General features: G+C 42.7%; 2 protein-coding genes across 2 annotated transcripts in view; one reads left to right on the forward strand and one right to left on the reverse strand.

Moving 5' to 3' along the window:
- The window catches only part of LOC145353168 (interleukin-10 receptor subunit beta-like), a 64,430-nt gene extending 55,638 nt beyond the window's left edge, over positions 1-8,792 (forward strand). Inside the window, exons 8-10 of the mRNA XM_080203628.1 lie at positions 738-885; positions 1,755-1,912; positions 3,203-8,792. Of these exons, the coding sequence (XP_080059754.1) occupies positions 738-885; positions 1,755-1,912; positions 3,203-3,508 (612 nt within the window). The 3' untranslated portion in view covers positions 3,509-8,792. The remainder of the gene's footprint in view (positions 1-737; positions 886-1,754; positions 1,913-3,202) is intronic.
- Positions 8,793-22,006: 13,214 nt separating this feature from the next.
- Positions 22,007-109,910, reverse strand: LOC145353169 (transmembrane protein 50B). The gene is made up of 7 exons (XM_080203629.1): positions 109,816-109,910; positions 82,648-82,831; positions 48,021-48,133; positions 44,876-44,943; positions 37,555-37,647; positions 32,520-32,577; positions 22,007-22,178 (listed from the first exon to the last, which is right to left on the reverse strand). Exons 2-7 carry the CDS (start codon positions 82,744-82,746, stop codon positions 22,133-22,135), a joined length of 477 nt encoding a protein of 158 aa, XP_080059755.1. The 5' UTR covers positions 82,747-82,831; positions 109,816-109,910; the 3' UTR covers positions 22,007-22,132.
- Positions 109,911-110,571: the final 661 nt, after the last annotated feature.

Here is a 110,571-nt window from a genome sequence, read left to right on the forward strand (position 1 = left end):
AGAGTTTGGCATTACTGCTCCCCACTGACTTGGGCATGCTTAAGTGCCAAGCCTTCCAGTATCTCTAAGTCTTTGCCAGCTTCACTTATAGCAACTTTGACGATGTTCACAGACAACATCTGTTAGTACTTCGTTTTCAATATTTGAGCCTTAGCCATATTGAATTCTATTGCCACTGGTCTGCCATTACGCATTAGGAACTGCAAAGGATTGTAAACGAAGCCCAGTCCATCAGGCAAACCAGCCTCCCATCCATTGACTTCGTCTGTACTTCCCGCTACCTCAGCAAAGCAGGCAGCATAATCAAGGACCCCACACACAACCGGACATGCTCTCTTCTGCTTTCTTCCATCAGGGAAAAAGATAATAAAAGTCTGAGATCATGTACCAACAAATTCCAGAACAATTCTTCTCTGTTGCCATCAGACATTTGAATAGGCCTACCTTATATTAAGCTAATCTTTCTCTGCACCCTAGCTATGACTACAAAACCACATTCTGCACCCACTCCTTTTCCTCCGACCCATGTACTCTGTGAATGGTATGTTTTGTCTGTATAGGGCGCAAGAAACAATACTTTTCACTGTATCCCAATACATGTGATCATGAATCAAATGGAAAGAATGGAATGATTCCCTTGAAGCAATGTTACTGATTTTGATTTTGTGCACCAAAGTTGTGTTGACTCTCAGTTAAATAAATGCTAATCAATTGGGCATGTACCTATTTTCTTTCAGATGCAAAATAAATCTGTCACTGCATCAACTGTTTTGCTTAATCTCCAACCGTGGACTGATTACTGCTTGAAAGTTCAAGCCTATACTGCGGAGAGCTCCAAGCAAGGACTTTTCAGTCCAGTGATTTGTGAACACGTCACTGCTGATTGTAAGATTTTCACATTCGCTCTGTTATATTTTAATAATTTTATTATATAAATGCAAGTTGTTTTTGTCATTGATGTTCTCGACAGAATTCCTGCTGTGGTGTAAATATTTTTCTGTTGACCACAAAACCTCAAACTCTATAAGATGATGTGCCGATAAACCAAGACACAATGTTATTTATATCTCTACCATGCTTTGTTGGTGCTATTGTTACCTCTTAAGGCTCCTGTAATAATAGAAACTTGAAGCAGGAGTAGGTCATTCGGCCCTCCAAGCCTGCTCCATCATTCATTATTATCATGGTTGAACATCAAATTAAATATTCTGATTCTTCCCCCCTCTTCCACCACCCCCCTCCAAATGTCCTTGATCCCTTTAGCCCCAAGAGCTATATCTAATTTCAACAAAAACAGCTTACGTTTACAAAGAAGCTGTAACATAGTGAAATGCCCCAAGGTGCTCCAGTGTTATCAGATAAATTTTGGCAATCAGCCACATAAAGAATGTTTGGCCAGACAGCCAAAAGCTTTATCAAAGTAAAGAGAAATAAGAGAGCCTTGAAGAGGCAATCACCGAACTGTAGGGTCTAAGCAGCTGAAAACGTGACCACCACTGGTGAAGCTGAACAATGTGAATTAGCAATGTCTCCAGTTAAAAAGGAGCACGTAATAACTGGGTCGATGACTGGGCAGGCGGGATCAGCTCTTCAGGGCGTCCTCAGTTCATTTATCTGTCTCTGAGTTAGAACTCAAATTACAGGGAGTTGCAAGATCTTCATGGTAGCAGCCCTGCTCCAGGTAGCATATGCAGTGCTGATCTCATATGTTGCTTATCCACATAACACCGGATTTTTTTTTCTTTTATCTGCAGTTAAGACAAGAGCCATAGCAGCAGCCCAGGTCCTGTTCATAACATTGATTGCTGTGTTGATGGTAACATTGGGCTGTTTCTTCTTTGTGATCTATGCACGCAAAGCCATTAAGTACCTCATGTATCCTTCCTACAGTCTCCCAGTTCACATACAAGAGGTATAGCTACCCTTTATCTCAATACTTTATACTTCAGTCTTAAGGTTGAGTGATTATTGTTTGACTGCAGTGTTACAGAAAAGTACTGGAACAGGAGCAGCACAGTCTTAGCCACATCAAACATTTCCAGCAAGAATTCAGAAAATGGAATGTCATCTCGACCTAACTTTGCCAATCTGCCATTTGCCTGTTAACAAAGGTGGGAAAGGGCATTGTGGCACAGGGAAATGAAAGAAGAGGAGAAAAATAAATAAGAAATGGGAGGTTTCTCTTCCTCCTCTGAAAACAATCTGGAAATTCTCCTCTTGTGTAGGTGGATAGGAATCCTGTTTGACAGTGACTTTGCTTATGGCACAATTTGCTGAAACTAAGGCCCACAATTAAAAATATACTGGTAATTTTAAACATCCAAAGGCAATAACGGTTAACAGTAAATATGTTGTTTATGAATAAACCAGAACATGTTTAAATGCCTGTGCATTCACCTGATCTTTCAGCTCCTTTACCTGTTGTTAATGTTATTTTGAACCAGTGATCCAGGCTCTGAAGCACCTTGGCATGTTTATTATGTTACTGGCATTCTAAATATTCAGCTTTCTATTGTTCGACTTGTCTGTAACATGCTTCCTGGGAGCAGGTTCTGGGTGGAATAAATTGCAATCCTTATCAGCAATTATCTCTGAGTGATGCAGTTCTGCAGAAACTTCTTTGGCTTAGGAGAATATTATCTGCCCAGACCTTTCGTTGAGGAATGATGGGCAGTGAGGACGGTTGGGGAGGGGAGTGGTCGCTCGTGAATCGGGGCGGCAGGTGGCACAGTGGTTAGCACTGCTGCCTCACAGCAGGGACCTGGGTTTGATTCCTGCCTTCAGTGACTGTGCGGAGTCTGCACGTTCTCCCCATGTCTGTGTGGGTTTCCTCCGGGTGCTCCAGTTTCCTCCTACATTCCGAAAGATGTGCCGGTTACGTACGTTGGCCACGCTAAATTCCCCCTCAGTGTGCCTGAACAGGTGCTGGAGTGTGGGGGCTAGGGGATTTTCACAGTAACTTCATTGCAGTGTTAATGTAAGCCTGCTTGTGACACTAATAAATAAACTTATAAAATAGCAAGTTATGGGTGTATGGATTGTCAGCTGAGTCAGTGCAGATAAAATCTTTAGGGAGGGGAGTTCATTTTTGTGGGATTAAAAACTTCACAAAACCAAAAGAACTTGAATTGAGCATTTTCAGTTAGAATTGTCAATGGATCAGTTTAGACAAATATTAATAGTTGTATTTTGCATTTTTCAGTACTTGACTGAGCCTTTCCAGCAGCCGCTTTTTGAAACCCTGAATAAGGAAGACCTACGCGAAGAACACTGGGACAAGCTCTCCATTGTCTCACACACAGAGATTCCTCCAGTGCCTCGAAATTCAACTCAAACTGATGGCTCCAAGTCAGACAAAGCCACAATCAAGTCTGATGGGAAGATCCTTAATGAAGAGGATGATGTGCAAAGCAGTCAATCAAGTGTAGATTCTGGACATTATTCCAGTAGTACGGAAAATTCTTCCCGTCAAACTTCACAAAGTATAGAAGATGCATCTAGGACATAGGAACTAAAAGATGTTGTTGATTTGGTGGACCAACATTAATGTTCCTTCTGTCTCCTGAACTTGATTCTGTGATAAGTACTGATGCGTTCCCTTCCAGTAAAGAGAAAGAAACTGAGTATCTCTGTAATCTACATTACATTTTCATTGTCTGACAACAGTTAGGAACGAACCAGAAAATGTAAATACCTTCAGGCTACTAGCGTTTTGAATGATCGAACTACTACAGAAAACTCAAAATAATTGGATACTTGAAGTAATTGGGCCTAACGTATTGTAGCAGAGAAGAATACTGAGAAGAAGGAGCCTCCTTCTAGACAGGATGCTGGTAAATAGCATAATAGTTATGGTGAGAATACCTTCCCTGTCAGTGTAAAACGTGGCAGAATCCGTGTGTGTTCTGGGAAGGGCGGTACTGTACTTTAAGGCAATCAGGCCCACAAAGGGACCCTCGCCATTGTTTGGACTTTGAGTTGGACATAAATTTTAAAAATCTGTTCTTATCAGTTTAATATCTGATACGTCCCCTGTCTGGGGTCAAATATTAGGAGGCCCTTCCTGTGGAAGTGGCAGGAAGTCCCCCACGTCAACTGCATTTGGTAAATTCTCCCCTCCCCCCCGGTCGAAATGCAGGGGGATCCCCTCCTCACATGTACCTGTTTTCGTGGTAGTATAATTGTGTCCTCATCCTCTAGGTGCCCAAGCAGTTGTAAGCACGAGCGATGGTGCTACTGACCTGCCTGCCTACTCATTGGGCCTTTAATAGGGCAGCCGCCACTTAATTGGCTGCCGCTGGCAAAACGTGGTCCTGGGTCCCCTGCTTGCCAAAGCAGAGTTTCCTCTCCTTTTTAGCCCTGCTGGTGGGATTTCTGCAGCTCCCACAAAATTCACGCCCACATTTCCATATTTATCCAAGACAGTAACAAAGCAAAAGAAAATCTCTCAAGGTGAATTCCCACTAAATTGCTTATTTTCCATATGATAGAATGGGGTTGTCACAACTGAGATTTTCAAAATAATGTCAAATCCATGGTGTGTCTATCTTAGTGAACCGGCTTAGCCAAATACAATTTTCTTAATAATTTTGGTTACCTTTCCACAATCCCCTCTATAATCCTCCCATATCCTGGGTGGAGACCTCCTAGCCCTCTCCCAAAGTACATATACTGATTTCAGCTAGCAGTAAACAAGTGCAGCACGGTGGCACTGCTGCTTCAAAGCACCAAGGACCCAGGTTCAATTCCTGGGTTGGGTCACTGTCCTGAGGAGTCCACACATTCTTTCCATTGGCCATGTTAAATTCCCCCTCAGTGTACCCAAATAGGCGCCGAGGTGTGGCGACTGGGGCATTTTCACAGTAGCTTCTTTGCAGCATTAATGTAAGCCTACTTGTGACACTAATAAATATAAACGTCAAGAGAAAGTCTGAATGATGTGGGGTTAGAACCTGGTCTCCACTCAGTGCCTACCCATAACAACAAGATGTTATGTAACTCGGATGTCACAGACTATTGAGGGGACTGTAGCATAGTGTTTATGTTTCAGAGGCCGGATTAATGATCTGAAGACAGGAGTTCAAATCCCATCCTGGCAGTTGGGGAATTTGAATTCAGTTGATAAATAGGTCTGAAGTTAAGACTAGTATTAGTAATGGTGTGTCAGTATAACTGTTGACTGTTGCAAAAACCCTGTCTAGTTCACTCCCATCTTTTAGGGAGGTAAGTCTGCTTCATTCAGCCTAAACCTCTAGAATGTGGTTAGTTCCTAATTGTCCTCTGATATGGGCCAGCAAACCCCCACCTGCCCCTGCACTCAACCTGTTCTGGACAATAAACACTGGCCTTGCTGATAATACTCATCCTGAGATTAAATTCTAAAACACAACTTTATAAAATTGACACAAGTTCTTATTGAACTAAAAGCAAAATACTGCAGATGCTGGAAGTCAGAAACAGAAACAGCAAATGTTGGAAAATCTTAGCCGGCCTGGCTGTGTCTGTGGAGAGAGAACAGAGCCAACGTTTCGCGTCTCAGCCCTGAAATACCAACTTGAAACATTGACCGTTTCTCTCTCCAGAGACGCTGCCAGAGCTGCTGACATTTTCCAGCATTTTCTGTTTTTATGATGAGATAAATTCCTCGTTGACTCCATGACATTGTAAAAGAATAAATATTTGGAATATTGCATTTAAGTCAGTGAAAAGACACGGTCAATAATTAAGTAAAATGTATTTGGAGAGAGATCTTACTGCTGTTACATTTTATATCGTCTGTGATGTGGCATTTACAAAGCACCACCAGTTGACTGGCTTCATGTTCTGCAGCCTTTCCTTTCCTCTGCTGTTTTTGCATTTCAGATTAGTGTTAATTTGACTCAGACTTTACCTGGGTTAGTAAGGACAATTTAATAACAAGCACTTTCATTCTCTGCTTCACTTCAGCTGACTGAAATGTGCAATTGCAAGTATTATTGGTGATTGGCACTGAAAATGTATTATCAAGCCATGTTCTAGATGTACTCCGGGAAAGGGGATTCAACAATATGCGTAGTTTTTGCATTTATTAAAATTCCAAAAAGTAATAATGTACTGTTGCATTGATTTTGAACAAAAACAATTTTGAATGGGTGTGGAAGTGTCACTGTGAGCGTTAGAGCACCTTCTTTAAATCAGAAAGCACAAATCAATTCAGAGGAAAACGTTCCTATAACAGTTCTGTTGTAAAACACAGGGCAGGATTTTCCAGCACCTCCCATTGCTGGGATTGTCCAATCCCCCTGAAAGTCAAGGAGCCATTGGCTGGGCCACGGAATCTTCTGCAGCGAGCCCCACCACGACGGGACTGGAAAATCTCAGCCCCAGTTAAACTGGAAGGGAATTGCAGAAATGTTTTCAATATTAGGTCATCTATTTGGTGTAGTGATCACAAACAGCCTTTACCTTGGATCTCTGACTCTGGTATCATTTTCAGGTTGTTTACCATTCCTGAGGGAGCTTTTGCCATTCACATATTAGGACCTGAAGATTGTACGTGATGTGGAAACTTACGAAAGCTTTATTGTAATAAGTCAATTAAGTTATTTCCTGCCTATTTTGTTAATAGCGTTAGATGGGGTAGGGTAGGAAGAGGCTTATGTGGAACATAAACACCATCATAGTAACTTTGACAAGCTTTGACAAAGGGTCGTCTGGACTCAAAACGTCAGCTCTTTTCTCTCCTTGCAGATGTTGCCAGACCTGTTGAGATTTTACAGCATTTTCTCTTTTGATTACCATCCAAGTAATGTTTGGCCAAATGACCTGATTTTGTGCTGGAAACTACAATTTGTATCTCCTCACAGCTGTAAATTATAAATCAATCTTGTCCAGTTCTATGGGCCAGATTGTCTCAGTTTCCCAACTGAAGAGGGAAGCATATCAGCAAATGGTGGCAGCAAGGGAGTGTCATCAGGGAAAAATAGGAAAGATAAAAAAAAATTCATGTTAATATGGAAAAACCGGTACACTTTGTAACTGTCTCTACAAACTGAACACAACTTCCTTCAAACTTTTATGCTTCTATGTTTTGATAAGGGATGAAGTATCTATTCATGAAGGCAGACATTATTGGTGATTAATTACACAGCATTAATGCAGTTAGTCCTCTGATTATTATAGAACTGTTATAGCACACAAAGCCATCCAGCCTGTCATGTTGATGCGGGTTTTCTGAAAGAGCAATTCACCTAGTGCCATGCTCCTGCATTTTCCCCACAACCCTGTAATTCCGTCTTTTCAGATAGTGACCCAATTCCCTTTTGAAAGTTTCAGTTGAACCTGCTTCCACCAGGCTCCCAGGCAGTGCGTTCCAGATCCCAGCCAATCGTGTGAACATTGCTGCTTTTGAAAATTACCTTAAAGCTGTGCCCACTGGTTCTCAATTCTTCCTCCAATGGGAACAGGTACTCCTTACCTACTCTATCCAAACTGCTCAAGGTTTTGAAGACCTCTATCAAATCTTCTCTCAATCATCTCATCTCCACGGAGAACAATCCCAACTTCTCTAATATTTCTAATTAACATAAGTTCTTCATCCCAAATACTATTCTTCTGAACTATCATCAATTCTTGTAAAAACTCATCTAGATCACTAATGTCCTCCAGGGAAGGAAATCTGCTGTCCTAACCTGATCTGGCCTCACTGTTTCTCTAGACCCACAGCAATGTGATTTTTTAACTGTCCTCTTAAAATTGTCAAGCAAGCCATTCAGTTCAAGGGAGATGAAGGATACTGGCCTTGCCGATGGCACCCGCCTTCCATGAAAGAATAAAGGAAAATCTTTTACGTACCCTCCCTAATGCCTTCATATCTTTCCTAAAACATGGTGCCTAGAATACTGCAGCTGAGGCCAAAGTAGTGTTTCATATACAGATCATAGCAAATGGAACATCATCATTGATGGCAATGATTTTATAATACCCCTGCCTGAAACAGTAATTACATTTTGCACTTGCATTATTCTGCTCAAGTTTTGAGATATTTGTGCCTTATCAGAAGGCAAGAGTTTCAATTTGTGTTTTTGCTTTGAAGTAAAAATCATTCAGCTGATAATTGTTTCCTGGCTATGATACGTATTACAACTTTCACATTTGACGGGAATCGTGAGTTTAGACGTAATAGACTTGATTGTTATCAATAGAAAATTGAAGTATTTAGTCAAGGCATAAAGCTGGGGCTTTTTGTGGAAGTGTACTCTGCTAAGGCTAAGACGCTTCCAACAGAAAGCAGACTCCAATATGGCTTTATACTTTTATGGGCGAATCAACAATGAAAAGATTGCACAAGTTTGTGTAACTTATAACAAAAAGAATTCATATAATGTTGTAAATAGGAGAATGAAGATAAGCACTTAATGATCATCTGAACTGCATAAATTGCAGTTGATACAAATAACTTGTGACAACTGTCATTTCAAGTTATGTTATAAATTTACTTCATGTGTTTATAAGTCCATAAAATGTACAAATGAAACCAAGTGATAATGCACGTTAAACTGTTCAGCAATTTACAGAGGATCAGGTCACGTTTCATCACTCTGGGAAGAATGTTCAGTATCTATTGGCAATGCTCCTCCCATATTTCAATTAACATCTGCGATATTCAGATTTACTTTTTAAGTATCAGTTAGCAGTACAAACATTGTTGATGCATTGTTTCCATTTTGATGTGTGAATTTTGAAAAAAATGTAATCTCTATCCTTCATTTTTTTATGAATATTACATGAGCTTTGCATTGAAAATTAAAATGTTTAACTCGCTGCTGTGTTTAATTTATTGATTAGATCTTGTGTTAAGTGCGTTAGGAGGCAGACAGCAACAGTCCTGTTTGCCAATGGCTGGGTAGGCAGGCAGATGTACTGTCACCACAAAAAGGTCATTGGTTCTGAAGTTCCTAGCTGCCCAATTTGCCAATGTAAGTATAGATAAGCAGGACACCGTCCACCCTTGATGGTGGAGAGGTGGGTGCTGGGTTGGACTTTGAGGCAGTGGGGCTGGTGGGGGACCCCTGGGGGGCTAGTGGAGTTGAAGGCTGGGGAGCCCCATAAGAGAATTAGTAGATGTCCCCTGTAGATCAGGGGGGTGGTAGCAGGAGAATACCCCGGGTGGGTGGGTGGGTGAGTTCACTGAGGGGTCGGGGAGTGGGTTGGCAGCAGTGGAGTCCCTTTTCAGGGTTGGAGGCGAGGAGCCCCATGAAAGGATTAATGGGGGAGGGTTGTGGGGGCATCCCATTTGGGGGGGGGGTAGCCAGGGGGAGTCCAGTGTGAGGGTAGTCCAGGGAAGCCTGCGTGGGACTACATTTGTTACCCAAAAGGTAAAACTGGCTTTATTTTTTCTAACTTTATCTGGGTGACTTGCTGGAAGGCAGTCAGAACTATCCAAAGTTTATCACACTTTCAGGTATTTTTTTAAAGATGGTTTCAGATGGCACAGTAACACAGTGATTAGCACTGTTGCTTCACAGCGCCTGGGACCTGGGTTCAATTCCTGACTTGGGTCACTGTCTGTACGGAGTCTGCACATTCTCCCTGTCTCTGCATGGGTTTACTCTGGGTGCTTCAGTTTTCTCCTATAATCTGAAAGATGTGCTGGTTAGGTACATTGACCCAAACAGGCATCGGACTGTGGTGACAAGGGGAATTTCATAGTAACTTCATTGCAAGGTAAATGTGATCCTTACTTGTAACTAATAAACTTTATTTTCCCCAATGCAGGACAGTAGCCCGTGAGAAGTTTGCAAATGCTATGCAAACCTTACCTTACACTAATGTCAGACTCCTATTTATTGACTACAGCTCAGCCTTCAACACTATTATTCCCATGAAACTCATCTCCAAACTTCATGGCCTGGGCCTCGGCTCCTCCATCTGCAACTGGATCCTGAACTTTCTAACCCACAGACCGCAATCAGTAAGAATAGGCAACAACACATCCTCCACAATCATCCTTAATACCAATGCCCCACAAAGCTGTATTCTCAGCCCCTAACTATACTCATTGTACACCTATGACTGTGCGGCCAAATTCCTCTCCAATTTGATTTTCAAGTTTGCTAACGACACCACCGTAGTGGGTCAGATCTCAAACAATGACGAGATGGATTCCGGGAATGAGATAGAGAACCTGGTGAACTGGTGCGGCAACAATAATCTCTCTCTCAACGTCAACAAAACAAAGGAGATCGCCATCAACTTCAAGGAAGCATAAAGGAGAACATGCCCCTGTCTACATCAACAGGGATGAAGTAGAAAAGGTTGAAAGCTTCAAGTTTTTAGGTGTCCAGATCACCAACAACCTGTCCTGGTCCCTCTATGCCACTGTAGTTAAGAAAGCCCACCAATGCCTTTACTTTCTCAGAAGACTAAGGAAATTTGGCATGTCAGCTATAACTCTCCAACTTTTACAAATGCACCATAGAAACCATTCTTTCTGGTTGTATCACAGCTTGGTATGGCACCTGCTCTGCCCAAGACCACAAGGAACTACAAGAGATTGTGAATGTAGCCCAATCTATCATGCAAACCAGCCTCCCATCCATTGACTGTCTACACTTCCCGCTGCTTCAGCAAAGCAGCCAGCATAATTAAGGATCCCATGCACTCTGGATATTCTCTCTCCCATTGTCTGCCCAAGACCACAAGAAACTACAATCCATCACACAAACCAGCCTCCCATCCATTGACTCTGTCTACATTTCCTGCTGTCTCGGCAAAACAGCCAGCATAATTAAGGACCCCATGCATCCTGGACATTCTCTTTTCTACCTTCTTCCATCAGGAAAAAGATACAAAAATCTAAGGTCATGTACCAACCGACTCAAGAATAGCTTCTTCCCTCATGCCATCAGAATTTTGAATGGACTTATCTTGCACTAAGTTGATCTTCCGCTATGACAGTAACACTATATTCTGCACTCTCCCTTTCCCTTCTCTATGAACAGTATGCTTTATATAGCGTCACAAGAAACAATACATTTCACTGTATGCTAATACATGTGACAATAATAAATCAAATCAAAAGCTTCTAGGATAGGTTTCCCAGTGCATCTTTAGGGTACCACCATCCCTCCAGCCACTCTGCCCCCCCTCCCCCCCCCCCTGCCCCCTGCCAAACTACATCTTGGAACTTGAAAATAATGACAAAAGTTCCAAAAACTGATACTATCCCAACTGAGATCTACAAGGCTGGAAGTCCATGCCTGGTGAAAAGGCTCACTCAACTCTTTCTGCCTATGTGGCAACAAGAAACCATCTTGCAAGAATACAAAGATTATCCAACTATACAGGCAGAAAGGCGCTCAACAATCTTCCAACAATCATAAAGGAAACTCCCTCCCCTCCATTGCTGCCAATGTTTTCATCAGAATCTGTCTGAATCACTCAATGCAGCATCTCGACCAGGATCTGCTTCTAGAAGGCAGTATGCTTTCAGAAACGTTTGAAGAACTAACAAAATGGTGTTTGATATTGGAATAAGCATTGTTTTGGTAGAAAGTGCACTTGGGGGATTGACGTTGAAAAACAGGGCTATGGAAGATACAAGTAGCATCAAATCTGCAAATAGAGGGGAAAAGCTAATAGAATGTTATTCAGTTCACAAATGTTCTTTAGGAAAGGAAATCCACCATCCTTACTTGGTCTGGCCAATATGTGACTCCAGAGTCACAGCAATGTGGTTGACTCTCCATTGCCTCTAAGGGCAGCTAAAGATGGGCAATAAATGCTGGCCAGCTATCGACACTCATGTCCCACGAATGAATAAAAAATCCCAGGAAGTGGCTTCAGGCAAATTGTTAGGGCTACAGTCTAATAAATCTCTGGATCTGAATAAACTTCACCTTAAATTCAGGTAACTTTAGCAGATATGATAATGACTTTTAAAGGGCATCTTGACAAATACATGAATAGGATGTGAATAGAGGGATATGGTCCCCGAAAGGGTAAGGGGTTTTAGTTAAGTCCGGTAGCAGGTCAGTGCGGGCTTGGAGGGCCGAAGGGCCTGTTCCTGTGCTGTAATTTTCTTTGTTCTTTGTTCTTAAGCTCTTGAAAGAAGTGACTGAGATAATTGATGCATTGGTTCTAATTTTCCAAAATTCTCTAGATTCTGGCAAGGTTCCAATAGATTGTAACATAGCAAGTGTAACTCCTTTATTCAAAAAGGGAGGGAGACAGAAAGCAGAAAACTGCAGGTCAGTTTGTCATAGGGAAAAAGTTAGAAGCCATTATTAAAAATGTTGTAGGGCATTTGGAAATTTCAAGGCAATTAGGCAGAATCAACATGGTTTTGTGAAAGGGAAATGGATTGAATATAAAAGTAGGGAGGTCTTGCTGCAGCTGTATAGGGCATTGGTGAGGCCGCAGCTGGAGTACTGTGTGCAGTTTCGGTCGCCGCACTTATGCAAGGATATGTTGGCCTTGGAGGGAGTGCAGAGGAGGTTTACTAGGCTGATGCCGGAGTTGAGGGGGTTGAGCTATGAGGAGAGGCTGAATAAACTAGGCTTGTACTCGTTAGAGTTTAGAAGAATGAGGGGAGATCTCATTGAGACATATAAGATGATGAATGGGATGGATAGGATAGAGGTGGAGAGACTCTTCCCGCTCAGAAAGGACAGTAGGACTAGGGGGCACAGCCTCAAGATAAAGGGGGCGCGGTTTAGAACGGAGTTAAGGAAGAACTTCTTCACTCAAAGGGTGGTGAACTCTGGAATTCTCTGCCTGTTGAAGTGGTGGAGGCTGCCTCGTTAAATATTTTTAAGACGCGGGTTGATGGGTTTTTGATAAGCGAGGGGATTAAGGGTTATGAGGAGAGGGCGGGAATGTGGAACTGAGCCACGACAGATCAGCCATGATCTTATTGAATAGCGGGGCAGGCTCGAAGGGCTAGATGGCCTACTCCTGCTCCTATTTCTTATGTTCTTATTAAATCATGTTAAGCCAATTTACTGGAGTTCTGAGAATGGATCCTATGTGCTGTGGATAGTGGGGAACAAGTGGATCTACTGTTCTTAGATTTCCAGAAGGCATTTGATAAGGAGCCACCTCAAAAGTTATTAAAAGTTTGCAGTGTAGGGGTAACATATTGCCATGGATTGAAAATTGGCTAACTAACAAGAAACAGAGAATTGGTATTAATAGATAATTTTCTGGCAGGATATTACAAATGGTGTGCCACAGGGATCAGTGCTGGAGCCTCAATGTTTTATTATTTATGTAAATGGCTTGAATGAAGGGACTGAAGATGTGGTTGCAAAATCTGCTGATGACTCAAAGATAAATAAGAAAATAAACCGTGAAGAGGATTTAACGATATATGTAGATATATTACAAAAGGACATAGATTGGCTACGTGAGTGGGCAAAGATTGGTAAATTGAATATAATGTGGGCAAATGTGAAGTAGTCCATTTTGACAGAAAAAGTAACAGAGAAGCTTATCTAAATGGTGAGAAATTGCAGTGCACTGAAGTGCAGCGAGACCTGGGTGTCCCAGTGCATGAATTACAAAAGGCTAGTATACAGGTACAGCAAGTAATTAGGAAAGCAAATTGAATGTTATCATTTATAGTGAGGGGGATTGATTAGAAAAGTAGTTAAGTTATATATTTATAAGGGCATTGGTGAGACCACATCTGGAGTATTGGACACAGTACTGGTCTCCTGATCTAAGGAAAGATGTCTATCCATTAGAAGCACTTCAGAGGTTTATGTGGCTAATACCAGGAATGAGTGGATTATCATATGAAGAAAGGTTGGAAAGGTTAGGTTTTTATCCACTAGAATTTAGAAGAGGTGACCTGATTAAAACCTTTCCTGAGGGATATTGACAGGGTGGATATGAAGTAGATGTTTCCTCTTGTCAGGGAATCTAGAACCAGGGGATCACTGTTTAAAAATAAGGGGTTGCTCACTTGAGACAGATGAGAAAAACATTTTCTTGCAGAGGGTCATGTGTTTCTGGAATTCTCTTCCTCAAAGGACAATGGAAGCAGAATATTTAAATATTTTAAAGCAGATTAATAAGGGGGGGGGGGCGTGAAAGGTTATTGGGGATAGGCAGGAATGTAGGGTTGAGATTACAATTATATCAGCCCTGATCTTATTGAATGGCGGAGCAGGCTTGAGAACTGCTCCTTATTTGCTTGTTCACATGCAAGGCTCCAGGAAAAGTGCCAAGAACATGACCTATACACAATGCTTGTTATGAACATACATACAAATTAAGAGCAGGAGTAGGCCATTTAGTCCCTTGAATCTGTTTGATAAGAGCATGGCTGATCTGATTGCGCTCTTAACTCTACTTTTCTGTTTACCTCTTTGTTCCCCTTGTTAGTTAAGAATCTATCAAACTCAGCCTTAAAAATATTCAATGGCCCTGCCTCCACTGCTCTCTGGGGAAGACTAACTGAAAGAAAAAGAAATTTGCTTCATCTCTGACTTAAATAGGAAAACACAGTAAGATGTTTCACAACAGCAGGTTAAAATCCAACAGGTTTATTTGGTAAAAGCCACCAGCTTTCGGAGTGCTGCTCCTTTATCTTTTTTTACTTGCTATAAAAATTCCGAAAAAGTACAAACTGAATGTTAATTAACTCACAACAAACACTTCCAAAACATGAGTAAATTCACTTAAAGACACAACCAATCCTGTCACCTACAAGAAAGATTTGCAATAAACCTGATCTGTAATCTACATAACCAGGCCTGGGTCTCATTATCCTGTACACCCCAACACACTGCCAAAACTTCTTCACATCTTCAATCAATAAACCTATAACAAGATAACATTACATCATGCAACCCCACTCTATCACCACTGATCCCAAAACAACACACCCAAAACTTCAATACAAACACTGGGGCACAGCTACAGCATGACATTATGCAAGCCACCCACAACATCGCCAAACCCCAATCCACCAACATCCACTTTCCAGAGTTAAATTGCCATATCATTGCCAAACCATCCCAAATGCCACTTCAAAAATCTATCTGTTGTAGACCTCATTCAATCGAATGATCGGGTCCACCAGTGCTGTAGTTATGTTGTTAACATTATTATAGGTGTCATTCGCATCAACAAATATCGACGGTGGCAGGTTTCGCAACTTCCCCTCTTGCGCATGATTCGAAAAGCTCAGTAATAACCGTAATTAGAATTTTCTTGGCCAATCCCCCAAGGCCTCACATATGAAATACCCATGTTCCACAAATCACCAATAATGGGCATAGGGGCATGTCCCATCTAAGTTGTTCACTATTTCCAACACCGTGCTTCACATACAGTCCAGTTGATTTGCCGTATCTGTTGTAGTGCATACATTAATGCCGGCACAGAATACCAACTTACCATTTCGCAGATTTCCACACGCGCCGGGTAATGCATGTATGCCATAGCAATATTGCCAAACAGCCAGGGTAAATCCCCCCCACCCTCATCCATCTGAAGCTCCACAACACACCCATGCACACCACAACTTCTCTGCTGCAACATCACAGCCAACATACCCTCACACAGACACCGAACTATCACTCAAAACCCACACACAGTGCTCCTGCAACAGGTAAGTGGGCGTTCTGTTTACAAACAGGGCATATAAAGACACAAACTCAATTTACAAAATAATGGTTGGAATGCGAGTCTTTACAGGTCATCAAATCTTAAAGGTACAAACAATGTGAGTGAAGAGAGCGTTAAGCACAGATTAAAGAGACATGCATTGTCTCCAGACAGGACAGTTAGTGAGATTTTGCAAGCCAAGACAAGTCATTGGTTGGGGGCGGGGGAGGAGGTGGGGGGGGGAGGTTGGGGGGGTTGGTTACAGACAGTGTGACATGAACCCAAGATCCCAGTTGAGGCCGTCCTCGTGTACAGAACTTGATTGTCAGTTTCTGCTCAGCGACTCTGCCTTGTGTGTCGTGAAAGCTGCCTTGGAGAACGCTTATCCATTTACATTTACTGTGTTTACGCCAGTCCAATGCTGGCATCTCCACATCTTAGCTAGGAAACTCCTTTATTTTTAAACAGTATCCCTTAGTTCAAATTTATCCCATAAGGGAAACATCTACACTGCCCAACAACAGGCTGTCAATTTAATCTTGGTGATGGAAAAGGTTTTAGAATCTCTAATTCAGGACAAAATTAATAGTCAGTTAGGCAAAAGTGGGATAATTAAGAAAAGCAATATGGATTTGTTAATAGACATAGGCATAGAACAGTACAGCACAGTACAGGCCCTTCAGCCCTCAATGTTGTGCCGCACTATGTCCAAACCCAAGATCAAGTCATCCCCTCCCTATCATTCTGGTGTGCTCCATGTGCCTATCTAATAACCGCTTCAAAGTTCCTAAAGTGTCCAACTCCACTATCGTAGCAGGCAGTGCATTCCACACCCCAACCACTCTGAGTGCAGAATCTACCTCGGACAACCCTTCTGTATCTCCCACCATGAACCTTATAGTTATGCCCCCCCGTAACAGTTACATCCACTCGAGGAAATAGTCTCTGAACGTCCACTCTATCTATCCTCCTATTCCACAGGGCTACTTGCAGAATTTGTAGTTCCTTCCACAAGCTCATATCCCTGCCAAATTCTTAAGTGTTGTCAGTTCTTTCTGAAATCTAAGTCTATAGGGGACCTTACAAATTGGCTTTCCATCTCCAAAGAGGTGATTATTTTGGCAACATGTCCTGCTTTGACCTTTTCCCTATTACACTTCCATATTGCCACAGCAAACACAATAAGTATCAGTCACAGCCTAAATTAACCAATGATGCTAAGGTGCCATGAGGATATGAACAAATCGTTCTGAAGACTTCTTTTTGGGGGTAATTATATTATTGAGAAGTTTAAAACTATCTGATAAATGGAAATAAAATGTAACATTCACAGGAAAAGAAATGAACAATACAATCAGTTTTACCTCTTATGCAGCATATTTAATTCTCTATTATTGATTACTTGTGTAACAACAGCACAAACTCTATCTGCAATGTCTCATTCATAACTCCCACAGTTGTTAGTTGGAATAAATACACATCCGTGAGGACAAATCAGCACCATATCATTCTGTGTTGCTTTTACTTAAGAGTAAGAACTTCCTTTCATGACTTCCACACTTTAAAACTTCATCAAACCCTTTGACTCTCAGAATGATCTTATTCAACTAATTACAGAAATGTTTACAGGAATAATTCTATGCTTAACAAAATAATAAGTTCCAGCACTTGAGATATTTAACAAAAGTGTGAATGAAGCTACTGTAAATGAGGCCTATCTCGACCAATGCGTGAGGAAACCAGGGATGGAATTTAATGATTGCAATGATGGGTCTATCCAATGTCCAGAGAACTGGTGACAATCTCAGATATGGCCATTTCCAGCTGCTGCAGGATTCAATCAGTATTAAATCCCAATCAGGCAGACTGCTACCTGTCATCCGGGTCCCCGTCTCGAGCACTGCCAGTCAGAGTCCAGCAACTGTCCGATTTCGGCAGAGGTATTGGGAATGGTGGTCATTGCTTCTACTGTGGTGGGCCCTTGGGAACATCATCACTGAAGTCCCAAAACATTGGAAAGTGGAGAGAAATTACCAGGAAGGCCCAGGCTGTGGTGGTGGGACCATTATAGAACATAGACATGGAACAATAATAGAATTTTCTAACAATAATAGAATAGACACAGAATTTGTTAAGGGCAAATTGTATTTCACAAACTTGCTTGAGTTTTTAATGAAACCATAGAAACCCTATAGTGCAAAAGGAGGCCATTCAGTCAATCAAGTCTGCATTGACAATAATGCTACCCAGGCTCACTTCCCCTAACTCCACATATTCTCCCACTACCCCCCTCTAACCTACGCATCCCAGGACACTAAGGGATAATTTAACATTGCCAATCAACCTAACCCACACATCTTTGGATGGTGGGAAGAAACTGGAGCACCCAGAGGAAACGCACACAGATACGAGGAGAACACGCAAACTCCACACAGTCATCCAAGCACAGGAATCGAACCTGAAGGTGAAGTTTAGAGATTTGTAGAAAAAGTACGCAAGAAAAGTTCAGGGATGAGAAACCTCAGCTACACTGATCGATTGGAGAAGCTGGGACTGTTCACCTTGAAGAGAAAGTTGAAGTAAGTGGATAGATAGGGTAAAACCGTTCCCATTGATGGAACCAAAAGGCACTGCTTTAAGATGATTGCCAGAAGAAGCAATGGAGGCATGAGAGAAAACTTTTTTTAAGCTGCAACTGAAAAGTGTGATGAAGTAAGGTTCAATCATGCCTTTCAAAAGAGAATTGCCTAATTGTTGGAGGAGAAAAAAACTTCCGGGGTTGCAGGAAGGAGGGGAGTGGCACAAAGTGAATTGCTCTTTCAGCAAACCAGCATGGACAAAACAGGCTGAATCATAGAATCCCTACAGTGCAGAAAGAGGCCTTTGGCCCGAGTCTGCATCGCACCCAGGCCCTACCCCCATAACCCCTTGCATTTACCCTCGCTAGTCTCCCTGACACTAAGGGGCAATTTAGCAGGGCCCAGCCGCCTAACCTGCACATCTATGGACTGCGGGAGGAAACCGGAGCACCCAGAGGAAATCCATGCAGACTCCACACAGACAATGTCGCAAGCCAGGAATGGAACCCAGGTCCCTATCATTGTGAGGCAGCAGTACTAACCACTGCGTCACAATGGCATCCCAATGGTGTAACCATTCTATGATTCTCAATGGTAAGACTTGCTGAAGTGGAGTGCACAAGGCCATGCAAGCTTATGTGGTGAACAATTTTGAATTATTTAGGATTTCAGCTGTCAGAGAGCAAAATAAAAACAGGGTTTGGAGCTGTTAGTGAAATGCAAGTAAACAGTATTAGTAAATGGATAAGATATAGGATTTGAAGTTTAGTTCAGAAACAAATCAGACACAGATGCAAGCTATCTAGTCTAGGATGGCTGAGCAGCCAATAAAGGTGATGAGAGATACAAAGAGGATACAGATTTTGATTCATAGAATTGTTATGGAGCACACAGACAGCATTCAGCCTATTATGTCTGCACTGGCTCTCCAAATGAGCATTATGACTTAGCACCACAACTTTCTCTATACTCTTGCACATTGTTTCTATCCACATCATCATCTAATGTCGTCTTGAATACCTCAACTGAACTAGACTTAGCCACATTTCCATCAAATCTCTTCTTTGCCTGAGAACAGTCCCAACTTCTCCATTCTATTCTTGTAACTGTAGTTTCTCATCCCTGGAACTATTCTTGTAAATCTCTTCTGCCCTCTCCCCAGTAGTTCACATCATTCCTGGTCGGCACAGTGGGTTTTCTCCAGGTGCTCCTGTTTCCTCCCACAATCCAAAGATAGGTTGATTAGCCACACCAATTGTCCCTTACTGTTGCGGGAGGGAGCATTCACCCTCCACATCCCCGATCAGAACCAGCATTCTCCCCCAATTCCCTCCCTCTTAGAGCTGGCATTTGTCCCCCAGCTCTCCAGCATCAGTGCCAGCACACATCCATCCCCCCCAACGGAAGACCCCTTCTCCCCAAACCTCTCAGCCATCACTGGAAGTACACACCCTCCCTCCCCCAAACAGCCATCGCTGGCATCCCTTGCTCCCATCTCCACATCTAAATGAATCGCCGTTCCCCCATGAGGTTCCTACTGGAGTCTGCCTTTGGCACTGCCCCCTGGCTCAGTGCCAACCTGTGCCAGTAGCAGTGCCAGGCCACTGCCTTGCCATGTCATGTCCCCCTCCCTTGGGGACTATATTCACTTTTACACCCATGAATCTGTTGTAAACCGCACAGGCATCCTAATTTTCAGGAGTGTCAATGACTTAAGAGCTTTGCAGTGAATATTTTCAATAAATACACACAAATTTGATAAAAATTCAATCGCATGCAATCCCATGGTAAATCAGGGATCCAAAGACTCGAACTTGAAACAAGTTTTCAAACTTTAGAATTCAAGTACGGCAAACTTCAAGAAATAAATATTAGAAATAAACTGAGCACAATTAATTGGGCTGAGCAGTTGATGGGTTAACTTGCAAAGTGTACCAAGCATTCAAAGATGTTCTTGGTACAACACAAGACCAGTCCATGGCTCTAAAAGGCAAAATTCCAATAATAGCTTCAGTCACAACTTGATGCTGTCCCTTGCTGCATTTGTTGACTAAAAGATGAACACAAGTGCAAGATAAGGTGGACATTCAGAATAGCTATAAAAAGATACACAGGCAGTAATGAGGTGGAAAAGAGTATCTAAAAAAGTCAGGGAAAAAGAGGGATGAAGTATTCATTCTCTGAAAGGCAGAGCATATCACGTAGCGTTCCCCATGAATCTGTATTGGAGTCTTTGTTTTTCCCCATGTTAAACAATGACTTATAGAAAGCACTAGCAAGCTGGACATCCAAGGTTGTAGATGTTGAGTAGATGGGAGCGGGATGTTATAAATGGACAGCTGAGGCACTGGTGAGAAACACTGGCAGATGAGCAATGAAGAAAAGTGTGAGTTCATTTCTGAGAATCCAAATCACACGAAACGATTACACATTGGCCTTTATCTCAAGTGAAAAATGATTGTACAACTGTATAGAGTCTCCAGCTGCAGCACTGCTCCAAAAAGTATATAGTCTTGGAGAGAGTGTATTGTGGATTTTCCTGAGAGACATCATCTTAAAAATTAAGTTATGAGGACAAGGTTTAAGTTTAGAAGGTTTAAGAATGATTTGAGTGAAATGCTTAAATTAAAAAGAAATTGACAATATAGAACAGCTATTCTCTCTTGCAGGGAAATTTAGAGCAAGCAGCTACAACAGCCAAGTTATCCAGATGTAAAACTAGGAAACACCATTTCACACAAAGTAATGGAAATCCAGGATTCCTTTCTCAAAGGCCATGAATATTGAATCAACCAAAAGCTCCGAGAGTGATTTTGTTTTATTTTTATTAGGCGAGATATGGGCAGGTAATGAAGTTGAGTTACAGATCAGCCATGATGGAACTGAATGATAGAATAAGCTTGGCTGCTGAGCAGCTAACTCCTGTTTTCATGTTGGTTCCCTTTTATAGTTCCATGTTTCTCTTGGTGATTCAGCACTCATTCATTCATTTAGTACAGGCACAGTTAGTGCTCTTTGCAAAGCAAGACAGGCTGAGGTCTTGTGACATGTGTAAAATTAACCTTTAGAAGAAAAGCTGTCATACGAAGAGAGCTGTTGATAAAATGACAAAGAAAATCAATTGCTTTAAGACAGCTACATGACTCATTCTCTTCAGCCTTTCAACAGAAGTAGTTTATTTTGTTGAGCAAGAACACAAGAAAATATGCCATTACGACACTTATCTCAAATAGTGTTCAAAGGAAAAAAATTATTTATGGCAGTCCCTCAGACATCTAAAAACAGTTGGAGCAAACATTCTGATTCAATGGCAACGAATCATAGAATCCTACAATGCAGGAGGAGGCCATTCAGCCCATCAAGATTGCACAACCACAATCCCACCCAGGCCCTATCCCTGTAATCCCATGCATTTACCCTAACTAGTGCCCCTGTCATTAAGGGACAACTTAGCATTGCCAATCCACCTAACCCGCACATCTCTGGATTGTGGGATAAGTGCGCTTAAAAATTAAACAACACAATGAAACCCTACAAATATTTAGCACAAAGGTTTACAAGTTTAAAACGCTTTAGGCGGGAGCATAGAATGATTTAAAAAAATACAAAGCAGCAGTAATTGTAGCAACAATAATAGTAGCAACATACATTTGATATATTATCCATATTTTTCCAATGAATTTAACAGAGTAGCGGTCATAAGACAGTGATCAGCCCAAACAGTGCATCATCTTCTGTTTATATGACTCAATATAACTATTATTCACAAAGCAGTATCAGAATACAAAATATTAAATGTTCATAAAATAAAAAGATGAGTTTTTGGAAACTATCTTTAATACATTTTATTTAAAACCAACTTGAATTAATATTTGGCCAACAATACAAAGCAGTGTGTATTTGCAGTTATCGTTCGTGTGCAGAATGTCCTGAGTCAGTGCTGAGGTGGGCAGAATTTATGCCCAAAGATCCTCTGTTCTTCCAAACTTATAGATCAGGCTGCTGCAAAATAAGACAAGGCAAGACATTTAATAAATTCTTACATTTTTAATGTCAGTGCAAATGGCTTGATCACACTTGTGAAATAAATATTAACAGCATTATGCAGCAAACAATTAAAAAGGACAGGCTGACGTATTTATTCATTAGTCACATTAGCTTACATTAACACTGCAGTGAAGTTACTGTGAAAATCCCCTAGTCACCACACTCCGGTGCCTGTTCGGGTGCTGAAGGGGATTCTTAACCAGCTAATAAGATTTATAGGCAGAGGGAGTCAGAGGATAGGAGATCAGTAAGGAGTTAAATGATTCTTAAGACAAGGTAAAATGAACAGTTTATACATATGTGAATGCAGTAAGAGAACCAAAACAGGTAGTTTTTATTGCAAAACATTTTGATATTTTAAATGTATTTTAAACATTTTGTTCACAAACAAAGTTACTGAAGGCATGCTGGCAAATGTCAATAGTTTAAACAAGATGTCTGGCAACATGTTAGTCAGTAGCAGTCCTATTGGGAGGATTCCTATGAGGGAACACATTTTGCAGCATTAATGAACAAATGCATTCACTGTCCAGACACAAGGATAGATATGCCTCTGGATACAGGAACACACGTCTATTCAATTGGCAGTGGGTCAGTGGAATGTCCATTTTGACCTTATGGCAACGTCTGCCATTCAGGCAACAGGGAAACAGAGTCAAGAAGGGAGGCAATGTCCGGACTTTTTGGAAGAATAAGATATCACCAAACTATCATATGGTTGGCTGAGATACTTGACAAATTTTGGAATTATGCCTTGTACACTCAAAGTTAGATTCATTAATATAGACATTAGTATAGACAGAAAAGCAGCGATCCAAACATTGGCCCCTAGGGAACCCAACTATATATCTCCTTCAGTCTAAAAAAACATTCACCACTACTGTTTCCCATCATTCAGTAAACTTTGTGTCCACATTTTTTTTATTCCATGGGCTTTGACTTTGTTGACAAGCCTGTGATAAGCATTTTGCCAAACACTTTATGAAAGTCAATGTACAGCAATGATCTACACTACCCCCATAATCCTCTCTGTAACCTTATATGAAAAGTTAATAAAATTAAAAACAATTTGCCTTTAACAAATCTATGCTAGTCTTCCTTAATTAATCCCCATTTATTCAAGTGACTGCTAATTTTGTCATATCATTTTGTCATTATAAAAAGCTTTCTTACATTGAGGTCAAACTGACTGGACTATCATTGCTGGCCTTTTCCTTGCACCCTTTTCTGAACAAGGGTGTAACATTTGCAATTCTCTAGTCCTGTGTCATCACTCCTACATCAAAAGGAGGATTGGAAGATTATGGCTACTGACTAAGTACTTCTACTCTTAGTTCCCTCAAAATCTTGGACGCATCTCATCCAGTCCTTGTAACAAATCCATGTAACATAAGCTGCTGATCCAGTAGCTCTTTTTTTAAATCAATTTTGGCCTATCTGGCGTCTCAAGACCCCGTCTTTCACTATGACATAGGTAGCACTATTTTTACCAAATGAGACAAAGTACTAATTTAATATTGGATAAAAGCTTTTGACAAAGGGTCATTTGGACTCAAAACATCAACTCTTTTCTCTCCTTACAAATATTGCCAGACCTGCTGAGAGTTTCCAGCATTTTCTCTTTTGGTTACTTATTCAATATCTCAGCCATGTCTCTGCCTCTGTGCAAATCCCTTTTTGGCCCCTAAAAGGCCCCCACTACTCATTTTATCACCCTTTTACTATTCATATGCCTATGGAAGTCTAAATTATATAAATAATTATATAATTAATTAATAATTAAAAAGCCTCAGAATCTTGAACCTTTCCATTGTTAATCTTATTCTCAAAATACTAAAAACTAGTGACATATTGCAATGAAATTGCTAGTTGTCCGAATGATTTTCATGTTATGCACTAGAAAGCATCTGATCTGGTGTACTGAATCGGATTGTCAAAAATAAACAAGGTAGAATTGTAATGAGAGAAAGGTGTCCAAAGTACATAATACCTACTGTCTCACATCTATTTGGTGTGAGGAAAAAGTCTTTTTTTCTTAAATGTGGGGAGACTATATACCATCAAGTAAAGCTGAAATAGGATCCAATATCAGCTACTTTTGGAAACCCCAATACAATCATACAGTGGGAATAGCCTCAAACTTCCCTCAATTCAGTGCCATAACCTCACTGTAAGTGTAGTAGAAATTATATTTGTGTTAAAAAATATTTCCAATGGTTTCACTCTAAGGAAAATACCTGCCCATCAAAATCTGAATTTTGAAATGCAGATATCCAACCATAGGGTCAGTAAAGGTGAAATTAATTGAATATTGATATCACAGAAAGCTTGAGCTTTCTATGAAAATCCATGCAAGTCCATGAAAATCTACATACAACTAAGCAGCAGTCATCATTTCCAGTTAGTCAGGAATAATGGTGGTGCGGGGTCATGGAGGGCTACTTTAACATCTTCACACTACACTACCTGAAAATTTGTAATGCAGCTTGTGTATCGTAGTTATTTTCACTTGTGTTCTGGAAACTTTCTCTCATTTTTACTGCGGCAAGGTACAAAGCACTGACCACGTTAAGGAAACTGTAAATGCAAGGATGTCTCTGCAGCATTATCCTCTACTGGCACTAAGATTTTTGCAAAGTTGTGACTTCTCCTTATTGTACTGCTACTGTATTTATTAAGAAATGCAGCGTGTCTTTTTCTTCCAGTTCTAGTTTTCTCTTGCCTGCCATTGAAGGCTTCAAAGCATTTTTCAGTTCAGTTCTACTCTGTTTTGGGTGTTGTTGGGGAGGAAGACTCAACTTGGGTAAGCCAATGGAGTACAGTTCTCAGGGGTAGAGCCTGTCCCTGATGCTCAGGTGGGAAGGGGGAAAAAAAAGAACAGGATTAGTGATTGGGGATTCCATAGTTAAGGGGATAGTTAGGAGAGTTTGTGGGAAAGAGCGAGACTCGCGGTTGGTATGTTGCCTCCCAGGTGCCAGGATCCATGATATCTCTGAGCAAGTGTTTGAGATCCTTAAGGGGGAGGGGAACCAGCCCCAAGCTGTGGTTCATGTAGGCACCCATGACATTAGGTAGGAAAAGGGACAGGGATATAAAACAGGAATTCAGAGAGTAAAGGTGGAAGCTTAGGGCTAAAACAAACAGAGTGGTTATCTCTGGTTTGTTACCTGTGCTGCGGGATAGTTTAAGAAGGGTGCCAGGCAAAAGGCGGGGAATTATAGGCCGGTTAGTTTAACGTCTGTGGTAGGTAAAATGTTAGAATCCGTCATTAAGGAGGAGATTGCGAGGCATCTTGAAGGGAATTGCTTGATAGAGCAGACGCAGCACGGTTTCATTAAAGGGAAGTCGTGTCTGACAAATTTACTGGAGTTCTATGAGGATGTGTCTAGGGCGGTGGATAGAGGAGAGCCGGTGGATGTGGTCTTTCTTGATTTTCAGAAGGCGTTTGACAAAGTACCTCACAAGAGGTTATTGCAGAAGGTCGAGGGACATGGAGTTGGGGGTAGGGTGTTAGCGTGGATAGAGGATTGGTTGTCAAATAGGAGGCAGAGAGTGGGGGTCAACGGGTGCTATTCGGATTGGCGGATGGTGACTAGTGGAGTGCCCCAGGGGTCGGTGCTGGGGCCTCAGCTTTTTACCATTTATATAGATGATCTGGAGGAGGGAACTGAGTGTAGGGTGTCGAAATTTGCTGATGACACCAAGATTGGGGGAATGGCAAATTGTGCGGAGGGTGTGGAGAGTCTGCAGAAGGATCTAGATAGGCTGGGCGAATGGGCCAGGAAATGGCAAATGGAATTTAATGTTGGCAAGTGTGAGATGGTCCACTTTGGTAGGAAGAATGGTAGGAAGGACTATTACTTACGGGGTGAAAAACTGCAGCAGGCGATGGTGCAGAGGGACCTCGGGGTCCTTGTGCATGAGTCGCAAAAACCCAGCTTGCAGGTGCAGCAGGTGGTCAGGAAGGCGAATGGGATGCTGGCCTTCATAGCGAGGGGGATTGAATATAAAAGTAGGGAGGTCTTGCTGCAGCTGTATAGGGCATTGGTGAGGCCGCAGCTGGAGTACTGTGTGCAGTTTTGGGCGCCGCACTTGTGCAAAGATATTTTGGCCTTGGAGGGAGTGCAGAGGTGGTTTACTAGGCTGATACCGGAGTTGAGGGGGTTGAGCTATGAGGAGAGGCTGAATAAACTGGGCTTGTACTCGTTAGAGTTTAGAAGAATGAGGGGAGATCTCATTGAGACGTATAAGATGATGAATGGGATGGATAGGATAGAGGTGGAGAGACTCTTCCCGCTCAAAAAAGACAGTAGGACTAGGGGGCACAGCCTCAAGATAAAAGGGGGGCGGTTTAGAACGGAGTTGAGGAGGAACTTCTTCACTCAAAGGGTGGTGAATCTCTGGAATTCTCTGCCCGTTGAAGTGGTGGAGGCTGCCTCGCTAAATATTTTTAAGACGCGGGTTGATGGGTTTTTGATAAGAGAGGGGATTAAGGGTTATGGGGAGAGGGCGGGTAAGTGGAACTGAACAGCGACAGATCAGCCATGATCTTACTGAATGGCGGGGCAGGCTCGAAGGGCTAGATGGCCTACTCCTGCTCCTATTTCTTATGTTCTTATGTTCTTATAGCATGGAGAAGAATAGAGAGAGAGAACATTTGAACTCGTGGCTAAAGGGATGGTGCAGGAGGGAAGGGTTCAGATACTTGGACAATTGGGGCTCATTCTGGGGTAGGTGGGACCTCTACAAGATGGATGGTCTGCACCTGAACTAGAGGGGAACTAATATCTTGGGGGGAAAATTTGCCAATGCTATTCGGGGGGGTTTAAACTGATTCTGAGAGGGGATGGGACCTGAACTGTAGCTCCAATGTACAGGAGGATGAGAATAGGGAGGTCATGGATAAGGTTTCTAGGTCACAGCAGCGTATTGGCAGGCGGGAGGGTGGTTTGAAGTGCGTATACTTTAATGCAAGGAGCATACGCAAAAGGTGGACGAATTTGCTGCCTGGATTGGTGCCTGGGACTTCGATGTTGTGGCCATTACAGAGATATGGATAGAGCAGGGACAGGAATGGCTGTTGCAGGTTCTGGGGTTCAGATGTTTCAGTCAGAGCAGAGAAGGTGGTAGAAGAGGGGGAGGCGTGGCATTGTTAGTCAAGGACAGCATTATGGTGGAAGAAAGGACGTTTGATGTGGACCTGTCTATTGAGGTAGTATGGGCTGAGATTAGAAACAGGAAAGGAGAGATCACACTGTTGGGAGTTTTTTTTAAATAGGCCTCCAAAAAGTTCCAGAGATGTAGAGGAAAGGATTGCAAAGATGATCCTGGATAGGTGCGAAAGTAACAGGGCAGTTGTTATGGGGGACTTTAACTTTACAAATATCGATTGGAAAAGCTATAGTTCAAGCACATTAGAAGAGTCAGTTTTTGTCCAATGTGTGCAGGAAGGTTTCATGACACAGTATGTAGATAGGCCAACAAGAGGTGAGGCTACATTGGATTTGGTACTGGGTAATGAACCAGACCAGGTGTTAGACTTGAAGGTAGGGGAGCACTTTGGTGATAGTGACCACAATTTGGTTACGTTTACCTTAGTGATGGAAAGGGATAGGCATATACCAAAGGGCAGAAGTTATAGCTGGGGGAAGGTAATTATGAGGCTATCAGGCAAGATTTAGGATACATAGGGTGGAGTAGGAAATTGCAGGGGCTGGGAACATCTGAAATGTGGAGCTTATTCAAGGAGCAGCTACTGCGAGTCCTTGATAAACATGTACCTGTTAGGCAGGGAGGAAGTGTTCGAGCGAGGGAACCGTGGTGTACTAAGGAAGTTGAATCTCTGGTGAAGAGGAAGAAGGAGGCTTATGTAAAGATGAGACGTGAAGGCTCAGTTAGGGCACTGGAGAGTTATAAATTAGCCAGGAAGGAGCTAAAGAGTAAAGAAGAGCTAGAAGAGGACATGAGAAAACTTTGGCAGTTAGGATCGAGGAAAATCCTAAAGCTTTCTATAGGTATGTCAAGAATAAAAGATTGGTTAGGGCAAGTCAGAGACAGCAGTGGGAAGTTGTGCGTGGAGCCTGAAGAGATAGGAGAGGCACTGAATGAGTATTTTTGGACAGTGTTCACACAGGAAAAAGTCAGTGTAGTCGAGGAGAATACTGCGATACCAGGTAGTAGACTAGACGGGATTGAGGTACATAAGGAGGTGGCGTTGGCAATTCTTTAGTGTGAAAATAGATAAGTCCCCTGGGCCGGATGGGATTTACCCATGGATTCTCTGGGAGGCTAGGGAGGAGATTGCAGAGCCTTTAGCTTTGATCTTCATGTCGTCATTGGCTACAGGTATAGTGCCGGAAGACTGGAGGATAGCAAATGTTGTCCCCTTGTTCAAGAAGGGGAGTAGAGACCATCCTGGGAATTATAGACTGGTGAGCCTTACTTCTGTTGTGGGCAAAGTTTTGGAAAGAATTATAAGGGATAGGATTTATAATCATCTAGAGAGAAATAAATTGATTAGGGATAGTCAACACGGTTTTGTGAAGAGTAGGTCGTGCCTCACAAACCTTAGAGTTTTTTGAAAAGGTGACCAAAGAGGTGGATAAGGGGAAGGCAGTTGACTGGTGTATATGGATTTTAGCAAAGCCTTTGATAAGGTTCCCCATGGTAGGCTATTGCAGAAAATGCAGATGCACAGAATTGAGGGTGATTTAGCAGTGTGGATCAGGAATTGGCTAGCTGATAGAAGACAGAGGATGGTAGTTGATGGGAAATATTCAACCTGGAGTGCAGTTACAAGTGGTGTACCTCAAGGATCTGTTTTGGGGCCACTGCTGTTTGTCGTTTATAAAAATGACCTAGATGAGGGTGTGGAAGGATGGATTAGTAAATTTGCTGATGACACTAAAGTTAGAGGCGTTGTAGACAGTGAGGATGGATGTTACAGTTTGCAGAGGGACATAGATAAGCTGCAGAGTTGGGCTGAGAGGTGGCAGATGGAGTTTAATGTGGAAAAGTGAGGGGTGATTCACTTTGGTAAGAATAACAGGAGTACAGAATATAGGGCTAATGGAAGGACTCTTAGTAGTGTTGACGAGCAGAGAGATCTCGGGGTACACGTGCATAGCTCCCTGAAAGTTGGCACCCAGGTTGATAAGGTTGTTAAGGCGGCGTACGGTGTGTTAGCTTTTATTGGTAGAGGGATTGCATTTCAGAGCCGTGAGGTAATGTTGCAACTGTACAAAACTCTGGTGTGGCCGCACTTGGAGTATTGTGTACAGGTCTGGTCGCTGCATTATAAGATGTGGAGCCATTGGAAAGGGTGCAGAGGAGGTTTACCAGGATGTTGCCTGGTATGGTGGGAAGGTCTTATGAGGAAAGGCTGAGGGACTTGGTTATTTTCATCGGAGAGAAGGAGGTTACGAGGTGACCTGATTGAGGCATACAAGATGATCAAAGGATTGGATAGCGTGGACAGTGAGAGCCTTTTTCCTCAGATGGTGATGGCTAACATAAGGGGACATAGCTTTAAATTAAGGGGTGGTAATTATAGGACGGATGTCAGAGGTAGGGTCTTTACTCAGAGGGTAGTACAGTCGTGGAATGCCCTGCCTGCAGCAGTTGTGGACTCGCCAACTTTAAGGGCGTTCAAATGGTCTGTGGATAGGCATATGGATAACATTGGAATAGTTTAGGTTAGAGGGTCATTAGATTGATTCCACTGGTCAGTGCAACACTGAGGGCCGAAGGGCCTGTACTGCGCTGTAATGTTCTATGATATGAGAGTAACAGTTGCCATACAGTGATTAATTGAAGTGGCTACTGTACACAGGAGAGTGGACAGGGTAAGAAGGTAACCAAGGAAATCCTCACACTGTCAAATCCAATGTGGTCCACATACACCTCCTCTCTATAGCATGATCAGTTCATCAGCTTAGTTTCAGTTCCTCTGATTAATCTCAGCTTGCAGAGAATAGTGGTATTGTGAGGATATTGTAAGCAACAATGCTGTTCTCTGGGACTTGCGCTTTAATAATAATAGTGTGGATTAGCTGGATTGCTGCAGCATGTAAGAATAGTGGCCAATGGTTTTCATCATCATAACTCAGGGTGTGAAAGATAAATTTTCCCTATTATGTCATTGGGAAAGCTACAAAGGACGTGGCTTCTATGTGCTATTAAATAGTAGGACTTAGTTACTGGAATGACAGTTTATAGGTTTAGAATGATACAGCACAGAAGGAGGCCATTTGACCCATTGTGCTCGTGCCAGCACTTTGGTAGAGCCAAACAATAAGTCCCACTCTACTACTCTTCTTCCTCTAGCCCTATAAATGTTTTGCTTCAACTATTTAGCCAATATCCTTTTTAAGGTTATGATTTAATCTGCTTCCAGCATCATTTCAAGCATTATATACCCTAGATCACAACAACTTTTCTGCATTTAAAACAACTTTCTCCATGTTGCCTCCGGTTCTTTGATCAATCACCTAATACTGGAGTCCCCTGGCTGCTGGTCTTTCTGCCTTCACATACGCAGATTTGCATAGAACACTTTAAAATACACTATTATTATTAAAGCGCAAGTCCCCAGAGAACAGCATTGTTGCTTACAATATCCTCACAGTACCACTATTCTCTGCAAGCTGAGATTAATCAGAGGAACTGAAACTAAGCTGACGAACTGATCACGCTTGGTTGAAAACAGCACACAATTGTAGCACGAATCTCCAGTCAGTGCTAATAATGCAAAAGCTATATTTTTTTGCAAATCTAGTTTCAACTAAAAACCACAACACACAAAACACCCTTTCATAGTTTACTGCTTAATTTCCAAAATTCTCATTTTGAAAACACCATTTTTGAAGACTAAAAACTTAGGTAAACATTTTGATTTATAGAATTCAATTTATAATATTTGCATAGGAGCACCACAGAACTCCGTTAGTTGGTTTTTGGTCAAGTGGGAAGAGGGGATATGAAAGATAAAACTCCATGACAACCGTTCCCAGATTCATAAGGTTCGAGAGAGTGGTCCGATTGTTGAGAGCAGCATTGAACAGTTGGGATGGAAAGGGTAGTATGGATTTGGGAAAAGAAGACATGTTCAAGTATCTTACAGAGCAAAGGAAAGGTAATGATGAGCCAACAGTCAATAGAAAATAGATGGATTGACTGTGGGATAGATAATGGTGGTGATTTTGAAAGACAAACGAAGAAACAGAGTCACTTACAAAGTCAACAAGCATTGTGATCTGGACATGTAGTTTAGTGGCGATCAGAACTTCGGTAGAGTGGGTTTCAAAACAGCACAATGTGACTGAGTTAAGCTTTGAGAGGTTAGGGAGTAAAGATGAAATAGAAACATCAAAATGACAAGGAATTAGGGGTCGGAAGATTTGAAGCATAGTCCATTGTCAAACAGGGTACCAAAGTTAAGCATCGAGCTTGAGCTAATACTCAAAGGGCGACAAGAGGAGTTTCTGGTGGAGGGTCAAATGTGAAGGCTTTAGATTTTGCTAATGTTGAACTGCGAGCTCTAGCTTGTGCAGACACAAGCATGGAATTAAAATAGTTTTTGAAAATAGAAACCTGGGATTTATGAAAGGGTCATTCTGTCCAAGCAGTATATGTTGGTTTACCCTGCACACAACTGTTCCAATTCCATGTGCTATCCTCATCCCATATCCCTTTATTCCTCCAATAGTGTTTTTGAAGGAAATATAAAGATGTAGAATAGACAGCACAAGGTTAGAAGCTTGAGACAGAATAGAGCTAATATTACTGTCACAAAAGCACAAGACTCTGCAGATGGATTGGCTACTTTATGAAAGACAAGGGTGAAGTTAAAAAACAGCAGTGCCACCGACGAAAGGTCACATGTGGTCAAACATGGTCGAAGCTGTAGAAACTGTATGATGGTCATAGTCTCAAAATCATCTTGTGACTTTGACCAGAATGATCTGAGATGAAAACCCCCCAGAATAATGAGATTTGATCAGAAATCAGTGCTCCTGAATTAAGTGGTGACAGCACTTTTCAGAACTTCAACAAAGTAGTGGTTAAAGTTGCAGCTGCAAGGTGACACTCTGTCTGGTTTGCAGGCAGGCAATTTAAACAGCAAGGGGTTGGTTTAGAAAGCTGCAGCTGGGTCTCAAAACAAAAGGTAAATCTGGCAACATGTACAGCCCAGCAACAGGATATTTAGGGAAGAGCTAGTGTTTTATATATGGGAAAGCCTCTCTCTGAGAAGCCATGCAGTAAGTGCCTATTTTCTAAACTAAATGACCAACTTACCTAAAAAATATTAATGCATTCTGAAAGAACACAGCCAGGCCTGGATACACATTGACCTCTGCAAGAAAAAGGACAGAAATGTTAATTAACCAAAGAATCAGTTTAAATGGACCAGTTAGATAACATGGATTTTGTCACCTATTTCAATCTGCTCATTTGATTGGCCAAGTTCTAGAAATAGTTTGATGCTATAGATCATAAATACAGGAAAACAAAAATTAAGCACGAATGCAAGCATTGTGAAAATAAACAGATAATGCTGGAAATTCTCAGCAGGTCTGGCAGCATCTGTGGAAACAGAAACAATTGTTTCAGGTTGATTGACCTATCACCACAACTGCTGAATTTTAACTTTTCTTGACTGGCTAAAAGCATTTATAAGGCCTGTCGATTTACACATAGTAAAAAATCTGACAACACCAGGTTTAAGTCCAACCGATTTATTTGATAGTAAACTCACTAGCTTTCGAGGTTTCCCTCTTCGTCAGGTGAATGGAGAGTTCTGGCCTCAGACAGAGCATATAAAGCACAGACAGTTTACAGATTACTAATTAGAATGTGAATCTTTACACCTAACCTGCTGTTCAAGTCCTAAAGTGGCCGACAGTGAGAGTGGAAGGAACACTGATCACAGGTTAAAGAGATCTGTATTGTCTCCAGACAGTACAGTAAGTGAGGTTTTGCGAACCCAGGCAAGTCACAGGAGTTACAGATAGTGTGACATGAACCCAAGATCCCAGTTGAGACCACCCTCATGTGTGCGGAACTTGGCTATCAGTCTCTGCTCAGCGACTCTGCACTGTGTGTCGTGAAGGCCACCTTGGAGAATGCTTACCCGAAGATCAGAGGCTGAATGCCCATGACCACTGAAGTGTTCGCCAACAGGAAGGGAACCGTCTTGCCTGGTGATTGTCGAGCAATGTTCATTCATCCGTTATCGTAGCGTCTGCACGGCCTCCCCAATGTACCATGCTTCGGGACATCCTTTCCTGCAGCGTATCAGGTAGACAACGTTGGCCGAGTTGCAAGAGTATTTACCATGTACCGGTGGATGGTATTCTCACATGTGATCATGGTATCCACGTCCATGATCCGGCATGTCTTACAAGAGGTTGCTGTGGCAGGGTTGTGTGGTGTTGTGGTCACTGTTCTCCTGAAGACTGGGTAGTTTGTTGCGAACAATGGTCTGTTTGAGGTTGCGTGGTTGTCTGAAGGTAAGAAGTGGGGGTGTGGGATGGCCCTGGTGAGATGTTCGTCTTCAATAATATGTTGAAGACTCTGGAGAAGATGTCGTAGCTTCTCTGCTCCGGGGAAGTACTGGACGACGAAGGGTACTCTGTCCACCGTGTCCCATGTTTGTCTTCTGAGGAGATCGGTGCGGTTTTTTGCTGTGGCGCATCGGAACTGTCGATCTATGAGTCGAGCGCCATATCCTGTTCTTACGAGGGCATCTTTCAGCGTCTGGAGGTGTCTGTCACGATCCTCCTCATCTGAGGAAATCCTGTGTATACGGAGGGCTTGTCCATAGGGGATGGCTTCTTTAACATGTTTAGGGTGGAAGCTGGAGAAGTGGAGCATTGAGAGGTTGTCTGTGGGCTTGCGGTACAGTGAGGTGCTGAGGTGAATGACCTTGAAGGAGATGCGTGTGTCCAAGAATGCAACTGATTCTGGGGAATAGTCCATGGTGAGTCTGATGGTGGGGTGGAATCTGTTGATATCATCATATAGTTGTTTCAGTGATTGTTCACCATGAGGCCAAAGGAAGAAAATGTCATCGATGTATCTGGTGTATAGCATCGGTTGAAGATTCTGCGCAAAGAAGTCTTGTTCAACCTGTGCATGAAGATTTTGGCATATTGAGGTGCAAATTTGGTCCCCATGGCTGTTCCGTGCGTCTGGATGAAAAACTGGTTGTGAAGGTGACGACATTGTGGTCCAGGATAAAGCGGATGAGTTGTAAAAATGCATCTAGAAACTGGCAGTTGTCGGCATTGAGTACTGAGGCAGTTGCAGCAATGCCATCGTTGTGGGAGATGTTGGTGTAGAGCGCCGAGACATCCATTGTGACGAGGAGTGTCCCTGGTTCAACTGCTCCATGTGTGCTGAGTTTCCGTAGGAAGTCCGTAGTGTCGCGACAAAAGCTGGGGGTTCTTTGTACAATGGGTTTCAGGATGCCCTCGGCGTAGCCGGAGAGGTTCTCACACAGAGTCCCATTGCCCGATACGATGGGACGGCCAGGTGTGTTTGCCTTGTGTATCTTTGGGAGGCAGTAGAGATCTCCAATGCGGGGAGTACGTGGAATGAGAGCACGGAGGGTGCTCTGAAGGTCCGGATCAAAGGTCTTGATCAGATTGTTGAGTTGACGAGTGTGTTCTTTGGTCGGATCTGTGGGTAACTGTCTGTAGTGTTCCTCATTGTTTAGTTGTCGGTACACTTCTTTACAGTAATCCGTTCTATTCAGTATGACAATGGCCCCCCCTTTGCTGGTTTGATGACAATGTTGCGGTTGGTCTTGAGAGCGTGGATAGCGTTGCGTTGTGCTTGGGTGATGTTCGGGGCTGTCTTGTGAGTGCGGCTGATGAATCTGGTGTTAACGCACCTCCTGATGGTTTGGGCATACCAGTCCAGTCGAGGGCAGCAGCCTTCCGGAGGAGTCCAATTGGACTCCTTCCTCTTAGGTTGCTGCACTGTGGATCTCTGTCGGCTGTTCCGATTCATCGACTGATTTACACATGTCCACTAGTCATATAGCAGTAATAATTTATTTCTTATATCTATTAATAGATTTTTCTATAGTAAAATTTTATTCCAAGTGGTACATTTTACTTCATATCTCAGTCTATCAGTAAATGGAAGAAAATTGATTTAAAAAGTTTACTTTTTTGATGAGAGTAGGAACCCAGAATAAAATTCTGAATCTTTGAATCAATGAAGTACATTACTTTGCATTCTAAATGCAACAAATGCAGTTGTAACCTTCCGTCGTCTGAATTTTTATTAATACCAAGTCTTTCCTGTGTTTTTTTTTTAAAAAAGAGTGAGGCCATTTCATCGTACTGTTCACTCATGAAAAATTTGATCCAGACTCTTCAAATCGATTGACACAAGTTTTCATTCTTCATCAGCTAAGGGTCCTTTCAGATGATTATATAATTATCAAACCCTGTCCTCTTGAATGCTTACTAGTTATTAAACTTTTTAACGTTGAATTAATACTTAATTCCTAAAGATAATTGAGCATAAAATTGTAGCACTTATAGATTGCGTAAATTATAACAAATCTGTTCCAATTTTCTTTACTCCCAAAATCCACAGTTGACCATATGTTGTCTGATTTCAAGGCGAAATTAAGATACAAGATATAACTCTAGGGGCTAAAGGGATCAACGGATAAGGGGGAGGGGGTACTCCTGCCTGCAGTTTCTATCTGGAGCATAAATGGTATCCTTCACCAGATGTAGCTTGACTACATCAAGATATACCCTCTACTCGAGAATAATCCTGGACAGCAATCTAGATTTTTACCATTTGCCTTCTTAAACCCTCTCCTTTATTAGCAAGTATGAGTGTCTCATGGATTAATTAGTTAACAGGTCAGGTCACTTGTCCACCAACCTCTTTTCTGTCTCCCTCAGCTACAAGCCAAACTTCCCACCACTTGGGCCTCCCTACCATAGTGCTGAACTGCTTGATAAATCCTTCTCAAGCTTGCTTTGCCAAATAGCCACACAGTATTCCCTTGAAACTGCTGACTGCCAATTTAGTTTTCTGGTCCTCTGACATAAGCAGTTCCAGGTATTGAAAAACCATTCTTCTCCCTTTCCACTCAAAATCTTTTCACACGATGTCACCTTCCAAATGCACATCGTGTCTCCCCCAAAATTCATTGTTTTAAGCCATTCAAAAATGGTTCCTATGGTACTTAAAATATGTTAAACCTACACAAAATCAAGAGGGACATTCTGTGGCTGTGACCACAGTGCATTATCCCTCTTCAACCTCTCTGTAGCGTATGACATAGTTGATTAAATCATCCATTTCCATTGCTTTACTGATGTTGACCTCAGCGGGACCACCTTGGATCCAATCTTAATTTAGCTGATCATACCTAAATCATCTTTATCAATGGCTTTTCTTTTCACCACTGGACCATCACCTCAGGAATTGTCCAAAAATCCCCCCTTGGCTCTCTCCTCTTTCTCATCCAAATACTGCTTCTTTATAACAAACCCATTGCAGAATCTTTGGTCATCTTTCCATAAATTCTCAGTTTTTTCTTTAAATAAAAGATGGTGCGCCAACACAAAGGGAGGTCAGAATATTTAAAAGAAAGCTGTCTTACAAAGCAAATCACACTTGATGTGGTAGCTATTCCAGGGTAATGGGAAAATTATCTATATAATCGAGCATAGGACCATCAGCTAAGAGATTTACCCATTATGTTGGAAAATTGTTTGATCTGCTTCCGTGAATCAGGGGTCAAGAGGAGCAATAGAATGGATTTTGAAAAGAGGACATAGCACAGGCAGCTGAGCAACATAAGGTTACAAAAGACAAGAAATTATTCAGGAAGTTTCTTTACGCAAAGCCACAGAATGATCTGTCACAAGAATCCTTGAGGCAGGGAGCAAGGGAAGAGCAGATAAATAATTGAACCAGAGGAAGGTACAAGACAGTGCAGGACACTAAATTTTGATTTGCATGAACAAAGAGTAGGCACATAATTGATAGGCCAAGTGGGCTGATTTTGTATGATAACATGGCTTTTGTTGAGATTGGAAAAAGAGGAAATAAAGGAAGCTAATTATTCTACCAGTGTGAAGAATGGGATTCATACAAAGCACTGCAGTGATATTATTATACTTTTCAATGCCCTTCAACCTTCTGATAACCTTCATTTAACACAAATCCTCAAACCAAAATAACTGAGTACACGGTACCACCAGCTAATTTTAGACAGACATTTGCTTGGGTGTGATAATACTGGCAAATATTTAGAAACTCAACGATCAAGGATGTCAATTATACTACTTACTAGGCACAACATACGCCCCAAATAAGATCCACATGGAAGCTATGAGAGATCCAAACATTAGCATGAAGCCGATAAAAAGCCAGATTCGTGCACCTGTGAAAGAAAGGAAGAAATGTGAGTGTGTATATTGACTCACATACTTGCGGTTCTGTAAATATGGGGAAACAGAAACTTTTCTAAACTTGTACTTTCTCAATTAGGAACTCATACAAAACAAGTATCAGGACAGCTTTGTCTCATGTTGAGGATGGGGAGAGCACAACAGAACCAGTCACATTAAAGACCACCTTTTTCCTTGATAACGAGAGGGGTATGCACACTCAGACACGTGCACAAAGACAAGATGTGCATTTATAAGGTACTTCTCGCATTATCCAACGTCTCATAGCACTTGTGAACACAGTACTCAATGAAGAATTTTAGATTATACAATTTTATTATATAATCTAAACTCCTACAGATAGCACTAAGATAGTGACCAGATAATCTGTGATGTTGACTGAGGAGTAAATTATTGGCCAGGACACCTGAGATTCCTTCCAGCTCATCTTTGAAATGGTACCATGGGTTCTTTAAAGGCTAATTGAGGACGACAGAAGGGGTCTCAGTTTGATGCCTTATCTAAAAAATGGCACCTCCTACAGTGCAGCACTCCCTCAGTACAGTACTGAAGGGTCAGTATGGATTTTTTTGTGCTTAAACCCTAGAGTGGAACTTGAATCTGGAATCTCCTGGTTTGTCCTCCAGAATCAGCTGCAACCTTGACTCAGCAGTTACTGTTATAACAATACCATCTACTCGACAATGTTGAAAGTGCCCAGGAACGTTCTGTTCACAAAAAGCAGGATAAACCCACTCACCACATCAGTAGTCAACTCTCAGTCAGCAGTACAGTGATGGAAGATGTCACTGATAGTGCTTTTAATGGTACATACACAGTAATAACTTATTCACCAATACTCAATTTGGATTCTATAAAAGCTACTCAGATCCTGACTTCATTACAGCCTTGGTTCAAATATGGACAAATGAGCTGTACTCGAGAGGTGAGGTGAGAATGACTGCCTTTGACAAAGCAAAACGCGACCAAGCGTGATAGCAAAATTAAGAGCAAGTGGGAATTGGGAAAAATTCTCCACAAGTTGGAGTTGTAACTTGCATATAAGAAAATTAGTGAGGTGGTCATTTCACTCCCAGGTCAGTGCTGCAGGGTAGTGTCCTAGACCCAACCATATTCAACTGCTTTATCAATGACTTTTCCTCAGTCATATGTGGGGATGTTCACCAATGATTGAATAATGTTCAATGCCATTTATGACTTCTCAAATGCTGCCTCTATCCAATACGCAGAAAGACCTGGACAACAGTCAGGTTTGGGCTGATAAGTGGCAAACAACATTTGCACCACACCAAATACCAAGGAAGGATTTTTGCCAACAAGAGGGAAAGCTAACCATCTCTTCCTGACATTCAATGGCATTACCATCACAAAGCCACACATCCAATATTGTGCAGTTACCACTGACGAGAAATATAACTGCAAGACTTGGCCAAAGGCTGCAAATTCTGCAATGAACAACTCACTTCCTGTCTCCCAAAGTCTGTCAATCATCTAAAGTCAGTGGTGTAATAAAATGTCCTCCACTTCCCTGATGTGTGTGGATCTAACAACACTTAAGAAACGAGACACAATCCAGAATAAATTATCGCCCTTCATTGGCATACCGTATTAAACATTCACTCCCAGTTCCTCTGCATCGATGCACAGTACCCAGTTTGAGCTCACCAACATTCCTTTCACAGCACCTTTCAAACCTGCAACCTTCACCACCTAGAAGAACTAGGGCAGCAGCCACAGCAACCTACAAATTCCCCTCCAAGCAACACAGCATCCTGACTTGGAATAGTATCGCCATTCCTTCACTGTCACTGGGTCAATAACCTAGGACTCCCTTCCTGTGTGTACCCACACCAGATAGACTGCAGCGGCTCACCACCAGCTTCCCCAATAGCAATTAGGGGTGAGGAACTGGCTTTACCAGTGACACTTGCATCCCATGAAAGAGTAAAAGCTGGTGCGCGACCAAATGAGCCATTTCTGAACATAGAGTACAAGAGCCACCTGACAGAGAACGAGCTGCCCAAGGGAAAGGGAGGTACAAAGAGATTCCAAGAGAATGACAGACAGTTGATAACTTCCTGACCTAGCACATATGAGTAAAAAAATTGTTGCTGGGCTCTACAAGTCAGCAGTGAACTCAACCTACACTAGGAAAAGTAGTGATTTGTGCCACAGTAGGGTTTTTACCATCAGTAGAGTGAGGGGGAGCAAACCACAAACATTAATTTGTTGCAGAAAATGAAATATCAGCCAGGGATGGGAGAGTTAATTTTGAAAACATTGTGATGGAAATTGTATTTAAACGATGAGAAGAGGTTAAGGTGTCAGTAAATAAACACATTCCTGTAATTCATCAGGCAATGTTAGCAGACCTTTGGGAGGGATAATAAAAGTCAAAGTGCTCATCAGTAGAGGAACCAAACTGCAAGAGGGTAGTTAGAGCTGGAAGACAGCTCTTTGGAAAGGAATCATTTGAATGTTGGTTTCGGTCTGCTCAATTGAGTCCTCCAGAATCAAGTCATTAATGTAGGGGCTGTTGTTTGCATGGGACTATTCAGTAATGAATATCCCCTATGTCAGAGAAAATGGAGAAGAAAAGGAGAATATCTAGGTTTAGGGATAAGTGACAGGATGAGGCAATACCATTGCTACCCAGGGACACGCTGAAATGAGTGATATGCCTTGATAGGAGCAAAGGGAAGTTGTGGCCAATTCTGTAAGCTACAGTAGAAGAGGACGAGCAGATGGCAGTATCCAGCAGGCTGAAGGTTTGGGAGAAGTAGAGAAAGACATGTTGCGAAAGTGATGGTGAGGGGGAGGGAGTGGTAAAAGGAAAGACTGGATGGATTCAAAAAGAAAAAGATGATGCAAATAGGGAACACAATAGAGGAGGAGAAGGGTGCACGGGCTTGGGTTTGGAGCAACAGAAACTATTTTATACAGGTGAACAAAGCAGTGGGCAAATGAGGCAAAGTTGAAATCACTTATTTAAAGCCAGGACTCCTATTCTTCAACAAACATCACTCAAACTTGTACTTAACTCATCTATAGAACTGCTTACTATGCAAGTAAACAAAATATTCACATTTAAACAGACCTTCAGACAATTTTGTTTTGATCTTTTTCTGTCACAAATCTTCAGAGTAGCCAAATTTTGTAACTAGGTTAACAAATTTAGCACACCTTCCATGTGGAGATGATACATTTGCTGTTAGGAAAGCTATTTTGTCAGCAATGAATTAGTTGACTTTCGTTGCAGCTGAACATAAAATCATTCCTGTAAACCACATCCTTTTCTCCCTGGTTAACCACATGCTTCACGGTGCTCTCTTGTCTCAAATAACACTAGCTTTTTAATTTAAGCATTTTTAAAACAGGGCTAATAAAAAGCACAAGGACGAAATGATTGCCTCGCCACTCCACAGATTAGGTAACTGCCACACGCATCTGGCAGAGCACAACATACTGAACACTTAACATCTGCACTGCATGCAAATTCACAATTAAAATCTCAAATAGAAGTTATTTTCACCCAGTTAAACAGAAAATGACGACAATAACTAAATGGTATAATCTATATATTTGCAGTTTTGTGCTTTTGTACTATACCGGACTTCCAACATTGTAGTTTTCCCCCATTCCTTTTGTGCATAGTTAAATGAAGCAATTGGCTAGATATTGCCTTTATCTGGGCCAGTCATTCATTAAAATTCCAACTCGAGTCATATTCTGCTATAAAACTTTCAAAGCTTAATCCATAAAATACTTGATTTTCAAATCCATAGTAATCATTTCAATTAAATGTATTATGCTACCATATTAATTCTGCTCATTTTCAATATTCCTTGTTTAGTTGGAATTTCTTTTGAACGAAGGTCAGTTCAAAGTCAGAAACAAGGTAACAACACAGTCAGGTAACAAATGCAGTTATACATTAAGTATCAAGGGTTGTTGGAAGTCTCATATGGTACAAAAGCACAGTACTGCAAATACTGTATTTATACAAGTGGTTGGCGGACTTGTACATTGTTGCTTGACAGCTGACTGCAATGCACATTAAGTGTGGCACCCTGGATGGCACATTTGCATAACGATTCGTTCCAAGCGCTTTGAATAATTTAACATCTTTCGTTAAAAAATGCCTCTGTATCAAAATAATTGTTCCAATCATTAACTTTACTATATTTAAAACAATGCCTTTAAAGTTGTTATAGCTTGATTTCCCCTCTCAAAATATTATTCATCATATCACTTAGAAGAAAAGACGTTGTGTCCCCATCACTCTGAAGGGCAAGTTGGCACACAGCACAGGTAATGTTCTGCATGTTGCACCGGGTATTGTTATAGGAGTTATGCTTGATGTTGCTAACATCACTTCCTGGTGCCGCTGATATTGCGCTGCTTGTTAGTTAGGTTGGTGATGTTGAATTGTTGGTGATCTTCTCCACTTATCCAACTTAGACATTTGCTGAATATGGATGCTGTTCCTCCTTATTTGCTTATCAGTTTTGGTCCCAATGATGTATGGCTTGGAGTCTCAACTTCTTCAACAATTTCTGCTGGTTTCCAAGTTTTCATGAATGGATCCTGTTCATGTACAGTTCTGTCCTTTCAATAACTCAGGTACAGATTTGGCAAGCTTGAAGCGTTTCTGCATGTGCATCAGTGGGTTATTATCTTACTTCCTCCAAGTGACCAGGAATGAGTATCTTGCCTGGCACAGTTATATTTTCTTATATTCAACAGTTCTAGAGGTGATTTCAGTTCAGCTTAGAAATGATGTCATTTGAGGCAAGGTTATTGTTTCCTGGAATTTACTGAGGGTTCTCTTGACCACCTGGACATGTCTTTCTATAAATTGGTGCCCTTTGGGTAACATGGTGATGTTGAACTTGTACTGTTCTGCAAATTCCTTATATTCCCTGGAAGTGAATTGGACTCCATTGTTGTACGTGGGAATCCCTTGTTCAACAACCAGAATTTGTACTGCTGAGATGATTGCTGCAGCTGTCAAATCTTTTGCCTTTTGGAAAATAGAGAACTTTGAGTACCAGTCTGCAACTATGAGATACCATTCTTGATTTTGTATGAATGAATCAGCTGCCACAGTACCCCATGGCCTGACTAGTACTTCAATATCTATGCTGTTATTTCTGTACTTCTGCATACGTTGCATGTCAACACCATTCATTCAATGTGTTTGTGGATGCCTTCCCAGTAACTACTCATCTGCCCGAGTTTGCACTTCCCCTTTCCTGCAAGGCCTCTGTGCATAACTTAACGTCAAGCAAAATTCCAAATGCCCTGAAGACTTCCACAATGCAACGTCAGTGAGGTGGACTTAAATTGCACTTTGTGGTCAATTACCACAAAAAGGTAGCCAGAACATCACATCAGTGAAAACTGTGGATGGTGCAAATCTGAAATAAAACAGAAAATGCTAAAAATACTCAGCAGGGCTGGCAGTGCCTGTACAGATGAAAGACCATTGACCTGAAACATTAGGCAGGATTCTCTGAACATTCAGACCAGCAGGATTTACTGGTGCCAAATTCTCCAACCTCACTGGCTGCGGTGCCAGGGCATGAATGGCTGGAGTGCTCCAACTGGCCTGTATTGTTAGATCCAGAAGGAAAAAAAATTTTAAAAATGCAGATTACCCATTCCTGATTGCTAGTCAATGAATCCTGCCGATAAACATATCAGCTGATTTTGGGCGAGAGTAGGTAGGATCAAATAGCCTCTCCACAATCTAGGCTCACAGGTGAAGGCTTACCTGGGGCAAAGTATTTGAGGGCTTTTGGTACAGTAAAGACAGCAATTATCTTAGGAACATGAGTCGGCCATTCAGCCTCTCAAGCCTATTCTGCTGATGGTCAATACATATCTTTAATCCATCTACTCACGTTGGTTCCATACTCTTTAATTCCCTTGTGTTCAAAGGAAGGAAGAAGCCAGGCGTGGGGAGAGCAAATTTCAACATTCAGAAACACTTCCATTTTATTTTTGAAACTTTGGTCAATCCCCAAAATTCCAGTAGCGTATAGTTTGCACGTTGGTTTCCAGTTCGTGTTAGCTTCATTCTGGAAGTCAGTTCTTTAAGAACGATGATCCAAAGTAGCAGCACAGTAATAGGTTGCTGGACTGAAAGCATTTGGCAGCAGTGCACAGATTCAATCTGCACTACCCACTGAGCCACAAACACTGGTTTCACTGTTGCAGAGAGGCATAAAATAAATGCAAGGGTTCACAGGAAGGACAAGGGTGAGGGAACGGAAGAAACTAGTTCATTCTTCTGCACTTCCTTACATTTTACTCTAGCACAAGAGTGGCAGCGGCCTAGATGCCTCAAAGCAAGAAGGAGGTGCCTAAGCTCCGAGGGCCAGAAGTGAACCTGTTCACTGACAAAAACAACTTGCTTTCAACATTACTAGCAACTTGGTACAGGAATGACAAACTATTCGAGAATGTCACATGCATTCATGAGCCTGGCACAAAATCTACAACACATCACTCTACATGGTCTAGTGCAATGGATGTTTTTCAAAATTTTCTCCTTGTGGCCTGCACACTGCTGAATGCTCAATTCAATGGTATTGACTTTGAATAACCGAGAATGCCAAAACTAGAAGCAGAAGTGACTGTTTCATTTTGACAGATCATACTGGTGCGCATCTATTCTAGTTTCTCAATCCAAATAACACAGCATCTGGGAAAAACTATACTCAAATCCAATGTCTTTTTTAAGCATATTTTCTCTTAAGGTTTCCCTATTTGTTTCCCCAGCACCAAAGCAACAACATCAATTCCAGTTCATTAGCAGCATACGCCCAAATCATTACTGACGGGTTAGCAGGAAGTTGTTAGATGGAATCCTGAGTAAATATTTACCTCAGTAGTTAATATCCCAAGTTGACAGAACAGCCAACACTGATGGGGTAACAGTACACAGTAGTGCAAATGCACACAATGTTTTTACTTCTATGCTAGTTCAGGCACTTTTCAAACCTGTAATTTTACCACTCAAAAAACAAGAAATGCCACCAGTTGGAAGTTCTCCTACTTGTAACACACCATCCTTAATCCTACTGTGTCACTTTCTCTTCAGTTTTGTTTTCAGTGTTGTTAGGTAACTGTGTTCTTCAATGATTCTTGAAATATAGGAATCACAAATAAGGGAATAGCTGAAGGTATTCTTACCTGTTCTTCCCAGGCAGCCATCACTGTATCCATCCCCTCGGACCTGTCCATTCGACACAGCATTTATCCTAGATTTTAGAATTAGGAAGTTACACTATAAAGTTCACAAGACAAGTGCAGTATGGTAACGAGCTGCTGGATGTACATTACAGGCGTTTTAGTGACCTAGATTACCCATGATTCATGTGGTAATTAGTTCATGAAAAAATTCTTGTTCAAAAATATTTACCAGAGGACACGCCATAATGACAAGTAGAGGTTCGGTTCATCAGCATATTCATTTACAGATGTCTACTGTTACATATTGTAGTAGGGAATGGGTTAATGAACTTTGTAATAATTGGAATGAGTAAAAAAAGTATTTAAGACTTGTTTTTGACTTGTTTTCATATATCCCAGACAGATGTAAGACTTATTTTCGTGTGTCCGGACAATAAGACTGCAGCTGTCCTTGCTGTTGTACACAAGTTTATGATGATCTGTTCAGAAATGTAGCTGACCCAGCTCATACCTATATTCGTGTATTTAATATTATGGACTTCTGCCTAACATAAATATATATTCATTATGTACTGCTTATGTGTCATGTACCAACATATTGTATGCTATATAACCTATGAAATTATTATACCAGCCCCATTAACTTTAACTTGTTTTGCCAGCCTGTTTGTTAGCTAATAACACCTCCGATGTGGAACAATTGTGGCCTTGAAATAACCATGAAGAAATGCCAAGGCAGCCATGTTCTCATGATGGAGGCTAAGCCACGGCCTGCGAACTTGCTGAGAACGAGAAGATGCGTTCGTGACAGGGGGTGTATAAATACGTGCTCTCAAGTTGTGTTTGAAGAGAAGCCTGGGGAACTGCCGTTAGGTACCAGGTGTATCTCCCAAAAGCTTTTGGATAAAGTTGCTAAACTTTGACTCACAACTGGTCTCAGAGGTATCTTTTACCTACAACAATATCAAACATTCCAACTGTCTTTTTAAAAAATTCTACATTACTGGTGCCACTAGCCAACCCATGAAACTACTCTAAATTTCTTTGGATGAATGGTGATCAGGGGATTTTCACAGTAACTTCATTGCAGTGTTAATATAAGCCTACTTGTGACACTAATAAATAAACTTAAACTGATCAAGTAGAACAGGTTATATTCTCTGGAATTTAGACAAATGGGAGATGGTCTCATCGAAACGTATACATTCCTAACAGACAATGAATAGATGTTTCCCCTGGCTGCAGAGGGGTCAATATTTCAGACAGATGAGCAGCACTTTCTTCATTCAAAAGGTTGTGAATCTTAGGAATTCTAGAGACTGCAGCATGTAGCAGTTGGGGATGTTCAATATAGATTTTGGGTGTTGGGGTATTTGGGACGAGGGAGTTTTGGGAAAAAATAAAATCAGGTTCAGTGTAAGATGCGCCTTTGATATTGTCATAACTGAACTGGTAATTTCAGTATCAGGAAAACAGTAGGGGTTAGCAGACCAAAACCAGAACAAAGACTGCACCCTGTGCAAATACTTTCCCTATAATTGAACAAAAAGGTGATGGCTGTAGGTTCATGACTGGACTAGTAAAATTTCATGATTTTATATTTTGGAAAAGGGAATAAAAATAGGGCCCAAAAGACAGAAGATGTAAAAGACTTTATGAAACACTCAAGAGTATTGGCCATGGGTTCAGGCCATGGGGTACAGGCCATGGGGTACAGGCCTTTGGTAAAAATGGCCATATACAGGATAATATAACTAGCAATTACACCTTGTAAACCACTGCTGAGATATCATAATGCCCCATTTCGTTTGTATCAGACACAGAATTCTTACAGAATAGGGGGCTATTCAACCCATAATGTCTGCACCAGCTCTTCACAGGTGCAAATTAACTACTGCCACTCCCCCACAACAGAATTTGACTTTTCCCCCGCTATTCACACTCTGTTCCTGGTCCATAGACAATATAAACTTCATGATACAACGATTGTCACCTAAAGGTTTCTCTATTGCCACTTGATCCACCTGCACCACCTCATTCCTAAGAATCTGATTTAGCAATGCAAGCTTTCTTATGGGACCAGGAAGTCCTATTTGTGATGAATGGAGTTTAATGACTGTCAATGTAGATTAAATCATTGATTATGAAAAGAAAATCAAACAAGGAATACAAAGATAGGGCAGGAAAGTGGAGTTGATATAATTCAACCACGATCTTACTGAATAGCAGAACCACACAAGCTACTTCTGCTCTTATTTCTTGAATTTTTCTCAACATGTTTCTTAATATCAGTCCAGCGCCTGTTTTAGAACATTTTGCACCTATGTCCTTTTGTCCTGTAAATGTGATTTCACTTAATGTTTAATATTAACCTTTCCCATTCTACTTTCTATACATATTTTGATAAGAAATGCTCTTATTTTCAGCCTCCTAAAACTGAAGCGGTTGAGTTTTCCTAAGCTTTCCTCATAGTACATGACATTAGGGATCTGTGACCCAAATCCACAGCATCTCTTGTCCCTCTGTTTTAGGGCTTGCCAGAAACAAGAGTATCCCTCCCTGTCGTTTGAGCTTATCTGGCAGATTTATCCAATAGCAAATTCTTCTGTATATAGAGCTGGATTATTAAACAGAAAAATGAGGAAAGAAGAAAGCATTTGCCTTTATGCAACACCTTTCACAACTTCAGAGCATCCTAAAGTGCTTTAGAGTCAATTAAGTTTTTTTTAAAAAAATGTAGCACTATTGCTATTTCAGAAAAATTGTGGCTGTAAATTTCCAGACAGGAAGATCCCACAAAGAGCAATGCAATATTGACCTGATAATCTATTCTAACTAATGTCAAATGAGGGATCAATGCTGGCAGGATTACCCTACCCCACTTTTTTGAGAGTGTTGTGGAATCTTTTATATGCAGGGCAAGTGGGCTTCAGGTTAACAGTCCTGCACTGGAGTGGGACTCCAATGAGACATCCTCCTGCCTTAATGGAAATAGCATTATCCTTCAACCATAGCTGATACCAGCAAGGTTCTCGGTTCTTATTTGCGTTTTTAACCCAAAAAATATGACGATATAATGCATTTAATAATAATGAGAAAGACAGCCTTGCAACAAAGGTATTACATTCAATCATCGGGAACTTACATGAAAAAAGCTATGGTTGACATAACTCCACATGTGTGAAAAGCAGGATTCATTTCTCCATTTTTTGAGTAAACCACTGCAGCATCTATAATTATCCACCAACCGGTAAAGAACTGCAAAAGGAAAATGATAGAACATTATGAGATCTATGCATTCAATTATACTATCAATTTTTCTTAGTAAAATAGAAGCACCAATTATAATCCCATTCTAACAATTACAATTTTGTTAACTGCTGTGGGCATTTTGAAAGATCAAATAACTTAGTCCTCAACTGTAAACTCATTAATTGGTGTAGAATATAGCCATAAAAGAACCATCACATGGATAGGAAAGAGGGATATGGACCAAATGCAAGCACATGGGGTTAGCTTAAATGGGCTTTTTGGTCGGCATGGACCAGACTGGACTGAAGGGCCTGTCTCCGTGCCATACATTCTATGATTAGTTTGATTTGTTATCTTCATTTTTATCCAGTGTCCTACTATAAGACGTAGGAGTGGAATTAAGCCGCTCGGCCCATCGAAGACTGCAGAAAACCACAAAAGGGCCTTAGAAGAAGGCGAGTCCATCATGCAAACCAGCCTCCCAACCATCGACTCTGTCTACACTTCCCACTGTCTCGGAAAAGCAACCAGCATAATCATGGCTAATATTTTTTCTCATCTTCATTTTCCTGCCTTTTCCCCATAACCCCTGATCCCCTTATTAATTAATTACTCCTGGAAAGAACATCATATTCAGCTATGGTAACATTTATCACCACCTCCCCAGTGCTTCCCTGATTCAGAGTTAAATAGTCTGTTCTGTCTATGGGCGAGATAAGGTTTAATTAACCCTAACCCCACAGAACCAATTCAACATTAGGCAGAGACCAAGTAATTTATCATGCTTACCAGTTATTTTGTACTTTATTTTCACGTTTTAATATTTGTTAGTGAGTTTCATCCTGCTCCTGTCCCAAACAAGTGAGGAAATTGCTTTGTTGCTCTCATTCAGAAGAATTTTAATATTTTGATTTTATTGTCACATGTATTATTATAGTGAAAATATTGTTTCTTGGGCATTATACAAAGCACACCGTATATAGAGAAGGAAAGGAGTGAGTGCAGAATGTAGAGTTACAGTCGTAGCTAAGGTGTAGAGAAAGATCAATACAAGGCAGATCCATTCAAAAGTCTGTTGGCAGCAGGGAAGAAGCTGTTCTAGAGTTGCTTGGTATGTGTCACCAGACTTTTGTATCTTTTTCCCAAACAAAGGAAGGTGGAAGAGACACTGTCCGGGGTGCGCGGGGTCCTTGATTATACTGGCTGCTTTTCCAAGGCAGCAAGAAGTATCGACAGAGTCGATGGATGGGAGGCTGCTTTGTGTGATGGACTCACCTTCTTTCGAGGCCCTTTGTGATATTTTGCAGTCTTTGACAGAGCAGGAGCCATACCAAGCAGTGATACAACCAAAAAGAATGATTTCTATGGTGCATCTGTAAAAGTTGGAGAGAGTCATAGTGGACTTGCCAAATTTCCTTAGCCTGCTGAGAAGGTAGTGGGCTTTCTTAACTATAGCGTAGACATGGAAGGACCAGGACAGGTTGTTGGCAATTTGGACACCTAAAAACCTGAAGCTCTCAACCATTTCCACTTCATCCCCATTGATGTGGACATGAGCATGTCCTCATTATCTAAGCTGACATGGTCGTAGCAGTTTCTTAAAGCATAGTTACATATTTAATGTATACCCAAGGTGTAATCACCACCTTTTCCTGATTCGCAACATTTTTCTAAAGGCTTTTGCTCTGCATCATATTCAACCAAGGGCATCGAAGGAAAATACAATTCACTGCTTCAAATTCATCTTTCTCCTTTAGGTCTTCCTTTCCTAAAGATTATACCCAAAGATTAACAAACCAGTATGTATACAATATATTCATAAATATTCATCTCTTTTTATAATTTGTGACACATGGGTGTCTAGGTGAACTCCAAGATAGGTATGCTGCCTATCAGCATCTGAGTAACCATGATGTAGGGATACCAGCATTGGACTGGGGTAAACAGAATAAGAAGTCTCACAACACCAGGTTAAAGTCCATTAAAGGTTTATTTGGTAGCACAAGCCACTAGCTTTTGGAGTGCTGCTCCTTCATCAGGTAAGTGGGAGTTCTGTTCACAAACAGGGCACATAAAGACACAATCTCAAATTACAAAATAATGGTTGGAATGCAAGTCTTTACAGGTAATCAAGTCTTAAAGGTACAGACAATGTGAATGGAGAGAGCATTAAGCACAGGTTAAAGAGATGTGTATTGTCTCCAGCCAGGACAGTTAGTGGGATTTTACAAGACCAGGCAAATCGTGGGCATCACAGATAGTGTGACATGAACCCAAGATCCCAGTTGAGGCTGTCCTCACGTGTGGGGAACTTGGCTATCAGTCTCTGCGCAGCAATTCTGCACTGTCGTGTCGTGAAGGCCGCCTTGAAGAATGCTTACCCGAAGATCAGAGGTCAAATGCCTGTGATCGCTGAAGTGTTCCCCAACAGGAAGAGAACACTCTTGCCTGGTGATTGTCATAGTATCTGCACGGTCTCCCCAATGTACCATGCCTCAAGATATCCTTTCTTACAGACCTGAGGCATTAGCATCCAAGGATGTTTTCGATTTTAAACCAGGAGCAGAAATCCCAAATAACCATTTCTATTCATGAGGAACCAAGACCTGCTCACTGGCAGGTTAGCAACATATACAAACACAAACTCAATTTAAAAGATTATGGTTGAAATGTGAGTCTTTACAGGTAATCAAATCTTAAAGATACAGTCAATGTGATAGAGAGGGGGCCAAGCACAGGTTAAAAAAGTGCATATTGTTTCCAGCCAGGACAGTTAGTGAGATTTTGCAAGCCCTGGCTAGTCATGGGGGTTATAGCTAGTGTGACACGAACCCAAAATCCCAGTTGAGGCTGTCTTCATGTGTGCAGAACTTGGCTATCAGTTTCTGCTCAGCGATTACCTGTAAAGACTCATATTCCACCATTACCTTGTAAATTGAGTTTGTGTCTTTATATGCCTTGTTTGTGAACACAACTCCTCACTCACTGAGGAAGGTGCAAGACTCAAAGCTTGCGCTGCCAAATGTTGGACTTTAACCTGGTGTTGTGAGACTTCTTACTGTGCTTACCCCAGTCCAACACCACATCACATTTCCACATCAAGGTTAGCAACACTTACATCATAGCATAAGCATCTTCTGCCTGCGCACTCAGAATTATAATCATAAATCATCAGGAACATAACAAAAACTCACTGGGGGCAATCTTACTAAAATAATTCTCAGTGCCAAACGAGCATGTAAACCAGGGAAAATCGTGCTGAGTTTTTGCCAAGCTCCCAGTCAATCGTACAACACTTAGTTAAAAAAAAAGATTTGATTCTCACCAGTAGCGGGCAGAGTGCAGCCTATTCTTGCTGGGAAGCCAGCTGCTGAGCACTAGGGGCACCATTACACACTGTGCACTGGGAGGTCTCCTGTCAGCACCCCCCACTGCATCCAATCATCGCCTCTGACATTGCCAATTGCTGCCCATCCCTCCTCCCCTCCCCCCACCCACCCAAACCCCTGATCACTGCCTTGGCCGATCCACCCTTGTCCAGTGGGCAGGGCTAGGGCAACAGCCAAGGGGCACTGCCTGGCCCTGTCCTCAACCATTCGCCTTTTGGAACCATACGTGATCCTCACCGGCGTGAAGCTCAATCTATGAGCAGTTAAGGTCAAATAAGCCTGGATGACAACATCCACGACTCATTAACTTATATATAATTAACTCATAAATATTGAAATTATCATCAATTTCACCAGCAAATCAGTGCTGGTAACCTCACAAGGAGCGAAAAATTGGGCCCGAAACTCGCCTGACCGTACCAGGTCATGATGTTAATCGACTGGGCAAAGGTCAGCCTGTTATGTACAGATTCAAATCCTGAAATACAGTAATATGCTCAAGTACTCATTCATTCTGTGTCCTGGAAATTCCCATGGAATTTCTTCTCCCACACACGCTTCTATTCCGTTTCAAACTTCTGCATGTGCATATCCTTTCCAGGCTACAGTCTGACCTTTCCAACTTTTCTAATCTTTCCTCTTAATTCAATCACACTGAGCTCAGCTCTTTAATAGCTGGCTCCAGTTTAACAAGTAAATATGGATCGAGTTTACAAGATCCACTCAATGGAGATTGGAAAGGTGGTGACCCAGAATCTAAAGTAGGAGGACCAAAGTACTTGGGATGTAAGGTTAAGCAGATCAAAAATGTGCCAAAACTCTGGAGTGAACTGATTAGTAAGCTTTGAATGGGAGTTGTGAAGAGGAGAAGAGCATTAGAAGCTTTTGAAGGCATGGGCAATAGTGAAGCAGAACGGTATGACAAAGATGGCAACTGGAGATGAAAGCTAGGTTTTTTAATGTTAGTTGAGGAATAAATATTGATTACGGCATTAGACATAAATCACAGGCTGTTCTTTGAGTGCCATGGGTTCTTTTACATCCTCCCAACGGGCAGGTTGGGTTTCAGTTTAACATCCCATCTGAAAGATGGCATCTCCACCAGACTGAAAGCAGTTGTTGATCAGCCTGTAAACGCTCCTAACACCCCAGAATTCGCCAAAGGAGAAAAAGAATACCAAAATGCACAAAACAAACAAACGCAACTTTAAAAATCTACATCGAGTTTGAGGAATGTCCGTGATTGACAAACACTCTATTCAGCTGACGTCAAAAACTTAGTTGCCCTCTTCAGAGTGCTTAAACCCAGGAATTTGGCAAGTGAAGTAATTCAGTGCAGAGGGGGAGGAAGTGGTGCTTTGGTCTTCAGCTGGAAGAGCTATAATTTTAATGAGTGAAGGAGAAGGCATGATGGACCAAATGTCCTATTCCTGCTCCTTTTTCCTGCAAACGTAGCATTTTATGATCTCCAGAAGTTGAGTATTGGGAAATTTGAATCTAGCAGGTCATTAAAATAAGGTTCAGCAAGTGTGTCAATGAGGTAAGGATGAAGGTGGGATTAACTGTGGAAGTGAAGTAAGCAGTTTCAGTGAAATGGATATCAGGTTTTAATAGCATTTAAGACGACACAAAGATTACGCATCCAGCAGTTCAACCTGAGCTCAATAGTGAGGGCAACAAAGTTTTTGATGTCAGTTGAATAGAACGTTTGTCAATCACGGACATTCCGCAAACTCAATGTAGATTATTAAAGTTGCGATTGTTCATTTTATGCATTCTTTTTCTCCTTTGGAGAATTCCGGGTGTCAGAAGGATTTAGAGACTGATCAACGAGCCACTTTGAGCCTGGTGGAGGTGCCATCTTTTAGGTGGGGTATTAAACTGAAGTCCAACCTGCCCAATGGCAGGATGTAAAAGAACCCTTGGCACTTGAAGAACAGCCTGTGACTTATGTCTGCTGCCCTAATTAACATGACAAACAAAAAACTGCTCATTTATCACACTGTGGGAGTTTACTGGGCGCTGTGTCTCCTATTTTGCAACAGTGACTATGATTCAAAAGCCATTTCATTGGCTTGAGGTTGCGTGAGTAGGTGACAGAGAACAAGAGCTGGGTGTCACAAGGTAGGGCTTTTATTGGGGAATTGATTGAGAAGTAAAGGCGAAAATAACTTGAGATCGGCTGAGAATTAAGGCCAGTAGCTAATGCAGCAGATTCAACGATTGAGACTAACTCTACAAGTGTCTATAAAGGAGTAGATCAGGCCACAATAAACATTATATCTGAAATTTGACATCTCTAGTAATGGTACTCCCACAGTGTAGCACTGAAGTTTAACCTAGATACAAAACCCACAATTTCCTGTCTCAGAGATGACAGCTTTACCACTGAGCCAAGGCTAACACCTTCACTAAGTGGTAGCACATTCGCCTATTGAGTCAAAAGTCTGTGGTTTTAACTATGGTTCCATCTGTTCAGTAATATCAGCATATCATCTTTCTTCCTAGGCATAACTAAATATAGTGAAAGTTAAGGCATGGGGCCAAGAATTTTCCAAGAGTGAGAAACTTTTCTTGATCGTTTCCGCTACAGGATTGGAGATGGTGTTGGAACATATTGGTATTGGATTTATTTAATTTAGTTAATTTCTCCAACCGTGACACATTCCACACTCAATGCAATAATTAATTAATGTTGAACTGAATGTGCCTGATTAGATAAGATACACGATGCAAAAGGAGCCTACGTGACTCAGTTAGCATTCCAGTCTATGACCCAAAAGGTCAAGGATTCAAGTCCCATTCCAGGATTTGTTGGCCATAGAAGAAGCCAATGAAGATGTTTTTTAAAAGGATAAGCACTTTGTAATGTAGGAAACATGGCAGCCAAAATGCACGCAGCAAAACTTACAAACAGCAACGTGATAAATGAATAGGTAGTTTGCTCATCATGTTGACGGAGATAAATATTGACCAGAATTGCTGTGCTTCAAGTGTCATGGATTTTTTTTTACATCCTTCTGAGCAGGCAGATTGGGTCTTGGTTTAACATCTCATCTCAAAAATGGCACCTCCAACAAGCACAATGCAAGTTGTTAATCAGTCTGTAAATCTTCCCAACTCTACACAGCATTCTCCATGCGAGAAGAGAATGTTAAAAAATTACATATCAAAGTTTGAGGAATTCTGGTGGTTGACAAGCACACAATAGAAATAAGAACTTTTGTAACCAGCTCACTGCTCTTTGCCACTCAAATTCTCTCCTACAACAGTTTCTAGGTATGTCTTTTACCCCTTTTCTCCGTTTTGCTGTTTTTATTGTAATCAATTCACTCATTTTGTTACTTATGTCATTTTCTTTCTTTCTCAATCTGTTTTTAGATTATTTTACCTCAGTCCAAGTAGTGCCTCTTCCTTTGCATCTCCAAAGTCCAAAGTTTTTAAAAATTCTTTCTTGGGATGTGGACATCACTGGCTGGGCCAGCATTTATTACCCATCCCTAACTGACCTGAAGTTGAATGGTTTTGTGAGGCTATTTCAGATGGCAATTAAGAGCCAGCCATGTTGCTGTGGGTCTGGAGTCATATTAAGCCAGACCACAAAAAGACGGCATACTTCCTTTCATAGAATCCCTCCAGTACAGGAGACCATTCAGCCCATCGAGGCTGCATCAACCACAATCCCACCCTGATCCTATTCCTGCAACCCCACGCATTTTACCTTGCTAATCCCCCGATGCTAATGGACAATCAACCTAACCCGCACATCTTTAGACAATGGGAGGAAACTGGAGCACCCGGAGGAAACCCAAATAGACATGGGAGAATGTGCAAACTCACATAGACAGTGATCCAAGACCGGAATTGAACCTGGCACCGAGGCAGCAGTGCTAACCATTGTGCCACCATGCCCCCTTCCCTAAAGGGTATTTGCAAACCAGATGAGTTATTACAATAATCAGTGATAGTTTCATCGTTACAATTCCAGATTTTCTTTATTAATTGAATTTAAATTCCACCAGCTACCACGGTGGGATTTGAACCAAATCCCCAGAGCATTAGCCTGGATTACCACTACCACTTAACTTTTAAAAGCTAATACACATTCAAATTCAGCAACAACTTGCATTTACATTGTACCTTTAACACAGTTAAGTTTCCAAGGCAGTACACGGGAACGTGATCAAAAATAAGTGATACAGTGTTACAAGAGATGGTAGAACTCTGGCTGTTGCAATACACATAATGGAATTTAACATTCTGACATTATTTTAAAGATGCTACAAGGGTCTTTCTGGAGGTGGAATACATGACCTTCCTCACCAGCATTTATCCTTCAAAGTAATAGTGGCAACAACACCGTGCTAATTCAAAATTGGCCAAGTTCCCTCAGTTACAGTCAGAGCTCCACATTTCCTGTAATGCCACTTCCTCTTTTCTGGTTACACACAATAACAACAATCATTGTGGCAGTTTAATGGAATTTCCAAAGAAACTTACAGCAAAATAACTCATGGAAAGCTTTCATCACCATTGATAGTTAGATAAATGGAATTACAAGAATTTGCCATAAATGAGCACAGATTCAACAATATCAATTAGGTTTTCGCTCTTCCAGAATAAATCAGTGACTGAGCATTAACTGGTGCTGATGGGCTTGTCCAGGTTAAGTAAGGGCCAAGAGGAAATGGATAAAAACAATATTGCAATGCCACTTGTAGCTGTGCTATGTTAGACAGATTTGATTGCAGTAGGCAGTGAGTGCTATCAACAGTATTTGCAGGAGTGACCACTATAGTCCCTGCGGAGATAAAATCCCATCTTCATAATAACAATTTTGGAGCTTTGATAAAGGGTCGTCTGGACGCAAAACATCAACTCTCTTCTCTCCTTACAGATGCTGCCAGACCGGCTGAGATTTTCCAGCGTTTCCTCTTTTGGTTTCACAAAAACAAAACCTGCTAACATTTTGTGTGACATTACTACCATGCTACATGGGATAGATTTCCAACAGATCTAGCAACTCAAAACTGATCATCCATGCAGCATTGTATCCAACCTCAATCAGTAACCTCATTCCCTGATATCTCCTCCACTCTACCACTACCATTAACCAGAGATCAACCCGGTTCAATAAAGAGTGCTGGAGGGCAAGCCAGGAACACCACCAGGCATACTAAAAATGTCAACCTTGAAGCTGCAACACAAGAATATTTGAATGCCAAATACAGAAAGCAGCATACTATCCCACAACCAACAGATCAGTTCTTCTTCGGCAATTCCTCAGTAAATAATTTACTTCCACACTAAAAATGAGGTTCTCAGGTGATGAGCCCAATGTGCGACCTACAGTCTCTGTCGCAGGTAGGGCAGACAATGGTTGGAGGAGAGGTGGATGCGAAGCCTGGGTTACCACACGCTCCTTTTGCTGTCAATGATGAAACTCAAGGGATAGAATTTTCCTGTACTGCTCATCACGGAAATCATATTGGACAGGACACAGACCACACAAAAATCCACTGACCTCGGGCAAGATTTCTGTTTGTTCTGTAGTTTAGCTGTGCTCCAGCAAGGAGTGAGATGGAGAACTACAGGATGGAAGATCGAAAAAAGTATTGGCATGATGACACAACTTTGCTTGACTCCACCCTGCACATGAATTGGGTCTATGGTGGATGCACTGGTCAGTATTATGGCTTGCACGTCACTGTAGAAGGTTGGTGACAAACCTTCGGGGGCAACTAAAACTAAAGCATTCCATAATTCTTTGGGGGCGACACGGGAGCACAGTGGTTAGCACTGCTGCTTCACAGCTCCAAGGACCTGGGTTCAATTCCCAGCTTGGGTCACTATGTGGAGTTTGCACATTCTCATGTCTGCATGGGTTTCCTCCGGGTGCTCCAGTTTCCTCCCACAGTCCAAAGATGTGTGGGTTTGGTTAATTGGCCATGCTAAAATTGTCCCTCAGTATCCTGAGATGCTTAGGTTAGAGGGATTAGAACAAAGAACAAAAACAGCCCGGGAAACAGGCCCTTTGGCCCAACGAGCCCACGCTGCCATTTTAACATTATCCGTTCCCCCCCCCTGCACCCATGACCCTTATCTATGCTTATGGCATTCCACATTGAGGGAAACTAATTTAGGGACAATTTATTACCTCCAATCAGCCTAATAGCACATCTTTGGGGTGTGGGAGGAAACCAGAGCACCCGGAGAAAACCCACGCAAGCACGGGGAGAATGCGCAAACTCCCACAGACACAGGCCCAAATCCATGTGTCTGCACAGCAAACAGTGATAGTCACTGAGCTGTCGTGTTGCCCAGCATCTGGTCCAGTTTAAGCACACACTAACGACATGAAGCACTAGGCTATTCTCGAACATCCAAGGGCAGCCATAGTACAACCCATCGCATGCATGCCCCTCGTTGGACAACAAGGCGAACCAACTGAAAACCTGCCAATTAAAAGAGAAAAATATTAGTATCATTCCACTTCCTTTTACATTACCAGGGACATCCCAATGCTAACGAACCTTCTTTGAAACAAGCTCCTATATCCTCCCATCTCCAACCTACTCACGTGCCTGTCTAAGTAACTCTTAAACAATCCAGCGTGCCTGCCTCCACCACCTTGCTTGGCACAGCATTCCATACCCCCACTACCCTGTGTGAAAAACCTACCTCTAATATCCGTTATACCTCTCCCCCCTCACCCTAAGCCCGTGGCCCCTCGTACTGTGAGTCTCTAACATAGGAAATAGCTTACCTCTATTTACTCTATCTATACCCTTCATAATCTTATATACTTCTATTAGATTCCCCCCTCAGTCGCCATCTTTCAAGGGAAAACAGCCCCAGTTTGCTCAATCTTTCCTCATAACCCAGTCCTTCCATACCAGGCAACATCCTGGTAAACCTCCTCTGCACTCTCTCCAGAGTCTCCACGTCCTTCCGGTAGTAAGGCGACCGGAACTGGACCCAGTACTCCAAATGCGGCCTAACCAACGTTCTATACAACTGCAACATTAGACTCCAGCTCTTATACTCTATACCCCTTCCTATAAAGGCAAACATAAGCTTTCTTCACAACGTTGTCCACTTGTACTGTCACCTTCAAAGACTTGAGCACCTGCACCCTCAAGGTCCTGCTGCGTTTCTATACTCGTTTATAGGTTTACCCTTTATCATATAACTCCCCCCTACATTATTCCAGCCAAAATGCATCACCTTACATTTATCAGGATTAAACTCCATTTGCCATATACCTGCTCAATATACCAGCCTATCTATATCCCATTGTATTGCCAGACACTGCTCCTCACTGCCTGCCAATCCAGCCATCTTGGTGTCATCTGCAAATTTGCTGATCACACCACCTACTCCCTCTTCCAAGTCATTTATATATACTACAAAGAGAAGAGGTCCTAGTACTGAGCCCTGCGGCACACCACTAGTGACAGACCCCCAGCTAGAAAAGGACCCTTCCACTACTACTCTGTCTCCTCTTAGCAAGCCGGTTCTCAACCCATCTAGATACCTGGCCTTGTATCCCATGAGCCTTAATCTTTGCAACCAACCTACCATGAGGGACTTTGTCAAACGCCTTACTGAAATCCATATAGATGACATCAACAGCTCGTCCTTCGTCAACCGCTTTTGTCACCTCCTCAAAAAATTCTACCAGATTCGTAAGGCAAGACTTCCCCTTTACAAAGCCATGCTGAGTACCCCTAATCAGATTGCAACAGTCTAAGTGCTCATACATCCTATCCCTAAGAATCCTCTCCATCAACTTGCCTACCACTGACGTCAAACTCACTGGCCTATAGTTACTAGGGTTATCCCTCCTACCCTTTTTAAACAACGGTACCACGTTCGCTATCCTCCAGTCCTCTGGGACCTCACCTGTGTCCAAAGAGGAGACAAAGATTTGCGTCAAGAGGCCCAGCAATTTCATCTCTCACCTCCCTAAGCAGCCTAGGATAAATGCCATTGGGCGCCAGAGATTTATCAGTTTTAATGCTAAATAAAAGCCCTAACACTTCTTCCCTCGGAATGGATAGTTCCTTCAATTGGTCTAAAGCTCCCTCGAAGACTGTGCCAGACATCAAGCCCCTCTCCTTCGTGAATACCGACACAAAGTATTCATTCAGGATCTCCCCCATTCCCTTGGACTCCAAGTGCAATTCCCCTCCTCTGTCCGAGGGGACCGATCTTTCCCCTAGCCACCCTTTTGTTCCTGACACAGGAGTAAAACGCCTTTGGATTTTCCTTAATCCTACCTGCCAAAGCCATTTCATGCCCCCTTTTTGCCCTAACTCCCCTTTTGAGATCCCTCCTACTCTCTCTCTGTATTCCTCCAACGCTCTCTCCGTTCCCAGTTGCTTAGATCTAACATACGCCTCTCGTTTCTTCCTGACCAAGTCCTCAATATCTCTAGTAATCCACGGCTCTCTAATCCTACCTTTCCCATCCTTTCTCTTAACTGGCACGTGCCTTTCCTGCACCCATTTCAGTTTTCCCTTGAAAGACTCTGACATGCCAAACGTGGACTTGCCCTCCAACAGCCTATCCCAGTCTGTATCCCTAAGTTCCTGCCTAATCTGGCTGTATCTAGCCTTCCCCCAATTTAGCACCCTCCCCTTTGGACAGCACTCATCTTTTTCCATTAGTATCCTAAAGTAGACAGAGTTGTGGTCACTATTAACCACATGTTCACCTACAGCAACCTCAACTACCTGACCCAGCTCATTGCCCAGAACCAAATCCAGTACAGCCCACTCTCTAGTAGGGCTATCTACATACTGCTCCATAAGAACATAAGAAATAAGAGCAGGAGTAGGCCATCTAGCCCTTCGAGCCTGCCCCGCCATTCAATAAGATCATGGCTGATCTGTCGTGGCTCAGTTCCACATTCCCCGCCCTCTCCCCATAACTCTTAATCCCCTCGCTCATCAAAAACCCATCAACCCGCATCTTAAAAATATTTAGCGAGGCAGCCTCCTCCACCTCAACGGGCAGAGAATTCCAGAGATTCACCACCCTTTGAGTGAAGAAGTTCCTCCTCAACTCCATTCTAAACCGCCCCCCCTTTATCTTGAGGCTGTGCCCCCTAGTCCTACTGTCCTTTGAGCGGGAAGTGTCTCTCCACCTCTATCCTATCCATCCCATTCATCATCTCATATGTCTCAATGAGATCTCCCCTCATTCTTCTAAACTCTAACGAGTACAAGCCTAGTTTATTCAGCCTCTCCTCATAGCTCAACCCCCTCAACTCCGGTATCAGCCTAGTAAACCTCCTCTGCACTCCCTTCAAGGCCAAAATATCCTTGCGTAAGTGCGGTGACCAAAACTGCACCCAGTACTCCAGCTGTGGCCTCACCAATGCCCTATACAGCTGCAGCAAGACCTCCCTACTTTTATATTCAATCCCCCTCGCTATGAAGGCCAGCATCCCATTCGCCTTCCTGACCACCTGCTGCACCTGCAGGCTGGGTTTTTGTGACTCATGCACAAGGACCCCGAGGTCCCTCCGCACCGTCGCCTGCTGCAGTTTTTCGCCATGTAAGTAATAGTCCTTCCTACCATTATTCCTACCAAAGTGGACCACCTTGCACTTGCCAACATTAAATTCCATTTGCCAGTTCCTGGCCCATTCGCCCAGCCTATCTAGATCCTTCTGCAGACTCTCCACACCCTCCGCGCAATTTGCCATTCCACCAATCTTGGTGTCATCAGCAAATTTCAACACCGTACACTCGGTTCCCTCCTCCAGATCATCTATATAAATGGTAAATAGCTGAGGCCCCAGCACCGACCCCTGGGGCACTCCACTAGTCACCAACCGCCAATTCGAATAGCACCCATTGACCCCCACTCTCTGCCTCCTATTTGACAACGAATCCTCTATCCACGCTAACACCCTACCCCCAACTCCATGCCCCCTTACCTTCTGCAATAACCTCTTGTGAGGTACCCTGACAAACGCCTTCTGAAAATCAAGACAGACCACATCCACCGGCTCTCCCCTATCCACCGCCCGAGACAGATCCTCATAGAACTCCAATAAATTTGTCAGACACGACTTCCCCTTAACGAAACCGTGCTGCATCTGCTCTATCAAGCAATTCCCCTCAAGATGCCTCGCTATTTCCTCCTTGATGATGGATTCTAACATTTTACCTACAACAGACGTTAAACTAACCGGCCTACAATTCCCTGCCCTTTGCCTGCCACCCTTCTTAAACAACGGTGTAACATTAGCCGTTTTCCAATCTTCCGGCACTTCCCCGGAATCCAGCGACGTTTGGAAAATAACCACCAAGGCATCCACTATCACCTCCGCCATTTCTTTCAGAACCCTCGTATGCATTCCATCCGGTCCTGGGGACTTGTCCACAATCAGTCCCTCCAGTCTGTCGAGCACCACCTCTCTAGTAACAATAACGTCATTGAGACCCTCCAGTCCTACCACCTTTCCATCGTTAACACCCGGCAAATTATTCACATCCTCCTCCGTGAAGACCAAAACAGAAAAGTTATTCAAGACCTCAGCCATTTCCCCATCCCCTACCACTAAGTCCCCCCTCTCATCCTCAAGGACCCTTCCAATACACATCTTACAAATTCCTCCCCATCCGAACCCCCAGCTCTAGGCACCTTCCAATCTACCCCAGGGAGATTAAAATCTCCCACTACAACAACTCTGTTCTTCCTACACTTATCCAAAATGTCTCTACATATACCCTCTTCCACTGCCCGTGGGCTGTCAGGCGGTCTATAGTACACCCCTAGCATAGTAATCGCTCCCTTCCTATTCCTCAACTCCACCCAGAGACTCAATTCCTAACCCCTCTATATTATCCTCCCTCTGCACCGCTGTGATGTGCTCCCTAACTAACAGCGCCACTCCCACTCCTCTTTTCAACCCTTCCCTATCATGCCTAAAACACTTATACCCAGGAATATTTAGCCGCCAGTCCTGCCCTTCCTTTAACCACGTCTCCGTCACTGCCAACACATCTAAATTCCTCGCGCACATTAAGGCCTCAAGTTCATCCGTCTTACCCGTCACACTCCTCGCATTAAAACAGATGTGCTGACGACCTACAGGCCCACTCGGATCCTCCTTCTCCTGGGGGATTTTCCTCTCATCTAGACTTACCCTGTCACCCAACTCGCTCCCAATCCCAGTGCCTACCGAGCTGTCTCCTCCCCACCCCCCCTTCCATATTAGTTTAAACCCTGCCGAAACACTCCAGCTAACCTCCCAGCTAAAATATTTGTGCCCTTCCCATTTAAATGCTCCCCATCCCACTTGCACGGGTGCCCTTTCTTCACAAAGGCTTCCCAATGGTCTACAAAAGTAAAATCCTCTGTCCTGCGCCAATCCTTCAGCCACGCATTCAGCTGTAGGATCTCATTATTTTTAGCCCTGCTATAACTGGGCACTGGCAGCAGCCCAGAGAACGCCACCCTGGAGGCCCTGCACTTCAGGCTGGCCCCCAACTCCCTGAACTGCCTATGTATATCCCCCCTGCTCTTTCTTCCTACGTCCTTCTCTCCTACGTGTATAATTACAGCAGCCTGGGTCCCTTGGCCCTTCAGGATTCCCTCTACCCCCTCCGACACATCCTGTACCCCTGCTCCAGGGAGGCAGACTACCATCCTGGAGTCCGGCTTTTGCCCACAGAACCGCCTATCAATTCCTTTAACCCTCCCATTCCCCCACCAATCTCACATCCAGCCCCCCTTCCTTCCCTCTGAGGCATTCTGGTCTTCCTTTCTTGCCCTTTCTACCCCAGTTGTCGCCTTACCCCTGATATCTTGGGAGACTACCTCTGGGGTAGTCTTTGGACCATGATTCCTCTTCTTTTTCACCTTCTTAACAGTAACTCACCCACCCATCCCCCCCAGGCTCTGGGATCTCCACGTGACCATGGTTCCTATCCATTATTGCCTCGTTCTCCCTGACTAAAAGTACATCCTTCCAGTCGCAGCTCTAATTGCCTAACTCAGGCCCTCAAACGTTGCAACTCCAGACATTTGGTGCAGATGTGGACTTTCGGGAGACGCGTTGTCTCCAGGAACTGAACGTTGGTCCTTTAGAGGATGAGATAGGGGAGCTAGTGGTAGGGGATGGGGATATGGCTAAGGTCTTGAATAACTTTTTTGTTTCTGTCTTCACGGAGGAGGACGTGAATAATTTGCCGGGTGTTAGCGATGGAAAGGTGGTAGGAATGGAGGGTCTTAATGACATTACTGTTACTAGAGAGGTGGTGCTCGACAGACTGGAGGGGCTGATTGTGGACAAGTCCCCAGGACCGGATGGAATGCATCCGAGGGTTCTGAAAGAAATGGCGGAGGTTATAGTGGATGCCTTGGTGGTTATTTTCCAGACGTCGCTGGATTCCGGGGAAGTGCCGGAAGATTGGAAAACGGCTAATGTTACGCCGTTGTTTAAGAAGGGTGCCAGGCAAAAGGCGGGGAATTATAGGCCGGTTAGTTTAACGTCTGTGGTAGGTAAAATGTTAGAATCCGTCATTAAGGAGGAAATTGCGAGGCATCTTGAAGGGAATTGCTTGATAGGGCGGACGCAACACGGTTTCATTAAAGGGAAGTCGTGTCTGACAAATTTACTGGAGTTCTATGAGGATGTGTCTAGGGCAGTGGATAGAGGAGAGCCGGTGGATGTGGTCTTTCTGGATTTTCAGAAGGCGTTTGACAAGGTACCTCACAAGAGGTTATTGCAGAAGGTCAGGGGACATGGAGTTGGGGGTAGGGCGTTAGCGTGGATAGAGGATTGGTTGTCAAATAGGAGGCAGAGAGTGGGGGTCAATGGGTGCTTTTCGGATTGGCGGTTGGTGACTAGTGGGGTGCCCCAGGGGTCGGTGCTGGGGCCTCAGCTATTTACCATTTATATAGATGATCTGGAGGAGGGAACCGAGTGCAGGGTGTCGAAATTTGCTGATGACACCAAGATTGGGGAAAGGCAAATTGTGTGGAGGGTGTGGAGAGTCTGCAGAAGGATCTAGATAGGCTGGGCGAATGGGCCAGGAAATGGCAAATGGAATTTAATGTTGGCAAGTGTGAGGTGGTCCACTTTGGTAGGAAGAATGGTAGGAAGGACTATTACTTACGTGGCGAAAAACTGCAGCAGGCGACGGTGCAGAGGGACCTCGGGGTCCTTGTGCATGAGTCGCAAAAACCCAGCTTGCAGGTGCAGCAGGTGGTCAGGAAGGCGAATGGGATGCTGGCCTTCATAGCGAGGGGGATTGAATATAAAAGTAGGGAGGTCTTGCTGCAGCTGTATAGGGCATTGGTGAGGCCGCAGCTGGAGTACTGTGTGCAGTTTTGGGCGCCGCACCTGCGCAAGGATATTTTGGCCCTGGAGGGAGGGCAGAGGAGGTTTACTAGGCTGATACCGGAGTTGAGGGGATTGAGCTATGAGGAGAGGCTGAATAAACTAGGCTTGTACTCGTTAGAGTTTAGAAGAATGAGGGGAGATCTCATTGAGACGTATAAGATGATGAATGGGATGGATAGGATAGAGGTGGAGAGACTCTTCCCTCAATCTCTGGAATTCTCTGCCCGTTGAAGTGGTGGAGGCTGCCTCGCTAAATATTTTTAAGAAGCGGGTTGATGGGTTCTTGATAAGAGAGGGGATTAAGGGTTATGGGGAGAGGGCGGGAAAGTGGAACTGAGCCACAACAGATCAGCCATGATCTTATTGAATGGCGGGGCAGGCTCGAAGGGCTAGATGGCCTACTCCTGCTCCTATTTCTTATGTTCTTATGTTCTTATGTTCTTATGTTCTTATGTTCTTATGAACTCCAACATATTGCACCTAACGCAGCTGACGTGTCTCCCCAAGGACCCTGCCATTTATTTGACCACCCTTAGAGTTATGGACACAAATGGAGAACAGGAAAAAAATTGGACCAGTAACTCACCTTGCCTAAGTCTGCTCTCGCCTAAGCCCTGTGAGCCAAAGCCCTTACAGCACTCACTCTGCACCCACCTCACTCCACTGCCCGCTGTCTACTGCGGCCTTCTTTTTGTACTCCCGCGCTCCCTTCCCGACTGCCCCCGCGCCTAGCTCCCGCTACAGGGAGCGGGAACAAAAAAAAACCCCGCAAACCAGCAACAGAGAGAAAAGAAAACTGAATCGCAAATTCAAAACTCACCAGCCACCAAGTACAGTACTCCGGAGAACAATGATTAGCAGGTAAACAATGTAGGGATGTGGGGGTAGAGCCTGGGTGGGATTGTGCTTAGTGCAGACTTGATGGGCCGAAGGGCCTGTTTCTGCACTGTAGGGTTCTATGATAACCCCTCGCATTGACAGTGTTGAAGACCTTAGTGAGGTCAAACAATGCCATGTACTAGGACTGGTGCTGTGCCCCACATTTCTGACGTTGCCACATGGTGAGGATCAAGTCCATTGTGCCCTTTAGTGGGCAAAAATCAAAATTGCGACTCTGGGAGGAGCTCTCCAGCCATAGGGAGAAGCCAATTAAGGAGTCTTGCAATGACCTTCCCCGTGGCCAACAGCAGGGAAATTAACCTGTAGTGACTACAATTGGACTTGTCACCTTTCTTTAAGATGGTCTCAGAGATCTCCTGGCATGTTCACCTCCCTCTAGATAAGGGAAATTAGGTTATGTATTTGCACCAAGAGTACTTCTCTGTCGACAGCAATGATTCCATCTGCTTGATGCCTTTTTTTTAAGCTGTTGGATCTTTTCTACTTTGCACTGTGGGGGGGCTGGCTGAGAAGCATACTGTGGGATGGAATCGAGAGCAATCACATTGAAGACAAGAGTCACTGTTGAGGTGCTCGAAGTTCTCCTTCCATTGAGTACTGACTGCCTCTCCACTCTTGATGAGCACCTCTTGTCGATCAGCAGTGGGGTGGGGCCTTGGGTCAATGGTGGTCTTAATTGTACTAAAGAAAGGAAGCCCACATGTCATGGTTGTCAGTTGTCTGCTGGATCTCCTGCACTTTCTTCAACCATCATGTTCTTTAGATCATGGACTTTTTCAGTACCTCAGCCTTCAGTATCTGTAAAGCTTTCTTGCTCTCACCTTGGGTTGCTGTTTCACGTTCAGAAGGCCTTGCATTTGCATCTTATCAGCTTCTGGATCTCCTAGTCAATCTTATTGAATCAGTCTTGGTTATTTCTTGATCATGCGACCAAGCATCTCTTCACAGATGCCGATTATGGGAGCCTTGACTCTGTCTCTCTGGGAGTCATTATGGTGGCAGTGAAGTGCTGGCTGAATACAGCTCTCTTATTAGGGTGATTGAGCACCATTCATGACTCTTCAGATACTGAAGCTGTGTCCAAATGCAGCATGACCTTGACAACAGAAGTCAAGCAATGGCCATTCAACAAGAGATAATCTAACCATTTCCCCATGAGATTCAATGTCATTGTAATTACTCAATGTCTCTCCAACAACATCCTGCAGGGTTACCATTGAGCAATAACTGGACTAGTCATACAAATACTATTGTGACAAGAGTAGGTCGAGGCTGCAAATTCAATGTCAGATAACTCTTCTCCTGACTCCCCAAAGCAGGTTCACCATCTACAAGGCACAAATTAAGAATGTGATGGAATACTCTCCACTTGTCTGGGTGGGTGCAGCTTCAAAAACATTCAAGCTCAACACCATCCAGGAGAAAGTAGAGCACTTGATTGGAATCCCATAGAGTACCTTCAACATTCCTTCACTCCACCATCGATGCACAATGGCAGCAGCTTGTACCAACCACAAGGAGCACTGTCGCAACTCACCGAGTCCTTAAACAGCACCTTCCAAACCTGAGACCGACAAGACCTCAAAGGATGTAGGCAGCAGATACACAGGGACACCACCACCACCTGCAAGTTACTCTCCAAGCCATATCATGCTGATTTGGAACAAGATCACCGTTCCTTTACCGTCACTGGTTCAAAGTCCTGGAACTCCCTACCCAACAACACTGCAGGTGTAGCTGTTTGAGTGACTCATCAGCACCTTCTTGTTATGAATGGATAATAAATGCTAGTCTAGCCAGCATTACCCAGGCCTCATGAAAAAATAAATTTTAAAAAATCTGTAACACAATCAAACCATTTCCTAAGACGTAGAATTTTGATAATTAGAAAACAATCAGCAAATTGATTAGCAGCGAATCTGGAACTTTTGACCTGTGCTTAGCAACTTAAAAGGGCCTTCAGTTGTTTCTTTTCCTTCCTCATACGCTCAAATGTTTTTTTCAATTTCTCCACCTTTTTTGAGTTACAAGAGAGAAGAAAGATGCCAGAATTATGTGCCACATACCAAATTAACAAGTTCAAATGTGCCATTGAAATAGTTAGACAGTTCCATGTGGAAGAAGGAGGAAGGAAAAGGAATTTTAAAAAGTTAGCTGTTGCTGCTTCAACATGCCTCCTGGTGGACTAAAACTTGATGTGCATTGACTTCACATTGCTAACACCTAATAATTCTCAGTCCTGAATGATGTGGGGAAATATATAACTGAATACTTTTGTATACCAACACTTTCTTGGCCTCCATGTGTAAATAATGAGGAACCATTCATAGAGGTAAATGGTCACTACTGCTGAAAGTGTCCACAGCACTTAGCTCCCAGCTTCCAAGTGCATCATCCACAACTGCAGAGTGCAAGACTCAAGCATGAGATCAGAAGTGTGAACCAACAACCCGCTGCACATCCGAAATGTCAGCAGTATTCAGTGAAAAGAGATAAAGCTTCGATATTTATCATAGATTGATGAATATTTAAATTAAATCAGAATGAATTTAAAATTAATGCAGTAAGATCGAATCCTAGAAATGTAACTTCATAACAAAGGAAAAAACTTAGAATACCTGCCCAATAGAAAGGCACAATGTACAGATTACCAAAGTCAACATCTTGAGAGTCAAATCACTATTTTGTTTTACAGGTGAATGTGTCTGTTGTTACCAGATTTTTGTCTAGTTTGCCCAACAGTATGGGCAATCTGGGTTTGTTACAAACGTATTGCAATGCCTGAAATTGGATTCAGAATGGTAAAAAACCCCAAATATTTCTGTAAGCAATCCCACAAATTGCAACAGCCCAGCTGAAACCCTGAATCAATTTGTCTTGTTATAGGTTCATACCAAATACAGTTTGGCTTTTAAATATTTTATGAAAACAATTTTTCCAAATAAGTTCAAAAGAACAGGAATGATTAAAAACGACATGATGTACTTCAGTGTTTAACAACTTGCATTTGTACTATCCAAAAGGTTCAATATAAATGTTCCACAGCACTTTATAGGAATGTAATCAACCATGATTTGATAAGCTACATAGCAGGATATTAGGACAGGTGTCCAAAAGCTTGATTGAAGAGGTAGATTTTAAGGAGCTTCTTAAAAATAAAGCTTGCTCTTCGTTAAAATAGTGCCATGGGACCTTTTACATTCACCCAAATAGGCAGATGGATGGAGGATGGGATTTGAGATAAATATTTGTAGATTTGAATGCGGTTGGTGGGGGCGGGGGGAGTGCAGGTGTGGTGATTAGAAGAAACAGTACTACAGAAGGAACTGTTAATAGTAAGCAGCTAACATGAGAAACAGGGAGGGAAGTTAAGTCCCCATCAGCTTGGTTGGAATAGGATCAGGAGAGTGGAATATTGGTCTCGTAGACAAAATATTTCCGAGAACAAAGTGGAAAACGGGATATAATCCAGGGAAGACGAAAGTTCAGGGCCAGGGCAACAGGGAACATTAGTGCAAGTCAGGTGGCAAGGAGAGGAAAGAGAGCTTAGGCAGCCAGCCAAGGGGATGGTCACCATATCATGACAAAAAAGAAAGAACACAACTGATGAGTCCTTGCAGCCATTAATGGAGAGGTGAGTGAAGGAGGGATACTTAAGAAGAAAGTTGTGGTGGGGCAGAGAGCCTGGAGTTTATATTTGCATTCTTGGATGATTTATGAATATAGGCAGTTTTACAATGGGGAGCATCAACTGATAATACATTTTGTGGTCCAGTGAAAATTTGGTAATGTACATGCAAGTCCGGGTTAAGCAGGATTCATTGATGGCAAACAACATTCTGGCACTTCTATGGCACGACAATGGTCACTGCCAACAAGAGAGAATCTAACCACCTCCCCATGACATTCAATGGCATCATCTTCACTCGTAGTTACTACTGACATGAACCTTAACTGGGCCAGATATTTAAATACTGTGGGGACAAGAGCAGGTCAGAAGCTTTGAATTCTTGGATGGGTAACTTGCCTCCAGATTCTTCAAAGCCTGTCCACCATCTATAAGGCATAAGCTAGAAGCACTTTGGCCTGGATGAATGCAGCTTCAACAACACTCAATGCACTTGACACCATCCAGGACAAAAGCAGCCCGCTCATTTAGCATCCTATCCACCACCTTCAACATCCATTCCCTCCAGCACTGAAGCGTAATGGCAGCAGTGTGCACCATCTACAAAGATGCATTTCAGCAGCTCAGAGGCTCCTTCGAATCTACCTGCCAAACCTGCGATTGCTACTATCTAGAAGGATAAGGGCAGCAAATTAATGGGAATACCATCACTTACTTGTAAGCTCCCTTTCAAACCGCACACCATCTGTCTTGGAACAATATCATTGTTTCTTCACTGTCACTGGGTCAAAATGCTGCAACTTGCTTCCTAATAGCACTGTGAATGTACCTGCACCACAATGGGCTGCAGTGGCTCAAGAAGGCTCACCAACAACTTCAAGGGCAATTAGGGATGCGCAATAAATGCTGGCTTAGCCAGTGATGCCCACAGCTCATTAAGGAAAACGCAAAACTGTATGGTTTGGAGCACTATGTGGAGGAACTCGTTTAGGGAGGAATCAAGATTGGTGAACTTAGGGGAAAGAGAACAGGAAGAGTTACAGGGGACACTGAAATCACCAAGGATGAGGAGTTGCTTGGTGTAGAGAATAAAAGAATGTAGAGTAGTTATGTCAGTGATAAACTTGATGTAATACTTTATTGCGCAATAAAGAACAAAGATGTTGAATGAGAGATGGGAGGAGAGATAGCAAAAGGAGAAGCTCCTCAAGGAGTCAGGAGATAGACCAAGGTGTGACTTAGAGGTAAGGACTTTACCATTACCTGAGTAATTTTAACAGGCAAGGTAAGATTTGTAAGATAAATTGAAAGTGAGGTAACCTGAAATACAACCTTAAATCATTCATGGGATGTGGGCATCACTGGCTAGACTAGCATTTACTGCCATCCTTAGTTGCCCTTGAGAAGGTGGTAGTAAGCTTCCTTCTTGAACCGCTGCAGTGCCTGAAAAGTAGGTACACCCATAGTGCTATTAGGGAGGGACTTCCAAGATCTTGACCTACCAAAAGATGAAGGAATGGCGATATATTTTCAGCTCAGGATGGTGGGTGATTTGGAATGTGATGGTGTTCCCAGGTATCTGCTGCCCTGGTTCTTCTAGATGATAGTGATTGTGGGTTTAGAAGGTGCTAAGGGAACCTTAGTGAATTCTCAGTGCATCTTGTAGATGGTACACATGGCTGCTACTGTTCAACAGTGGTGGAGGGATTGAATGTTTGTGGATGGGATAGCAATCAAGTAGGCTACTTTGTCCTGGATGCTGCCAAGTATCTGGAGTGTTGTTGGAGCTGCACTCAGGTAAGTGGAAAGAATTCCACTATACGCCTGACTTGTGCCTTGTAGTTGGAGGAGAAGCTTTGGGGAGTCAGTTAGAGGAGTTACTCACTGCAGGATTCCTTGCCTTTGATCTGCTCAGGTAGACATAGTATTTATATGGATAGTCCAGGGCAGTTTCTAGTCAATGGTAATCCCTAGGATGTTTATCATGGGGGAATTCAGAGATGGTAATGCCATGGATGTGAATGGGTGATGATTAGATCCTTTCTTGTTGGAGATGGTAGATGCCTGGCACTTACGCAGCACAAAATGTTAATTGCCACTTGTTAGCCCAAACCTGGATATTATCCAGTTCTTACTGAATTTGGACATGGTCTGCTTCAGGATCTACGGAGTCGCAAATGATTCCAAACATCATGCATGTGCAGTCATCAAACATCCCCACTTCTGACACTAGGAGGTTGGTTATTGATGAAGCAGCTGAAGATGATAGTTTGGCCTAGGACACTACCAGCATGGATGTCCTGGAGCTGAGATTATTGACCTCTGTCCAACAATCTCCCTTTGTGCCACATATGACTAACCAGTGGAGGGTTTTTTTTTAAAACCTGATTCCCACGGACTCCCAGTTTTGCTAGGGCTCCTTGATGCCTTACCTGGTTTAAATGCTACCTTAATGCCAAGGTCAATCATTCACACCTCACCTTTGGCATTCAGCTTTTTGTCCATGTTTGAATCAAGGCTGTAATGAGATCGAGAGCTGAGTGACCCTCGCAGAACCCAAACTAAGCATGTTATTGCTGAATAAGTGCCTTTTGATAGCACTATTAAAAACCTTTTAACACTTTACTAACGATCGAAGATAGACTGATGAGGCGTATTTGGCCAGGTTGGATTTGTCCTCTTTCTTGTATACAGGACACTCCTGTGCAATTTTCCATGTTGTTGGGTAAAAGCCGGTACTGTAGCTATACTGGAACAATTTGCCAGGGACATGGCAAGTTTTGGAGCATAGGTCTCCAGTACTATTGCTGAAATATCAGTGCCCATAGTCTTTGCAATATCCAACACCATCAGCCGTTCCTTACTAATGATGTGGAACGAATTAAATTGGCTAAAGATTGCCACCCATGATGCTGAAGACATCCAGAGGAGGCTGAGATGGATCATCTATTCAGCATTTCTAGCTGAAGATTGTTATGACGCAGCCTTATCTTTTGCACTAATATGCTGGGTTCCTCCATCATTGAGGATGAAGCCTCCTCCTCCAATGAGTTGCTTAATTGTCCGCCATCATTCACAACTGGACATGGTAGGTCTGCAGAGCTTAGACCTGATCTGTTGGTTGTTGGATCACTTGGCTCTATTACTTGCTGGTAATGCTGTTTGGCACACATGTAATCCTGTTTTCTAGCTTCAGCAGGTTGACACCTCATTGTTAGGTATGCCTGGTGTTGCTCCTGGCACACCCTCCTGCATTCTTCATCGAACTAGGTTTGAACTCCTGGCTTGGTGGTAATGGTAGAGCGGGAGATATGCTGGGCCACAAGGTTACAAATTGTGGACGAGTGCAATTCTGCTGCTGCTGGCGGTCCATAATGGCTCATGGATGCCTACGGTCAAGTATGGTTTTCCCCTCGTTGGTTCCCTCACCACCAGCCCCATTATCTGCCAGGTATAATTCCATGAGAATGATTATGTCCAGCTGTTGTTTGACTAGTTTCTGAGACAGCTCTCCAAATTTGGCACAAGCTCATATGAACATAAGACCCAGATGTTTGTTGCCTTGTCTTTACAAGATAAAAGTTGAAATTGACCAGAGCTGCTGGGTTGTTATCTCTCAATATTGTAATTGCTGTTTTCAAATCACTGTAATGGTTGTTGATGTAATTAATTGATTCCCCCCCCGTGCTAAGAAATTACAGCAGCTCCCTTCCACCTGTTACAATAACCCACAACTTTGTCACAAAGACGCAAGTTGCAGCCTTGATAGGCCGTGAGGCAGAAATTAAAATATTTTCTACAGCACTCAAATCTGGAAAATTGACTCCACCAGAATACAGGATGCATGCAGACCACAACATTATTTGGTCAAAATTGTACATTTAATTATAAAGCAAAAACAAAGAAAATTTTAAGAAAAATTGTAAAAGAAAAAGTCTAAACAAGTTTTATCCTCTCAACATTTTTCATCATTCAAGATGTGATTGGTGACCGAACTCCACAGGGCCCTTTGTTCTATATCCCTTAATATCTTAAAGATTTTTGTTTGCCTATCTCAATGTTAAAGTTAACAAGTGAGTCAGTATTAACTGTCATTTGCCAAAGTGGTTTGCAAACCTCTTCCATCCTTTGTGTGAAGAAATATTTTACTAACTTCACTCCGTCTGTAATTTTTACACCATGCTCCCTAGTTCTGGACACCCCTGACCAGCAACATGCCTCCCTCTCCATCTGGCTCCATCTAGTGGTGATGTTAATTATTCAACCAAATTGTTAACTTAGTTCAAGAATTCCACAATGAGTTGGTTGATCATTCTTTTTGCTTCATTTCTAAGTAAAAGAAATTAAATGCTCAGTTTCACTCTTCTACATAAAACCAACTTCACAAAATAATTTCTGAAGTGATCTGCTTTTACATAAAATTCAGAATCTTTGCAGAAGGAATTTTTTAAAAAATATGAATGAATGAATCTGGCCATGACCATAATTTCTCTACTTAGCCTAATAAAATAAAAATGATCATATCTGGTGTGGTGTACTTGATATTCAAAGTATAAATTCCAGAAGGTAGAAAGGCAAGTACTAAGAAATCTCTCAACACCAGGTTAAAGTTCAACAGGTTTATTTGGTAGCAAGAGCTTTCAAAGCGCTGCTCCTTCATCAGGTGGGTGGAGAGTTGGGTTCACAAACAGGCACATATAAACACAGACTCAACTGCAAGATAATGGTTGGAATGCAAGTCTTTTTTCAAAATGAAGGAGCAGCGCTCTGAAAGTTCATGCTACCAAATAAACCTATTGGACTTTAACCTGGTGTTGAGAGACTTCTTACTGCGCCCATCTGGGTCCAGCGCCAGCATCTCGCTGGATATGCTAAAGGATATATTGACTTTGGAGGGAGTACAGAGAAGGTTCACTAGGCTAATACCGGAGATGAGGGGGTTAGCTTATGAGGAGAGATTAAATTGACTGAGCCTGTACTCATTGGAGTTTAGAAGGCTGAGGGGGGGGTCTTACAGAGAATTATAAGATAATGAAGGGGCTAGATAGGGTAGAGGTAGAGAGATCCTTTCCACTTAGAAAGGAAACCAGACTTAGAGGGCACAGCCTCAAAATAAGAGGGGGGGGGGGAAATGGCATTTTAGAACAGAGTTGAGGAGGAACTTCTTCACTCAAAGGGTGGTGAATCTCTGGAATTCTCAGCCCATTGAAGTGGTGAAAGCTACCTCATTGAATATGTTTAAGTCACAGGTGGATAGATTTCTGATAGACAAGGGAATTAAGGGTTATGGGGAGCAGGTGGGAAAGTGGAACTGACCCACTTCAGATCAGCCATGATCTTATTGAATGGCGGAGCAGGCTCAAAGGGCTAGATGGTCTACTCCTGCTGCTATTTCTTATGTTATGTTCCTATGTTCACATCATGTATTACAGGTAGTATAATGCAGCATTTCCCAAGCTAGATTCAGCAGAACAGTGGGGTTCCGCAGGGATCAACCACAGCCCCAGATTTGAAAAAAAGCTGTTCTTCCAGCTTATCCAATTGAAGATCATTTTCTCAATGTTGGCAACTGATAGGCTGACTAGTCAGCCTATCAGCAGCCAGCATACAAAAGAAGCCAACTCCAGATTGGACGAGCTGGGAATAGTGGCAGAATCAGCATTGAAAATCACAGCTGAAGGGGAGGACAACTCAGAGGAATGGAGAGAGAGGTGTGACTGTGCAAAAGACAGAAACGGTGTGTGAGAGGCGAGTGTCAACGTGAGTGTTTGAGAGTCGATGGTGGGTGTCTGAGAAAAAGAGAGGGGTTTGTGAGAGAGAAAGGAGCAAGAGTCCTTCTCTTGCATGTGCGCACACATGAGCAAGCATGTGAATGTGATTGTTTAGAGTGTCATATGAGAATCCAGCACTCCTAGCATTAAACAAATTTGTGAGCAAAAGACCCAGCACACTCCTCCTATTAAAAATGACGAAAGTACTTTGTGGAGTAAGAGATCCTTTAAAAAGTTAAAGTTTATTTATTAGTGTCACAAGTAGGCTTACATTAACACTGCAATGAAGTTACAGTGAAAATGCCTTGTCACTGCACTCCGGTGCCTGTTCTGGTACAGAGAAGAATAGAGCATGGCCAATACACCTAACCAGCACATCTTTGGACTGTGGGAGGAAACCCATGCAGACACGGGGAGAATGTGCAAACTCCACACTGTGGCCCACGCCGGGAATTGAACCAGGGTCCGGAGCTGTGAGCTAACAGTGCTAACCACTCTGCTAACGATAAATGCATATAAGAAACAGAAAAGACTTTTATGTTGGTATAATTTACATTAAAAACAATCAATTTTTGTGGTTTAATTCTTCAGCATAATAAGAATGTTTCTCAGGGGTTCCATCCGCATTTTTGGGACATCAGAAGGTTCTGTAGCTGAAGGAGTTTGTATGATGACTTAAAATTCCATGAAAGTTTGCTAGAGTGAGCAAGTGACTGCGACTGTTCTATAATTTTGTGATATTACAACTTAGGGCAAACATTCGTGTCACAGAATTACAAGCAATTTTCTCATTGTTTTCTGCAAGCCCACCAACATCAGGAAACACAAGACTGCTGAATGTTTCTGCTAGAAATGTGCTGTTTTCATTTCCAGCATCTTCAAGTATTTTAATAATTTTCTTTAAATTTGATTGTTTTTATTGTTCAACTTCTACCTCCTTCCAAGCAAGTTGTCTCCCTGTAAACTCAGGCAGTTTTCTCTCTCTATTGAATGTAGTTTTGCTAGTCTGCCATCCAGAGGTACAAACATGTGTTACAACAAGTGTCATGTAGCTCCTCAAAGGAGATTACAGTTGATCTGTGACCTAACTCCACATGGGTTCTTTGTCCCATATCCCTTAATATCTTTGGTGAACAGAAATCTTTCTACCTCAATGTTAAAATTCACCAGTGATTTAGCATTAACTAACATTAAGTGAGTTTCATCAAAGTTTCATCAAAGTGTTCTCACTCCGGAAAGGTCTGGCTTTAATTTTTAGCCTGCGCCCCCTAATCCTAGACTTGCTTGAACCAGCAAAAATAGTTTCTATCTATTCAAATGCAAGGTGATGCATTTTGGTAGTGCAAACTAGGGCAGGATTTATTCAGTTAATAGTAGGGTGTTGGGCAGAGTTACAGAACAAAGATCTAGGAGTACATGTTCATGGTTCCTTGAAAGTGGAGTCATAGGTGGAGAGGGTGGTGAAGGCGGCATTCGGCATGCTTGGTTTCGTCGGTCAGAACACTGAATACAGGCGTTAGGACATCTTGTTGAAGTTGTACTAGGCATTGGTAAAGCCACAGTTGGAATACTGTGTGCAATTCTGGTCACCCTATTATAGAAAGGCTATAAACTAGAAAGAATGCAGAAAAGATTTACTAGAATGCTACTGGGACTTGATGGATTGAATTATAAGGAGAGGGTGGATAGAATGGGACTTATTTCTCTGGAGCGTGGGAGGCTGAGGGGTGATCTTATAGACGTCTATAAAATAATGAGGGGCACAGATCAGCTAGACAGTCAATATCTTTTCCCAAAGGTAGGGGAGTCTAAAATGAGGGCATAGGTTGAAGGTGAGAGGGGAGAGATATTGAAGCGTCCAGAGGGGCAACTTTGTCACACTGGAGGTGGTAAGTATCTGGAACACGCTGTCAGAGGTAGTAGTAGAGACAGGTGCAATTTTGTCTTTTAAAAAGCAATTAGATAGCTCCGTGGGTACAATGGGTATAGAAGGATATGAGCCAAATGTGGGCAACCGTGATTAGCTTAGGGGTTTTAAAAAAAGGTGACATGGACAAGTTGGACAAGCTTGTTTCCATGCTGTAAACCTCTATGACTCTATTCCCCTTAATACCTTTAAGACATCAATCAAATCAAACCTTTCAAAGCCATTACTGTAAATTAAGGACTTACTATCTCATGATAAGTCTATCTTACAAATAGTATGCATCATTAGATACATATTTTGGTACCACAGTTCATGTGCTAATATTTAACATGGGCTTTTTTCTTCTAAGCAGGATTGATTCTCAATTACATATTTCTGTAACATATGAACATAGAAAAAAGGAATTGTTTTGATGTTATTTTTGTAATTTTTGAAAACGTTCTTTCATGGGACATGCATGTCGCTGGCAAGGACAGCATCTGTTGCTCATATCTAACCGACCTTGAAGAGTGGTGGTGAGGTACCTTCTTGAACTGTAGCAGTCCATGTAGTGTAGCTGCACCCACAGTGCTTAGGAAGTTTGGACCAGCGACAGTGAAGCAAAAGTGATGGCATTCCCATGTATCTGTTGCTCTTGACCTTCTAGGCAGGAGAGGTTGAGGGTTTGGAAGGTGTTGTTGAAGGAACTTTGCAGAGTTGCTGCAGTGTCTATCATATATTGCAAGCACTACCATCACTGTGTATCAATGGTGGAGTGAATACATGTTTAAACTGATAATTGGGGAGTTAATCAAGCAGACTGCTTTGCCCTGGATGGTGCTGAACTTTTGAGTGTGGGAATTGCGCTCATCCAGGCAAGTGGAGAATATTCCATCACACTCTTAACTTGTGCCTTGTAGCTGGTGGACAGTCAGGAAATGAGTTACTCACCGCAGAATTGTCAGCCTGAGAATTCAAAATTGCTTAAATCCTAATTAAATATGCCACTATGTAGTTACATTCTTTCCGCACAGTTATTTAGGATCTTTTCACAATAAATCTGAACGGTCCCTTGCACTAAGATTGAAATGCTGACTGCCCATCAATCTCCTTTTTCACTTCCAGGTGCTTTCCATACATTTCCAAGTATAATTAAACATCTTTAATTTTCACTAAAGTGATTAGAAACCTCTGCAAGTCATAGGGATATAATGGCGGGAAATGGTTCACACATGTCCTTTAGGGAAATAAAGATTTGCCTGGTTTGCCTACACGTGACTCCAGATGCATAGCAATGTGGGTGAGTCTTAAATGCATTCTGAAATGGCCTAGCAAACCACTCAGTTCAAAGTTAATAAATGCTGACCCAGCCAACAATGCCCACCTCCCCTGACTGAATAATAAAAAAAATGCAAACTTTCTAATAGAACGTAATTAATCCTTCAGCTAACGTGATAGAAAGTCCCTTGAAAGACAACCAAAGACAAGATCAAGATCAAAACAACAGGCTTATATTAATTACAGTGTTTAAAATTGTAAGATGTTTGTACTTGTACTGTAGCGAAAGACGATAGTGTAATGGTAACACCACTGGAATAGTAAACCAGAGGCCCACGCTGTTACTCCAGGGACAAAATCCCCAGGTTCAAATCCTACAAAGGAAGCTGGTGGAATTTAAATTTAATAAATAAAAACCTGAGATTGAAAGCCATTCTCGGTAATGCTGGTCAAGAAACTACATTGATTTTCGTTTTAAATAAAAAACCCATCTGTTTCACAAATGTCCATTAGGGAAGGAAATCTGTCTTTGTGTCTCTCCAGATCCACAGCCATGTGCCTGACTAATAGGTCACTCAGTTAAAGGGCAATGGGTAATAGATGCTGACCTTAACAGTGATTCCCACATCCCATCAAAAAGAATGAGAAAAATATTGTCACAATTGATAAAACATGGTAATGCGGTTGATGTGTGAGGGGTTTTGGACAAAAAAAAACAATATCTACAGGATTACTAGCTTTATTTCTGTTATAAATTGAGCTGCTGGGGAGCAACAAACCATTATTAAAAAGGAAGACTGCACAGTGGAGAGCCTTATTTTTAAAAAGCTGAAACATTTACTTTCAGTTTGGGTGAGTGGGGGATCATAGAATGAAGTAGCTTATGATAATCCTTATGGTGTGATACAAAAGGGAGAAAGTGAAGACTTTGTTGAATTTTAAAGTAGTGCTTTTTCCTGTCAATTATCATCCTCATTTCCAGTTCTCCAAAAAATTGCAGGTAATCAAAAGAACTTGCTGCAGTGCATTTCTTAGAATCTTGATCTGACTATTTAAAAGTGGTGTTCCAAGTTATTTTATGCTCATCGATATAGCATCTATACCCTCAGTGATTACCCTCAGTGATTTTTTTTTTGTACGGGATAGCTCACTGGGTTTGATTTAATTAACGAACAATTAGAATTTCACTATCAGCCTGCTTCACCCCAGCCCACACGAGAAGCTAAATTATACAAGGCAGGCAGAAATAGAAAATGCTGTAAAGACTCAACAAGTCTGACAGCATCTGTGGAGAGAGAATAGAGCCATTGTTTCGAGTCAGGAAATATTGGCTCTATTCTCTCTCCACAGATGCTGTCAGACCTGCTGAGGTTTTCCAGCATTCTCTTTTTGTTTCAGATTCCAGCGTCTGCAGTATTTTGACTTTACAGCATTTTCTATTTCTTAATAACCATTTCAGTTTCTGGAACTAATGTAGATTCCCTAGTAAAACACAGAAATCACATCATTTATAGACAGCATTGAAAGTCAAAAAAACCTAAATCCAAAGCTATACTGCAAAATGTATGTTGCACAATCTGTTTTAAAAAGATATTTAAAATACTTGTATACCAAATCCAGTATCTATATCCTGATTAGGTGCCCCTATGCTCTTGTAATATTTTGCTTGCAAATTAATCTATTAATTTTAACTTTGATGGAAAAGTTTAAAGAAATAAAGTCAGTTTTTACAATGTATTCATATTTGAACCCCATTAATCAGGATCCCATCCTGCTACAGCACTAAAAAGGGAAAAAGAAAATCAATACAGAATTTGGTGAGCTGGTGTGACAACAATAATCTCTCCCTCAATGCCAGTAAAGCAATGGAGATACGACTTCAGGAAGTGTGGTGAAGGACATGCACATGTCTACATCAATGGGGCTGAAGTGGATATTGTCGAGAGCTTCAAATTTCTAGGTGCCCAGATCACCAACCACCTGTCCTGGTCCCTCAATGCCCAAGTTATAATTAAGAAAGCCCACCAATACCTCTACTTCCTCAGAAAGCTAAGGAAATTTGGCATGTCCACTACGATTCTCAGCAACTTTTACAGATGCACCAGAGAAAAAGTATGGCTCCTGCTCTGACCAAGACCACAGGAAATTACAAAGGGTTGTGAACGTATCCAGTCCATCACACAAACCAGCCTCCCATCCATTAACTCTATCTACATTTCCCACTGCCTCAGAAGAACAGCCAGCATAATCAAGGACCCCACTCACCGAGGACATACTCTCTTCCACCTTCTTCCATCGGAACAGTTTTCCCTCAGTGTACCCGAACAGGCACCAGAGTATGGCAACTATAGGATTTTCACAGTAGCTTCACTGCAGTGTTAATGTAAGCCTACTGATGACAATAAATAAATTTACTTCAATTTCCAAAATATAACTGATTTCAGTCTTGCTTCCTCCCTGGTCACCCTGTGAGGCCAAGCCAGAGCACTGGAAATCATGGTGGCCTATTTGACTGGAGTTGGACTTTTGATCTTATACCCTCTTAACACATGGCCACCAATATCCACCTCCACAACATTCAGTCTCTGCTGCTGCTTCAGCTTGTCAGCTTAAGAGCCTCATGTGTCTTTTTTGCCTCTAGACTCAACCACTCCAATGTTCTCTTGGCATCGTCTGTAAACTTGAGCTCATCCAAAACTGCCTGTATTCTAACTTGTGGCAAGTCATGTGCTCACTTGTCTACATTGGTTCCTAGTTCAATAATGTCTCAATTTTAAAATTCTCATCCTTATTTTCAAGTCACCCATAGCCTCAAAAGGCAAAAGTTCTCTTCTTGCATCCCACATCTTATTGTTTGCTTCTTCAAACAGGCGAGTGGGAAAGCAACCTCACCCCTTACTATTTCTGTAACTTCCTCCAGGCCAACAGCTCCACGAAATCTCTATGCTCCTCCAATTCGGGTCTCCAGTTTACATTGTTCCACTGTCAGCTGCAGTGGCACCAAGCTCTGGAATTCTCTCCACCTCCCTACGTTGCTCTGCTCCTTTAAGGTGCTCTTCAATACTCACCTCTATAGCCAAATTCTGTAATCTATAATTCTATAACCTACATTCTGTAATCTAAGACTTATCTAGATAGCCACATGTACAGACTGGGAATAGAGGGATACAAACAGATGATCTACATAGGAACACATGATCGTGCAGGCTTAGATGGGCTGAAGGGCTTGTTCCTGTGCTGTGTTGTTCTTTGTTCTATATAAATATCACCTGATGTGGTTCAGTGTCAAGATTTACTTGGTAGTGTTCCGATGAAGTGACTAGGGGTGTTTTACTACGTTGTATAAATGCATAAAGGGGGCGGTATGATGGCTAGCACTGCTGCCTCACAGCGCCAGGGACCCGGGGTTTGATTCCCAGCTGGGTCTGTGCAGAGTTTGTATGTTCCTCCAAGTACTCCGGTTTCTGCCCACAACCCAGAGATGTGGAGTTTAGGTGAATTGGTGGTGCTAAATTGTCCCTCAGTGTACCAGAAAAGGCGCCGGAGTGTGGCGAGTAGGGGATTTTCACAGTAACTTCACTGCTGTGTTAATGTAAGCCTACTTGCGGCTGATAAATAAACTTTAACATTAATCAAGGACTATACACATCCCAGGCCTTCTCTCTTCCACCTTCTTCCATCAGAAAAACATACAAAAGTCTGAGGTCATGCACCAACCGACTCAAGAACAACTTCTTTCCTGCTGCCATCAGGCTTTTGGCTGAATCTACCTCATTAAGTTGATCTTTCTCTACACCCTAGCTATGACTGTAACACTACATTCTGCACCCTCTCCTTTCCTTCTCTATGAATGGTATGCTTTGTCGGTATAGTGCGCAAGAAACAATACTTTTCACTGTATACCAATCCATGTGACAATAATAAAATTGTGCTTTAATAATGGTCTGTTAACAGGAACCTCATTTTCAGGTTCATTTCAAGAAAAAATGAATTTAACTGGTTCTCAAATAGCACCTCACCATAAGGTGGAATTGTATCCTGCAACAGGACAAATAAAATGCTTCAGAGTATTTGTTCATGTGGAATGTAAACATTAGCACGGACTGGCTGTGTTGAATGGATTGTTATCTGGTCGTACAGTATCAAGAGAGTCATTCATTTCTCTTTTTTGTGTGTCGTGACTCACTAGCATATAATTTCTCAAGAGTAAATAGCCATTTGATTGTTTACCAAGTGAGACATTGAAAAATCATCTACTTACAAATTTATTTGTGGGACTTACCAATACACCGGCAACTATCGAAGCAACAGTGTTTCTGCTTTCTCCCCAGTCAATACATTCAAATTCTGGCCAGCGGAAATTGTCCAAGAATCCTGCCATCCTAAAGCTGCCGATGAGATCGTGCTCCTTTATTGGACCTCAATGGAATCTTTGACCTTCAGATTCAGATTCAGTTTGCTTTTCACTGCAAGAAAGATACACATTGATTATTTTTCTAACCAGCGCTTCCTGCCACCCTTCATTGTTGAACTGCGTTATTTCATTCTCTAGGATCCAACTGGTCTCAAATGTTTACATTACTAGGCCTTCTGATTTGACTTTTTCGCTGAAATTAAAAACACTATTTTTAGTTTTTCCACCTTCAGAAAGTTAAGTTCTTAATTAGACATTTTTTATTAAATCTTCAAAAAATAATTGGGAATAAATGCCTACAATATTTAAATTCCCTTTACAAAGTACTGCATTTGACAACATACAGGCTAAAAATTTAAAGTTTATTTATTAGTGTCCCAAGTAGACTCACATCAACACTGCAATGAAGTTACCGTGAAAATCACCTGTTCACCAAACTCCAGCACCTGTTTGGGTACACTGAGGGAGAATTTAGCATGGCCAATGCACCTAAGCAGCACATCAATGCTATTAACTCAGAGATGCAGTTTGCGATCCATCAGAATCGTTTGACCCCGGATAACATCACAGCCTTGGTCCAAATGCTTGGAAGATTTAACCTTCTGGAGGCAAGGCAAGATTGATTTCGAAGCAGCATCAGACTGAATATGGCATCTAGCAGCCCTGAGTAAAGCTGAAGTCAACAGGAAACAAAGTGGAGGAAAAATCACCACTGACTCAAATCAAACCTAAAACGCAAAAGGAAAATAGTGGTGGTTTTTGGAGGCCAATCATCTCAGTGCCATCACTTTGGGTGTTTGTCAGGTCCGTGCCCAAACATGTTCAACTGCTGCGTTTATGACCTTTCCTCCAAAATGCAGTGGATATGTTCCCTGATGATTGCAGTTTTCTGTTCACAAGTCCTAAAACAGTGAAATGATCAGTGTACACATGCAAGACATATATCATAATCAAACTTGGGCTAACAAGTTACATTTGCACCACACATTTGACCATCTCTAACCTCCCACTGGCTTTCAATGAGATGACCATGCTGAATCCCCTCCATCAACATCCTGGAATCTCCACTGACTAGAAAGTGCCAACAAGTGGTCAGAGGTTGGATCGCCTTTTGAAACACCAAAGTTATTCCACCATCTATAGAGCACAAGTTTGCAGTGTGATGGAATACTCTGCACTTGCCTGAATGAGTATAGCTCAAACAGCTTGACACCATCAGGGCAGAGCAGGCCACTTGATCATCACAGCACCCACTTACTCCACCAGTACCGCACAGTGGCAGCAATAGGGGCCACATACAAGAACGTGCTGCAGCAACTTATCAAGACTCTTCTGACACAACCTTTCAAAGCCACAACCTCTATCATGTAGAAGGATAAGGACAGATCACGGGAACACCACCACCTGCGAGTTCCCCTATAAGCCACACCATCCTGACCTTTGAACTATATTACCATTCCTTCAATGCCACTGGATCAAAAACAAATGTACCACAGTACAGGACTGTGCGTATACCTAACACTACATGGATTGCAGCTTCAAGACGACAGATTACCATTACCTTAAAGGATATTAGAAAAGGGCAACAAATAGTAGCCTGGACAATACCACACATCCCATGAATAACTAAACAAAAGTGTTATTAGCTGGATTACATGCATTATGTGGATAAGCCAACGAGAGGTGGGGCCACATTGGACTTGATACTGGGTAATGAAGCAGGCTAAGTGTTAGATTTGTTTGTGGGAGAGCACTTTGGAGATATTGACCACAATTCGGTGTCCTTCATCATTGCAATGGAGGGGGATAGGATCACACGACAGGGCAAGGTTTATAATTGGGGTAATTGTGATGCAATTAGGCAAGAATTAGGGAGCATAAGATGGGAGCTGAAACTGTCAGCTATGGGCACAAACGAAAAGTGGAGCTTTTTCAAGGAACAAATACCGTGTGTCCTTGATAGGTATGTCCCTGGCAGGCAAGGAGGAAGTGGCCGAGTGAGTGAACCATGGTTCACAAAGGAGGTTGAATGCCTTGTCAAGAGGAAAAAGGAAGCACATGTAAGGACGAGAAAACAAGGTTCAGTTGGGTTACTTAAGTGTTAAGGTAGCTAGCAATGAGTTAAAGAAAGGGCTTAGGAGAGCTAGGAGGAGGCATGAGAAGTCCTTGGCGGGTCGGATAGAAGAAAACCCCAAGGCTTTTTACTCTTATGTGAGAAATAAAAGAATGACCAGGGTGAGGTTAGGGCCAGTCAAGGATGGTAGTAGGAACTTATGCATGGAGTCAGAAGAGATAGGTGAGGCATTGAATGAATACTTTTCTTCAGTGTTCACTAAGGAGAGGGGCCATGTTTTTGAAGAGTTCGTGATACAGGCCGATTGGATGGGGGAGATAGATGTTCTGAGGGAAGATGTATCAGCAATTTTGAAAAACCTGAGGGTGGATAAATCCCCTGGGCCAGATGAGATACATCCTAGGATACTTTGGGAAGCAAGGGATGAAATTACAGAGCCTTTAGCTTTGTTCTTTGGGTCCTCACTGTCCACAGAGATAGTCATGATGTGGGTATGCCGGCGTTGGACTGGCGTAAACACAGTAAAAAGTCTGACAACACCAGGTTTTAGTCCAACCTATTTATTAGATAATATACTCACTAGCTTTCGGGGTTACCCCCTTCGTCAGGTGAATGGAGAGTTCTGGCCTCAGACAGAGCATATAAAGCACAAACAGTTTAGAGATTACTGATTAAAATGCGAATCCTTACACCTAACCTGCTGTTCAAGACCTGAAGTGGCTGATAATGTGAGTGGAAGGAGCACTGATCACAGTTTAAAGAGATGTGTATTGTCTCCAGACAGTACAGTAAGTGAGGTTTTGCAAACCCAGGCAAGTCATGGGGGTTACAGATGGGTTCATGTCGCACTATCTGTAACCCCCATGACTTGCCTGGGTTTGCAAAACCTCACTTACTGTACTGTCTGGAGACAATACACATCTCTTTAAACTGTGATCAGTGCTCCTTCCACTCACATTATCAGCCACTTCAGGTCTTGAACAGCAGGTTAGGTGTAAGGATTCGCATTTTAATCAGTAATCTCTAAACTGTCTGTGCTTTATATGCTCTGTCTGAGGCCAGAACTCTCCATTCACCTGACGAAGGGGGTAACCCCAAAAGCTAGTGAGTATATTATCTAATAAATAGGTTGGACTAAAACCTGGTGTTGTCAGACTTTTCACAGAGATAGTGCCAGAGGACTGGAGTGGCAAATGTTGTTCCTCTTTTCAAGAAAGGAAATAGGAATGACGCTGGTAATTATAGGCTAGTTAGTCTTACTTCGATGGTCAGCAAGTTAACGGAAAGGGTCCTGAGAGATAGGATTTATGACCATTTGGAAAGATTCCATTTAATCCAGGATAGTTAGCACGGTTCCGTGAGGGGCAAGTCCTGCCTCACAAATTTGATTGAATTCTTTGAGGAGGTAACTAAGTGTGTGGACGAAGGTAGAGCTGTTGATGTTACATACATGGATTTTAGTAAGGCGTTTGATAAGGTTCCCCATGGTAGACTCATGAAGATGATAAGGTGTGGGAAACAAGGAAATTTGGCCAATTGGATAAGTAACTGGCTGTATCATAGAAGACAGAGGGAGGTGGTGGAAGGGAAATTTTCAGACTGGAGGTCAGTTACCAGCGGTGTACCACAGGGGTCAGAGCTGGGTCCTCTGCATTTTGTGATTTTTATCAATGACTTGGAAGAAGGGGCTGAAGGGTGGGTTAGTAAATTTGCTGACCACACCAAGATTGGCGGAGTAGTGGATAAGGTGGAGGGCTCTTGCAGGCTGCAAAGGGACATTGATAGGATGCAGAGCTGGGCCGAAAGTGGTAGATGGAGTTTAACTCCGATAAGTGGGAGGCGATTCATTTTGGTAAGACAAACTTGAATGCAGATTATGCGAGGGAGAATGCGAGGGTAGGTGACGCTACGAGGTCTAAAGTTAAGGATAGGGTACAGGTAAGGGAAGAGGCCGAGGATGTCCCAATTGGTGGTGCTACGGCAAATAGGGTCCAGGTGAAGGCTGGGATGAAAGCGCTTTATCTGAATGCACGAAGCATTCGGAATAAAGTGGATGAGCTGGTGGCGCAGATCGACACAAATGGATACGATCTGGTGGCCATTACAGAGACGTGGCTGCAAGGTGACAGGGACTGGGAGATGAATGTACAGGGCTATCAAGTGTTTAGGAAGGATAGGCAGGAGGAAAGAGGGGGTGGCGTAGCTCTGCTGATTAAGGATAGTATCAAGGTGGTAGCAAGGGATGATATCGGAGCCAAAGAGCAGAACGTGGAATCGTTGTGGGTGGAGATTAGGAACAGCAAAGGGAGGAAGACGCTGGTGGGTGTCGTCTATAGGCCCCCGAATAATGATCTGGAGGTGGGGCGGGCTGTTAACACGCAAATAAGTGCGGCGTGCAGGAATGGGACGGCAGTAGTTATGGGAGATTTCAATCTGCATATTGATTGGTCGACCCATGTTGGACGAGGTGGGCTCGAGGAGGAGTTCTTGGAATGCTGCCGGGATAATTTCCTTGAACAGTGTGTGTTGGAGCCGACGAGGGAGCGAGCTATCTTGGATCTGGTGCTATGTAATGAGGCGGGTAGAATTAGGGACCTTGCGGTGAAGGATCCTCTTGGAGAGAGTGATCATTGTATGGTGGAGTTTCTGGTGCAGATGGAGGAGGAGAAAGTGGGTTCCCGGACACGCGTCCTTTGTTTGAATAGAGGGGAGTATGGTAGGATGAGAGAAGAATTGGCAAATGTGGACTGGGGGAGTGCGTTGGAAGGTAGGTCTGCTGAGGAGCAGTGGAGGATCTTTAAGGAGATCTTTCTTGGTGCTCAGCAGAAATTTATTCCGATGGTTAAAAAGGACAGTAGGAAGAGAGGTAATAAGCCGTGGATAACGAAGGAGGTGAAGGAAAGTGTTAAATTAAAAGCGGAGGAATTTAGAGTAGCTAAGAGCAGTGGGCGAGAAGAGGATTGGGAAAGGTTTAAATGTCAACAAAGATTGACAAAGAAGTTGATAAAGGAGGGTAGGAGAAGCTATGAGGCTGGGCTAGCACTTAATATAAAAAAGGATAGCAAGAGTTTTTATAAATATATAAAAAGGAAGAGGCTGGCTAGGGTGAACGTTGGTCCTTTAGAGGATGAGAAAGGGGAGCTAGTGGTAGGGGATGGGGATATGGCTAAGGTCTTGAATAACTTTTTTGTTTCTGTCTTCACGGAGGAGGACGTGAATAATTTGCCGGGTGTTAGCGATGGAAAGGTGGTAGGAATGGAGGGTCTTAATGACATTACTGTTACTAGAGAGGTGGTGCTCGACAGACTGGAGGGGCTGATTGTGGACAAGTCCCCAGGACCGGATGGAATGCATCCGAGGGTTCTGAAAGAAATGGCGGAGGTTATAGTGGATGCCTTGGTGGTTATTTTCCAGACGTCGCTGGATTCCGGGGAAGTGCCGGAAGATTGGAAAACGGCTAATGTTACGCCGTTGTTTAAGAAGGGTGCCAGGCAAAAGGCGGGGAATTATAGGCCGGTTAGTTTAACGTCTGTGGTAGGTAAAATGTTAGAATCCGTCATTAAGGAGGAAATTGCGAGGCATCTTGAAGGGAATTGCTTGATAGGGCGGACGCAACACGGTTTCATTAAAGGGAAGTCGTGTCTGACAAATTTACTGGAGTTCTATGAGGATGTGTCTAGGGCAGTGGATAGAGGAGAGCCGGTGGATGTGGTCTTTCTGGATTTTCAGAAGGCGTTTGACAAGGTACCTCACAAGAGGTTATTGCAGAAGGTCAGGGGACATGGAGTTGGGGGTAGGGTGTTAGCGTGGATAGAGGATTGGTTGTCAAATAGGAGGCAGAGAGTGGGGGTCAATGGGTGCTATTTGGATTGGAGGTTGGTGACTAGTGGGGTGCCCCAGGGGTCGGTGCTGGGGCCTCAGCTATTTACCATTTATATAGATGATCTGGAGGAGGGAACCGAGTGCAGGGTGTCGAAATTTGCTGATGACACCAAGATTGGGGGAAAGGCAAATTGTGCGGAGGGTGTGGAGAGTCTGCAGAAGGATCTAGATAGGCTGGGCGAATGGGCCAGGAAATGGCAAATGGAATTTAATGTTGGCAAGTGTGAGGTGGTCCACTTTGGTAGGAAGAATGGTAGGAAGGACTATTACTTACGTGGCGAAAAACTGCAGCAGGCGACGGTGCAGAGGGACCTCGGGGTCCTTGTGCATGAGTCGCAAAAACCCAGCTTGCAGGTGCAGCAGGTGGTCAGGAAGGCGAATGGGATGCTGGCCTTCATAGCGAGGGGGATTGAATATAAAAGTAGGGAGGTCTTGCTGCAGCTGTATAGGGCATTGGTGAGGCCGCAGCTGGAGTACTGTGTGCAGTTTTGGGCGCCGCACCTGCGCAAGGATATTTTGGCCCTGGAGGGAGTGCAGAGGAGGTTTACTAGGCTGATACCAGAGTTGAGGGGATTGAGCTATGAGGAGAGGCTGAATAAACTAGGCTTGTACTCGTTAGAGTTTAGAAGAATGAGGGGAGATCTCATTGAGACGTATAAGATGATGAATGGGATGGATAGGATAGAGGTGGAGAGACTCTTCCCGCTCAAAAAAGACAGTAGGACTAGGGGGCACAGCCTCAAGATAAAGGGGAGGCAGTTTAGAACGGAGTTGAGGAGGAACTTCTTCACTCAAAGGGTGGTGAATCTCTGGAATTCTCTGCCCGTTGAAGTGGTGGAGGCTGCCTCGCTAAATATTTTTAAGAAGCGGGTTGATGGGTTCTTGATAAGAGAGGGGGTTAAGGGTTATGGGGAGAGGGCGGGAAAGTGGAACTGAGCCACAACAGATCAGCCATGATCTTATTGAATGGCGGGGCAGGCTCGAAGGGCTAGATGGCCTACTCCTGCTCCTATTTCTTATGTTCTTATGTTCTTATATAGGGTCAACAGCAAGGTTCTAAGGAATGTGGAGGAAGAGAGAGATCTTGGGGTTCATATCCACAGGTCTCTGAAGGTTGCCACTTAAGTGGATAGAGCCGTGAAGGCGGCTTATAGTGTGTTAGGGGGTTTGAGTTTAAGAGCCGTGGGATTATGCTGCAACTATACCAGACATTGAGACCACATTTGGAATAGTGTGTTCAGTTCTGGTCACCTCATTATAAGGAGAATGTGGAAGCATTGGAGAGAGTGCAGAGGAGGTTTACCAGGATGCTACCTAGTTTGGAGGGTAGGTCTTATGATGACAGATTGAGGGAGCTGGGGCTTTTCTCTTTGGAGCGGAGGAGGGTGAGAGGCGACTTAATAGAGGTTTGCAAGATGATGAGAGGGGTTGATAGAGTGGACGTGCAGAGACTATTTCCTCGGATGGATGTAGCTGTTACTAGGGGGCATAACTATAAGAGATTCATGGTGGAAGATATAGGAGAAATGTCCGAGGTAGATTCTTTACTCAGAGTGGTTGGGGTGTGGAATAGACTGCCTGCTGTAATAGTGGAGTCAGACACTTTAGGAACTTTCAAGCTGTTATTGGATAGGCACATGGAGCACACCAGAATTATAGGGAGGGGATAGCTTGATGTTGGGATTGGACATAGCTCGGCACAACATTGAGGGCTGAAGGGCCTGTACTGTGCTGTAATGTTCTATGTTTCTATGTCTATGTTTCAAACAATCCAGGCAGCTGTTGCCTCATGCCAAAATTGCAGATTGGAGACTAGTAAATATCATGTTTTACTGACAAAACACAAAAGTTATAAATTGCTGAAGGTAGAACAGATCCCATTGGGATTAAATGCATAGCTCCCATTGGAAGGATATTACTAAACCTCTCAGAGTACAGAAGTTATTTTTCCTGTTCTTTGTTTCTTGGAAATGAAGTAAACTCCGGTATTTAAACAAACTGCACAACAGCCAGCATAAACTGAGTGCTTAACATTGTTACGCCCTCCCAATAATAAAACCTTCATTCAATGAGCTAGCAACTTGCCGAATGGCTCCAGGCACTTGGAAAATGCCTATCCAAATGAAATTGTTGCCTGTATTATATGAATGTCACTTTACAGCAAAATAATTTGAGGATACATTAATCTCTACATGAAAAGGCACCAACAAATAAAAATTCCACTGGTGCAAGGGAAAGGGAAATTCTGCACAAGGAGCGCCAGATACAAGAATTAAGGAAAATTGAATCAACTGAAATGTATCATTTAAACAAAAAAAAAATTTCCACTTTGGGCTTTATCAGAGATGACCAAAAATGGAGGGAGTTCAGAGTACCATCCAGTGATTCGAACTGACCAGGTTTACTTCACAAAATAAATACTGGATTTATCAGCTTGAACAATATGAATCTATGTCTTTGCTAGCAACTTGGATAGTGAACAAGCTCAGCTTCCAATGGACACAATACACTTATCATTTTTTGACTAACCAGCAGTCACATACACACACAGCTGGTGATATGTGCTTGGTAATAAGCCATCGGATTGCTGTATCAGTGCAGAGAACATTACCCTCCCTGACTCTCAGTTCTGAGGGTAAATGGGTAGCATTCTGTCCCTGAAACGTTAATTGTGGAATGTCAAATTTCTCCATTATTATTTTAAAAGTCGTTAATTTTTAAAAAATCAAAATAAACATCTTCTAAAGTTTATATTTCAGTTTGTATCTTAATCCTACCTGCATTTTCCCATCTTTATTTCACAATATGTAAAATGATTAAAAATGAAGGATAATTACATAATAAGAACATAAGAAATAGCAGGAGTAGGAGTAGGCCATCTAGCCCTTCGAGCCTGCCCTGCCATTCAATAAGGTCATGGCTGATCTGAAGTGGATCAGTTCCACTTTCCCGCTTTCTCCCCATAACCCTTACTTCCCTTGTCTATCAGAAACCTATCTCCCCGTGACAGAAATGTATTCAGCGAGGTAGCCTCCACCACTTCAATGGGCAGAGAATTCCAGAGATTCACCACCCTTTGAGTGGAGAAGTTCCTCCTCAATTCTGATCTAAACTGTTCCCCCCTCCCTTATTTTGAGGCTGTGCCCTCTAGTCCTGCTATCCTAAGCGGGAAGAATCTCTCTACCTCTACCCTATCTATCCCCTTCATTATCTTATATGTCTCTATAAAGATCCCCCCTCAGCCTTCTAAACTCCAACAAGTACAGACCCAGTCTATTCAATCCCTCTTCATAGGCTAACACCCTCATCTCCAGTATCAGCGTAGTGAACCTTCTCTGCACTCCCTCCAAAGCCAATATATCCTTCCTCAAATGCGGCGACCAAAAATTGTTACATTTGACTTCCTGGATTGCCCTCCATGATGACATTACTGTTGCTGGACTCTGCAGATCACATTAAGCTGACACTAGAATGAAATTTACATTGGTAAAGATTTCTTCGATGCCAGCACCTTCCCAAAATCCTGACCATGCTTTTTTTGCAACTCCCTCACAGGTGAGCAACTTCCAGCACTGTTCTTCCCGCCTGCCTTAGCCCTGATCATCTGTTTTGAGCGTTTTAAATATACATCTCTTTTTAAAAAATGAAGAGAAAGTTCCAATTTTAATTGCCAGTCACAAAAGATGATACCAGCAACTATTCACTATACTAGCTGACAACTTTCTTTATTGAATAATGATAATAAGGGAAACAAGTAACCAAATACCAAAAAAGTTGATTACATTTCTTTAAAAGCTAATGAATAACTCACTAGAGGTAATTTTCTAAGTTATACACAACATAAGAACATAAGAAATAGGAGCAGGAGTAGGCCATCCAGCCCTTCGAGCCTGCCCCGCCATTCAATAAGATCATGGCTGATCTGTCGTGGCTCAGTTCCACATTCCCGCCCTCTCCCCATAACCCTTATTCCCCTCGCTTATCAAAAACCCATCAACCCGTGTCTTAAAAATATTTAGCGAGGCAGCCTCCCACTTCAACGGGCAGAGAATTCCAGAGATTCACCACCCTTTGAGTGAAGAAGTTCCTCCTCAACTCTGTTCTATGAACCAATATGTATCAGCATGAAAACTGATGCGACCATTTCATCCCAGTGCAGGAGAGCTTCTAAACTGAAAAATGCTAAACATAAATATTTGCGTTTACATAGTAACAATTCCAGTCACTTCTTACTTTTAAGCACTATTTCATCTTGCAGCATAAATAGTTGGACACCCTTGACTGTCAGTGACGCAGTCTAGCAAGCCAGTTCTGGAAGATGCCTCAAACTATTAGTCATCACATCACAGCACGTAGCAACAAAAAAAAAGCATGAGGCATGAAGGTGTGCCCAGAAATTTGTTCCTGCAGGTTGCACCCACGAACTATAGATCTTAAAACTGTGATGTGGCTTTAACACTTTTCAAAACACATATTTTAATAGGTTAGACAATATACGTGTGTCATAAACAAAAATCAAAATTATTGCTCTTTTATTAAAGGTAACAAACTATTACAGTATTATCCATTATACAATGGAAACTGTGAATATTTTTCTAATTTTTAAATTAGAACACTGCAACAGCACTTAATAACATGTTGAAGAGTTGGGTTACACATTGTCCATGCAAGTATGCAAAGGGGAAACAATTAAGCTGCAAATCAAGTTCCTATCCTTGCTCTTCACTCTAACTCTTCCTTAGATTTTCTTTTGATGACCTCCCCACACCCCCCCCCTCACCAAATCTTCAGATCATACTAAATCTGCCATCTTGAAGACATTCTCACCATCTTTCAAAACCTTCCCTTCAATCGCACCTTTTGTCACCTCCCCCCAAAACATCCGTCATCAACCTACAAAACCATGAGTCTTTTTGCTATTGTAAAGGCATTATTCAAATACAAACATTGGTGCCAATGTGTACAGGAATCTAAAGGGGTGTGTGCGCGCGTGCATAGCCAGTAGATACAGAAACAGAGGGAGGGAGGGAGAGGGATGGGGTGTACTGAGATTGTTGAGAATTACCACTTTGGTGATTGAATTATAATTTATGAAGCAATATATATCAGAATGGAAACTGACTTGGCAATTTCATCCCAGTTCTGGAGAGTTTCTACATAGAATAAAGGTAATCATGCCACTTCACAGCCCTGAGTTTAACATTAATTAGGCTTGCTGATCAAGTGCAGGAGAGTTCATTATCAGTTACACTGCCCATTAATGTAGTCGACAACCAGGATATGATGCACTATAGTGGAGATGGCATTGGGGGGGAAGAGTGAAGAGGAAAGTCATCATTACTGCCCTCTTACCCACATGTTAGTGACAGGTTTCGGGTACTAGCACAGTAGAGGGTAAGTTCCCTGCATTTTTAATTGGGGTACATTTACTTGGGGTGAGAAGGCATTAATAAATCAATAAGGTGGAAAAGAAAGCTTTAACTCATCCCTTCCCAACATTAAACACAAAACATATCACTGACAAAAAACATAATTTCTGTGAAAATGTTAAACCTTGAATGCAATTTTCTAATCAACATCAATGATAAGCCACAGCCTGGCAGGCAAACAAGCGCTATTTGAGTTGTGAACTCTTAGAACGTTTGCTGGGAAGGATTGAAGGACTTGCGAAAGCAGCTGTTTTGTTTAAGTACCATGCTAGAATGACCAGTATCTGTGCAGCTGCTGTGCTGATACCCTCTTTAGACAGTAAATTTGCAGGATAGACTGAGGCTGACACCAAGGAAAACATCTTCTATAAAAATGAAAAAAAAAGGAAAGCAGCCTTCAAAAAAAATCCCATAAATTTACACTGGATTTGCCACAAGCTGTACAAGGCTCATGCAGATAGTGACACTAAGTATAGCAGCAGCTTAACACGGCACAAAAGATGCGAGTGAAAGGGAAACAAACAAACCCCTGGAAAAGCAATGATTGTAACAGCTGCCTCCATAGAGAAGCTGCAAAGCTGCTACTGTTAGTTTCCAAAGCACAGCACTTACTGGAATATCAGGAAGATTATTCAGCATTCTGATGGGAAGAACACTATTTTGGTACAATAGATACTTATTTTGGAATTCACTCAAGGGGACGTGATGTAACTTTAGTAAGTTTTCCCAGGCTGCAGACTACATGAGGATTGGATTACTAACAACTCTTCTTCCAACAATAAAGAAGATGTGTTATAGATCAATTTCACACCCCTTCGTGGATTTCAGTCTCTGGTTAAAATGGACGTAAAAATAGCATCTGACACGCCTAGTGGCCTCATTCAATCAACTGTAAGTAACACCCTGAAAAGGAAATGTTGCTTGGCATTTGTATTTTGGAAGTATATAGACGTTAATATTTTTCCTGCTATAACTTCTTCCATGCAAAACACACCAAACAACTACAACAGTTTAACTTTACATAGCACCTGTAACACTGATACATTATAAAGTCACACACCTCCTGACTCAGCAATGCAGACCTACATGTCCTCAATTCACCTGCAAATGAAAACCAAGACTGTCATCTGTCCTGAGTGAGAGAGTACATCTGAGGACTGAGAAGGATTCCCCCACTACTCTCTTGTACACTTGAGAGTTGGAGAATACCTCTTCACAGACCATACATTTAGAGTAAAACTAATAGTTTAAATTTATGTTTAAGAAATAAACAAAAGCAAGAAGGTGATGGGGAGGCAATGGCCTAGTGGTGTAATCACTAGACTATTAATCCAGAAACTCAACTAATGTTCTGGGGACCTGGGTTCAAATCCCACCATGGCAGATGGTGGAATTTGAATTCAATTTTTTAAAAAAAATTTGGAATTAAGAATCAGCCGATGATCATGAAACCCATCTGGTTCACTCATGTCCTTTAGGGAAGGAAAGCTGCTATCCTTACCTTGTCTGGCCTACTTATGACTCCAGAGCCACAACAATGTGGCTGACTCTCAATCACCCTCCATGGGCAATTAGGGATCAGCAATGAATGCCGGCCAGCTAGCAATACCCATGTCACATTAATGAATTTAAAAAATTAACAAGAAACGCTATATAATACTTGGCCTACAGAAAACAGAAATTCTTTCAAAACAAAAAGGACAATCTACATCCTTCATTAATTTGTTTTTTTTCAAGAAAGGCCTTCATGGACACTCCCCACAAGAATGACTTTTCTGGAATCCCTCATGATCCTGGTGTAGGCAAATTGGAAAAGGAAAGTGCAAATCATGATACAGCTGCTCTTTTTTTGGTGAGAAAGAAAGTCCTCTCAGGGTTTTGAGATTTGATAGCCTTTGAACTTGCATCACCTTCTACTTCTACTCTTACACATCTATCAACATTTCTGAACAATATACAATTTGAAGTCCTCAAAGCAGAGGTTCAACTATTTCAAACCAGTAAAGAAAAAGTCACTTTTTGGCAATTCACAGACGTAGAAGCACAGGTGCTGCCACCCGAGCCAAAGACACATGCTAGTTTTTTTTAAATCATCTCTTCATGGTTCAAGTAACAGTGAGCACTAGTGAAAAATCAGGATATTAGATTAGGAGTAAGAAAGGAAAGACATCAGGTGGATTTGATTCACAGGATACCAAAGTCAAGAAATAAGTTACTTGGGAAGGTCATGTTAGTGAACAATATTCCTGTTAAGAAACAATTGAATGTGTTTCCAAAGAGAAGTGATTGAGACTCCCAAATTAAACATTAGTTCAATCCCAGCTGGAATAGTGTGTTTAATTTTGGGCACCACAGTTTGAGGTCATCAGAAAGTGTACATTAGAGATTTATTAGAATGGGTCCAGAGATGAAGGATCAGAGTTACTTGGATAGACCAGAGGAACAGAAGTTGTCCTCCACCAAGAGCAGAAAATATTTATGTGAGATTTGACAGGTTTCAAAAATGAAGAAGGGTGCATGTAGAATCACTAGACAAGCAGTTAGCATTGACTGAAGGAGCAATAATTAGGGGGCCCAGCTTTAAGATGATTGCTAAAAGGATGGGTAATAAAAGGTTGATATTGCAAGCAATCCATATATGCATGAATCAATTTTTTGTTTAAGAAGAACCAAATATAGCAAGAGAAAATGACAAGTAGTTGAGATTTGGAATGAACATAGTCTGGCGAATACAAAATTCGACAGTCGTCTTCAAAGTAGAATGGGATAAAGTTTAGTTTATTTATTCATGTCACAAGTAGGCTTTCATACTGCAATAAAGTTACGTGAAAATCCCTTTGTTGCCACACTCCGGCGCCTGTTCGGGTACACTGAGGGAGAATGTAACATTGCCGATGCACCTAACCAGCATGTCTTACGGACTGTGGAGGAACTGGAGCACCCAGAGGAAACTCTCGCAGACACGGGAAGAACTTTCAGACTCCACACAGTGACCCAAGCTGGGACCCTGGCACTATGAGGCAGCAGTGCTAACCACCGTGCCGCCCATGCCACCATGCTACGCCTGAATTTCATAAGAGGAGAAAAGAGGCAGGGATATTAGCTAACAACAGGAAATGGAACTAACTGAATTGCCCTTTGAAAGAGGAAGCATAGACTCCACATGCCAAGTCTCTCCTCCAGCACTGAACTATTCTAATGATACCATGATCAAGGGAGAAGGATGGTGGAGTTGTTCTATCAAATGAAATGGAATTGCTCGCCCTCTTTAAAAAGACTCCTTCCACCTTTATCTTAGAACATCCATTTTTAAAACGGGACATTGTAATTTAAAACAAATCGCCTTCCCCTTCCTCCCTACTCACAACTGAAGGTGGACATGCTATCCATTCTCAACATATCTGTGAAAGCTGCTCCTTAGTGGGCCACAATGGTGTTCCCACAAGAAAGGTCTAGGCTTGATTCCTAGCCCAAAGCAATCCAGCTGATTCTACCAGAAAATATTTGGTGAAACGCCTTTTGAATACAAAAGGAACACACATAAAAAACATTTGCTCTCAAGCTACCATTTTATATCTTTACAAATAACACATTAGAAAATACTTTCTATAACATTCTATAACCGGGAAACTAAAACCTGAACATCACACGGTATTGACCAACTTACAAAGAGGTATAGAGTACAAAAGCCAGGAAGTTATGCTAAGGTGAAAGTCCAATTCTGGATACCACAGTTAAGGAAGAATGTAAAGGCTTTGGCGAAGGTAGAGGGATTTACAGTTATGTGGATAGACCAGAGAACCTGATGTTGTTCACCATAGTGCAGAGAAAGATAAACTGGGATCTGAAAACTAAAGGCTAAATTGAGATCAGTTAAATCATGAAGGGTTTAGGAATAGAGTGAAGTTCTGCCTTTCATGACTTCCTTGTTCATGTGTTTGCTTACCCACACTTAAAATCTTACAGTACAGGAGGCAGCCATTGGGCCCATCTGGTCTGCACTGACCACAATCCCACCCACGCCCTATCCTCGTAACTCCACAATTCATTTATCTTAGCTTGTCCCCCTGACACTAAAGGGCAATTTAGCATGGCCAATCTATCCAACCTGCACATCTTTGGAGTGTGGGAGAAAATTGAAGCACCCAGAGGAAACCCACGCAAATAAGGGGAGAATGTGCAAACTTCAAGCAGACAGTGACCCAAGCCAGGAATCAAACCCAAGTCCTTGGCGCTGCGAAACAGCGGCGCTAACCACTGTGCTACCATGTTTTGTACTTTGTAGCATTTTGTACTATAATCACCCATTATATCAGCCATGTTTGATATTCTGCACTTTCTTTCTCCTCTCTTCTTTCCCCGATGAGACGATAATCATGATGGAACAGAGACTTCAACATGTTTAATGGAGAAATAATGTTGAAGCCTCAAAGTGGGAGCCTTCCACTAGTCCTGGCCAAGAACATTTAATTCTCTTAAGCACTTTTTTGAGAAGCGTCTAGAATGGTCGCTGATGTGCAGCTGGAATGGAGAAATTAACTTGGAAATGTCCAAATCTCAGTCCAGAGCGAAATAATTGCTCTACTCAATTTAAGAGCACAGATTTTGTCTACCAGTTTTGAGGTGATTCATTTTTTTCCTGAAATGAGGATCATCTCTTAAAAATTTGTGGCACATCTTGTATTGCTCAGAGGCTCCCCAACTGTTGCAGAGGTACCACTATTTGTTGTACAGCAACGGTGCAAACAAATGCTGCCCTCACAATGCTGAAACCTACATCTGACTGACTCCCATTAAGAAGCATGTTCATCATTTGCAATTTCACTGAGAGATTTTGTGGGAATAGAACCCGTGAACAACAGACTTTACTGTAAATTGAAAGAGACTGTTTCAAGTAGCTGCAAGATCGACAACCAGAGAGTACAGATTGTAAGCGATTGGCAAAAGAACCAGAGAGAGACCTTTTCTTAAAAACAATGGACCCTGTGAGAGTACTTCTCCGATAACATCGAGGGCATCCTGAAACCCATCATACAAGGAACGCCCGGCTTCTATCCTGACACCACGGGCTTCTTTACAGAAGCTCAGCAGCCATGAAGCAGTTGAACCAGGAACACTCATCATCACAATGGATGTCCCAGCACTCTTACACCAGCTTCCCCCACAATGGTGGCATTGCTGCAACTGCCTCAGTACTCAACACTGAGGACTGCAAATCTCCAGATAGAATTCTACAACTCATCCACTTCATCCTGGATCACAATGTCTATACTTTCAACAACCAGTTTTTCATCCAGACACACGGAACAGCCAAGACGACCATATTCACACCTCAATATGCCAACATCTTCATACACACGTTCGAACAAGGCCTCTTCGCCACATAGGACCTTCAACTGATGTTATACATTATAATCGATGACATTTTCTTATTTTGGACTCACAGCAAAGAATCACAGAAACAACTACATGATGACATCAACAAGTTCCATCCCACCACCAGACTCACCATGGACTACTCTCCAGAATTGGTTGTATTCTTGGACACACATATCTTCATCAAGGACAGTCATCTCAGCACTTCATCGTACCACAAACCCATGGATACCTCATGATGCTCCACTTCTCCAGCTTCCACCCTAAACACTCTAAAGAAGCCATCCATACACAGAATCTGCCCAGATGAGGAGGAACGTAACAGGTACCTACAGACGCTAAAAGACACCCTCTTAAGTGCAGGATAAGGCTTTCAACTCGTTGATCAATTGTTTTGACGCACCACAGTGAAAAACCGCACCAACCTCCTCAGAAGACAAACATGGGACATATCCGATGGAGTACCCTTCATCATCCAGTACTTCCCCAGAGCGGAGAAGGTACAACATCTTCTTCGAAGCCTTCAACATGTCATTGATGAAGACAGCCAAGGCCACTCCCCCACTACTTGCCTTCAAGCAACCGTGCAACCTCAAACATAGAACCCCTACAGTGCAGGAGGCGGCCATTCAGCCCATCAAGTCTGCACTTATTCCCATAATCCCACATATTTACCCTGCTAATCCTCTGACACTACGGTCAATTTGGTACGGCCAATCAACCTAACCTGCACATCTTTGAACTGTGGGAGGAAACTGGAGCACCCAAAGGAAACCCATGCAGACACAGGGAGAATGTGCAAACTCCACACAGACAATAGCCTGAAGCCAGAATCAAACCTGGGTTCCTGGCACTGTGTGGCAGCAGTGCTAACCACTACGCCACCGCCCCACCCATTGTTCGCAGCAAACTACCCAGCTTCAGGATAATAACGACCACAACACCACACAATCCTGCCACAGCAACTCTGCAAGACATGCCGGATCATCGACAAGGATGCCATCATCTCACATGAGAACACCGTCCACCAGGTACACACTAATGCAACTCAGCCAATGTTGTTTACCAGATATGCTGTAGGAAAGGGTATCCTGAGGCATGGTACATTAGCAAAACCATGCAGACACTATGACAATGGAAGATCGGACACCGCTCAATCACCAGGCAGGAGTATTCCTGTCAGGGAACACTTCAGCAGTCAAGGGCATTCAGCCTCCGATCTTCAGGTAAGCGTTCTCAAAGGCGGCCTTCAAGACACACGATAATGCAGAATCACCAAGCAGAATGTTCTTATACGCGGGTTGATGGGTTTTTGATAAGAGAGGGGATTAAGGGTTATGGGGAGAGGGCGGGAATGTGGAACTGAGCAGCGACAGATCAGCCATGATCTTATTGAATGGCGGGGCAGGCTCGAAGGGCTAGATGGCCTACTCCTGCTCCTTTTTCTTATGTTCTTATGTTCTAAACTGATAGTTAAGTTCCGCACATGAGGACGGCCTCAAGCAGGATCTTGGGTTCACGTCACACTATCTGTAACCCCCACCATTTGGCCTGTGCTTGCAAATCATACTAACTGTCCTGGCTTGAAACAATTCACACCTCTAACCTGTGCTTAACCCTCGCCCCACTCACATTGTCAGTATCTGTAAAGACTTGATTACCTGTGAAGACTCGCATTCCAACAACTATCTTGCAATTGAGTCTGTGTCAATACATGCCCTGTTTGTGAACACAACTCTTCATTCATCTGATGAAGGAGCAGCGCTCCGAAAGCTCATGCCACCAAATAAACCTGTTAGACTTTAACCTGGTGTTGAGACACTTCTTACTATGCCCACCCCAGTCCAACGCCAGCATCTCCACATCATGAAAACAATGAATGATTAGGATCCAGAGTGCACTACTTGGTGGGTCCGAGGAAATTGGATAAATATTTAGAAGTACAGGATAATAGAACTAACTGGTTTGCTATGCAGGCAGGAAGAATGCCCTCTTTCTGTGCTATTCTATGGCTCTATGAAATGTAGCTTTTCTAATTCATTCAAGGGATGTGAGCGCGCTGACTGGGACAGCATTTATTGCCCATCCCTAATTTTCCTTAAACTGAATGGCTTGCTAGACCATTTCAGAAGGAATTTGCCGTGGATTTGGAATCACACGCAAGAACGTTAAAGGACCTCAGACAACCAAATGGGTTTTTATGACAATCAACAATGGTTTCACGGTCATCATTTAGACTTTTTAAGAACATAAGAACATAAGAAATAGGAGCAGGAGTAGGCCATCTGGCCCTTCGAGCCTGCCCCGCCATTCAATAAGATCATGGCTGATCTGTCGTGGCTCAGTTCCACTTTCCCGCCCTCTCCCCATAACCCTTAATCCCCTCTCTTATCAAAAACCCATCAACCCGCTTCTTAAAAATATTTAGCGAGGCAGCCTCCACCACTTCAACGGGCAGAGAATTCCAGAGATTCACCACCCTTTGAGTGAAGAAGTTCCTCCTCAACTCCGTTCTGAACTGCCCCCCCTTTATCTTGAGGCTGTGCCCCCTAGTCCTACTGTCTTTTTTGAGCGGGAAGAGTCTTTCCACCTCTATCCTATCCATCCCATTCATCATCTTATACGTCTCAATGAGATCTCCCCTCATTCTTCTAAACTCTAACGAGTACAAGCCTAGTTTATTCAGCCTCTCCTCGTAGCTCAACCCCCTCAACTCCGGTATCAGCCTAGTAAACCTCCTCTGCACTCCCTCCAAGGCCAAAATATCCTTGCGCAGGTGCGGCGCCCAAAACTGCACACAGTACTCCAGCTGCGGCCTCACCAATGCCCTATACAGCTGCAGCAAGACCTCCCTACTTTTATATTCAATCCCCCTCGCTATGAAGGCCAGCATCCCATTCGCCTTCCTGACCACCTGCTGCACCTGCAAGCTGGGTTTTTGCGACTCATGCACAAGGACCCCGAGGTCCCTCTGCACCGTCGCCTGCTGCAGTTTTTCGCCACGTAAGTAATAGTCCTTCCTACCATTCTTCCTACCAAAGTGGACCACCTCACACTTGCCAACATTAAATTCCATTTGCCATTTCCTGGCCCATTCGCCCAGCCTATCTAGATCCTTCTGCAGACTCTCCACACCCTCCGCACAATTTGCCTTTCCCCCAATCTTGGTGTCATCAGCAAATTTCGACACCCTGCACTCGGTTCCCTCCTCCAGATCATCTATATAAATGGTAAATAGCTGAGGCCCCAGCACCGACCCCTGGGGCACTCCACTAGTCACCAACCGCCAATCCGAATAGCACCCATTGACCCCCACTCTCTGCCTCCTATTTGACAACCAATCCTCTATCCACGCTAACACCCTACCCCCAACTCCATGTCCTCTGACCTTCTGCAGTAACCTCTTGTGAGGTACCTTATCAAACGCCTTCTGAAAATCCAGAAAGACCACATCCATTTTAATTCCAGATTTTTATTCAATTCAAATTTCACCATCTGCTATGGTAGGATTCGAACCCAGGTCCCCCAGAGCATTACTCTGGGTCTCTGGATTACTAGTCCAGTAACACTATCACTATGCCATCACCTCCCCTGAATACATTCCCCATTCAAACCCCAAAAAAAACATACATTTGGTTAGTTAATTTACTGTTACATATACTATGTGAACATATACTTAAATTAAGATAAATGAAAATTTGACGGAAAAGCTTTGACAAAATATACATATGTTCTCCATTTCAGAATGCACACGATTCATGTTAATGACAAGTTTTAATAATGGGAGGGAAATTACATAGTTCACACTTTATCACTAGCTAAGACACTCGTACATATATGTCTATTTAATGACTTTATGTGCTTGCTTCTATCTCCTCCTTCCCAAATGTTCATCGTCCATGCAAATCTTCACTGTTTTGTCTAGACATAATTGGGGAAAAGCATTAACAGTCAGTCTTCATTTAATAATGGATTAAAACACTACTTGCTCACTGAAAACATTGTTAAACAGACCTGCGTACCTCTACTCTCACAAACAGTTCTAATGGTGCAAATTTGATGACAGATATTGACAATAACAGCAATGGACAGACTGAGTCATTATGCATAAAGACTCAAACAATTTCCAACAAGACCACAGACCAAGACAAGACAATGACGCAAGAAAATAATGCACATTAGGAAGAAAGGTCACCAAACCATCAAGCCTGGCCCTTTCATAATGCATACACAATTGATTCTCCCATGAACTTTCCACGTGGGAAATTTATGGATCATCAGATCTTTGGGTGGGGAAGAAAAATAAAGACCAGGGCTATGAAACAAGATGATGAAAGAACAAACTTGTATTTTTATACAGCCTTTAAAATCCTAGAGCACGTCACATTAATTTGTTGAAGTGCAGATACTGTTACAATGGTGACAAATGAAGAAGTCAATCTGCAAACAGGAAGGTCTCATCATCACAAGATATAATAACATATAATTTTTTTTGACGGGCCAAAGGCCTACTCTTGCTCCTATTTTCTATGTTTTGGGAGGGTTAGTTCAAGGACAAGTCACTGAAGGAGTGCCCCAGTTTCCTTTAAATAATGTCACAAGATCCTTTAAGCAGCAAGTAAGATATTGGTATAACTGTTCAATTAAAGGACATTAATTCAGACAAATTGGCTCTTCCTTGATTCTATACTGAAGTGTCAGTTTATGTTGTTTGCTTAGAAGGTGGCACAGTGATTAGTACCGCTGCATCACAGCGCAAGGAACCCATGTTTGATTCCAGCCTTGGGTGACTGTGTGGAGTTTGCATGTTCTCTCGGCATCTGTGTGGCTTTCCTCCAGGTGCTCCAGTTCCCTCTCACCATCCAAAGATATGCAGGTTAGGTGGACTGGCCATGCTAAACTGCCCCTTAGTGTCAAAAGATATGTAGTTTGGGTGGATTAGTTCTGTTCCAAGGAAAAGTATCAATAATTCAGTGAAGCTGACATTTGCTGCCTCTGCACATTTCCCAACACTTTGTTGCAAGGGAAAGGTTTTTGGGGAAGTTGAAGGTACCTAACCAACAGCATCCTCCACACAAATTCTGCACAACAACCTCAAATGGAAGATAACACACCTCCATTAAAAATAGCATTGAAATCCAATTTCTTTCTTGCCCACTGGATCTGAGCATTGCTAGCAAGGTCAGCACTTCTTACGCATCTGAATTGTCCTTGAGAAGTTGGGTGATGGATCACCTTCTTGCAACCAATGTACTTCTACAGTGAGGTTAGAGAAGAAGTTCCAAGAGTTTAATCTAGCGACAGTAAAGAAACAACAATATAGTTCCATGCAGGGTGGCAATGTGGAATAACTTACAGGTGGCGTTCCCATGCTGCGCTTCCTCTAGGTGGTAGAGGTTACAAGTTTGGAAAGGCTTAGTGAATTAGACCATAAGACATAAGAGTAAAAGTAATTCAGCCTATCGAGACTGCTCTGCCATACGAGATCATGACTAATCTGATACGATAATTCTCAACTCCACTTTCCCCAAATTATACACATAATCCTTCATTCCCTTACTGATTAAAAATCTGTCTCAGGTCTTGAACATACTTAACGACCTAAGTTCTATAACCCTCTGCGGTAAAGAATTCCACAGATTTGGAAGACTGTGTCCAATTCTGATCACCACATTACCAGAAGGACGTGGAGGGAGTACAGAAAAGGTTCACTATGATTTTGCGTGGTATGGAGGGTATTAGCTGCAAGGAGAAATTGAATAAAGTGGTATTGTTCTCCCTGAAAAAGAGAGGCGGACAGTGACCTGATAGTAGTTTATAATATTACGAGGGCATAAATAAGGTGAACAGTTGAACATGATGATGATGGAGATGGAGATGGAGATGGAGATGGAGATGGAGATGGAGATGGAGATGGAGATGGAGATGGAGATGGAGATGGAGATGGAGATGGAGATGGAGATGGAGATGGAGATGGAGATGGAGATGGAGATGGAGATGGAGGAGGAGGAGGAAGAGAGAGAGAGGGAGAGAGGGAGAGAGGGAGAGAGGGAGAGAGGGAGAGAGGGAGAGAGGGAGAGAGGGAGAGAGGGAGAGAGGGAGAGAGGGAGAGAGGGAGAGAGGGAGAGAGGGAGAGAGGGAGAGAGGGAGAGAGGGAGAGAGGGAGAGAGCCTGAAATGCACTGCCAAGTGAGGTGGTTGAGCCAGAGACATTAGCGTCATTTAAGACATATCTGGATAGACACATGAGCAAGTGGGAAATAGAAGGAGTGGTCTAGATAGGACAACGTGATCACTGCAGGCTTGGTGGGCTGAAGGGCCTGCTCCTGTGCTGTACTAATTTGTTCTTTGTACCCTCAAAAGAAATTCCTCCTCATCTCTGCCTTAAATGGACAACACAGTAAGAAGTCTCACAACACCAGGTTAAAGTCCAACAGATTTATTTGGTAGTAAACACCACTAGCTTTCAGTGCGCTGCTCCTATGTCAGGTGAGTGGAGAGTTCTGATCACAAACAGGGCATATAAAGACACACACAGTTTACAGAATACTGATTAGAATGCAAGTCTTTACAGCTAATCAAGTCTTAAAGGTGCAGACATGAGTGGAGATAGCGTTAAGCACAGGTTAGAGATGTATATTGTCTCCAGACAGGGCAGAAAGTGAGATGTTGCAAGCCCAGGCAAGACATGGGGATTACAAATATTGTGACATGAACAGAAGATCCCAGTTGCGTGTGGAACTTGGCTATCACTTTCTGCTCAGCAACTCTGCACCGTCATGTGTCATGAAGGCCACCTTGGAGAACGTTTACCCGAAGATCAGAGGCCGAATGCCCATGACCGCTGAAGTGTTCACCAAAAGGAAGAGAACAGTCTTGCCTGGTGATTGTTCAGCAGTGTTCATTTATCCGTTGTTGTAGCATCTGCATTGTCTCCCCAATGTACCATGCCTTGGGGCATCCTTTCCTGCAGCATATTAGGTAGACAATGTTGGCCGAGTTGCAGAAGTATGTGCTGCGTACGTGGATGGCGTTCTCATGTAAAATGATGGCATCCATGTCGATGATCTGGCACTGTCTTGAAGCAGTTGCTGTGGCAGGGTTGTGTGGCGTCATGGTCACTGTTCTCCTGAAGGCTGGGTAGTTTGCTGCGGACAATGGTCAGTTTGAGGTTGTGCGGTTGTTTGAAGGCAAGAAGTGGGGGTGTGGGGATGGCCTTGGTGACATGTTTGTCTTCATCAATGACATGTTGAAGACTCCAGAGAACCCCTCACTCAGATTATGCCCTCTGCTCTTAGACTCTTCTTTTGTTTTTTCCAATCTTAGACTCTTCAACAAGAGTAAAGAACCTCTCAGAATTTACACTGTCAAGCCCTCTAATAATCCTGTGGCCAGAATTTTACCGTCCCGTGCACCACGGTTTATGGAAGAGACGACGGGGTGGAAAATGGAAAGATGCATTGATCTCCAGCGGGATTTTATGGTTTTGGAATGAGCAAGGCTGTAAAATCCCACCCGAGATGTCTCATTCTTCTAAAGTCAAATGAACACAAGGCCCAACCTACTCAACTTCTCCTCATAAGAAAATCCCTCCATACCAGAGATCAACCGAGTGAACCTTCTCTGGACTGCCACTAGCATATCTTTCCTTAAATATATTGTTCACTGTATGTGAGATCACACCTAGCAGAATCCCTACTGTGCAAAAGGAAGCCATTCGATCCATCAAGCCTACACTGACAACAACCCCACATAATTACCCTGTTAAACTGCCACTAAGGGGCAATTTAGCATGGCCAATTAACCAAATCCACATGCACATCTTGTAACTACAAAATTTACATGTCTGGTCCATGGTAATGTAGATGTAGATAATGGGGTATTCAACAATGATTAATGCTCCCCAAGTCATCAGATTTCAGGTTCAACTCATTGAGGGCTTGTGTACACAAATCAAAGCTGACATTTCTGAAGATTCATACTTTATTTTGAAGAGTGGGAGAGTTATCCCCAGTTACCTGACCAATACTTATTCCTTGATCAACACTGCCCCATCACCCTGGGGGTTACCTTTGACCAGAAACTGAACTGGACAAGCCACATAAATACTGTGGCTACCAGAGCAGGTCAAAGTCTAGGAATCCCATGGCAAGTAACTCTCCTCCTGACCTTCAAAGCCTGTCCACTATTTACAAGACACAAGTCAGGAATGTACTGGCATACTCTCCACTTGCCTGGGTGAGTGCAGCTCCAACAACACCATCTAGGACAAAACAACCTACTTGATTGCTACCCCTTCCACAAACATTTAATCCCTCCAACACCAGTGAACAGTGGCAGCCAGGTATACCAACTACAAGATGCACTGTGGGAGCTCACCAAGGTTCCTTAGTCCACTACCATCTCGAAAGGCAAGAGCAGCAAATACCTGGGAATACCATCACTTGGAGTCCAAGTCACTCACCAATCTGATTGAAAATATATTGCCATTCCTTCATTGTTTCTGGATCAAAATCTTGGAACTCTCTCCTTAAAAGCACTCTAGGTGTACCTACACCTCAGTGACTGCAATAGTTCAAGGCAGCTAGCTCACCACCATCTTCTGAAAGGTAACTAGGAATGGACAACAAATGCTGGTCCAGCCAGCAACACCCACGTCCCAGAACTCTTTTTTAAAAATCTTTGGTCATCATCATACTGTTGTTTCTGAGAACTTGTGCACAGATTGGCTGTTACTTTTCATTACAACAATGACATAAACATAAGAACATAAGAAATAGGAGCAGGAGTAGGCCATCTAGCCCTTCGAGCCTGCCCCGCCATTCAATAAGATCATGGCTGATCTGTTGTGGCTCAGTTCCACTTTCCCGCCCTCTCCCCATAACCCTTAATCCCCTCTCTTATCAAGAACCCATCAACCCGCTTCTTAAAAATATTTAGCGAGGCAGCCTCCACCACTTCAACGGGCAGAGAATTCCAGAGATTCACCACCCTTTGAGTGAAGAAGTTCCTCCTCAACTCCGTTCTAAACCGCCTCCCCTTTATCTTGAGGCTGTGCCCCCTAGTCCTACTGTCTTTTTTGAGCGGGAAGAGTCTCTATCCTATCCATCCCATTCATCATCTTATACGTCTCAATGAGATCTCCCCTCATTCTTCTAAACTCTAATGCAATCCAAAAAGTACTTAATTGCCTGTAAAGTGCTTGAGACATCCAGGGTTGTGCAAAGTGCTATACAAATGCAAATCTTTCCTTCTTTTGAACATTAAGCTAGAGTCTCTTTTGTTGGAGATGGTCATTGCCTGGCAGTTGTGTCACAACTGTTACTTGTCACATTTTGTCTAATAGGAAAATTGTCCCAGTCTTGATGCATGAAAGCACCATGAAACACAGATTGCTTCAGTACCTTAGAAGTTGCAAATTGTTCTGAGCACTATACAATTGGCAGCAAACATCCCCACTTCTGACCTTATAGTAGGTAGGATGTCATTGATGAAACAGTTTGAAGATATTTGGACCAGGACACTACATGAGGCAGTGCAGCTGCAATGCCCTGGAGCTGAAATGATTAGCTTACAACAATCATGACCATCCATTTTCCTTTGCGTGAGGAGTGACCACAACCAGTTGAGAGATTTTTTCCCCAATTCCCATTGACTTTGATGTTGACAGGGTTACTTGATGCCAAAAAAAAACCAAACATCACCTCAACATCAATGGCAATCTCACCTCGTTGGTGGAATTCAGCCCTTACATTTTATATCCAACACAGAATTAAGAGAACAAAAGTAAAACCACTTCCTGCTTTAATTTCCTGATACAAAATTAAGAGTAAGCAACTGATTAGGTAAGGAAAGCTTACTGATTTGCTGTCCCCCACCCCCACGGGAACATTACTAGTCCATGATGAGAGGAGATACGTATTGGCAGCAGAGAAATGAGGGAGTTAAAATGGTTCAAAAAAAAATACGCTGCCCACAGCAGTCAGTATTTTCCATTAAAGGTGACAGGTAGAGAACACGCCCAGACTTCAAAGAATTGGAGTTAAGGCCATGTTTGAGGAGGCTGGATCCAGATACAGGTACAAGGTTACTTCAGGCGTTGCTGCTGCCCCCTCCCCCCTCCACCACCCATCTCCCTCCCAGGCTCAGGAGGACAAACTGCCGCCCTCACAGCTCAGGGCCACACTCAAAGAGGGAACCACACCGCTGCTATTTTAATCTCTATCTCTTTATGTGTATATATATATATAAAAAAATACATCCAAAGTGCACCAACCTGGATTTTCACTTCTTCAATCCAGCTTTCCCAACCCCCACCCTCTCACAGGCCGGCCCGGCTTAGCTCGCCTCCCCCCGGTGCTACTCTGTCCGGTCCTGCCCGCTCCGTCCCAAAGCCCCACCCCCGGCGCTGATTGACACCCAGCTCACCCAATGGCAAGCCAGGCGCCTGCCTCCGCCACCGCCAATCGCATCTCGTCTTACGCCCGCCAGGGATCCGCCCACTCTGACGGACGTACCTCGCATGAAGCGAGAGCTGCCATTGGCTGCTGCTCCCTCTCCCCCCGCCCTCCCAATGTTGAATGAAACCCTCTTCTGGGTCAACTTATTAATAAGACGTTACACAGGACAAGGCAGTTTTGTTTCTTTGGCACAATTGTCTACAGCTTATAAATAGCTCACTCTAAATAGCTGCCAGTCTTTTAAACAAATTATAAGGATAGCTACATGAGGCCTATCTGTGATCTGCAACACTATATTCTGCACCCTATCCCCTATGAATGGTATGTTTTTGCCTGTATAGCGCAAGAAACAATACTTCTCACTGTATCTCAATACGTGACAATTAATCAACCAAATCAAAGAGGGCAGAATGGTGGCACAGTGGTTAGCACTACTGCCTCAAGAGTCACTGAGCAGAGACTGATAGCCAAGTTCCACACACATGAGGATGGCCTCAACCGGAATCTTGGGTTCATGTCACACTGTCTCTGACCCCCATGACTTGCCTGAACTTGCAAAATCTCACTAACTG

The sequence above is a fragment of the Carcharhinus amblyrhynchos genome, chromosome 15 (assembly GCF_965287045.1).
Source record: "Carcharhinus amblyrhynchos chromosome 15, sCarAmb.v2.hapA, whole genome shotgun sequence".
Taxonomy (NCBI): Eukaryota; Metazoa; Chordata; class Chondrichthyes; order Carcharhiniformes; family Carcharhinidae; genus Carcharhinus; species Carcharhinus amblyrhynchos.

Coding starts and splice junctions, on each gene's coding strand:
- LOC145353169 (XM_080203629.1), bottom strand. CDS start 82,746: ATGGCAGGATTCTTGGACAATTTCCGCTGGCCAGAATTTGAATGTATT. Junction 32,578..37,554: donor TGGGGCGTATGTTGTGCCTA/GTAAGTAGTATA, acceptor TTTTTCTTGCAG/AGGTCAATGTGTATCCAGGC. Junction 22,179..32,519: donor AATGCATTAATATTTTTTAG/GTAAGTTGGTCA, acceptor CTTATTTTGCAG/CAGCCTGATCTATAAGTTTG.